Raw genomic sequence first — 143,075 nt, 5'->3', positions numbered from 1 at the left:
GCACTCCCAGCCACTGCGCTGTGAGAAACAGTCCCTCGGAAGCGTGAGCTTTATCTTAGTTTTTCTTGGACCAGGTTGAGGCGGTCAGCTCCGCGGGCCTTCAGTACATTTCTGCCACCTTTACCAGGGGGAAGGTCAGGCAAGCCACGAGTGACATGTAACCTCCTGCTGACGGCCTGAAGTGTGGTCTCCGACAGCTTCACGGTGCCCTCCTTTCAGAACAGCCACCTGCAGTAATCTAAACCGATACACGTTGATTAATCCGCCCTTTCTGTAGAGCACGGCTGGCCTCATTCCCATATCTCAGAAAAACAGTAAAACCCTTTTGGGACAGGGCTCAGCATGTCACACTAACCTCGAGCAGTGGGGGTTAGAGCCTATTGTTAAGGAGAATGTTGGCTTCCTACTGCAGTCTGGTATCACTGAGGAGTGCAAGCAACTCCGGCCCCTGCACGGTCCCCGGCAGTGAGGTGCTAGGAAGCCTGTGAGGTGGTCAGAGGCTGGAATGAAGTTGCTAATCCCGTGTCCTCTACACACACCACCACCTACCTGCCTTCTTCCCTCCACCTGCCTCCCCCCCCCCCCACCTCTGTAAGGGAAGTTTTTGGCTTTAACCGTTTGAAAATAATATGGGAGAGAACATAAGGAGCTGGGCCATGATTTGGGACAATTCCTGGTTAAAAATGTTTATTTGGGGGGAAAGTTTGGTAATTTTTAGGTGATTTTAGAAGCTTGATGCTTGAACTTCAGATGGTGAGGAAATATGCACTTTCAGAGCTGAACAGCATCTTAGTGAGAGTCTAGTATTCACCATCGCCATATGGAAAAGCATATCTCTGCTCTCCTCTGGCAATAATCAAGTTTGACTTGTGAGCTCTCTCTCAGTGAGGCTTTGAGATCATTGTCTGGGCAGTACGTAGGTCTGCACTCCTGTCCGTAGTGCCTCGTGTCATTCTCGTTTCTCTTGCTGCTTCTCGTTTGCTCGTTAATGTGTTGTTCATTTAAAAAATGGGTGTGGGGCATTGGGTTAGATGCCATCCATACAGATGCAGTTGGCGATGTGTGAAGTAACTTGGGGTCTCCCCCGCATTCATCTATATTTCTTGTTTCATAAGAATTTGAACGTGATTAAAAATGAAAATTAGAAAGCAGAGAGGAAGAGCAGGCTGGGTGGTTTGGGCTCTTGGTTTAGGAATAAAACACCCTTTTGTTTTTGGTGGTGGGTGGTGACATGTACATAAGGGGTTTTAGATCATTGTGTTGGTGTCTGTCAGTTGTGTTTCTGTCATTCCATCTTGCCCACGTCAAACCTTCTCTTAAACCTGGGCACTAGCCCAACGTGTTATACTCAGCAGCATCCTGATAGCAAGGATTTTGGAGCTAGGGAGCAGAGACTGTTTTAATATAAAATATTCTAATTTAAAATTTTTATTGAGGTATCATGTACATGCAAGGAGGTATACAGATCTTATTTGTATAGGTCGTGGAATTTTGACAAATGCATGCATCTTTGTAATTCACACTATATCAAGGCATAGGCTGTTTTCATCGCCCCTAAAAGATCCCTGGTGCCCTTTCCAGGTCAGTCTGCCCCTTTCCACAGGCAACCACAGTTCTGATTTATTTCACCATCAATTAATGTTGCCTGTTATTGAACTTCATATAAATGTATTCCTGTCACTATTTTGTGTGTGGCTTCTTCTCAGTGTTTCCCAGGCTCTTTCATACTGTTCCATGTTGATAATTAGGTCCTTTTTACTGTCAAGTTGTATCCCATTGTCAGATGTATCATAAGTTGTTGATCCATCCTCTGGTGTTAGACATCTGCCTTCTTTCCAGTTTTAAGATAGTTTCCTTTGTTTTCTTCTAGAAGCTTTATTACAGTTGTAGCTTTTATATTTAATTCTATAATCCTAATTAAGTTTTATATATAATATGAATCGAGGATCTTTTATTTTTTTTAATTAGATCTTTATTGAAAGTATTCCATATGTCCCCTTTTCCCCTCCATTGACCCCTACTAGCCCACCTCCACCCCAGGTCGAGGATCATTTTTTTACACAAATATATATGCATATACATAGATACTTATATATAATTTATATAAGACGTGTGTGTGTGTGTAATACATGCATGTGATATTTATTATAAAACCAGTTGTTCCAGCACATTGGTGGGAAAGACTTTTCTTTCCCCCTTGTGTTGCTCTGGTATCTTGATCAAAAGTCATTTGACCACATGAGAGTGGTTGATGCTGCTTTGTATATGCTTTAGGCTTGACTAAGAGACTATTGTTGGTAAAGCCCCACCTCATAACAATGTTCACCCCCCGATTTTCTTTCTCTTTTCTGCCCCAGGGGACTCAGAAGAGGATCCTTGACATTGCCAACATGCTGGGCTTGTCCAACACGGTGATGCGGCTCATCGAGAAGCGGGCTTTCCAAGACAAGTACTTTATGATTGGTGGGATGCTGCTCACCTGTGTGGTTATGTTCTTCGTGGTGCAGTACCTGACATGAGCCAGCTAAGCCCAGCAGCTGGACAACGTTCCCACTTCATGAGCGTGTGTGACTGTGTATGTGTGCGTGAAGGAGAGGAGGGGGGCCCAGAGGCCGTGTTTTAAAATGTCTGTCCGTCTTAACTGTGAAAACCACTCAGAAGTAATTGTGATCTGTACCCCAGTGAGCGTTTCAAACCTGCTCTGTTTGTGACATCTTGGAGAGGATGCAAGTGCTACCAAGATTCACGGTGCGTAGGAAATGAACGAAGTACCTGTTCTCTCTTTGTCACTCTCGCTCACTGGGGGAGAAGGTGATGCAATGGTAGGGGATGAAGTAAGGAAAGGAAAAGAATGGCTTTGGTGGTTTTGTCCGCATATGTGCACGTCCCGGAGGGCTTTCACGGTGACCCTTTCGGACAGGACTGTCCACACTTTGTCATCATCCAGCTTTTCCGGCTCCTAATGGACAGGATGGAGCAGAAGCGGAGAGAAGGAGGGGAAAGAGGTCTTCTTTCCCTGCATTCATTATAGTAAATGGAATCACATGCAACTAGCCACCTCACCCCCAAAATGACATGCAGATGACTGACAGCTCCTACTTGTCACCCTTTCCCAGAGCAACTCCCTAGAGGAAACGGGCATTGGTGCGGTTGCTGACGAGTAAGATTTTCCACATTACAGCTGTTGGGTGTTGCTTCTTTCTAAACCTAGGCCACTATTATTCTCTGGGCATGTGCAGTCTTAAGACTAAAGACCCTAGTTACTGGAATGGTTGGCTTTTAAGGTCCCAAGACTGCAGCCTGGCACCCATGCCCAGGCTTTGTTGGGCTTTGGCCTCTTAGAAAGTAGCTGTGAGCAAAGGTTAGTGATTTGTCCATTACAGTCTCATCTCTAGTTTTAACATCCCTATCTCTTTGGCTCTCTTTTCTTCCCTTGTAATATATTAACAACTGCCAGCCAAGCCCCCCACTCTGCCCAGCCAGTGTGGGCAGGTGCCACCCTAAAACTGTCTCTGGTGTCCTTGTGAGACCAGACCCTTTTCCCTTTTCTGACCAACCCTGGATCAAGAATGGTGCATCGTAGAATTTATTGTAAAGGCAATCTGTCTGTTTTGATTAATTGCTGAAAGTACCAGAAAGACCTGGTTGGCATATTGTTTTCATCGATGACAGGCCCTCCCAGCCCTATGCTCAGTAGCCTTATGGCGAGACATAAGCTAGCACTCAGAATTTCCCAGACTGGAAACCTGGTCAGTATTATTGCCACCTTAGATTGTGTTGCTTCACCTACTGTCTTTATTTCACTACTTGGGCTGTTTTCTGTCTTTCCCTTTTCTGTGTGTGTTCCATTCAACCTCCCTTTTTACCTCCCTCCTGTTTCTGTAGCAGTATTGGTCTTTTAAGCAACATCTGTGGCATAGATCCCCTTTTGGTAAATGTTTCTTAATAGTCACAGATTTTTAACCCGAGTTTCCTGGGTACTGATTTCACAGTTTTGGTGGAATCTCCTTTGCTCTGGCCCATGGGTTTTCAAGGAAGAGAGAATCCATGACCCCTTCGTAAAAGAATTGAAGGCCCTGACAGAGTGAAAATGGAGGGTGGAGAGAGGGGTTGAGGCATCTTCAGACCGAGATCTAACTTTGGGGAGGTACAGTTTGAAATTTCCCTCACATCCAGCACCTCTGCCGTCCTCAGGACCCAGCATAGGCCTCTTAGCAGTCCATAAAATGGGTTTTTTAAACTGCACAGACCTGGACACCGGATCTTGCCAGACAGTGCACTTTGGAGGAAGGTGCAAAAGGAGCAGCTAAGCTATTATTTTGGACTTGAACTCTGGGAGAGCAAAACTCGCTCGCGCCCCCCCCCCCCCACCCCCACCCCCGTTGGCTGATGTGACATCTGTTTGTAGTGTGCACCACTGTGTTTCCACACTTGCCTTTACAGTGATTGTTAGCCTTGATGAACCAGCAGTAAGGCCTTCCCCGACCTTCAGAGCCATTCTCCCTACTCAGTAATAAAAACTGTGGCGGCATTTTGTGGGTCTTCCATTCTGGCTAGGGAACTGTAGCTACAGTGTGTCTCTGAGAAACGCACGCACTCTTCTGTCTCCGCAATCCCATGTAGGCATGTAGGGAAGGGCCCAAGGCCAGGACAGGAGCACCACCTGGTGGAGTCAGGGTGAATTACCAGGTTGAGCTGGTGCAAGAATCTCCAGTTGACAGTCTCTGTGACCTTGTCCCGGCTTTTGGTAAAAGGTTTGCCTGCTGTGGTTTAAGACAAATGGGTTGTCAAGGAACTTGGGAATATCTTTTTTCTGTGGCATTTACTCGTGTGACCACCTTAAGAAAAGCCAAATTCGAAGACCAAATAAATTGGAGAGCCTTGACTTTCATAGGCTTCATTGCTGGGGTTTTTTCTAAGTCGTCTGCCCTAATGAACTTAAATGGGTTTTATTTGCAAATTTGGACTTAAACCCATTGTTTTTTAAACACATCAGTTGAATAAAATTGAGATTTGTTTTTTTTAGAATGTTACGTTTTGTAAAGAAACGACATTCATTGTAACTAATGATCTCCTTTTTATTTATTTGTATTGATTTTAGAGAGGAAGGAAGAGGGAGAGAGAGAGAGAGAAACATTAATGATGAGAGAGAAGCATTGATTGGCTGCCTCTCTCACATACCCGACTGGGGATATCGAACCCACAACCCAGGCACATGCCCTGCTGGGAATCAAACCCTGACCTCCTGGTTCATAGGTGGACCTGGTTCAAAGCCAGGCTAATGATCCCCTTTTTGATGTTTTCAGGCCAGACATTCTCAGACATTGCTCCATGGCTAGGGGCGGGTCTGGCTGCTTCAGAAGCAGCTGGGAAACTTTTAATTATGATTCTTGGGAGCCTACCCCAAACCTTCTGAATTAGAATATTTGTGTTAATCAAAGGTGGGAGCATTTGCAAATGTATGCTGAACTAGTTCAGCGTATATGCCTGAAGAACAAAACTTATAAAGTCCCCAGTAAGCCGTACTTGTTTACATCCTATCTCAGAAAAGATTCAAGGAGAATTATAGGAATTAACGAAAGCAGTGAAATATAGAGAAATGATCAAGAACAAATCAGAGTAGAATGTCAATACCAAGGAAAAGGCTCAATTTAAATCATGAAGCCCTACTGAAGTGCTCTGGGGAATCCCTCATTTGTCTGTAAGCCCCCAAACCCAAAGCAAAGAGAGAAGCATGACTTGTTAGTGTCTAAATGGGGTGTGGTAAGGATGGGGATGTCTTATTTGCTCAGGGGGCACCCAGACCTTTAATACTGCTAGCTTGCCTGGAGCCCTTACTGGAAGTCAGCCATGGTTATTTTCCGGGGCAGCTCCTCTGATCTTCACAAACCCTCTAAGTTAGGTCCTCTATTGTCCCCACTGTGCATATGAGGAGGCTGGGCTTTAGTGACTTTCCCACAGCCCCGGCGAGGAGTGCTAGAGGAGCTGGCCTCTCTTCTCTATGGTTTCATAGCCCAAGCTCATGATCACTGCACTGACCTGACTCCTGTGCTCAGTATGAGATGCAGGAATCAAGGCAGCTTGCCAGGATTGGGTAGAGGGCTATAAGGCATTTATTGCATCTTATATGGCAGGTTCTCTGTCCTAAAATATTTTCCTAATTGAAAGGGAAGAGGCTATTTGGCCAGGAATTTCTGGGAATGGAGAATGGAAGCTGTACTCAGGCCCTGCCGGCCACCAGAGAGCGACATAACCCTACTTGTGTCTTAGGCCTGGTGTTGGAAGAGGAAACAATTGCAGGTTTGGTTCTTTCTTTTTAGTTCTAAAGCTCCTCCCCTTTTTTTGTGTCCTTTCATTTTATATGGCACACGGGAGAAGAGGGAAACGGGATGGGTTGGGGGAGTCTGGCAGGTCCTTGGCCCCCCAAGTGCAGTTGGTAAGTCCCAGGCCATAGGGCCTCTGCAGGCCCTCCCCACTTCATCCCTATGCCTCTAGTACAGATTCTCAACCTTGGTTCTACATTGGGCCCAGCAGGGAAGCCCTCCCATCTCCTCAGTGTCCAGCTGCCAGAGCCCTGGCATATGCCTGGCACCATGTTAGCTGTTTCAGGGCAGATGGTTGGGAGCCACCTCTGCCGTCTGCACTGGGCATAGCTACAGAGGCAGCAGTGGAAGCCCTGGACCCAGGATGCAGACACTTGGCTTCAAGTCCCAGCCAGCCCTGCTGGTGGCAACATCTTTCTCCTGAGCCTCATCTTTCTCTCCTTAGAATAAGGTAACAGCTGTCCCGCATCCCCTCCCAGGTGGGCAGGGGCCCAGAAGACTGAGTGTTTGAGGCGGACTCTAGAGGTCTGCAGCAAGGAGTCTCAGCCACGGCCCCGTTGCGATCACGGAGAGCTTAACCAGTCCCCCCGTGCCCCAGAGGCTTTGAGCTACTTGATCTCAGGAATTTTTTTCTTCTTCTAACTTCCCAAGAGATTCTCCTGTGCTGTGAAGGTTGAGAACCACTGCCTAAAGTGCCCTCCGGGTGTGATGGGTTTTTATTCCTGTTTAACTGGAAAGGCAAGAACTGTTCGCTTGGACCGAGGAACAGACTCTCCAAGGCTGAGGGACAAGAGTCTAGAGTGGCTGGGGCTGTGGCAGTGGGGGCATTAACTAGGAGGGGCTTTCTGGGAGAGCCAGGTGGTGTGGACAATTGAAGGAGAGGAAGAGTTGGAGAAGGGGGAGGGTGCAGCCTGGGGGAATTAATAAGCTCTAGCCAGCCTTTATCTACCAAAGGGCCATGAGGGAGGGCTGGTTCAGTCCATAAGAGATGGTTGCTGCTCAGGCCCAAGAAGCCTGAAATGGAGCTGAATCCTTAGTGGCTGTAACTTGGAGACAGACAGTGGTGGGCTGTGCAGAAGGGAGGAAGTTTCCCCCCTTATTTTCCTTTGCAGCCCAGGCAATGGGCCCCACATCCTTTCATCCAAGACAGCACGGGCAGAGCCCACCCTCTGGCCTCACTCACTCGGCACCTTTCAGCATGCTTTGCTAAGTGTCTCGTGCCCAGAGCAGATGTGGGGACAGCGGTGAGGGGTCAGGGAGTGGGGACCTTTGTAGGAGGGGACAGAAATCACCACTGTCCCTCAGACCTCTCAGTGTTGTGAATATCTAAAGATAAGACCCTGAATGCTCCTGGATGTTGGCCAAGTTCTTGTTGCTGTTGCCCGGGTGGGCGTAAACTCAGTGTCCACGGTGATTGCTTTCAGGAAACCATTTTTTCCCTCCCCCTCCTTTACCCCTTGCAGCAGAAGGCAGCCTGAGAGACCCTTGGAAGGCAGCCCCCAGAGGAGAATTCCAGAACGGGAGCCATGGCCACCCCCTCCATGAGAAAACATCTTGGAATAAGTTTTCTGAGGCCACCCATTTGGAGAGACCAGCATTTGGTTAAAGATGTAGAGGCCTAGGATATTCACTTAAAGGGGGTGAGAGGAGCTCAACTCCAGTTTTGTACCCTTTTAACATAAAATATGAATTTAATAATTAGATGAGATTTCATGGAGTAATGATAGGTGGCAAGGCAGTAGGGTAGATACCAGAGACTGCATTCAGGGGCCGAGAGCTTATCCAGCCCATGGGAGTGGTGACAGTGCCTCCTGGAGGAGGGTGGACCTGAGTCCAGTAGTGGATGGACTAGGGGACCTGAGGGTGGCACTGCCATGTCCCTGGGGAATCAAGGAGAGGAACTGGTGTGAAGTGGAGGAGTGTGAACTCAGTTGGGGGTGGCCTGAGGAAAGAGGAAGTATTGGGTGGGAAGCCGGAGAGGGGTAATGGAGGAGGTCCAGGAGACCCTGACCTGAGGGCAGATGTCGGGATCCTTAGCTGCCATCCTGAAACCAGAAGTGCCTGGAGGGATCCCTGCTCATGCCCTGGACTCTGGACCCAGGAGCCCCTGCCTAGGAAGGGGATGTGGCTCCTAAACCAGCCTCCCCTCCCGAGTCTGGTTTCAAGCCTCCTGGTGTAAGTGCAGGAGGAAAGTGTGCAGTCTCCAAGGAGCACCCAGCCACCTGGACTCTGCAGACGTGAAACCACTGAGTAGGTGTGGGGCTAGCACTGCCACCTATGCTGAGACACAACTCCCCCCCCCCCCCCCAACTGAATGATTGGAATCCAGCAGGCCCACATGCAGCAGAGCAAATCACTTTACCTCTCCAAGCCTCTGCTCTCCTCTCTTCTAGGGATAAATGATGCCATCTCACAGGATGGCTGAGAGCCAGTGAACACTGCAGTGTAAAGTGCTTAGTGCACAGCCTGGGACGTAAAAGATGGCAGCTGAAGTTTTCTCATTAGCATTGCACAAGGCCTGGGTCTCATCCCTTCTTATTCATCTGATGTGGTTGTTAGTCAAGGACTAGCCAGCATTCATTCACTAGTTAGACTTTATTTGTGAACAGGTACAGTGTTGTGGACATAATACTGAGTTTGGGATCAGAAGACCTGAATTCAAGTCCCCACTTTATTTTATTTTTTTAAAATTATTATTAGTTAAGGTATTACAAATGTGTCCTCATCCCCCCCCCCCCATTAACCCCCAACCTCCCCCCCCAGCCCCGCACACTCATGCTCCCATCCCCCTGTTGTCCACGTCCATTGGTTTGGCTTATATACATGTATACAAGTCCTTCGGTTGATCTCTTCCCCTTACCCCCGCCCTCCCCTACTTTCCTTCTGGGGATTGATAGCCTGATCACTGTTTCCCAGTCTTTGGATCTGTCCCTTTTCATCAGTCTATGTTGTTCTCTATAACCCACAAATGAGTGAGATCATGTGGTATTTATCTTTCTCTGACTGGCTTATTTCACTTAGCATAATGCTCTCCAGTTCCATCCATGCTGTTGCAAAAGGCAAGAGTTCCTTTTTTTTTTTTTTTTTTTACCGCAGCGTAGTATTCCATTGTGTATATGTACCACAGTTTTCTAATCCACTCATCTGCTGATGGGCACTTAGGCTGTTTCCAAATCTTAGCTATGGTGAATTGTGCTGCTATGAACATAGGGGTGCATATATCCTTTCTGATTGGCGTTTCTGGTTTCTTGGGATATATTCCTAGTAGTGGGATCACTGGGTCAAATGGGAGTTCCATTTTTAGTTTTTTGAGGTAGCTCCATACTGTTCTCCACAGTGGCTGCACCAGTCTGCATTCCCACCAGCAGTGCAGAAGGGTTCCTTTTTTTCCCCCACATCCTCTCCAACACTTGTTGTTTGTTGATTTGTTGATGATAGCCATTCTGACAGGTGTGAGATGATAATGCATTGTCGTTTTGATTTGCATCTCTCGTATAATTAGTGAAAGTCCCCACTTTATTATTTACTACCACTTGCTCCCTCCCTCTCGCTTAGCCTCAGTGTCCTCATGTGAAGTGGGGGTGGTGTTAGAGACCTCCTTTGCAGAGCTGTTGTGAGGGTAAAACGATCAAGTATGTGGATCAGTGAGGATGCTCTGGGCTGCAAGTGCCAGCTACCCCTTCTCCAAGGAGCTTAAGCAGTAAGAACTCAGGGAGCTTGGGCAGGCAGCAGGGTTGCTTGGTTCAGGGCTTAGTGCCCTTAGTCTTCCGGGGCAGGCTTGTAACTGCCTAGGTTCCCTCAGAGCAGTGGAACTCTGAGAAGGGGTTCAGTGGGTGCCATACTCTAAATATTTTGGATTTGGGAAACTAAAAAATGGTCTAACTTGATTTTGATAGGCAATTTGACCAGTGAATGTTTTTACTAGTAGTAGCAGAGTTAGTGTGTTTTGAGTGCTATTTCATATTGCTTGCCAGGCATTTTCCTTCCTTATTGGATGTAGTGTCACGTTGTTGGATGCTTTATTTTTCTAGATTAATGACTATGTTGAGCCAAGGTGGGAGGGGGACGTTTTCCCATACCACTGTAAGGGGCTATTCACTTGGTTTCAGACGCTCTTTCCAAGAATGAACTGCTGACCCTGGAGCCATCTCTGATTCAGTGGTATCCCCTGTCATAGAGTGGTGAACTAAGAATCAGACATGGAACCCTGGCCGGGTGGCTCATTTGGTTGGAGCATAGTCCTGTGCACCTAGGGGTTGCAGGTTCGATTTCTGGTCAGGGCACATACCTAAGTTGCAGGTTTGATCCCCGGTCTGGGCATGTACGGGAGGTAACCTATCGATGTTTCTCATATTCATGTTTCTGTCTGTCTCTCAAGTCAGCAAACATATCCTTGGGTGAGGATTTTTTTTTTAAAAAAAGAATCAGACATGGATCCTGAGAATTTCAAAGAAATAGCAACATTTCCCCTCCCCTCCACCCTAACTGGTGCATTTTATAGGTCAGCTACTTGTCTTGGAAGCAGTATGGCCAAGGGGGGGAAGAATGTCTTGCAGGTTTTAGCTTTGAGGAGGAGTTCAGATTGCTAGACTGGACTGGTCCTTCTGGATTTTCTGGGATGCCAGACCCTGTGGCTTTCTTGGGAAGCTCTGCAGCATCCCCCTAGCCCCCACCTTCCTTAAAACCCCCCATCCCACCATCCATGTGCTTCTGGACTCTGGGGCCACCCAGGGGTGCAACCCAAATCATGCCTCACTGTGAGGTGGGAGGGGACATCCAGCCGGAGGTAGTTGTCTTTTCTGCAGGGGAAAAGAACCACTGGGTCCCTGGTGATTCTGGGAACAAAAAAAGGCTCGCTCTTGTGCAGTCACTCTCAGCCCAAGAATAATAAAAGTTGCCTAAATAAAGATTGAAACCTGAGGTGGAGGAGGCGTGCTTGGTTGCTAAGGAGCCGATGTATGACATGGCTGCATTTGTGACATGGCTGCCAATTGTTGGGCTCCCACTCAGCACATGGTGCCGGCACCCCCCTTGCCTGGGTCCCATGCTGTGCCCGGACCTCTGCCTCTCGTGCCCGGGCTGTACAGGTGGGCACCATGGCTCCTGTTCACATGGAAGCTGTTGTGGCTATAGGTCCAGGTAGCTCAGCCTCTGGTGTTGGCCCTGCACTCTGTCCTGGTGACCTCCATCCCCCGGGGGCCCACCGAGCCTGGCCTTGGGATCAGCAAAATCCTTGTGTAGAGGTTGAGCTTGCATCATTCCAACAGGAAGCCTCAGCTCTGCCTACCGAGGCCCCTGAGAAAATAGAACCTTCTCCAAACCCTCAGGAGGCTTCAGCTCAGCTTCCCGAGGCCTCAACTCAGTCTACAGCATCCTCTGAGCCATTGAAATTTTTGTTAGTCCACGAGGGCGTTCTAGCTAGGCATCCACCCTACGTTAAATATGTACAATATTCAGTCCAGCGAAGAGCTCAGCTCTGCCTCACATGCCTCTTGCTGGCGTACCACCTTCTCTAGTCCAGCTGAAGGGTTGAGCTCCATCTCCAAAATCCTTGATAGGTGTCCTAGCTCAACCTTCAGTACATCATGAGGTGATAGTCTCGCCTTTAGATTCGGGTGAAGCTCAGCATCCGGTGTTGCCTATCAGTGTGAAATGTGGGCCTGGAGGTTTTAATAACTTCAGAGCTCCCATTGAACTCCTGCAACTGAGAAGGAAGTCTCAGCTCATCCTCCAGAGTCCACTGAAGAGGTCAAACCTCCATCCCAGCCAGAGACCCCAGCTCAGCCTCCTGGAGAGGTTGATACAGCCCTGCAGCAGACTGCAGCTCCTCCAAAGCACCCTGAGGTGACATTTCCATGTCCAGAGTCTATTCAGGCTCAGCAGCCCACCTTGACTGAAGTCCCAGTTCAATCTTCAAACATGGAGATCGTCATAACTCCAGACCTACCCTGAATATGTTGAATTTTCAATCCAGAAGAGCTCAGCTCTGCCTCACGTGCTTCTGGTCTGGCTTGTCGCTGTGACCCACTTGCCTGGGTCCCTTGCTGTGCCTGGACCTCTGCCTCTCGTGCCCGGGCTGTACATGTGGGCACCACGGCTCCTGTTCACATGGAAGCTGTTGTGGCTATAGGTCCAGGTAGCTCAGCCTCTGGTGTTGGCCCTGCACTCTGTCCTGGTGACCTCCATCCCCCGGGGGCCCACCGAGCCTGGCCTTGGGATCAGCAAAACCCTTGTGTAGAGGTTGAACTTGCATCATTCCAAAGGAAGCCTCAGCTCTGCCTACCGAGGCCCCTGAGAAAATGGAACCTTCTCCAAACCCTCAGGAGGCTTCAGCTCAGCTTCCCGAGGCCTCAACTCAGTCTACAGCATCCTCTGAACCATTGAAATTTTTGATAGTCCACTAGGGAGTTCCAGATAAGCATCCACCCTACCCTCAATCTTTAATCCAGCCAAGAGCTCAGCTCAGCCGTAGTTGCCTCTTGCTGGTGTACAACCTTCTCCAGTCCAGCAGAGGATCGAGCTCAGTCTCCAAAATCCTCTATGGATGTTGTAGCTCAACCTTCAGTACATCATGAGGTGACAGTTTCACCTCTAGGTTCAGGTGAAGCTCAGCATTCTGTGCCTGTCACTGTTAATTTCAGAGCCCCCTAAGAAGATTGAACCATCTACAACTGAGAAGGCGGTCTCAGCTCATCCTCCCAAAGTCCACTGAAGAGGTCAGACTTCCATCCCAGCTCAGCCTACTTCAGAGGTTGACGCTACTGTATTGCAGTTGACTGCAGCTGCCCCAAAGCACCCTGAGGGGACACTGTCACTTCCAGGGTCTGTGCATGCTCAGCAGCCAACCTTTCGATGTTTGGACTTGGAGCTAACTATCCCTCCCGAGTGCTTTACTTCCAAATGAGTACTGTTCATGAGTGTGTCACAGCTGGTGCATTAGGTTTCAAATGCTCTTTACCACGAGGTTTAAACTGGCTTTGTATGCATTAGGTTTCAGTTTTCTTATAGGGCAATTATAGGTATATTTTCATTTTGTTTGTTTTTGCAAGTTTATAAAAAGAATATAAATGATGCTGTTTTATGTAAGGTTCTTTTGGAACATGGGAGTTTTGGGATCCATCACTGGAAGCTGCTACCAAGCCCTTCTAATGCATGGGAGGCTCTTGTATTCTTCGACTGTCCAACTCTAACTTGCTCTGAGGCTCATGGTTTTCTATCCACCAAACACTCTGGTGCTTTTAAGTATTTTTCTATATATTAGGTTTATTGGCAACTACTTGATAACTTCCAAAGTGTGCTTTCATGCCCAGATAGCTTGAATACAATTTCTGTCAGTGATCTGAGGTACATCATAAATAATGATGCTGTGCTACTTATATAAAGACAGTGCTGCTTATTTTCCAAAACAATGTTTTAACCAATTATATTACTTCTGCCCCAACAGTGGGCAGAACAGGCATTTTAATCTCCTTTTAAGGTGAGTAAAAACAAGATCAGAAAGGGCTAAGAGCTCTCACCTGGTGTCCAGGTCTCCAGCTCCCAGTTTTGGGCTCTCCGCAAGTCCATGCGCCTCCTTTCTCAGGATCCTTACCTCCTTCTCTGGCCCTCCCCGCCAGCAGCAATATTTTTAGTTCTTCTGGAGAGAAACGCAGCTGCACAATGGTACACTTGGCCTTCACGTAGTCAGAAGCTTTTGGATGCTTCCCCAAGTAAAGCTGAAATGAAAGCAAACTAGGCCCCTGACGAAAGTTGCTTTCTCCCTCCTGCATTTTGGGAGGGGTGGTGTGTGTGTGTGGGGGGGGCGCCGGGGGCGGAATTGGGTGGAAGGAGAGGCTCCACTGGGGCCCCACTCGGATCGTGTTCAGCCGCCATCTCGTTTGTTCCCGCTCCCTTGGTGACCCTGAACTATAGCGGTCACTGGCCTGGAGCGCAGTCACGTGGGCAGCGCCAGTGACGAGCCTGGTCCCGAGCAAGGCCGCGCGGCGACCGCTAGGGGGAGCGCCGGAGCCCGGTCTGTCGGGGAACGCGCAGGACCACAGAGAGGGGCGCTCCCCCTAGCGAAGGGCCCCCCACCAAAAGCCTCGGAAGACGGAGACGACGATCTCCGCGGAGCTCACGCTGGAGCCAACTCAGCAGGGCCTCCCCGTATCTCCCCTTCCCAGGCTCTGAGAGGAGGGCAGGGGAGCCCCCAGATGTATCACCCTCCCGCCTCCTTGGGGGAACTGACGCTGAAAGAGCCAGTGTATCACAGAGCAGGGCTGGGGTAGCTTTCCTTTAGAAAAAGAGAAAGATTTTTATCATACAGATTACCTCGTCTTTCTATGGGGGCCCATGTGACAGATTACCTTACAGATGACCAGAAGATTCCATACTGGTGGTTAAGATTATGTTTCTGGGAGAGGCCGAAACTCCAGTTAGATTCGGCATTAAATCTAGGTTTGTTTCATGCAATAAACATTCTTGAAATATAAATGTTTATTGCATGTAACATTATTATATTTAAAATAGTTTTTCTTGAAATGTTAATGTTTAATGCATGTAACATTATTATACTTAAAATCATTTTTCTTGAAAAAAATCTAGGTTTATCATGGGCTTTTAGCATGAACGATGCCATTTTGGGCCTGTGGTTTTTGTCTTTAACACTCCCTGTCTACTATACCTAATTCAGATTACACTATAGTTATCAAAAATGATATTTCCCTACAGATCCTCCATAGGTCCTTTCTGAGCCTGCTGGGCCTTGATTGTTTTCAAATCCAAATAATCTGCATGCAGGGCGGGTGTGCTCAGTGGTTGAGCATCCACCTATGAACCAGGAGGTCAGGGATTCCCATGGGGCATGCCAGGGTTGCAGCCTCATCCCCAGTAGGGGGATTTCAGGAGGCAGCTGATCCATGTATTGCTCGCTCATCAATGTTTCTCTCTCTCTCTCTCTCTCTCTCTCTCTCTCTCAAATCAATAAAAAAATCTTTAAAAATACATAAAAATTTAAATTAAAAAAATAGATTACTGCTGATGATAAACTGAACAAAACCTTTTTCAGCTACTTTTTAAAATGTAATGAAGGCTCTTGATTTTAAAAAATCTTCTAAATTTTATTTACTCCTCTTAAAGGAAGCTAGAATTTCGGGGAATCAAGATCAATAATAGAATGTGAGAGTTGGAGGTTTTTATTTAGTTAAAAAAAAAATCTCATTTTATAGATAAAGGAACAGGAGAATAATTTGCTTAAGGCTGGAGACAAGAACCACAAGATTTTAAATAATCATTCTGCATTCTACCTCAGTGGAAGACTTGCTCTGGCCAAATTTTCTGCCCCGGGCTTAATTCTTTTGCATTTAAACTAGGACTCTTAGAATAGTTTGGAATGTGTGGGGTGGAAGGGGAACTAGTTGGGACTTCTGGAATTCAGTTTCCGATCTTCCGAAGATTTCGAAGTGATACCTATGTGGACGAAAGGGGCCACATGCTGACCTGACAAGCTCAGGAGAGGCCTGCATGGCAGTTTTGCCACAAAGGATGGTCTGAAATTAAACTTTAATTAAAAGCAGTTATGGTGGGCAGTTGCGTCCTAAGCCGATATCTTCACTGATAAGGTCAACTTTTACTGTAACTGAGCCTATCTGTCTTTTTGCATCTATGACAACATGTCCTTGAAATGTCTGGGTAACTTGTGACTTCCCTTCTTATGGAGCCCCTGGGGCACAGCCAGGTGTGCTGGGCCCAGGACAGATGCCCCAGATTCCTTCATCATCATGTTGTTCCTGCACCCACCTAAGTATGTGTCCATCATTTTACTTTTTATCCTATCACAGAGGTCCCCCCCCTTCGCTTAATCCCACCTCCTTAAATCTGTCACCAATGAATTTCATGTATAAATACGGATGTAACCCTGCCATTCTCCGGAGCACTATCTCAATCCATTGAGGTTCTGCTTCCCGGCATATGTCGACAGTTTGGCTCAAATAAACTCACAAAAATTCTTTACAGGTTTCAGTGTTGTTGTTTTTTTACATTAACACCTACCGCCTTTGTCAGCGTTTCCTTATTTTAAATGGACTCCAGTCAATAAACATTTCTTGACTGCCTAACGTGTAGAGCGCATGAGGATTGTATTTTCACAATAAATTAAAGAGGAGCCTGCCCCTCAAATATTTGACTGATAAACTGGTACCTTGCATGGGTACATGTTACTATAGGGCAAGTTCTCTCTTGGCTAGACGAATGGACGGGTTCATTATCTGCTTTAACTCCTCCGTCGCTAACAGTTCCTTGCATTACCAGAGCAGAGGCTAAGACGCACGGCGGAATCAGTCCTTTTTAACGTGGATTTTCAAATTATGCCAGGCCCTTTCTGCCGAGTGATGGCGAAGGCACTTCAGGTTTCCAAGCTTCCGCCTCCGTCTGGAGCTGCTCTGACCACAAAGACGGGTCCTGGGCCCGCGCCTTCCCAGCTCCGGCGCCGAGCGCGCCTGCGCGCCGCAGCCCCTTTGTTGCTGGGGCCGGGCGGCTGCGCCTGCGCGCTGGGCGGGCGCGAACAAGTGCGCTGCGCCGCAGGCACCGGCTGGGGGCGAGCTGGCCCGGAGCCGCCGCCGCCGCCGCCGTCGTCGCGACCGCCGCAGTGGCGTTCTGCGGGCCTGGCGGCGGGAGACCGGCCACGCTTAGCCGAGATGTCGTCCACCGCGGCTTATTACCTGCTCTCCACCCTGGGAGGGTACTTGGTGACCTCCTTCTTGTTGCTCAAGTACCCGACCTTGCTGCACCAGAGGAAGAAACAGCGCTTCCTCAGCAAACACATCTCTCACCGCGGAGGTGAGGGGTCTCCGGAACCCGGTGGCGGAAATGGGGGAACCTTTTGGGTTGGGTTTGTTTTGTGTGTGTTTTTTTGCCCCCCCTAGGTCCTGCGGAGCCCCGCCAAAGGCTGGCGGGTGGACATACGCCCGAGTTTGAGGAAGAATGGGGATGTGTGAATGGGGGCCCCCCGGAGGTGCGGGCGGTGTGGAGGGGAGGTCTCCTGTGGGAAGGAAAGGGCCTTGGGACAAAGCCCCGGGTGAGGGTTTCTTGGGTGCAGCGGTGTCGGGGTCGACCGTGGAGAAGCGGGTGGACGGGGAGCTCCTCAGCGGACGCAGGAAGGGTCGCGCCGGGAGGCACGAGGGGGCCGGGGTGGGGGCCGGGAACAGGCTGCCCCCGGGGGCCGCGGAGCTGGTGCGGAGGGAGGTCCGGTCCACCGTCTTCAGGGCTGAGGAGCCGCGGAGCCCGGAGCGGGCTGCCGCCCAGGTGTTGCCGAGCCCGCGGCCGGGCCAGCCCAGCCCACCCCGCCCAGCGGGATCGTTCACGGAGGGGATGATCCAGGGGCACCGTCCGCGCTGGGGCCGGGCGGGGGCCGAACCGGAACGTCCCGGTGCCCGAGGCTGCACGCCTGTGGGGTTTTTGGAAGCCTCACCCACAACCCAGCCTTGACACGTGGCTCTCCTCAAGATGAAAAGATGATTTCGTCTGTGACAGCACGGTGTTGTTTAAAGAAAGCGAAAAGTTTATTTTGGAAAGATGTCTTGCTGGAAGGAGACTAGATGGTCCACCCTCTGTTTCCCAGGCAGCAGTCACAGCAGGTCCAGCCTGTGCCTCTTCGTTATTGAGTAATAAGTGTCTCTCTCACTCTAAGTGCGATGTGTACAATGTCATCCAGTTGGATGATTTCAATCCACGTTAACTCTTCTTTAGAAATGAGTGTAAAAGTAGGTTAACATTGCTTGGAGTTTGTAGCCTACTACTTAAAACGGTACATTTCTAGATTTATAGTCTAAAACTTGGTTTAGTAGCATCACTCCCTTTCTAACAAGAACTGGCCAGGAATAGGGTCTTAAATGCCACAGGAATGCATTATCATTCATCTGTATAATTTTATCAGTTAACACTTAGTACGAAAGACTAACGTAACTTGCGTGGTTATGCTCGTCTCCCACTCTTGAAAAGTATCCAAGGTTTTAAGGGGTCACCTGCTAAGCGCCATGTTATTTCTCTTTGGTTTATCTGCATTTTAATAAGTGCATAGTTCAGCTATAAGATGTACATATAACCGCTAACACGCCTTCAACCATTAACGCCGAAAACCAGCTTTTAGTGTTTACGTTGCTGCTGCAGAAGCAGTTTTCAGTGGTGATCGTCCTATTCTGGAGATGGGCAGTCCACACTGCAGTTGTGTTCACTGGTTTTCTCAAAAAGTGTGCTTGCTTAAAACCCAAAACAAAACAACTAGATCCTCTAAAAAGCTCTCTCATCTGTCATTGTGGGTGATCTAAATTTTATTTTAGAAGAAATAATCTTGTTAAAATATCTGCAGGCTCAAAATCTGTTTTACTCTGTATGCTGGGCTAAAGCACTGTAGTGAGTTTCAGTGTCTTAGTGGCTTCATATGCTTTTGTGTGGAGCATGTACACCAAACAATACAGTTGAGTCCAGAGTGATAGAGGAGATATTTATTTTAAACACACACACACACACACACACACACACACACACACACACACACACTTACACTTAGTAACTCAAGATCCTACGTTTCTGGAAAACAATAGACTGGGAAGGAGTCTCCTTGCTTGCTTATTTTTTTTCCCTGGACACTGATAACAGCAATCTCTCAGTGCATATGACTAACATTTGGGCTAATACTATAATTGCTCCAACGACAAATACCTGATATTTCATATAAACCAGATGTATAACCATTCCGAGACTGAAATATTGGTAGCTATATGTGTTTAAAGTATATACACCTGAATTGCTATAACTTGAAACTCTTAATGTGTACTATATTATGTCTGCTATAAAAGCATTTTCCTGAGTCAGATGCTGGACCTACCACTAATTAGCCTTGGGAATAAGCATGAGTTTTGCTTATCTATAAATGGAGAGCATTTGCCTTGCTTCTCTTTGAGTTGTTAGAGGACTAGGTGTATAGAAAGCACTATGAAATTTTGTAAAATTGAAAATATAAGCATGGCTATAGGGGATCCACATTTGCATTTTTCAATAGAACTTTGAGTTGATTATGAAGATTGAGATCACCCTATAATTGTTTTCAAACTTTTAATGAACACTTTTGCCTTTTTTAACATTGAGTGCTCTTGAAAGCAGCTGTCTCGGAAATTAAATGCTGTAGTCTTGCTTTGCTCTTACCTCTTTAAAGCATACCTTGTATTGCATTATATTGTAATAGGATATATTAATACATCTGCTTCCATTACTAGACTGTGAATTCCTCAAGGCCAACTTTTAGATTTTACTAATTCTTTTGTCTCTAGCCTCTAGTACAGATACTAATATATAATTAAAATACTAGTTTAAAAGTAATAGCTTATTGTCTGCTAATTATCTACTACATGTTAGATACTTTTCATGTATTTCTTAAATTTATTTGACCAAGAGCACACTTTATAACTACAATGTATTGATGAAACATCAACAGAACCAAAGATATATCCTTTGGATTAAATGGGGAGCAAGCAGTATAATTAAGGGCCATTTTCTTACTTCCTTTATGAAATTATGGATTTTGTTAATATTTTTCCAATTACAAAAGTAACTCATGTTCATTGTAGAAAGCTTGGAAATATGGAAATGAGAAGAGAAAAAATATCTCCTAAACTTTACTATCTGGACATTTTGAAGTATGTCCTTTAAGTACATATTGTCCTGCATTTGGAATTATACGGTATACAGTATATATTTATTTCAGATAGAGATAGGATAGCAGGGAAATAACATACTTTAATACTCTCTAACCTGTCTCTATGAGTCAATTGAATTAAGCAACAGGCTTTAAAAGAAAAGTCTACTTACTAGGAATTAATGCTCAAAGAATTTTTAAAAATCAACAACTGATCAAATCTTTTTTTAATAATTAATTTTTTTTGAGAGAGAGAGAGAGAGAGAGAGAGAGAGAGAGAGAGAGAGAGAGAAAGAAAGAAACATCAGTCGGCTGTCTCCTGCAAACCTGGGCATGTACCCTGACCAGGAATCGAACCAGTGACCTCTTGGTGCATGGGTCAATGACATTTCACCACCGAGCCACACCAGCTGGGCCAACTGATCACATCTTAACCTTTCCTCCTAATCTTTCACCCTTGTAATTAAGCGAGAGTACTGTCACAGTCTGGGCATATTGCCACAGATTGATTTAACAGGTGATAAGTTTGAGGGTAAAGATTGCTTTTGGGCCTTGGCCGATGTGAGTCAGTTTGTTGAGTATCATCCTATGCACTGAAAGGTCGCCAGTTCGATTCCCAGTCAGGGCACATACCTAGGTTGATGGTTCAATCCCTCATGGGTCAGAGTGTGTATGGAAGGCAACTGGCTGCTGTTTCTCTCCCTCTCTCTCCTCCACTCCTTTCCTCTCTCTAAAATCAAAATAAGGTGGAATGAAAGTATCTCTATTCCTTAAAAAAAAAAAAAAAAAAAGGAATTCCAACCATTTCATGAAAGAAGCACTGACACCAAATAATTCTTTGGAGAGGAATGACATACTCTTAATTAGTCCCTTAGTTACGCTCTAGGCTTTCCCCATATGAATCTAATAAGTAATTTGTCCCATGCACCAAAACGTCTCTGGTTTGATCCCAAATCAGGGCACATACAAGTATCAACCAATGAATGCATAAATAAGTGGAACAACTAATTGATCTCTCTCTCCGTTCTTTCTCTAAAATGAATAAATAAGAAAAACTGGCGGTTTCACTTAAGACTATCTTTGATGTGTTAGTAAAAATTAGTAATGTTATTAAATTTCAACCTTCAACTACACATATTCTATGTGACATAATTGGAAGTATTCACTTTTGCTGCATACCAAAGTATGATGATGGGTGTCTTGAGAAAAAGCACTTGTGCAGTCATTTGAGTTGTGAGCTGAATTTACCTTTCCCACAGAACACCATTTTTACTTTAAAAAAACTGACAACTGGATATGGATACTTGAATATTCAGCAGATATGTTCTTGAAAATTAATAAAGTATATCTCTCATTAAAATAAAAATAATCTAGCTGCCTTCTATCAAGGTAGTGCCAATGATTAAATTTGAGCTTTTAAGCAAAAATTAGAATTTTGAAAACTTGCATCTGCCACTGTGAGCTTGATAGCTTTCCAATTCTCAAAGATTCTCCTGATGAGAGAAGATGTTAACAAATGAGATTTAAAAATATGTATTTCATAATGAAATGTGTCCAAATTTAGGAGATTAGCATAATTCAGTGAATCAGTATTTTCCAAAAGATGAGTGGATGATATAAAGCCATGAATGGGTGAAAGATCCATTCAGAGTTCACAGTGGACCAGTGGGTTTTTACATAATAGAGTATGAAAAGGACATTTCTGTGGTTCAGATTCCACATTGCAGCTATCTTATAAAACTACCCCTTGTTGAATTCAGGTACATATTAAGCAGATATAAGAATCTAGCTGCCTTCTATTAAGCCAGACGTTAAAGAGATTTGCAAAAATGTAAAACAGTGCTACTCTCCTCATTAAATTTTTTTGGAAGATAGTTATTTTTCATAAAATATATGTTAGCATGAAATGGGTTTACTGTTGTTTTCAAATAAATTAAATTTTAAGGAGTCAATTTCTTTTTTTTCTTTTTTTTTTAAATATATTTTATTGATTTTTTACAGAGAGGAAGGGAGAGAAATAGAGAGTTAGAAACATTGATGAGAGAGAAACATCGATCAGCTGCCTCCTGCACATCTCCTACTGGGGATATGCCTGCAACCCAGGTACATGCCCTTGACCCGAAATCGAACCGCGGACCTTTCAGTCCGCAGGCCGACGCTCTATCCACTGAGCCAAACCGGTTTCGGCGAGGAGTCAATTTCTGAAGCTCTTTGAGGTAGTCAGTAAGAGTCGTGAGAACAAGTGGCTGGAAACTGCCAGTTTAATGAACTCTTGTCTGTGATAAGAATCATTGTAATCTGAAGCGACAAGAAAGTACTTTCTTGGAGGAGTTGCAAAGTGAATTCATTCTGGAATTAATGTTAAGAAACATTGGGAGGCAATGGTGAAAATGATCTTCCCAGGCATATGGCATGAGCTTAAGACTTTGATTCTTCCCTCTGCTTTTCAAAGTAGTGCATATTCATTGTAGAGTGTTTGTAAAGTATAGAAGAATGCACATTAGAAAAGAAATCATTTGTATTCTGACCAAATTGATAACTGTTATTAATTTGCTTTGTGAAATTAAACTACTCACTGCTGATTGTGCCAAAAAGCAAGGAAATTAACAGGACACAGCAGTCAGCTTGAAGGAGCCAGTGATGTTGAGTTTGGTCATTTGGTTAAAGTGGTTTCTGAGAGACTTTTCCACTGGGAAGTTACTCTTTATTCTTTGTAATTAATAAGTGTTTTTTGTAGGGAGGTACTTTGAAACTACATAAGTAGGCATTCCTCATCAAACTTTCCATTTATTAAAATAGACTGAGAATTTCCTATTTTATCCAGTAGTTTAAAATTTGTTACTATCATTAGTTTGATGCTAACGTTGTTTCAGGTTTGGCAGGTGAAAATGCGTTTAAATTGCCTTCAGAATTCTTTCAACTTGTTGGGGTTTTTGGGGTTTTTTTTGAGAAAGCAGTTACTAGTTTACTTAACAATAACCATTTTAGCCGAAACCGGTTTGGCTCAGTGGATAGAGCGTCGGCCTGCGGACTGAAAGGTCCCAGGTTCGATTCCGGTCAAGGGCATGTACCTTGGTTGCGGGCACATCCCCAGTAGGAGATGTGCAGGAGGCAGCTGATCAATGTTTCTCTCTCATCGATGTTTCTAACTCTCTATCTCTCTCCCTTCCTCTCTGTAAAAAATCAATAAAATATATTAAAAAAAAAAACCCAACAATAACCATTTTAGCACTCTAGTTTTTTTGGTAATATTTTAGAGTGCTTTGTTCTTGAAATGTTGGTTATCTGAGTGTAACATTTCCATAGTTTTTGACTAAAACAGACACCAGCTGGATGTTTTAAAGTCATTTAACCTCAAAACAGCACTTACTTTTGAAAAAAAACTATAATCTTCATATTTACTTCATCTGTTTTCTATTATGCAACAACTCTAGTAACCATTATCCTCATTCTTATAGTTAAGAAAGCTCAGTCTAACAGAGAGATTAGGTAACTTTCCCAAGGTGACACAAACGTCAAATAGATTGTAGAACAAATATCAGAACTCTGGAGTTCCGTTCTCAGCTACTATAGTATTCTGCTTCCAGCCAAGGTGATTAAAGTACAGTCACTTGTCTTAAGTAATTCATGGGAAAGGAAGGAGAGAGATAGGTAATAACTTATGCTATAATATGATAAATGCATAGTACAGAGGTGCATAAGGGACTATGTGAATACAGAGGAGAGATGTTTTAACTCTGCTTGGGGAGGTGTATATGTACCAAGTCCTCTTCTGTCGTTCCTCTATGACAAGCTGGTATGACAGTTTAAAAATCATGTTTAGGTGCTCTCACACTTCTGTGGTGGTGTGTCTGTATTTTGATCTTTGATTCTTCCTGGTACAGCTAAAATATAAAATAAAGATACCATTATATCCTTTAGAACATTTGTAAAGATGTATCTTATTAAAATGAATTCATAGAAAAATAAAATGTTCAGAGTATATAAGTAAATGGAATTTACATTTAATGTTTTTACAGGTGCTGGAGAAAATTTGGAGAATACAATGGCAGCGTTTCAGCAGTAAGTATATAAAAGATTATTCATTTAATGTTGATTCACAAAGTGAAGATAGTATACATGTCATATCCACTTGTGATAGTTGTTCCTATATTATTAAAATTGCTTTTTTATGTAGTTAGTCTCCAGTGTTACAATAGAGACTGGCTTCTGCGTAACTGAAAAAACTACATCAGAGTTTTGGGTAATCAAAAGATACTATAGTCCCAAAGTTGAAAGAAGACATTTATAACAAGGCACATACTGTGTGTAATGCTAATTAGTCCTGGAGAGAAAGAGAAAAGGAGAAAATGAAACAACTGTAACACTGACTGCTGCTTATGAATAGGATTATGTGTCTACCCAGTAATTCTCGTACAGACTTAGACCCGTAATCTAGTCTAAAACAGGGAATGTGAGAAGTTAAACCCCGTGAAAGACGTTACCTATCCATATTGATTTTTTCTTACGTAATTTTAAAACCATTTTTATGTATGTAAAGACAGCTAAGAAATCAGGAAAACTTGGCTTATGTTTTGGTCCTGCTTGTCATCATTCTAAGACATTTTAGAGATTATTTTTCCTGTTATCAGGTCCAAAGGTATGCTTTTCCATGTTTTAGTTTCATCTAAATCCTATCCCCCTGAATTTGTCATGGCTTATTTTCCTCTTCTATATGATGCCTTTTAACTATAATCTCAAGAGTCTCTTACAGCTTTAAAGTGAAAACTCTTTCCTCCTGCCATAGACTGTGAAACACAATAATTTAAATTATTTTTTTCTACTGAGATTATATTTCTAGCTAGCTATAGCTAAATATGTGTATAACTTCATGTGTACAGTTTCCACTGAGATACACCCCCACACACATATTTAGAAGAATGCACATTAGAAAAGAAATCATTTGTATTCTGTTATTAATTTGCTTTGTTAAATTAAACTACTCACTGCTTATTGTGCCAAAAAGCAAGGCAGTTAACAGGACACAGCAGTCAGCTTGGAGGAGCCAGTGATGTTGAGTTTGGTCATTTGGTTAAAATGGTTTCTGAGAGACTTTTCCACTGGGAAGTTACTCCTTTATCCTTCGTAATTAAGTGTTTTTGTAGGGAGGTACTTTGAAACTACATAAATAAGCGTTCCTTATCAAACTTTCCCTAATACCTAGCTCTGGTACTAACAGGCTCTTACTAGTTGCTTACTGAATGGCATACAGAACGGGGTACCCAAGAACAAAGCAGAATATTAGCAGAAGACAGGATGAAGAAGATAGAACCCCATCCATAATAAACACAGAACCAAAGACTAATGAATTATACTACACACACACACACACACACACACACACACACACAGCATCACTAAGCCCTTGAGTATGTAAAATCTGGTTCTTAAGAGCTAATAAAACTAGGTTATTAAATCAGGCCGTATTTGTAAATACCCACAGGACAATTTGATCCCTATGGTATTAGCATGAATGGTAAGAGAAAGAAACAAATTGTATTAGCAATAGCTGGAAGTATAAGTTGGCAGACAGTCAAACTAATTAATCAGCGACCTGATTCTTATAGTATTTTTTAGACTATCTAGTTAATATAATACCAATTTTCTCATCAATGAAATGGGAATGATAATACAACCTCAATATTGTGAGGAATAAATGAAATTCAAATAAATTCCTTAACAAAATTCCTGTTGAAAATTGTATGCATAGCTTCTGTGGAGTTTCAAGTAATTTCACATCTTGTATAGCTAGAGTTTTACTTTCTTTTTTCTTTTTTAAAAAATATATTTCTTTATTGATTTCAGAGAGGAAGGGAGAAGGGGAGAGATAGAAACATCAATGATGAGAGAGAATCATTGATTGGCTGCCTCCACACCTCACACTGGGGATGGAGCCCGCAACCCAAGCACGTGCCCTTGGCCGGAGTCGAACCCGGGACCCTTCAGTCTGCAGGCTGATGCTCTATCCACTGAGCCAACCCAGCTAGGGCAAGTTTTAATTTCTTTCTCTGGAAATGTTGGAGCCTGGCTTCCCTAACTTTTTTCAGTGTTTTTCATCAACTTGTCAGAAATTTAGCTACAAAATAACTGGTGTTTCAATTGATGTAGATGCATATTGTTATTTATGGAAATTTCTGAAGGCCAAAGTGATAAAAAAAAGATTTTCTTGCTATGTTCTAGCTATTTGTTTACCAAATTGGGATAATTTATTAGGATAACTTACAAGTTGTCCTAGATATACTTGCTATTGCTCTAAATTTTTATTATCTTGTTATTAAGAGATAAGCATACGCCTGGCCAGTGTTGCTCAGTGGTTTAGCATCGAGCCATGAATCAAGAGGTCACTGGTTTGATTCCTAGTCAGGGTACATGCCCAGTTTGCCGGGCTCCATCCCCAGTAGTGGGGCATGCAGGAGGTAGCTGATTGATGTTTCTCTTTCTACCTCTTCCTTCCTCTCTAAATATTATATAACAACAATATTTAAGGAAATTAAAAAATACAGAAGAATAATCTCCCAACCTAAAAGCTGCTTTTGTTTATTATGTCTTTTTGGATTTCATTTTTACACATTTGTGGCTCTAAAAAAGATACAATATTTGGAAAACAAATATTCTCTTTTAAAGTTGAGGATTTAATGCTCATTGACAATGTACCTGGTCACCCAAGAGTTCTGGTGGAGATGTACACTGAGTTTAATGTTTTCTTTTTTTAGATATATTTTTATTGATTTCAGAGATGAAGGGGAGGAAAGAGAGAGAGAGAAAGAGAGAGAGAGCGCGCTACGCTGGCCGGGCCTGAGTTTAATGTTTTCATTCCTGCTAGCACAACATCCATTCTGCAGCTCATGGATCAATAAGTAATTTCAACTTTCAAGTCTTATTATTTAGGAAATATATTTTGTAAGGCTATAGCTGCTTTAGTGATTTCTCTGATAGATTTGGGCAAAGTAAATTGAAAACCTTATGGAAAAGATTCACCATTCTAGATGGTGATTAAGAACATTTGTGATACATGGGAAGAGGTCAGAATATCAACATTAACAAGAATTTGGAAGAAGTTGATCCTAACCCTCATGGATGACTTTGAGAGCTTCAAGACTTCAGTGGAGGAAGTAACTGCAGATGTGTGGAAATCGCAAAGGAACTAGAATTAGAAGTGGAGCTTAAAGTCATTACTGAATTGCTGCAATCTCCTGATAAAACTTTAATGTATAAGGAGTTGCTTCTAATAGGTGAGCAAAGAAAGTGGTTTCTTGGGATGGAATGTAATATAGTCTAAAGCAGCCGTGGGCAAACTACGGCCCGCGAGCCGGATCCGACCCGTTTGAAATGAATAAAACTAAAAAAAAAAAAAAAAAAAAAAAAAAAGACCGTACCCTTTTATGTAATGATGTTTACTTTGAATTTATATTAGTTCACACGAACACTCCATCCATGCTTTTGTTCTGGCCCTCCGGTCCAGTTTAAGAACCCATTGTGGCCCTCGAGTCAAAAAGTTTGCCCACCCCTGGTCTAAAGTGAAAAAAAAGGGGAGAAAAATTAGCTCTGGCCAGTGTTGCTCAGTGGTAGAGCATTGGCCTGTGCACTCAAGGGTCATGGGTTTGATTCCTGGTCAAGGACACATACCTGGGTTGCAGGTTTGTTCCTCACTCCAGTGGTCTGGGCACATGCAGGAGGCAACCAGTCGATGTGTCTCTCTCACACAGATGTTTCTCTCTCTTATCTTAATGTTTTCTAATGTTCCTTATAATAGTGTTCTGATATGCATAAAGCCTAATGTGAGGTGGAGTCTATTCCTGGAGAAGATGCTGACAAAATAGTTGAAATAACAAAGGATTTAGAATCCTATATAATAAAAGGGTAATAATGCAAATTGACCCTAACGGCAGAACCACTGGGAATGACTGGTCACTATGACACACACTGACCACCAGGGAGCAGACTCTCAATGCAGGAGCTGCCCCCTGGTGGTCAGTGTGCTCCCACAGGGGGAGCTCTGCTCAGCCACAAGCCAGGCTGACGGCTGCCAGGACAGCCCTGGTGGAGGGAGCCTCTCCTGCCTCCTCAGTAGTGCTAAGGAAGTACGACTGCAGCTTGGGTCTGCTCCCCGCTGGCAAATGGACATCCCCTGAGCGCTCCCAGGCTGCCAGAGGAATGTCTGATTGCCAGCTTAGGCCCAATCCCCCGGGGAGCAGGCCTAAGCCAGCAGGTGGTCATCCCCTGAGGGGTTCCAGACTGCGAGAGGGCACAGGCCAGGCTGAGGGAACCCCCCCTACCCCCGAGTGCACAAACTTTTGTGCACCGGGCCTCTAGTATTACATAAACTTCATTGATAAAACAGTGGCAGGGTTTGAGAGGATTGACTAGATAAAATTCTATCAAACAGCATCACATGCTACAGAGAAATCATTAGTGAAAGGAAGAGTCAACCGATGTAGCAAACCTCATTGTTGAAGAAATTGCCACAGCCACCCCAGTCTTCAGCAACCTCCACCCTGATCACTCAGCAGCCATCAGCATCGAGGCAAGACCCTTCACCACCAAAGAGATTATGACTCACTGAAAGCTCAGATGATGGTTAGCATCTTTAAAAGTATTTTTCAATTAAGGCAGCTACATTGTTTTTTAGACCTAATCCTTTGCAAACGTCTTTTAAGTGGATGCCTTGGCAATCAAAGCTTAAGTCAGTCACTTGCATTATAAGAAAAAAATATCAAGGCTTACACTACACTATACTGTAGCTTTGTAATAAGTTTTGAAGTCATGAGGTGTGAGTCTTCCAACTTTGTTCTTTTTCAATATTGTTTTGACTCTTTGGGGTTCCTTGAGGTTGCATATCAATTTTAGGGTGCATTTTTCTGTTTTTGCCAAAAACATCATTGGGATTTTGATAGTAATTACATTGACTCTGTAGGTCAGTATAGTATTTGCATTTAGCAATGTTAAGTATATTCTGATTCTTGAATGTGGGATGTCTTTCCATTATGTATTTCTTCTTTTCTTTCAACAATGTTTTGTAGTTTTTTTTGTACAAGTCTTTCACCTCATTGGTTAAGTTAATTGCTAAGTTTTTTATTTTTTTTTTAAATATATTTTTATTGATTTTTTATAGAGAGGAAAGGAGAGATATAGAGAGTTAGAAACATCAATGAGAGAGAAACATTGATCAGCTGCCCCCTGCACACCCCCTATTGGGGATGTGCCTGCAACCAAGGTACATGCCCTTGACCGGAATGGAACCTGGGACCCTTCAGTCCGCAGGCCAACACTCTATCCACTGAGCCAAACCAGTTAGGGCTAAGTTTTTTATTCTTTTTATGCTATTATCAGTAGAATTGTTTTATGATTCCCTTTCCAATTTGGACCCCCACCCCCCTTTTTTTCCTCCTTGCTTAATTGCCCTGGCCAGAATTTCTAATCCTATGTTGAATTAAAGTGTCAAAAGCTGTCATCTTTTTCTTGTTTTTCACTCCTTTCATTTTATAGATGTGGAAAAGTGGGCCCTGAAGGGGGCATTTACTTGCCCAATGTTATACAGCAAGTTTGTAGCAAAGCAGAAACTGACACCTAGATCTCTTCACTTCTGGCCCAGTGTTCTTTCCATTCTATTGGGTTGACAGAAGTTAGGATAGCTAGTTATGGAAAGACTCGTCTTCTGAGTTCCTTTAGAATATTTTCACATCGGTAAATCCTAATAGATGACAGTGTTGAAATTTTAATATTATGGATTTTTAATTTTTTGCTGTTTGATTTATAATTCCAAGTTTAAGTTTCAGAATGTCATTATTTGTATTTCTTCAGTGCAGTTACCATTGGAACTGATATGCTGGAATTGGACTGTCATATCACAAAAGATGAGCAAGTTGTTGTGTCACATGATGAGAATCTAAAGAGATCAACTGGGGTCAATGTGAACATCTCAGATCTCAAGTACTGTGTAAGTATAAAAATGCATGGTAAACTAATATCTAGTAGATCTTGGGCCTGTAACATTTTTAAAAACAGTGAATGCCAGATAAATAATAAAAAATAAATGACAGTGGTTAAACAATGAATGTCAAAGGAAATTTAAAATAACTATTCTGAGTTTCAGTAAAGATGTACTCACTATGTACATATATAGAGTCTTATTTTTGTAAGTAATTTAACAAAATTACCAAAGTCCTCAAATGTAAAACTACTAGTGTTCAGTTCCTTGAAGTATTCTTTAATTTGTTTTATTTGGATTAAATATGTAAATTAGTTTTACAGTATAGGAAAGAACTCTTTAAAAATCTGGTTTTAGTAGTAAATCCAGATAAATAGAAGGAAATGCTGTTTTACCACCTAAAAAAATTTTACGTTAATAGGATACTATCTTATTGAATATCCTGTGTGCTTTTTATATAGTTGTGATCCTGCTGTTTATTATATATATTGTATTTTCTAATATTTTCACATGATACACATTTTCTGAACTTTTTGTTTTTAATGGACTTTAGTCTTTAGAGCAGTTATAGGTTTACAGCAAAATTGAGCAAGAAAGTATAGAGAATTCTCACATAATTATATGATTAAATTGCTTTTGGAGATGTTCTGCTACAGGGGGCCTTACATATGTAGTGTTTTATTTTATTTTTTGAAGAAGCAAATATTTATGTCTTAATGTAAGACATTAAAATACTGATTTTTTGAGAGCTAACTCTTTTCAATCATATCTTTTAAAGGAACTCCCACCTTACCTTGGCAAACTGGATGTCACATTTCAAAGAGGTAATATTTACCATTTGCAACTTAAACACTAACATTAAAGTGTATTCATTTATGTTGAGAATTAGATATTTAGGCATGTTCTCTTGTCATAGTAAGTTCCAGCTAAAAGTACTGCCATCAAAAAATTCTCTCAGGCCTAATCTGAAATCTTGACCCTGAAAAGATGAAGTCCAGAGATTTAATTAGCTCATTCTACTAAAATTATATACAGTTAATTTAAACCAAATACTAATGACAAGAAACCCATATATTATTAGGGACATTTTGTACCTCTAAAGCTTCCAGTTCTAGAATATTACTATAACTTATAGTAATCATAAATCAAGTAAATAAATAAATGAAAAGAAATTGAAGGGACCCCTTTCAGATCCTTACTAATTGTCTCACATTTGATTCTATGTCATTCAGGTGCTCCATATTTTAAATTTTAAAGAAAATTTTGTTTCTCAAATAAATTGTCCAGTCCAGCCAGTGTGGTTCAGTGGTTGATCATCGATCTATGAACCAGAAGGTCATGGTTTAATTCCTGGTCAGGGTATATGCCTGGGTTGCTGGCTTGGTCCCCAGTGGGGATTGTACAGGAGGCAGCTGATCAGTGATTCTCTGTCATCATTGATGTTTCTATCTCTCTCTCCCTCTCCTTTCCTCTCTGAAATCAATAAAAATATAAATAAATAAAAACCATACTTTTCCTAGTCATCTTCACTTTTTAATTACCAGCATAACAGTTTTCTTTCCTTTGAAGGAGCATATCTTACAAAGAAACATGTCCCTTGGCCCCAATTTGTTAGTTATGTTAGAATGGAAAATACACCTAGAGATACAGGTTGCTGAGCGGGTATAGTCTCCCACACTACCACAATTCAGCCTCGTGCTTTGAATGATTCACATGTAACTCAGTAAAGCTATGAGATGCTATATGTTATGGTCCATTGTATGGCTTGGATATACTTAAAACTTTGGTTAAATGTGAAGGATGTATTGATATTAATTTTCAAAAAGAACTGTTAACTGCTCAGTGAGCTACATTTAAAATTAGTATAATTTCTCTTTGGGAAATTTTAGAAAGGTGTAAATAAAAATTAGAAAACTGTTTAAATTAGCTATCTCTGAGTGATATTTAGCTCTGATGTTTGTTTGTTTTTGCCTTCTAGGTAAGTATCATTAAGCTGTGTTGGTTTGAGGAAATATCTTTCTCATTCTTGTAATCAATAGGATGATACTTGCCAAGCTTTTCTAATAGTTGTGTCAATTGTGAACTTGTGAAAGTTAAGAAAATTTCATGGGTGGGGAGTAGGGGTCAATTTGGGGCAAAAGGGAACATATGTAATACTTTTGACAATAAAGAATTAAAAAATAATAAAATATATTTTTTTAAGTAAAAGAAAATTTAGAAGCGAAGTTTTTTCTGTTTTTCCCTGTGTAGAGCAAAGCCAAAGCCTCATAAAGATGAAAAGATCATTTGCGAAAAAAAAAGTTTTAATTTTTTTCTGTTTTTTATACCTTCCTCATAAAGTCATAAAACTTTTGAATGTGAAGAGACCTTTGAGACTATCTGTCTCTTCCTGTTACAGATAAAGAAAGAGGCCTAAAGATGTAAATTAAGGTCATACAGTCGGTAAATGACAAAGCTAGGACTTGAATCTAGATTTTCTCCTCACCAGGCCAGTATTTAGCTATACCATATTGCCCCTCCATCTGGAGAAAATAAACCTCAGGAAATACAAAGAAATATAAAGGATGATTAAGACCCTCTTTTAATTTTTTTCATAACTCAATTTTCTTTGAATTGAGTTGCACTCAACACATTATTGAAGTAGCATATATTTCTCTTGCCTGAACATAATATTTTCAACCTCTGAAAAATTCAGTGATGATAACAGAGGAAAACTTTAGAAACAATCTCAGTAACCACTTACAGGCTATAGAGAAGAAAAAAATCTTTTTCTTTCTACATTTCTAGATTCTCAGCTGAGACTCTGTAACAAAAGAGAGATTAATATGAGAAAAACAAGCAGAAGTGTATTAATATGTATGTCTCATGGGAGAGACTCAGAGGTGGCTAGAACCTGAGTTTATATAGCATTTTAACAAAACAATAATATATTTTCAGAGAAGTGACAAGACAAAGGAAAAGGACTTTGGATTTTTAGGGTGGCAAATTGTGGAAATGTACATATGTGAGAGAATAATGGAAGATAAAGGCTAGTCAGTTTGTTATATGGAGTCCTCTGGTACTGATAAGGGTTTATGGTTGTGGGTGATTAATTTTTGTACAAATTTAAGTCTTGTTTTAAGGCAAAAAGGGGAAGGGCAGAGAGCCTTTCTTGTGTCTGCTTCTTCTCCATTGCCTTCAGTTAGAAATAATCCTTATACCAAAGTGGCATATTTTGGAGTGGCAGACACTGCGACCTTTCAAGGGAAATGGTTAAACGAAAATAATTAAATTGATATGGCTACTCAATGGAATATTTTAAAACTTTAAAATAATAATTGTAGTCCTGACTGGTGTGGGTCAATGATTAGAGAGCATTGCCCTGCACCCTGAAGGGTCGTGGGTTTGATTCCTGGTCAAAGGTATGTTACCTGGGTTCCAGGTTCCATCCCTGTCCCAGGCTGGGCACATGCAGGAGGCAACCAAGCAATGTGTCTGTGTCTCTCTCATCAATGTTTCTCTCTCCCTCTCCCCCCTTCCACTCTCTCTCTAAAAAAAAAATTAATGGAAAAATACCCTCAGGTGAGGATTAACCAAAAATAATAATAATTATAGTATTAGATCGGTGGATTATATTAATGTCAGTATCATAACCTGATATAGTTTTGCAAGGTCATCATTGGGGAATCTGGGTAAAGGGTACACAGATATCTATTATCTCTTACAACTTCATGTAAATCCAGTTATCTCAAAAAGTTTAATGAACCCTAACTGGTTGGGCTCAGTGGATAGAGTGTCAGCCTGCAGACTAAAGGGTTTGGGATTCAATTCTGGTCAAGGACACATGCTTGGGTTGCAGGTTCCTTCCCCAGTTCAGGGGAGGTGCAGGAGGCAGCCTATCAATGATTCTCTCTCATCGTTAATATTTCTATCTCTCCCTCCCTCTCCCTTCCTCCCTGAAATCAATAAAAAATATATATATTTTAAAGTTTAATGAAAAAACTTAAAACATAATTATAAATGCAGTGTATTAACATGCAACATTTATTTATTTTTTACGTAAAAAGATCAGGTTAAAATGTGTAGGTATACTATAACTCTATTAAATTATGCATAGGGGGAAAAAAGAGTAGAGAAAGTATACCAAATGGTCACAATGGTTATATCTAAATTGTTGCATTTATATGATTTTTCTTTCCTTTTTTTATGCTTTTCATCATTTTGTAAATGTCCTATTATGACTACTACTTTATCTCTTCTAACCATCAAAAAAATAAGTTATCTTTTAAAAATACATTTAAAAATCTTGCTTTCTCAGCATGCCAATGTGAAGGAAAAGATAACCGAATTCCATTATTGAAGGAAGTTTTTGAGGCCTTTCCTAACACTCCCATTAACATCGATATCAAAGTCAACAACAGTGTGCTGATTAAGAAGGTACTTAAGGCATTGCCTCCTCTGAATGTGTTGCATCCAATTTCACAAACTAATAAGGCTAGAGTAGGTGGCTGCATAGACTGATAATGTGCAAGGAAATGTGATGCTCTAGGGTCAGTGTTGTTTTAAATAATGCTCTGGTAAAAGAGATCACTTTACTGTCCGAAAGCCTGTTTTCAGAGTTGTCATGTCTCAGTCATGGATAAAAGTGAGCTCCTGTGAGCCAATAGTTCTGGCATTTGTATAATTAACTTCTAGATTAACTTGTTTCATTTTTAGTTAGTGTATGTCAAATTATTAAGTAGTTGTATTCTGTTAGATAAATGATATAATAGTAAAATGTAACTAATTTCTTATATTTTATAAAATAATCTTAATTTATACATCGGTTCTTCTCAGATTTTATAGTCTTCACTGGCAGATAGTCAATTATAACCCGTTTTTAAAATGAAATAATGTAAGTGGATTTACAGTAGGCACATGCATAAAAATTTGAATTTTCACTTGTAGGTTTCAGAGTTGGTGAAACAGTACCGACGAGAACACATAACAGTGTGGGGTAATGCCAATTATGAAATTGTAGGAAAGTGCTACAAAGAGGTAATTCTTTCAAAAATGATACAGAATGACCTTTGTTGTTGTTATGTATCTATAAATGGTAAGTTATTATAGTAATAATTTTTTAATATGAAGACCAATGGTACTGGGTGAAAGCAACTAACCAGTTTGCTAATAGAGATAATGGATTTATAGATAATGGGTTTCATAGAGATAATGGACCTTGCAATTAAAGTTCAGAATAATTGGACTGGTTTATAGGATTATCACCATTTGGGGCAGTTAAGGCTAGATAGGACTATATTATGTTTTTACAACCTCCTTTTTATTATTTCAGAATAAAAAGTTAACTTTTGGCCCAGAATCACAGAACTTTTCCTTTGATTCATTTTTATTTTTTTCCTAGAAGCCTCTGGCTTTCTGTCATTTTATTTATTTAGTTAGGTAGGTAAGTAGTTGGGTTTTTTTGTTTTGTTTTTAGTTTTCTGTCATTTTAGAATTTAAAAACTTCCAAGCTTTCAATAGTAATTTTCTTGTTTGTTTTTATTTTTTCTTCCAACAGTAATTTTCAGACATCAAATAATGATTGTTTCAATATTTGTCATTCATATTATGAACATGCTGTATATAATTGTCATGTGTCTTTTATAATTCTTAAAGTGTGATTTACAAGAATTTTACATTAACCCTTTAATTCCCAGATGCTAGAAACTAAAAAAGAAAGAAAGTGGGCTACACACTGGTGATGGGAAAACATGTGGCACTATTCTCATTTAATGATTTTTTTGTTTTTCATTTGTTGTGTGTGTGTTTTTTTCAGAGAGGAAGGGAGAGGGAGGGAGAGATAGAAACATCAATGATGAAAGAAAAATTCATTGATCGGCTGCAACCTGGGCATGTGCCTGACCAGGAATTGAACCTTGACCTCCTGGTTCATAGATCCATGCTCAACCATTGAGCCATGCCAGCTGGATAATGCAATGGTTCTTCACCTTGGCTGTATGTTGGAATTACCTGAACAGTTACAAAAACTACTGATGCCTGGGTCCCATCCCAGATTTTCTCATTTAAAAAACATGGGGGCCTGGTCGGCATGGCTCAGTGGTTAAGCATCAACCTATGAATCAGGAGGTTACAGTTCGATTCCCAGTCAGGCCACATACCCAGGTTGTGGGCTCTATCCCCAGTGTGAAGCGTGCATTCTCTCTCATCATTGATGTTTCTATCTTTCTCTCCCTCTCCCTTCCTCTCTGAAATCAATAAAAATATATTTAAAAAAAAAAAAACATGGGGTGTGGCCAGTTGTTATGCCAGTGGTATACCAATTCCCTCCCACCTCTCCCATTAGCAGCCTTGCATGACTCTCCAGAAGTACCAGTTACTGTTTTTAGTTCTCTGGTTCCAAAGTTGCCAAAGTTTTGAGGTTCAGCTCCTAACCCTATTTTCCCCATAAGTTCTGTTATTCTTAGGGTCTGAATTTGCAGAAATCAAGGTTTTTCGGGACTTGTATATTAAGTTGCAGTTGACACACCTGTATATATAAATAAGCTGAAAATACTACAAAGCAGCATGCGAACATAGGGGAAAAAGAAATCCTCAAACTTATTTATTCTATTTTTTAGAAAATAAAGAGGTGGGTAATTTAGAGCTACTATTTAAAATAAACTACTTTTTTATATGTATTTCCCCCCAATATAGTACTTTTATGCAAAAAACTCAAATGTAGCTCGGCAGGTATGCTCGGTGGTTAGAGCATTGGCCCGTGTACCAAAGGGTCTCAGGTTTGATTCACAGTCAAAAGCACACACCTGGGTTGTAGGTTCGATCCCCGCCCTGGTCAGGGCACATGCCAGAGGCAACCAATTGATGTGTGTCTCTCACATCGATGTTTCACAGTCTGTCTTTCTCTGTCTCTCTTTCTGTCTCTCTCCCTCCCTTTCACTCTCTCTAAAAAAATTAATGGAAAAAGTACCCTCTGGTGAGGATTGACACACACAAAAAGATAAGAGTCTTGGGAAATTTTGAGGATTGTGAAATAATCCTCTACTTGAGCAGTTGCAAAGTAACATAATATTGTTTGTGTCTTTTAGAATTCAAATATTCCCATCCTCTTCAGTGTACAACGTGTTCTGCTCATTCTTGGCCTGTTCTTCACTGGTCTCTTGCCCTTTGTGCCCATTCGAGAACAGTTTTTTGAAATCCCAATGCCTTCTATCATATTGAAGTAAGTGGTTACCTGTTTTCATCAATTATCCATTACAGGAGGACGAAAATAAAGCTCATTAATATTAATATTAATGATAAAGAATAGATTGCTATAGTTATTTCCATGTTTTCTTAGCTGACCTATATTAACAGTGCTTTTTGCCATAAGACATTCTCTAAAACGAATAATAAAGGGTTATAAGTATTTAATCTGGGCCCATTTCACATAACAATGACTTTCTGTGCCTATATATTCAGAAGTCAGATAAAAAGAATTGAGCTTAATTGTTGAAGTTTAATAATTCTCTTATTCTAACATCTAGTAGCAATTGCCCTCCAACTTCCTTCCCTTCTTCCTACTTCATTGACAACTATACAAAGCTGAAACTCCGTTAAACTTGAAATTCACCACTAGTATTAATACATTTAGGAAGAAAAACAACCACCCCCACAACAACCCAAAAGAAACCTCTAGAGATGGGAGAAAGAAAATGATAGGATTTGTTTACATAGATATTTCTATGTATGCATAATTTCTCTACAGGATACAAAGCCTTGCTTTTCACACACTAATTTACTACAAAAAATATATATACAAACAATTAGTGCCTGACAAATAATAAGCACTCAATAAATGATAGCTTTTATTGTTAAATTATCTTTATCATTATTATTAAAGACAGATAGTTTTATCTCCTGCACCCTCAGAATGTAATTGCTAGCTATAAATTTATAATAATAACTGAATCATCACAAAGGAATTCAGAGTTCCTGGGAGATCATTTAAATGTGATTTCACCTGCATGGAAACTTTTTTCATTCTCCAAACAAATTTTTTTAAAAAACCAAGCTGAGCCGGGCTGGTATTGCTCAGTGGTTGAGTGTCAGCCTATGAACCAGGAGGTCGAGGTTTGATTCCCAGAGTACATACCCAGTTGTGGGCTCGATCCCCAGTGTGGGGCATGCAGGAGGCAGCCAATCAATGATTCTCTCTCATTGTTGATGTTTTCTCTCTCTCTCCCTTTCCTTTCCTCCCGGAAATCAGTAAGAAATATTTATTAAAAAACAACAACAAGGTGAATAATTGTCATTAACCATTAGAGAATATTAGTAAGAAAAGCAATTTGGTCAGGACCCTTGTATTCAGCATCTGTGTTTCATACCAGTTTGAGTTACTTAGTGATGAGCATTTTTATCTATTCCTAGTTATATTTATTAGCGATCTTTGTAGCTATTTCTCAGACAAAACAACAGAAATCACTTCTTGTTTACAAAGAAATAATTTTCATTTCTAAATTAAAATGATTTCTAACCATTTATTCCTAGTGTTCTTAGCTTTCCTCTGGCCTGGAATGAACTCTTGAGCTCTCTGGATTATCTCTATGTGTTCCTTTTAGAAGTTAGTATTATTGAAATACAGACATGAAAAAACTTCATAGAATTAATCTTTTCTCTAAAGAGTGATAATGGATTAAGACATGGGTAAAACATTGTGTTATATGTTTTAATGTTTTGGGGTTTTTTTATGGGAGACAATGGGTACTTCCTAAGACAACATAATAATTTGTGTTTAGTGAGGTACTTTAGTATTTGAGGTACTAAATCCCTGAGATTCCTGAAATAGCAACCAGGACTTTCCACCTTGGCTAGAGTTAGGGAAAAAAAGGATTTTATTTAGAGAGCTTCTAAATAAAAACTGAATTCAGAGAGAAAGAACAAAATGAATTTAAGTGTGGGGACTCAGTACTATACTAAGAGTATAGATAGGTGGCTTTAGAAAGAAAACAAGAAATGAAGATCTGGGGAGATTGAGAATCATTGTGTACTGTTAAACTTAGAAAGAAACTGAGAAATCTTCATAGTAGAGAGGCTAATCAGAGATTTCCTATGGTCACAACCCCAAGTTAATAACACAGGTAGTGGTGCTGCTCTGGGCATCAATAAGATCGAAGAAGAAACAGCATAGGTCTAAAAGTCGTGTGCTCTTTCAATAGCAAAGTTAATGAAAAAGTACAGGGCCTAGATCTTCAAATATTGAAAGGGAAAGGAAAAAAAAAACATGCTTTTATAGGAGGTTTTTTTGTGTCTCATTTTTACCCCAAATATCTTTTAATCCATAGTAAAGTTTGGTTATATGTTTTAAGTCTACTATATACTAAACCATAGCAGACAGAGCAAGAGAAAGTTTCACCAAAATAAGAAGAGACATGAGCCCTAGGCACTCAGGGTCTCTGGAAAGATAACTTTTTTTAAACCTTTCAGTAGTGGTTGCAAAAAGCCTGAAATCAGTGGAAAATAGAGAACCCAAATGGGCTTTATTTTGATTTATATTTGTCCTTTTAGGAATATTTTTTTAGTACATACTAAGTGTAAGGTACTTTCTGTTTTTGAACTTGTTTTATTTTATCACACTGTGTTTCTAATTTATTCAAATTTTATTTTGTCTCAGGTTAAAAGAACCACACAAAATGTCCAAAAGTCAGAAGTTTCTCATCTGGCTTTCTGATATGTAAGCATTTTCGTTTCTTGATATACAAGTTAGTGTTTTAGCTATATCTATTAAATACTATGCTCAAGTTTAGTGTGATCTTTCTACATGTAATTTGTAACAAGGATGTGTTGAGTATCAACTATACAAATGGATGTGTATGGATCATTTAGAACTAGTTTAATTACTAGTCAGAAAGCCTTAGGCAGAATCTAGGGAGATAATCTCATTCAACTAGAACACAACCCACCCAAAGTTAAATTATTTACTTGGGGTTATCTAGCTAGTTAGTAGCATTCTAATAAACATAAATGGAATAGAAATTAGATGTAGCCCTAGCTGATTTGGCTCAAGGGACTGAAGGGTCCCCGGTTCAATACCGGTCAAGGGAATATGCCTGGCTTGGGGGCTTGATCCCCAGTAGGGGACATGCAGGAGGCAGCCAATCAATGATTGTCTTTCATCAGAGGTCGTCAAACTTTTTAAACAGGGGGCCAGTTCACTGTCCCTCAGACCGTTGGAGGGTCGGACTATAGTTTAAAAAAAACTATGAACAAATTCCAATGCACACTGCACATATCTTATTTTGAAGTAAAAAAACAAAACAGAAACAAATACAATATTTGTATTTGCATGTGGCCCACGGGCCATAGTTTGAGGACCCCTGTCTTTCATCATTGATGTTTCTCTCTTCCCCTCTCCCTTCCTCTCTGAAATTAATAAAGATATATTTTTTAAAAATAAAGAAATTAGGTGTAAAGCTTTTCAGTACAACAGTTCCCATCTTGCTCAAGTGATTTGTATTCTAAAAATTCACTTTTAGTTGGTTATGAGCTTTAAAAAAATGTTTTTTTTTCTTATATGTAGATATTGTAATTAATGGACATTAGGTTTCTAAGAGAGCTCACAAAAGACTAATCCACTCTGTAAATGAATTATGATGTTATAGAACTTGACCCAAGTTTACCGTCTTATTTTAACTTGCAAACTTAGGAATACAGACTTTAGTGAGCTGCTCCAATAAGAATGGAGCAGGATCAGTGGCAGCAAGGAGTAGAAAGTCAGTTCTGGTGGTTCACCAGCCAGCAGTGAAGAGAGATCCAGCAGTAAGATACAAATGCATCCATAGCGGCGGTTATTATTTGAGGCCATTGGTTAAAACTCTAAATTAGGACTAAGTTAGGACTAAGGACTAATTTTAGTCCTTCCTTAGGCTAAGAAGTACCTAAATCTGTTCTGCTTTTCTCTTCTAGTTTATTAATGAGAAAAGCTTTGTTTGACCACCTTACTGCTCGAGGCATTCAGGTAAGTTTCTAGAATGATACGTTTTTGGAAACAGACTAGTTTACCAGTTTAACCCAAGTATAAGGAGCAGGAACTTTTAACTGACTTAATTTAGTCCCAACTCTGATGATGATGCTTGGCTGGTTGACATCTGAAGATCTTAAGTTCTGCCTTACAGTGAACAAGAAAGCATTGGCATTTCAGTAACTACAAGTCCGCTTATGTAGAGGTAAGAATAGCTAAAGGCAGATGGGTAGGTCAGTGCATATTTAATGAGCAAAGTGGAATATTTTAAAGGGTGCAATTATTTCTTAAAATTGCAGATAGATAAATGCTATTATAAAAACAATTTTCTTTTTAAAATAATTTTCTATCTTAGCATTTGTTCTCATACTTCTCATGCTTCTAATTTTCAGGTATATGTTTGGGTATTAAATGAAGAACAAGAATACAAAAGAGCTTTTGATTTGGGAGCAACTGGGGTGATGACAGATTATCCAACAAAGCTTAAGAATTTTTTACACAGTTTTTCAGCATAGAAAAGGAAGTATTCAGAAGCATTCAAAGAAACTATGAAAAGATCTAAGGGGGAAAAATTTTTCATTATCATTTTCCTAAGCCATTTTCAGAAAGGTAAAAGGTTTAATCAGTTAAGTTTTTATTACCTCATTTTTAAGCTGCCTGAGAATGTAGAAACTCTATATTGTATATTTATTTTAAACAATATTGCATATTTGCATTTGTAAATAGTTTATTTAGAAAGATTATTGATCAAGATTTCTGTATATGATTATATTATTGTAAGTAATTCTGAAATCAAAAGACCATTGGATAATTTGATAATTTCACTGGAATAAGGCCAGCTCATTAGTAAAACAAAACTATTCAAGGCCTCTATAGCTATTTTGAGTTGTCTTTTTATTTGTAGCGACATCTTAGTTGGTGGGGAAAAATACTGTGGAAGAAGAGCTTGGAAATCATTGATGTGGTTACCTGACAAGTTGTACATGTTAACAGAAGGCAGACTCAAAGAATGAACTGGAAGTTTATTACTTGATCAGAAATAAAATCTGTAGACTGAATTAGATTTCATAGTTGCTGTTGTTAATGGGGACATTCTATTTGGAATCCTCTTCAGGTGTGTAACATGTCCTTTTTCTTTTTTGGGGGGGTTAAATATTAAAACTAGATTTATCAATTGTGAATTAAGACAAGATCCAAATAGTCATAGTTTTATGTTTCCTATAAAGAAATTTAAATTTTCCATTTTGGGCAATGACTGTTTGGGCCTACATGTAGATTTTCAGTAACATCTTGAATCCTAATTACATGAAACTGATGACAGTGCATATCATTTGTTAATACTTGTAGTATAAACTACCTGTTCCTGATCTTTAAGAATGTATTCTTCTGAGTATTAATGTGGAAATGAAGTTTTCCAAAGCACTAGCCATCACTTTCTCTGCTTTTCTGATGTGACCTCATGTAAATCTGTTTCTGATTTTATTGACTAATTTTCATGTTCTCTTTGGGAGATGAATGTAATCTGGATTAATAAGTATCTTTTACCTAGATCACATCTCTCATTTAGAGTTTGCCAGTTTACAGCTAAGAAGGATGACCAGACTCCCACTTATCCCTGGAAGATAAAGTAACATTTGCCTTTTCTGTTTATACTGAAATAAAGTTTTCCAAGAACAAAATAAGGGTCCTTCATTGTTTGTTTTTGTAGTTGTAAATTCACATATACTTTGTAGATTTTTCTTTTGCAGAATTTGATGAGGTGATGAATTGATGAGTAAATGCACCTGAGATTTCTCTCTAGAATAAAGAAAATGTGGATATACTTTTATGGTAAAGAAGTTGCTTCTTGGCATGTGAACAAATAACTTGGGCAGGTAATCCATTATATCAGTCATTTTCACTATAATTTATGATTGTAGTTGCTAGGGATCATATTTGATACAATTCTTTTTTTATTTCTTTTTACCAAATTTTGCTTTGTTATGATTTGGAGCAGTTTAATATTGTAGGGCCAGCATATATTTTATGTCAACCAATAGAAGATAAAGTACCCAGTGTGGTAAAGCTGTTTAGAAAGTCATGTTTTAGAAGTTTGATGATTGTATAGTCGAAGTGACTAAATCACTTAATTAAAGCATAGTAGCTTTAACGAGAGCGTTGATATTCACTATCAGAAAACATTTAAATACTGCTTTTTCTGATTGGGGTGTCATGTTTTAAAATAGGCTAAATAGCCCGGCCGGCCTGGCTCAGTGGTTTAGTGTCAACCTATGAACCAGGAGGTCACGATTTGATTCCCAATCAGGCACATGCCCAGATAGTGGGCTCTATTCCCAGTGTGGGTCGTGCAGGAGGCAGCCAATCAGTGATTCTCTCTCAGCATTGATGTTTCTATCTCTCCCTCTCCCTTCCTTTCTGAAATCAATAAAAATATATTTTATAAATAAACAAACAAACAAATAAATAAATAAAAATAGGCTAAATATCCTTTCATTTTGAGATAGCTATTGCTAGGCTTGGTGGACAGCATGGTGGGGAAGACCTTTCTGCTGAGATGCAGCTGGCACTAGATTTGACAGAATCAGCTACAGGTCTAGTGAGCATGATAGTAGTATCCCAGGTACATGGCCGTTGGCAGGCATTTCAGTAAGCAATTGGCATGAGGGAGTTTTAACATGAAGTAGTAAGAGCTTCTTTGTAGACTAAAGTCCTAGGCACGTTACCAAGGCCAAGCAGAACACCAGGTACCAACCAGAGCTAGCACCCCGGTCTTGGAAATAAGCTCATTTAGTAGAACTGAAGAACAAAGTGATAACACTGAACTAATTATAGCAGCAAATTGGTACTGAGTCCTAGAGAATATTACATCTCTAATTTCTGGCCAGGGCTGGTTCTAGAAATTGGGGATGGGGGGGGGGGGTGGTCTGACAACAGTGGACATCTAGAAACCACAACTGTAGAGAAGAATGGCAGCAGTGAATTGAGATAAAAGAACGTAAAATGTAAATCTTAGTATGTTGTGTGTTTTTTTTTTTTTTTTTTAAAGGCCCTAGCTGGGTAGTTCAGCTGGTTGAGTGTCATCCCGATACACCAAGGTTGCAGGTTTGATCCCTGGTCAGGGTACATACAAGGATCAACCAATGAATTCATAAATAAGTGAAACAACAAATTGATGTCTCCCCCCCCCCCCCCCCGACATCCCTCTCCCTTCCTCTCTCTCCATCAAATCAGTAAAAAGAAAATTTTTTTAATGGTCAAGAGAGACCCTGCAGTAGATACAAGTGCCAGTGGAAGAGTGCCAGGCTGAATAGTTTGCTCTGAGCTGAAAGTCTTATGACTTTAGCAGGTGTCTAAACTCAAGGCATTAAAAACAAGAACCAAAACTGTTAGGCAATAATATGACATAATCATTTCAGTAACAAGGAAAATATAAATAGCAGTCTGAGACCAGGCACCAAAACAAGGTCAGAGCTAAAACGGCCAGATCCAAGAGTCAGAGATCAGAATGCAGAGAGCAGTGGTGCCAGATGAGTACTAGAAATATCAGAGGGAACACTCTGTAAAGTACATGATTGTTTGACCACTATACACCTAAAACTAATACAAAATAATGTTGAATGTAAACTGTAATTGAAAAAAAAACTTACGTTGTACATCAACTGTAATTGAAAAAAATATTAAAGAAAAAATTTAAAAAAAATTTTTTTAAAGAAGGCTGAGAGCATACCAACACAATTCATAAAGCCACTAGTGATGTTAGTGGCTTTGGACTGTTCTGAATGCTAATTCAAGGCTTGAGATTCTGTATTTAAAATGAAATAAACTCAGTTGTGGTTTATTAAACCTCATCAACAAAAGAGTTGATAATTTAAATTAAGAGGAAAAGAAAAACTCACAAAGGAAATGAGTGCAGGGAAAAGAATGACAGAGTCAGTCCCTTGAATTTGCCCACAGCATCTTCAACCCCATGAAAGTAGAGAATTTGTGAGAGAACATGGTTATCAGCAGTGTCCAAAATAGGACATTGAGAAGGCAGGGCCTGGGAAAGGATGACTGCATTTGGTTTAGAAGGAGGCCTTCTTAACTGTGGTTCACTTATCTCTCTAGTTGATGGAAATGATACCAGATTGCAAAGGGCTGAAGAGGACTGAATAGTACTAAATGAGGCTAGTAAAAACCAGCCACTTATTCAAAGGAATTGGAGAACCAGAACATTTGAAAAGACAGCAGTATCAAGTGAGTTGTGCTCTAAATGGGGACTGGCTTATAAATGTGTGAAAATGAGGAGCTATTGGAGAGATATTGGAGAGAGAGGATATGTGAGGATCTCTTTTAAGACTGAATGGGTTGTATTTTTCAACAAATATTTATGAATGCCTGCCATGCCAGGCACCTGGCTTATAGCTGTGAACCATACAGAACAATTCCTGCGCTCCTTAGGGCTTTTGGTCTTGTTAGTAAGTAATTGAGCTGAGAAAAGGAGGAAGCAGTATCTTTTTTTCTTATATTCCAGGGTAGCATCCTATATAATAAAAGCTTAATATGCTAAGTGCCCGACCCTTTGTACGACCATTTGACCAGTCGCTATGACATGCACTGACCACCAGGGGGCAGATGCACCAACCAGTACGTTAGCTTGCTGCTGGGGTCCGGCCGGTCGGGACTGGATCAGACAGGCCAGACAGGCCCTGGAGCCCCCCTGCGGTCCCTCCCAGGCCCCGATCGTGCACCAGTGGGGTCCCTCAGCCTGGCCTGCACCCTCTTGCAGTCAGGAATCTCTCGTAGTCTAGGATACCTCGCTCCTTTCCACCTGATTGCTTGCTGCTCCTTAGTACTGCCACAGAGGCAGGAGAGGCAGGAGAGGCTCCCACCACTGCCACTGCGCTCGCCATCTGTGAGCCCAGCTTCTGGCTGAGTAGCGCTCTCCCTGTGGGAGCACACTGACCACCAGGGGGCAGACGCTAAACACAGGAGCTGCCCCCTGGTGGTCAGCGTGCATCATAGTGACCGGTTCTTCCACTGGTCTTTCCGCCATTCAGTTGATTTGCATGTTAGGGTTTTATTATATAGGATTATTGACTGTAGTCCCTATGCTGTACTTTTGATGTAATGCATTTTTAAAGATTGTTCTTGCTGCTGAGTAGAAATAGATTGGAAGGGGACAGGATGGAAATAGAGATAGGGCAGTGGAAGTGGAGATGGAGAGAGTGGCTGGATTTGAGATCTATTTTAGAGGTAGAACCAATGGACTTGGTGGGTAAAGGAAGAGGGAAAATTCTTAATTGGTAGGTTTGGCTTATACAACTGAATAGTTAGATGGTGGAGCCAGTTACTGAGATGAGAAAGAAATGTGTTTCTGGAGGGAATATGAAAAATTCCAATTCCAGTCACTCTTTGAAAAGCAATATCCAGACCCCATGTATGCATGCTTTAAGCTCTACCAAATAATGAGACAATTCTGACTCTACTTTGGAAAGAGGAATAAAGTTAACATGTATCCAGTATCTTTTGTATGCCAGGTATTATTACACCTATTATCTTATTTAATATTTACCACAGTCTTGTGAAATAAGTGATATTATCTCTGATTCATAGATTAGGAAATGGAAGCTCAGATGGGTTGGGTGACTCACACAGATTGCACAGCTAGTAAGGTGACAAACCTATTTATGCAAAACCTTGAACTTGGTCTTCGAATACCAAGTTCAAAGCTGTTTTCAAAACACAACACTGCTGTACCCAGGCTTGTTCTTTCTCCATGATCTTTGTCATTGAACTTCTTAAATATGATCATAGGAAGAGTGTGTTAAAAGAAATCCAATTATTTCTCACATGTCATTGTTTTCCCTTTTTTTCCAAATAAAACTTTTGATTAAACAAATTAATATTTAATATACATAAGTGCTGGGCCTCTCCCAACTATTGTATGGCGTTAAACAGAGGGTAGTTTTTTTCCCCCCACTTCCTTATTTTAATCATTTCACCATTTTATGAAAAAAAGAAATTTGAGTTTTAAAAACTCTGAAAATTTTACCTTTCTGTCTTCTGTGGTCTTTGAAGTCAAATATTAAAGTTTACCAACGATGAAACTATACTTCTGTATATTTAAGTAAAAGTTTGGATGAACTATTAACTTTTTACAGGCTCTTTCCCAACCCCATCTCCTTCATAGCTGATTCACTTCTCTTTTTCTTGGGATCCCTTTAGTCATCATGTTTAGGTCAGATGATTCCAAAGAAAAACACTTGGGTGGCTTTGCAAAATGTAACAGGATACACCCGGTCCTATTAATCACTAACAGCAATCACTAGCCTATCAAAAAGTTAGATAAATGATATCATCTTAGTAGAAAAATACCTCTTGGGTCAGATGGGAAATGCTGAGAACAACTATGGCAACATTTTTCTCAGGAAAACGTTGTCTTTTTCTAAATTAATCAGCTTTGGGAATAACTTCTCCCAAATAACTTATTTTTTGAAAATTACTAGAACTACCTCACATTCATTAGAATGACTACTATGAGAAAAATCCAGAAAATTACAGATGTTGACAAGGTTGTAGAGAAATTAAAACTCTTGTGCATTGTTGGTGGGAATGTAAAATAATATGACTTCTAAGAAAAAAGAGAATAGGGTGATTCCTCAAAGAATTTAAAATAGAATTACCATATGATTAGTAATTGGGTACATACACAAAAGAATTGAAAGCAGGGACTTTTCCAGTACACCAGGTTCGTAGCTTTATTCACAATAGTCAGGGAGGGAATATGAAAAATTCTAATTCCAGTCACTCTTTGAGTGTAAGCAACTCAAATGTCCATTGACAGATGAATGGACAAACAAAATGTGGTATACATGTAATGGAATATTATTCTTATACATGTGGAGTGTATAAAGCTGTGGTTGGACCCTACCATCAGGAATATATTTTAGTAGTGGTCCAAGGACAACCTCTAACTTGGCATCTTATGTTACTACCCTATTATTAATCTAAAAATTATAGTAAAAGTTGCCTTATGAGGACATATTTGTATAGTAAAGTATTCCTTCAATCAAAATTAAATAATTAGGTATCTTCTATGTGCCAGGCACTATTCCAGATGTTGGGGATTTAATAAGAAATAAGATGCAGTTTCTATATTCAAGGGATTGGTGGGGCATCCTTATTTAGAAGGCTTTTATTCTTACTGATTTTATTTTATTTTTTCACCTGAGGATTTGTTTTTATTGATTTTAGAGAAAGGGCAAGGGAGAGAAACATCAATGTGAGAGAAGTATCAGTTGCCTCCCATATGCACCCCAACCAGGGATGGAACTCACACCTGGGCATGTGCTCTGACTAGAATCGAACCCAAGATCCTTCCCTTTTTTTAAATATATCTTTATTGATTTGATTTCAATAAAGAAGGGAGAGAGAGAAACATCAAAATGAGAATCATTGATGGGCTGCCTCCTGCATGATCTGGGATGGAGCCTGCAACCTGGACATATGCCCTGATGGGGAATCCAACTGTGATCTCCTGGTTCATAGGTTGATGCTTAACCACTGAGCCACCAGCGTGCCCAAGATCTTTCCACGCACTGGGACAATGCTTCAACCCCACACTGGGCAGGACCTAAAGGTTGTTTTTATTCCCCTCCTGGAGGGGCGAGTGTCCCCAGGTGGTTTTTTCACAAGCTACGGTAGGCACCCACAGTGTTGTCAGAGTTTTGTGTTAGGAAAATACCCAGCTTTGTCCAAGAGGAAGTAGAAGCGTCGGCCTTTGACCTTTAGAGACACCATGGCAGGGGCCACGCAGGATACTTGGTTCAAGGGAACAGTGAATTGCGCACCTAAGCCAAAGGGGGCGTGAGTGGTGAGGGTCACCTGCTGCCCTCCACCTGCAGTATCACCGAACCAGAGCGGAGGGAGAAGTCCAGCGGCGAGGACCAGGGTACCGATGGCGCTGCAGCCCACGGCCAGGCCATAGCGCCAGAGCGCGGAGCGCACGTCCACACGGCCGGGGTCTGGGATCTCCGCATCCGGAAGCTGCGCGGGGACCCAGGGTCGGGCCAAAGCTGCGCCGGCCAGGGAGGCCCAGAAGACGGCCTCGCCAGCGCAGAAGAGCCCCAGAACCGCGAAAAAGCGGCCCGGCTCGTGCTCGAAGAACAGCACATCCCGCACCGGGGCCCAGTAGTGCAGGGTTCGGCGCGCGGGGAAGCCCCGCACCGCCAGGAGCAGCCCCACCAGCCACCGCCGCCCAGGTGTCGCCATCTCATTGATTTGAGAGAGAGAGGCAGGGAGAGAGAAAGAGAGAGAAACATTCATGTGAGAGAGAAACATCAATTAGTTGCCTTCATATGCACCCCGACTGGGGACCAAACCCAAAACCTGGGTACGTGCCCTGACTGGGAATTCAACCAGCAACCTTTTAGTGCACAGGACGATGCTCGACCAACTGAGCCACACTGGCCAGGGCTAGAAGGGTGTTTTTTTTAATATGGGGTTTTTTTTTTTGCTCTGCCGGCATGGCTCAGTGTTTGAGTATTGACTTATAAACTAGGAGGTCACGGTTTGATTCCCAGCCGGGGCATATGCCCAGGTTGCAGGCTCGATCCCCAGTGTGGGGTGGGCAGATCAATGGTTCTCTCTCATCATTACTGTTTCTATCCTTTCCTCTCTCTGAAATAAAAACATTAAAAGAAACGATTTTTTCTTTAAAAAGACATATATATATATATATATATATATATATTATATAAAATTGATTTCAGAGAGGAAGGGAGAGGGTGAGAGAGACAGAAACATCAATGGTGAAAGAGAATCATTGATTGGCTGCCTCCTGCAGGCCTCCTACTGGAGATGAGCCCACTACCTGGGCATGTGCCTAGACCAGGAATCGAACTGGTAACCTGGTTCATGGGTTGACGCTCAACCACTGAACCATGCCAACTGGGCAGGCATTTTTATATATAGTATTTCCTTCCTTGATTCTTACAGAAGTCTCATGAGGTAGCCACGAAGAGACAGAGGCTTGGAGAGGTCCAAGAATTGCCCAAGGTCTATGATCAAGTAAATCACAAAGTATCCAAACTGAGGTTTTCTGATGGCAAAATTCATATAGACAATGAAAATTAATATTTAACACATGAACTTGGAGAGAACGTGGAGATCTGACTTATTTCTCTGTATCCCTTCTTTTTTATGGTAGGCAAAGGGAAATTTTCATTCTAGCTGGTAGTGCATTTGTACTTAACATTTTGAAGAACCAGTAGTGTTCTGACTACTTATCTCTTGAGACTACTTAAGCAACAACCTTTAAAAGATCTTAAGTGATAGCATGAAAACTCTTAAGTGCTCTTGTTGGAATTTTTGTTCTTGTCATAAAAATACTATCCAGGAGAGCAGAGATTTCTTACATATTTCTTTTCTCTGCAATGCATAATGTAGGTATATAAATTGCACTTCCCTTTGGGGTAATGCAGTCACAAACAAAAAATGACTTTATTACACTGGGCTTCTGGAGTGTGAGAAGCTTGTCTTCACCTCTGCTATTTACCTTTTCCCCAACTTTGCAAAATGCACATAGGTACGTGGTAGATCCTCATTAAAACTTCAAGTTGAGCCGAAACCGGTTTGGCTCAGTGGATAGAGCGTCAGCCTGTGGACTGAAAGGTCCCAGGTTCGATTCCGGTCAAGGGCATGTACCTGGGTTGCAGGCACATCCCCAGTAGGAGATGTGCAGGAGGCAGCTGATCTATGTTTCTCTCTCATTGATGTTTCTAACTCTCTATCTCTCTCCCTTCCTCTCTGTAAAAAATCAATAAAATATATTTAAAAAAAAACAAACAAACAAACAAAAAAAAAACTTCAAGTTGAGGCAGCTCTCCCTGCTGGGAGCATGCCCTGGCCTTTCCCTTACCTCTCTCCCCACCCCCCACCCCTAGGGCGTTATCTTTACCTTTCTCTTTCCTAAGCTCCAAGGACCCTTCTGCCTCTGTAACTTGTTTCCTGAGCCCATTTCTTCTACCATTTACTTCTTCTAATGAGAAAAAAAACAAACAAAAATTCAAGTTGAAAAGGTTATAGAAACAACTTCAAGTTGAAAAGAGCAGAAAAAGAGAAACTGAGTTATGGAACCTCTTTTTTTATGACAACAACATTCTTCAGGGTTAATATTTCAGGTAATTTAGTTTAATATTTGCAAGTAGAAAAAAAAGCAAAGGGAGCTATGAACTTCTTTCAGTATTTAGTGAATTAAGATAAAATAGCATCCTTGTGTAAATAAGAGCATTTGGGTTTTGTGTTGTTCGGGTTGGTATTTTCTACACGCATAACCAGCCATCTTTGAAAAATGCTTCAAGGACAAAAGAGCTTTGCCTGCAGGAAGAGGAGATAAGGAGGCTGAGCTAGGTTGTAAACATGGGTTTGCTCCTACTGGCTGATGTTGAACAGCCCAGTAGCTGGAATCAGAAACAAACAAATCTTCCTGTGGAGCCTTCACTAAATAGTAGCCATACTTGCCCTTTGACTTAAGCACAGAGAGGGGGTGAGGGGCCACTGCATTCTGGAGTGCTCTGATCCTGAGGTGGAGCAGAGGTCTGGAGTGTTACTGCTGCAGTTTCCCCAAAGCAATTAGAGGCCAAGAACAAAATGGTTCTTTTTGTTCAATGCCGCAGCTTGAAGAAAACATGAGCTAGAGTAGCCAGCTTCCTTCATAAGTGTGTGCAGAGAGTTTATGCTCATGTATTCATTCAACAAATATCGAAGGCTCACAATGTGGAGGTTCTGAGGCTACTGTAGTGAAAGAGGCAGGCAAGCTCTCCATTCTGAAAGTTTCAATGCCACTGTATGTGGGCTGACTAAATCACCATTGCGTATCCCTGACTCTTTTATATTAACTCCCCATGGAAAGGGCCAGTGTAAGAGCAGAAAACCTGAACAGTATCTGATTCTAGATGATTAAATGGATTCGTATCCCTTTCCTTTCTTGGAAAGGTGATCTTTCTCCTTTCTATTGCCTGGAAAGAATGAATGCCGCCCTGACCGGTTTGGCTCAGTGGATAGAGTGTCGGCCTGTGGACTCAAGGGTCCTGGGTTCAATTTCTGTCAAGGGCATGTACCTTGGTTGCAGGCACATACCCAGTGGGGAGTGTGCAGGAGGCAGCTGATCGATGTTTCTCTCTCATCGATGTTTCTCTCTATCCCTGTCCCTTCCTCTCTGTAAAATCAATAAAACATATTAAAAAAAAAAAAAGAATGAATGCCAAGTGCTGCAGGTAAAAGCTTTATACACTTGCCTGGCTGGCATAGCTGAGCGGCAACCTGTGAACCAGGAGGTCCTGGGTTCGAGTCCCAGTCAAGGGCACATGCCCAGGTTGTGGGCTCTATCCCCAGTGTGGGGTGTGCAAGAGGCAGCAGCCAATCAGTGATTCTCTCTCATCACTGATGTTTCTATTTCTCCCTCTCCCTTCCACTCTGAAGTCAATATTCATTAACAACAACAACAAAAGCTGTATACACTCACATCATCCACCAGATTTGTTTCTGTGCTTTTCCATTTCTGGGATGTGCGCTCAATTGCATTTTGGAAATAAATTCCTTCGCCTGTTATTTCTACCTTGATACATCAGTGTGATATCGAGCAGGGAGTTGGCAAGCTTTTTCTGGAAAGGACTGGATAGACACTATTTTAGGCTTTGCAGGCTAGAAGGGCTCTTGTCACTACTACTCCACTCTGCTGTTACAACGCAAAGCAACCATAGCTCCTACCTAAATGGATAAGTGGGGCTATGTGGCAATAACACGCCAAAATTTGCATTCCATGTAATTTTCACATATAACAAATATTCCTCTTTTGATTTTCCCCCCAGCCATCCAGAAATGTGAAAACCATTCTCAGCTTGTGGGCCATGAGTCATGATTTGCCAATGCTGTGGCTGTCATCCCCATGTGAGCAGTCACATCAGCTTGGTTCTGGTGAGCCTGTTGCAAGCTCGAGTCCCACCCTCGGTTCTTGCCAGTGACTCGAATATGTCACCAGAAGCCATTGAAAGGCGCCACTTCTCATGCTTTCTGATGATTGATCCCTCTTTTTCTGTCACTTGAAAGTTTGTTTTTTTTAAAATCTTTATTGTTGAAAGTATTACATAGTTCTTCCCCCCCCCCCCCCAACCTCTTCCAGCCCACTCCCATCCTTCCCCTTGCCCCCTGAAAGTTCTTTAATTCCATTTTTTCAGAGGAGGGCGACGCAAATTACAGTGTGCTCTCCTCACTCCCTCAGTAAGGCAACAACACCAGAAATCTATGGGGTTTTGTTGTTATGTAGGAAAACCTACTTGTAAGCATTTTCGGATAAATCTCTGAGAGAGCAAAACAGCTGTGTTGTGCATATTTAATGTCAACCTTGCACTTTTTATTGACCAGGATGATTTCATTCAGTCCCCTCGGGTTTGCTTTGTGCTCTGAAATCCGAGGAGCACTTTTGTTTCCTGTTGAGGTCCTTCCTGAGCCCCGTAAGGCCCAGAGCTCTCCGTTCACCTTCACTGAGCTTTACAGATAGCTTTGAGGTGTGCTCTAATGAGAAGGCATTTGTTTTCTGACCTAGATTCCCTTGCCTCTTTCACACCTCTTAATTCCCTGCTTTTGAAATGCCTTTGTTTTGAGGTGAACAACTGGCTAGTGGGGGATTTGTAAAGTGTATAGAGCCCTTGGAGGAGATTTTATAAACAAAGGCACTCTTTGTCAGCTATCATTGTAAACTGGCTTAAATCCCTCCAGAAGAAATTATTTTTTATTACAGGTATCAGTAGGTGCAAGGCTGTTCCAGCAAAGCTCTGTCACATGGACTGTTTCCTAAACTTGATGTTACCGTAATGCGGTTTAAAGGAGTAAACCCCTGGCAGATTCTCTGTGTGATCAGTTTTACCAAAAAGTTTGTACAGAAGACTGGGTTCAATTCCACCCTACTTGAGCCTGAAAGCCTGGACTCATGCGTGATAATCTCTTTTTCTTATACCCCAGTCTCATCTAAGAACCCTGTCAGGGCTGCCTTCACAATGATTCCAGAGCCAGACCCCTTACTTCCGCAGTGCTGTAATCCTGACCCAAGCCCACGCCGTGTCTCTCCTGGGTCACTCCCCCTGCCTCTTCCCTGCTTTGCTTCCCTGGCTCTTCTGGCTTTTTCCCCTTCCTTCCTTCCTTCCTTCCTTCCTTCCTTCCTTCCTTCCTTCCTTCCTTCCTTCCTTCCTTCCTTCCTTCCTTCCTTCCTTCCTTTCTCCCTCCCTCCCTCCCTCCCTCCCTCCCTTCCTTCCTTCCTTTAAATATTTTTATTAATTTCAAAGAGGAAAGGAGAGGGAGAGAGAGAAACACCAATGATGAGAAAGAATCATCGATCGGCTGCCTCCTATACTACCCCTACTGGGGATGGAGCCCGCAACCCAAGCACATGCCCTGATGGGGAATCAAACCGTGACCTTTGTTCATATGTCAATGCTCAGCCACTGAGCCACGCTGGCTGGGCCAGGCTTTTCTTAGCAGAGCAGCCAAAAGGATGCAGTTATAAACCTCAGTCAGATTGTGTCTGTCTTCTCAACACCCTCCAATGACTTCTTCTCTATCTCAGTATAAAAGGCCTGCTGGTGGCCTAGCCGGTGTGGCTCAGTGGTTGAGGTTCTATCTATGAACCAGGAGGTCACAGTTCGATTTCAGGCCACATGCCTGGGTTGTGGGCTTGGGCTTAATCCCCAGTGTGGGGCATGTAGAAGGTAGCCAATCAATGATTCTCTCTCATTATTGATGTTTCTCTCTTTCTCTCTCTCTCCCTTTCTGAAATCAATAAAAAATACATTTTTCAAAAAAAAAAAAAAAAAAGGCCTTTCGATGGCTTACTTTATCCTTTGCCCCAGCTCTCCACTTCTCTTCTCTTACCCTGTCTCCTATCACCCTCCCCATTGTTTACTCAATTCCAGCCATACTGGCCTCTTTGCTTCTCAAACAACACGTGTCTGCCTTGAGGCCTTTGTACTTCTCTTTCAGAGGCAAAGTGTTCCAAGCAGAGCACACTTCCATGAGGTCTCTGATTAGAAGTCACTTCGCAAACATAGAAGTCTACAGTGAAAAAGACAGTTGCAACCACGTGATAGCAGAGATGTGGCTCAATTGGTTGGGTGTTGTCCCATGTACTGAAAAGTTGCTGATTTGAATCCCAGTCAGGGCATATGCCTGGGTTGCAGACTCGATCCCAGGTAGGGTGTGCTAGAGGCAGCCAATTGATGTTCTGCTCTCACATCAATGTTTCTCTCTTCACTTCTCTTCCTCTCTCTCTAAAATCAATTTTTAAAAATTTATCAAGTTGTACATAGTTATACACTTTACCTGTTATTCTATATAATAAAAAGCTAATATGCAAATTGACTGAATGTCGGAACAACTGGTGGCTATGATGCGCACTGACCACCAGAGGACAGATGCTCAATGCAGGAGATGCCCCCTGGTGGTCAGTGCGCTCCCACAGGGGGAGTGCCGCTCAGCCAGAAGCCAGGGTCATGGTGCAGCGGCGGTGGCAGGAGCCTCTCCTGCCTCTGTGGCAGTGCTAAGGACCCCTCGGCAGACATCCCCCGAGGGGTCCTGGACTTAAGAGGGTGCAGGCCGGGCTGAGGGATCCCCTGTTTCCCCAGTGCACAAATGTTGTGCACCGGGCCTCTAGTATCTTGATAATTAAGGAAAAAAAATAAAACAAATTCACTTACTAAAATAGCCCTTTCTACCTTCTCATCACTTCTCCCCATATTTGTTTTATTTTTGTCCATAGCACATGTCACCAGCTGGCATATTTTGTATATACTTATACATTTGCTTATTCATTATCTGTCTCTCTCACTAGACTGTGAGCTCCACAAGAGCAAGGACCTTGTTTTGTTTACTGCTGTATCTCAGAACTTAGAACAATGCTTGGCACAGAGAAGGTTTCAATAAAGATTTATTCGATAAATGAATTACTATATTGCAGCCTTCGGCTCTGGATATACCTACAAATCAATTTTTGTCCGGAACATGAGTTACTCCTCTTTCCTGATAATCAGCACTATTTAAATGGTGCAGTGTTTTACTGATGACAGATGCAAGATGGGTTTGGGGACAATGTCAGTCTTTGGGTTGAGTTGCAGGCACTGAGATTTTTACTGACAAAGACATAATTTGGTTGACTTCTGGGCCCAAACCTAAGAAGGTAGAAGAGTGGGGATGTCGGTTCATATTTCTCATTCTCCCAAGGTTTTTGAGTTGTTCAGTTTTATTTCCTCAGAAGCTAGAAGAGGAAAATGAATAAGCCATTATCTCTGTGAGCTAAATGCTTGTGCTATCATCAAGATCTTTGACCCTGGAATCAGATGGAAAGAAGCAAATCTCAGGACATGTGATACAGTGAAATGGACAGGGTGGAGGAGCTGGTCTCTCCAGATCTAAAATGCTCTTGGCAGGATAAAGAATATACAACAACAACAACAAAAAATTGTCTTAAGGTAGAATTTAAGTACAAGAATATAGACCTGAAAAAGAAAATGGGTAGTAGATTCTGAGAAGTCCCAAAGCATGAAAACAGTGATGAGTAAAAATGCAAATTTCTCAACTGTGAACTCAATCAAGGTAGGAGCTGCACAATTGGAAATAAGACTTCTTGAGTGACTACTCTGTAGTTGGCATTAAAATAGTTTTTCTCATTTAGTCCTCACTGCAGGTACTTAGGTGGGTATTATTGGCCTCATTATTTTATTAGCGGTCAGGAAATTGAGACTCAAAAGGCTACAGCCAAAAAAAAAAGGCTACAGCCCCAGCCGATATGGCACAGTTGGTTGAGTGTCGTATTCCAGGTTGGGGCACATGCCCAGGTTGCGGCCTCAATCTCCAGTAGGGGGCGTACAGGAGACAGCTGGTCAGATGTTTCTCCCTCTTCCATCTCTCTCTCTCTCTCTCTCTCTCTCTCTCTCTCTCTCTCTCTCTCTCTATATATATATATATATATATATATATATATATATATATATATATATTTATTTATTTATTTAAAGGCTATAAACCTTGTTCATAGATGATAAAAGACCTGGGATTCCTGCCTACGTCTGATTTTAAGGCCAAGATTCCCTCCCTATGTGGTGATAACTCCCTCCCCTGAATGCCTACTGTTATTATCTGTGCCATTTATCACAGCACATTTTACTGTTTTATTACTTATTTGATCTTATCACTCTGCTGCCTGTGGGTTAAGGTCCAATGGCAGGCTTTGCTCCCTACAGCATGCAATGCTCTTCACAGTCTGGCTGCCACCATCTCTCCAGCCTTCTCTCTTCCCATTCCAAGCCATCCCTGGTGCCAGAATGATTCTGTCAAAAACTAATTCTGATAAAAACTCCTGCTTTAAAACCTTTGCTGACCCTGTTACTTTTATGATAAAGTTCAAACCTTTTGCATGTTATACACATACACTCATCTTTCCAGAAGCCACCCCCATTCCAAATACCCAAAACTTGAGCTACACCAAACAAATGCACTGTTCTCTGTGCAGAACATACTATTCAGTGCCTCCCTAGCAATTCCCATTTGCCTTGTGTCAGCCCTTCACACAGAACTGTCCAGTTTCCTATCCTTGAACATGAGGTGTTTCTGCTCGATGGGATGCACCTTCTCCTTTCTTTCCTGGAGAACCCTTGTCACTGACTAATATTATCTCCTTGGTGCAGCCTTATTGACCTTCCTTGTGGCATTTTATTGCCCTGCTTTAAATTATTTAGATCATCTATTTATCTTTCCGAAGAGTATCAGTTCCCCAAGGACAAAAAGAAATAGACACACTCATCCATGTGTCTTCAGAGCCTGGCATACAGCATATGCTCAATAGATGTTGTGATGAATAAATTAATAATCCGTCTACAAGGCTAGTATATTCCTCTGCTATATTACACAATTTTTACATTAATTTATATCCCCAATGCCTGACAATAACCAGTGAAATCAATAAAAATATATGTTTAAAAAGACCTTTCTCTGCACCCTTTCACCAACACAATCAAAAGAAAAATGTCACTGATTAATATTAACAAGAAATTTGGGTGACAAAACCACCATATACTACTCAGGAATACAAAGAAATACCTGAATAAGTAGAGAAGTAAACCATATTTCTGAAGGAGAATTTTAATTAGTATTAATATTGGTATCACATTAACTCTTAGTGTGAATTAGTTCCCATCAAATCCTCAAAAGCAGATGTATTTATTTTTAAATATATTTTATTGATTTTTTACAGAGAGGAAGGGAGAAGGATAGAGAGTTAGAATCTATGAGAGAGAAACATCGATCAGCTGCCTCTTGTGCATCCCCTACTGGGGATGTGCCCACAACCAAGGTACGTGCCCTTGACCGGAATCGAACCTGGGACCCTTGAGTCCGCAGGCCGAAGCCCTATCCACTGAGCCAAACCAGTTAGGGCTTGGTTTGTTTTTATTTGAGTTTTGAAACAAATGACTTAGGAAAGTTTATCTGTGGTGCTTATAATTCTTTTTTCTTTATATTTAAATTTTTCATAATTATGGGTAATAAAATTTATTTGGAAGAATGAGCAGGCAAGACTAGCAAGGAAAGTGTTACAAATAAATAGTAGGTATTGGTGTGGGCTTGCCCTATCAAATTTAAAATGCTATTTTATTTTATATGAATTTTAAAAAATTTTTTAATTAGTTGCCCGGCTGGCGTGGCTCAGTGGTTGAGCATCAACCTACGGACCAGGAGGTCACGGTTCGATTCCCTGTCAGGGCACATGCTCAGGTTGCAGGCTTGATCCCCAGTGTGGGGTGTGCAGGAGGCAGCCAATCAGTGATTCTCATCATTGATGTTTCTATCTCCCTCTCCCTCTGTGAAATCAATAAAAATATATGTTTAAAATTTTTGTTCTCAATTAGTTGACATTCAGTATTATATTAGTTTCAGATGTACAGCATAGTGGTTAGAGATTTATATAACTTACAAAGTGATCCCCCTATAAGCCTAGTACCCAACTGACACCACACAGTTATTACAATATTATTGACTATACTCCCTATGCTGAACTTTACCTCCCCATGACTATTATGCAAATACCAATTTGTACTTCTTAATCCCTTCACCTTTTTCACCCAGCCCCCGATGCCAATGCTATTTTAATAATCAAAGCTAAAACAGAAACCAACACAGATCAATGGGATACAAACAGGTATCCTTGGAACTGATTTTTGGATAAATAAGTCCATGACATTTTCCCTGAATTCATTAAACAAACATTTATACAAAGATTACTATATGCCAAGCACTGCTCTAGATTCTTTACAAATATTAACTCATTTATAATTTAACTCAGTTAATTAAGAATGGATCTCTGATGCCAAACTGCCTGTGTCAGATTGAGTCTCTACCGTTTATTAGCTGTGTAACCTTGGGTAATTTACTGAACCTCTCCATGCCTATTTTCTTAGGTGTAAAATGTGAATAATAACAGTTATCTTATAGGGTTTTTAAAGGAGTAAATTAATATTTCATAAAGGCTACATCACAGTAGATAAGAAATTATATAATCAGGTATGTGTAGCAAATTGTATAAAAATACCTAGTTGGGTTTTACCTCACACCATATAACGAAAATAAATTCTAGAATTTAAAGAAGTATATCTAAAACTATTGAAACAATGTTAGAAAAACTACTGAAACCATAGGAAAATGGCTATACTGTGGTTCATCTACATTGTGAAATATAATATAGACATTTAAAAAGATAATGGAAAAAATTTTAAATGAAAAGATAATAGAGACTCTAGGAATATAAAAACATTTCAGATACAACATTCATTGAAAAAAGTAGAGTATGAAGTGGTTATATTCATTGATTGCAACAACATAAAATATATAGGAATGCAATTGAAATAGTTGTGGATCATGGTTGTAATGGGCGTGGCTGCAGCTTTCTCCTCAAACTTATTTTTAGTTTAATTGATTTATATCATAAAAATCATCTGAAAAATGTATTACTTATTCCCTTTCTCAAAACACTGGCCCCGATTCAGTTCTTTTTCTACCTGCACCTCTTCTGCTCAGAACAGCTTCCCATTTACCAATTTCTTCTGTTTTGCTCCACAGCATGAGCTTTTGCCGTTCGTATTCATGTGCCCAATGTTGGCCCCAACAGAAACTGCACATTTCCAGAAATCACTTCGCCATTTCTTCTATCTCTGCTGTGGTCAGTAGCGTTGAGCTGCACATTTTATTGAAGAATTTGTCCTCTCTTTTTACAAAACAGGGTCTCTCTCTCTTTCTTCCTCTCCCCTCCCCTCCCTTTTAATAGTGTTTGTTTGAGCATGACCATAGCCTTTATACACTCACAGGGCTTCTTTTTAAAAATATATATATTTTATTGATTTTTTTACAGAGGAAGGGAGAGGGATAGAGAGTTAGAAACATCAATCAGCTGCCTCCTGCACACCCTCCACTGGGGATGTGCCCGCAACCAAGGTACATGCCCTTGACTGGAATTGAACCTGGGACCCTCAGTCCGCAGGCCGATGCTCTATCCACTGAGCCAAACCAGTTAGGTCTGGCCACAGGGCTTCTTAACCTCAGCATTATTGATGTGTCAATTCAAATCATTCTTTGTTTGTATGTGTTCTGTGCTTTTAGCAACATCCCTGGCCTCTTCTTACTAAATGTCAGTAGCATCGCCTCCCCCAAACGTGGCAATCAGAGATAGCTCCAGATACTGCTGAATATTCCCTGGGGTTGGGAGCAAAATCATCCCAGTTTGAGAACCACTGGACTGAAGGAATGCCCGTGGCACAAGGCAAGAGCCCGCAACTGGCTGGTTATGCCCTTGTTTAACCACTAGAGGTCTCCCTACACCCTGTTATGGTTCTAATCTGGACACTAGTACAGGGCTATGGAAATCACCAAATAGGTTCATGGTCGTGCCTTGGTGTGCGTTGACAGCAAAAGGTTTACAAACTAAAGCTTTTGGACAATCTCCAAATCTGCAGAAGCATTCCAATCAAATGATATTCCACTGTCAAGCGGGGGGGGGGGGGGGGGCGCATGACTCCCCCAGTGTGGGCTGTACACAGTGACTTCCTGCTAAAACGTCAGTATGGAAAGGGGAGTAACCACAGTGGAGAAACCTAAGGGGACCTCAGCCGGATGATTAAAGTCAGCAGCACTAATAAATCAAATAGCATGTGCCGATGATATGATGTGATGAAAATGGCACCTTACCTCGGTGATCCTCCTCCCCAAACCACATAAACCCAGTCTAATCATGAGAAAAGCATCAGACAAATTGCAATAGAGGGGCATCCTACAAACACCTGACCAGAACACCTCAAAACTGTCCAGGTCATTAAAAATAAGGGAAGTCTGCCAGGTAGCTCAGTTAATGTTTTCTCTATACGCTAAGGTTGTGGGTTTGATCCCCAGTCAGGGCACATACAAGAATCAACTAATCCAGTGGTCGGCAAACTGTGGCTCGTGAGACACATGCGGCTCTTTGGCCCCTTGAGTGTGGCCACGAAGTTTCAATCGCACTGTACGTACGTACATGCGCGCCCGCACATGGTATTTTGTGGCAGAGCCACACTCAAGGGGCCGCAGTTTGCCGACCAATGAACTAATCTATCTATATAAGAGGCTAAGTGTCCGTCCGTCTGACTGGTAGCTATGATGCGCACTAACCACCAAGGGGCAGTCACTCAACGCAGGAGCTACCATGACGTGCACTGGCCATTTAAAAATAAATGGCACCATGGACCTGGCGCCAACAAACCAACACTCAGCTTCCCCCAAGTGGGACACAGGCCTCACCACCACCCCAGAGTGACACCCCACCAAGTCACAGCCAATGCTGCCAAGACCCCATGGTGCAAAATGTGGCCCATAGCCCTGGCCAGTTTGGCTCAGTGGATAGAGCGTCGGCCTGCAGACCGAAAGGTCCCAGGTTCAATTCCGGTCAAGGGCATGTACCTTGGTTGCGGGCACATCCCTGGTAGGGAGTGTGCAGGAAGCAGCTTAATCTCCTTCTCCCTTCCTCTCTATATAAAAAAAAAAAAAATCAATAAAATATATATTTTTTAAAATGTGGCCCACAGCCCAGCCCAGCCCGGAAACAATCACTGTGGGCGCTGGGTAATGATGTCACGTAGCAACACCTGGCTTCCTCTCCCTAGCAACTAGCCTTCTTGGAGTTTCTTCAGCCCAGGAACCCAACTTGCTTTATAGCCAGGTGCAAACATTTTACAGTTTAACCAAATGTTTGTGAAGTGTTTTCCCGTGCCTCATCTCATTTGATCCTCACAGAAGTCCTGGAGTAGGTAGATAGGAGACTCGGTAGAATCCTATTTTCTTTTCATTAGCAAGAATCAAATAGCGATATTAAATATTTCTTCTAATTAATTTCCTTTCAATGTGCACAAATCTGTGCACCAGGACACTAGTGAATGCATAAATAAGTGGAACAACAAATCGATGTGGTTTTTCCCCCTCTCTCTCTAAAAAAAGGAAATGAATCAATCAACACTGTAAATGGTGAATTTGCTATGCTTCTGATTTCTGATCTAGATGAAATCATTTGGTGACTGTAATGAGAAATGCCGCCAGCACAAACCAGTGAAGCACCTCACCTATGCAGTAGTATCAGGTACGAAAGGCAGAGATTGAGACCAAAGAAAACTTAATGGAATAAAGGAGCCCAGCTACATTTAAGAAAAAAAAAAATTCTTAGAGATTTGTTCACAAGTAGGAAACTGTGGCATGATTATATAATGAGAACATCAACTGTTGTATCTCTTTGATGCCCCTTTGAAGGTGGCACTATATTTTTGTTCTATATTCAGATGAGGAAAACTGAGTCTCAAAGAGGTTATATATGTACCTAAGATCATAGAGCTAATAATTCACATTCTTACGTCTGATTTTTAAACCCTTGCTCTTCATTCCTATGGGATATTCCTCCTCCGTGTGACAGCCGAGGTTATTTACTGTTGCTGTAGAGCAGTGGTTCTCAACCTTCCCAATGCCGCGACCCTTTAATGCAGTTCCTCATGTTGTGGTGACCCCCAACCATAAAATTATTTTCGTTGCTACTTCATAACTGTAATTTTGCTACTGTTATGAATCATAATGTAAATATCTGATATGCAGGATGTATTTTCATTGTTACAAATTGAACATAATTAAAGCATAGTGATTAATCACAAAAACAATATGTAATTATACATGTGCTTTCCGATGGTCTTAGGCGACCCCTGTGAAAGGGTCGTTTGACCCCCAAAGGGGTCGCGACCCACAGGTTGAGAACCGCTGCTGTAGAGTATGCGGTTATATAATTTTAAAAGTTGCTGAACAAAAAACAGAAGTCCAGGTCCTCAGTGGGCTCAGGATACCAACGTCCTTACCAGAAAACAGTGGCTAATAATACCTGTCCCGCTTGCCTCACTGGATTATTTTAAGAGTCAAATGTAAGAATATGTGAGAAAATGTCTTGCTGCCTGTGAAGTGTGGCATTGTATCCTTAACACCGTTCTTTGCAGTTTTTTTGCAAATATGTCTAAGCTAATTGCCAAAGGTGTGGAGATGCTTGAGGGGAGCTTAGAAGGGAATTATGCCAGCTTCCCATCCTCTCTTTTAACATAAGACCCCAAGTCTGTGGTCTTCATTGCGACTGCAAATATGATCTGGGGAGCTTTTAAAGGCATCCGTGCCCAGATTCCACCCCAGACCAATTAAATCACAATAGGTAGGAGCAGGGACACAGGCATCGCTACTTTTATAAAGCTCTCCAGATGATTCTAATCTGCAACTAAGGCTGACAACGGCCGTCCTAATTGATCTGAGGTCAGCCCAGTTCCCTGGATACCCTTCCTGCATGGGCTGCTCCTCACTCCTAGAAATTACTGGAGCTGGAGTATTGCCATCAGGCAGTGAGGCTAAAAGAAAAGTCTGGTCATCCAAGCTGCTAGGACAGCTGACGGTATTGTCATTGACTAAAGAAAATGGGTCTGTTTCCGTTTTATTCAAAGAAGGAAGAGTCCAGCCACAGGAGAGAGAATGCCAAAGAGGCTGGCTGTGCAGTGATTCAGCACTCAGCCACAGTAGTAAGCCAGGATGGCAGACCCAAACCTCTGTTAACACAGCTCTGTAGGTCAGTTCATCAGTGTCGTCTGAAGCGCCTTTGTTGAGAGGCTGAGCCTTGGTGCCTGGCAGACCAAAGCAACAATCAGCTAATGAGTTGGTGAGTTCACACTGTTCAAAAATGGAGGCCATGGCCCTGGCTGGTGTGGCTCAGATGGTTGGGCATTGTCGTATACACAGAAAGGTTGCTGGTTTGATTCCGGTGTGGGCACATGCCCAGTTGCTGGCTCAATCTCCGGTAGGGGTGTGCAGGAGGCAGCCCTTCAATGTTTCTCTCTCGTTCCCTCTCCCTTCCTCTCTCTAAAAATCAGTAAACTATTATTTTTTTTATTATGTTCCTTCTTATATGTATCAAAACTCATACTGAGCAATGAGTTCTGGGTTGCAAAAGAGTAAACTATTATTTAAAAACAAAACAAAGGAGAAACCAAGATGGCGACATAGGTTAACGCCGGAGATTGCTGCCTCGAATAACCACTTCAGAGATATAACTAAAGGACAGAACAGACATCATCCAGAACCACAGGAAGGCTGGCTGAGTGGAAATTCTACAACTAGGAGGAAAGAGAATATCATACCCAGACTCAGAGGAGGCGCAGTGCTGAAGTGAAATACTCAGGGTGCGGAGTGCGCGAGGAGGGCTAGATTAGCACCGCCCTAGAGATCCAGCACAGAAGCTCTCCCACTGCAGACACAGCTGACTCTCATAGCCAGTTAGCCTGGAGGTCAAATCACCCCTGGTATTACCGACAACAATCAAGGCTTAACTACAAGACTGCGCACAAAGACCACTAGGGGGTGCACCAAGAAAAGATAAAAAAATGCAGAGACAAAGAAACAGGACGCAAATGTCAGAAATGGAAGATATAGAGCTCAAAACCACACTTTTAAGGTCTCTCAAGAACTATCTAGAAGCTGCCGATAAACTTAGTAAGGCCCTCTCGAAGACTGGTGAGACCGCCGATAAATGTAGTGAGATCCTCAAGAAATCTAATGAGACCCTCGATGTTGTGATAAAGAACCAACTAGAAATTAAGCATACACTGACTGAAATAAAGAATATTATACAGACACCCAACAGCAGACCAGAGGAGCGCAAGAATCAAGTCACAGATTCAAAACGCAAAGAAGCAAAAAACACCCAACTGGAAAAGCAAAATGAAAAAAGAATCCGAAAATACGAAGATAGTGTAAGGAGCCTCTGGGACAGCTTCAAGTGTACCAACATCAGAATTATAGGGGTGCCAGAAGATGAGAGAGAGCAAGATATTGAAAACCTATTTGAAGAAATAATGACAGAAAACTTCCCCCACCTGGTGAAAGAAATAGACTTACAGGTCCAGGAAGTGCAGAGAACCCCAAACAAAAGGAATCCAAAGAGGACCACACCAAGACACATCATAATTAAAATGCCAAGAGCAAAAGACAAAGAGAGAATCTTAAAAGCAGCAAGAGAAAGAAACCGAGTTACCTACAAGGGAATACCCATACGACTGTCAGCTGATTTCTCAACAGAAACCATGCAGGCCAGAAGAGAGTGGCAAGAAATATTCAAAGTGATGAAAACCAAGAACCTACAACCAAGATTACTTTATCCAGCAAAGCTATCATTCAGAACGGAAGGTCAGATAAAGAGCTTCACAGATAAGGAAAAGCTAAAGGAGTTCATCACCACCAAACCAGCATTATATGAAATGCTGAAAGGTATCCTTTAAGAAGAGGAAGAAGAAGAAAAAGGTAAAGATACAAATTATGAACAACAAATATGCATCTATCAACAAGTGAATCTAAGAATCAAGTGAATAAATAATCTGGTGATCATAATAGAATCAGGGACATAGAAAGGGAATGGACTGACTATTCTTGGGGGGGAAAGGGGTGTGGGAGATGCGGAAAGAGACTGGACAAAAATCGTGCACCTATGGAAGAGGACAGTGGGTAGGGAGTGAGGACGGAGGGTGGGGTGGTAACTGGGAGGAGGGGAGTTATGGGGGGAAAAAAGAGGAACAAATGTAATAATCTGAACAATAAAGATTTAATAAAAAACAAAACAAAACAAAACAACAACAAAAACACGAACCTGAGGCCATAGAAGAAATAGCTGTTGAGCAAGAATAACATTAGGTGTGCTGCAGAATTATTACAACTCAGAGCTATAAATTCTCTTATTTTAGAAATAAGGCACAGGTTTCGATCTGTCTTACTTCTCAGGGTCTTCGGTGGAAGAATTCGGGTTACAGCACTGGGAGGAGAGAGTACCAGCATGAAGTCATCTGGGGAAACTGAGGGTGTCTGTCCGCTAGGCTCTGGGCATCACTTTGACAAACACAGGACCTCATTTTGTCATAATGCTCAGAGGTGGGGCGTTTCCTGGGGATGGACCCACATTAACCAAGCTCCCAAGAGTCCAATACTGGATTATGCAATGACCAGACCTTGGACGGCACATGTTCTACCTGTGAGAAAGGTAACAACGTGGGAAGCCACATTTGAATCATACATTATCCTTGAACATCAAGGACATAATTAAGAAATGAGTTGGGTGATCTTAAAAGATGGTATCATCGAACTACAGTAGGCTCATTCAGCCTCCCCGTAGGCGTGAGCAGTTAAGCAGAATGAAACACCCCAGACTCTGGGGCACCTTCTGTCTGGACCATGTGGGAGTGTCACTGACAAATTCTTGCTCTTCGGGGGTCACTTTTTCAAACCAGGGGTCTCCAAGCTTTTCTGATTGTATGTGACTAACAGCAAAAAATGCATAAATCCGTTTTTCAAATCATTTGTGGATATTTCTTGGTACCATTTTCTTGTCAGATCTGACAAGAAGGTTACTGCTTTTACTGAGTAATGTGGCAGACAAATTATATTCAAGGGAAGAGAAATTACCGATTGACCTTACTATCAACCATATAAGAGTGGCTATTTTTTTAGATATGTTTTTATTGATTTCAGAGAGGAAGGATTTCAGAGAGAGAGAGAGAGAGAGAGAGAGAGAGAGAGAGAGAGAGAGAAACATCAATGATGAGAGAGAATCATTGATTGGCTGCCTCCTGCACGCCCCCTACTGGGGATTCAGCCCCAAACTGGGCATGTGCCGTAACTTGGAATTAATGGGTCAACACTCACCTACTGAGCCACACCAGCCTGGCAAGTATGGCTATTTCTTTACATCTCCAACACAATGTCACTGAGTCTTTTACTACTTGCCAATCTAAGATTAAAATAGCACCTCATTATAATTTTAATTTACACTTTTTTCTTGTAAGTATGGTTAAACATTTTTTCATATCTTTTACAAGTTATTTCTATTTCCTCTACAATGAATTGTTACTTCATATCCTTTGCCTTTACAAAAATTAGCCCTTAGTCTGTCATGTGTGCTCCAAATATTTTCTTTTCACCATTTCAGACATATTTTTAATTCTAGCTCTACTATTTACTAGCTGTGTGACCTTGAGAATATTAGTTAACCTCTCTGTGCCTACGTTTACTTGTCTGTAACAGGGATAATAATATAGTTCTCAATCCTATATTTGATAGGTGTTTTAGATTCTAGAATATTTTAGTACAAATGCTGTTGTATGTTACATAAAAACCTAGGAAGTATGAGCTGTTTCAAACATTAATATTCCTATAAGAAACATATGAATGTACTAGGTGGGATTAATAATACCTACGAATGACCTCATATCAGTTTAAGTTTGCCATCAAATGAGTTGCATCAAACGTTTTTGTGGGGGGGTTTTTGGAAAGTGGAGTATAGGAAAAGCTATGGTTTATTGCATCAGGTTGTTGAAGAGAGACATCCTAGTGGTATTATAGCTGATTGTTTAAATATTGAGACTAGCTCACGTGGGAAGGATTGGAAAGGAAAAGATACTCAATGAGAGTAATTTTAGTAGCTTGTGCAAATAAAGAAACATCACAGTATTCTTACAAATATATTCTACCCTACTGATCGTAATGATTGAATACCACTGCCTGTAATTGTTCCATATGAGCTCTGTCAAGCTTGTTTTTGATGTTCAGAGCTTTTTAGATTTTGGACCAGTGGTGGTATCCTCTCATAGATTGTTGTGAATATTGGATTAGATTACGCCATACATGGAAAGCATCTATAGCAGCTCTTAGAACAGAAAGCACCAAGTAAATATTCTTGTTGTTCTTGTTTTTAAGATGAGACTGCTAAGCCCTTACAATTCTTGTTTCTGGGCCTTTAGCTTGGCTTTGTGGGGTGGCTTGGTGTTGAACGAGTTTCCTTGTAAAGGCGATGGAGATATTTAAAGAGGAGAGATGCATTTTTATTCTTTGATGGACACTGTAGAAGAAAGAACACATACATGGCCTTTGAAGCCAGAAAAATCAGGGTTCACCTTCCATCGGATCAGCTTCTTTTAAAAATAGGGGGAAATACCTATCTTGCATGTTGCTTTGAGGATCACCTATAACTAGATAGGATGGAGACTGCTCTGTATACAGTATATGCTCAATAAATGATAGCAGCTGTTTTGTTAGGGGAATTTCTGGAGGGCTGAGGTCCAACCTTTACCCGCATACAGTCTAAAAAGCATACAATCAGCCACTTTCATGACTGAAAATGAGGGCCTTGGACAAAGATCAGAGAAAGGATTTATTGTACATAAAGAAACAAAGCACCGTGACCATGATCCGTCTGCAAGAAGGTGGCACCGGGCCCTCCTTTGTGACATAATGTCATGGGACTTTACTTCTGGGCGGAGGAGGGAGGAGGGGTCCAGTGAGGTCTGCCAGGAGCAACCCCCCTTCCCCACAGAGGCCAGGGGACAGCACCCCGGGGTAGTAAAGTAACCCAGCAGCCTTTAGCCTCCAGGACATTTCCATTGTACTGTGATTTTAAGATATAGGTTGCTCCTTTTATTATAGAATATCCCCCCAGCTTTAGATTGAACTTCTCAGACTTCAAAGTCAGGCTGCTATCTCTTGATCCGTATACCCCGAGGCTAGACCCTATCCATTTCTGCTTAAATCCCTACTGAATTCAACGGAGATATAAACCATGAGGGAGTGCCTCCCATGTGCCAGGTGCTGAAAATACAAAGACGATCTGATAAGTTTCCATCCCAGGAGGGACTGGCAAAGAGGAAGGATAGCTGATAACTCTCTTAATAGGGAGTGCCGAGTGTTGAGTGATGTGACAGAGCTATGATATAGAGGGTACTGAGAAGAGAAAAATTAAATTTTCTAGGGAGGTTAGGGGAAACGCCTCCACAGAAGTGCCATTTGATCTGATCTTTGGACTGAGTCATCAAGCAGAAGGCTTTGAGATGGAACCAGGAGAGGAAAAAGCAGAGACAGAGGGAAGTGGGGGAAGGAGAGAATAGCACTCCGAGTGAAAGAAGCTGCAGGCACGAGGGTGCGAGGCAGGAGGCATATTCATCCACTCGTTCCGTTATTTATTCAATAAGCAGGCACTGGCTGAGTGCCGGACACGATTCTTGGCACTGGGGATACAACAGGGAGCAAAGTCCCTGATACTCTCATGGAGTTTACACTTCAGAGCAGGATGGGCCTGAAAACAAATAAATAAACGAGGTAACTTCCGAGAGCAATATGTGTTACGAAGAAAATAAGTTGGGAGAGGGTATGATGATAGGGAGTACCTTGGCGAGGCCAGCAGCATGTACGTTTGGGTAGTCAGGGAATGCTCTCTGGAGGAGGTGTTTGACCTGAAAACCAAGTGGCACAGAGGCAGCCTTCTGAAGGCAAAGTGTCCCGAGTAGGGGGAACAGCAAATGCAAAAACAAACAAACAAACAAAAAAAAAACACCCAAAAATACAGCAACGGGCTAGGCCTGGTGTGTTTGAGGGACAGAAGGGCAGGCAGCTTGACTGGGAACAGCCTGCGCAAAGGAGTGATGGGGGCAGACCACAGAGGGCAGGCCTGGTTGGAAGGCCTCCTGGGGCATCCTAAGGAGGTTGTTTTGAAGAAGTACCATCTGGCTGCGGGGTAGAGGAAGGGTTGGAGGCAGGGAGGTCAGTTCGGTGTTGCTTACTCTGGGCAAGAGATGTTGGTGGCTCCGACCAGGTGGTAGCAACAGAGACAGACAAATATATATATTGTGAAGAAGAGCTCACAGGACCTGCTGAGGATTGGAGTGGGGGTGAGGGAAAGGAAGCTGTAATCATGTCGAATGCTACGGAAGGTTGAATAAGATGAGCAGGTGAAAGTGACCTGGCTCATTGTAGTAGTGATGTCGATGTGGCAACAGTGGGAACATGAGGTTGGAGGAAGAGGATGGTGGAAAAGAATGGCTATAAAGACGTTGGGAATGAATGAATCTGGCCTCACACAGAGGACACAAGGGTACTGAGCCACTGACAAAGCCAGGCTGATAACCTGTGAGGCCAGGTACCTCTCAGAATGTTACTGCCAAGGGTTTTAAAAAAGAGGCCTTCAGCTAAATATGAACAGTCTGTCTCTCCCTCCCCACCTCCCTCCCTCACCCCCTTTCTCTTTCTCCTTTCTCCCTCTCTTTCCTTCCCTGCCTCTCTTAGGAAGAGATAGAGAAATAAACATCAATTAGTTGCCTCCCACATGCATCCCGACTGGGGACCAGCAGCCTGGGTATGTGGAATTGAACATCTCCACCTTTTGCTGTATGGAACAACACTCCAACCAATTGAGCCACACCAGCCAGGGCTCTTCATCGCTTTTTTGCCTTGGAGGGTAAATATCTGCCTGTTTTCACACACTCTCCGTTAGCCTCAGCCTCTCCTCTCAGTAGATTATTCAGATGTGTACTATCATCCAAGTCAAGCAGGAAATTCTGCACTTGAGTAAATGTGTGTTGAGGGGCAATTAGAGGTGCTTGCTTTCAGAGAGGAAGAGAAAACACTTTTGCTACTTTGTTTCACCCAAGACTTTGTTTTACTCTCACTTAACAACTCGGGATGTTTGACTCCTTTTTGACTGGGAGGGGACATTATCAGGCTTCTGAAATATTTTGTGTTGACTGGCTGGCTAGTTCAATTGTCTCCTGATCCTACAGTCCCCTGCATACCCACAGCAGGCCTGTAGGGGTCCTCAGACCTCTCTCTGAACCATTACACCAGGCTTGTCCTCTTTAGCTAACATTATCTTTTATTTAAACAGAAACAGTAGCCACCAATCTTGTTACATAACATACCAATATCCTAGGGTGTTACACTAATGTAATATCTACTGTTAGGGAGTGGTAATCTGTCAACACAAATATTCACTAGGAGAATATTTTGGAAACATTGTATTAGGTTTGACTTTCTGGCCCTACTTAGAATTTTGGAGCCGGAAGGAACTTTAGAGATCATCCTATTTCATTCTGCCTTTTATATGGTGAAAACCAAGGCCCAGAGAGACAAAGACATCTGCCCAAGAGGTGGCCCAAAAGACTAGGTAGAAATTAAGCTTTTGATAATCCAAAGAATCCATCCATCACACATTCTTAGATTAAGGGTTTAAGTGTTAAACCTTTCTTTTTCATGATTCTTATCTCAAAAGCCTTTTTTTTCTGTTTAAGACTTTGAAATTATGTCAATTGTGAATAGTGACATGGTGCTCCTGCTTTTACTGAAACTGCATATTTGAGACTGATAAATATGTACAATACTGATGTATTTAAGGTAGCTTTGTTGTTTTTACTAACACTAGGGCTGCATTCACACCCAACCATGCAACTCATATTAACTGAATACAATTTGAATGCAATGTACATATATTAACTGAATCAAATATATTTTAAACACAGGTGGGTGAAGTTTGAACCACCAGGGGAGCCACCCCTGTACCATTCTCATTTCTGGTCTCTGAGGAATTGCAGGAACCTCAGTGGCCTAGTGAAAAGGCTGGGCCGCTCTCTTCCCCTGACCCCTGCCAGCATTCTTTTTCAAACAGACCTGTTTTCCTGCTGGGAGGCTGCCCCACTCCACCCCCCTGGTGCCTCCCCGAATTTCCTGACTGCCCTGGGCTTATTTTTTAACCTTCTGTTCCTTGAAAAGCACCACCCCACTGACCCAGAATGTGGGCTCCTCCCCTCTGGTCACTGACCCACCTACTCTCCCGGGATTACCATCCCCGCCTCCCTCTAAAAGTCTTGGAAAATCAGCAGCAGTAGGCGGCTGAGCGCCAATTTCCCTAAAGGCTCCTTCCTACTTTGAGCTCACCGAAATGGCTAGCAGAGAAGAGGGAGAACGGCTTGCTTCTGAGTAGGGCCTGGTTGGGCAGGGCTGGCACTATCTTATTCAGCAGCCCCAGGATCTGAGGGCCTCCTCAGTTACCTTCGGCTCTGGGTTAGGCATGGCTAAGGTGTAAGGAGAAAGTTACCATCTTCGGACCCCTAAGCAGAAGCACTGTAACACCTCCCTACTCCCTACCCCAGGTTCTGGAAATCCCAGTTTTGACCTGGGGACAAATCCCAAACCCAAATAAAAGATCTCCTCCCAGGCGCTGAGAGCCCTCCCATTCTCATCACCCTCTCTCCCCGTTCCCCCGGCCAGTCGCCCTGGTTAGCCGGGTACAGCGGCCTGAGCCTCGCCGGGCCAGACCCGTCAATCGCAACACTCCCCGCACCCAAGCCCCGCCAGGGCAGAGGGGTGGGGGGTGGGAGGTAGGGGAAGCGGGGGGCGGAGTTCCGTCCTTTCCTGATTGGCTCGGGGTGGGTGGCTGCGGCCGTGCCGAGCCAACCCGCGGCGTGTTGCTATGTGCTGAGCTGAGGGGATAGGCGCGGGGGCGCGTCCGTCATAGGGCAGCCCCCAGCCCCGACCCGGAGGGATGCAGAGTGGCGGCGGCGGCAGTGGCGGAGACTGTGGCTTTAAGAGAGCGCCCGGAGCCCGGGATCCGGCCGGGCGGTCCTTTGCTGCGGCGCATCCCCGTGGAGCCAAGCCTGGCGCGGGCCGGACGGTGCAGCTTGCAGCCGGGTAAGCAAATCGGGAGCGCGGCGCAGGCCGAGCGCGCGTGGGCACGGGGCGCGCTGACAGCGTGAGCGCCGGGCACCCAGCACTGGGCACCGGTCCCGCGGCCCCTCCGGCCCCATCTCGCGGGGCGCGGCGCTCTCTGCCCAGCACGGCCGAGTCAGAATCGGGCGTGGGGTCTCCGTGGGGGCCACGGGCGCAGGGGGCGGGGAGCTGGCTGCCGGGGCCACGTGACCGGTTTGTTTACAAACACTGGCGGGCCCGCGGTGGCCCGAGAAGGGAGCCGAGGTGGCGCGGGGTCCTCGGGTCCGGGTCCGGGACGTGTTCGGCGAACTGGGCATGTCTGGGGTGGCGATTGGGCCGAGGGAACCTGCAGACCCGATCGCTGCTTCCTTCTTAGCATAGTTCCGTGGGTTCGGACTCCGTGGGGGCCAGGGCGGGGGCTTTGGACATGTCTGTCCCGGGTGAAGCTGACTGCCTGCTGGAGACTCTGGGTCCTGGAGCGCCGTCCCCGGGGCCCCCGCCTTTGGGAGACTGGCCGCCTTCAAAACTCCCGGGAGGGAGCGCTCAGCCGGCCCGAGCCGAGGTGACCGCAGCCGAGTTCCTGCCTGGTCGCTTCCCGGCGCCTCCCCAGTGCCCTTGCCAAGGGGGTGGGCGCGAGATCGCTCCTGCCCGACAGAATGTAGGGGCCTCTGCAGCGATTACCTCCCAGGACCTCCCTGCTTCAGGTTCACCCGCTGACCTCTTGTGGGTGTCTGTACCCAAGTGGTGGCTTTTCTCCTGTTGGGGGCTGGGGGAACCACCTGTTCTTTTGGACCCAGCCCAGGAGACTGCCACCTCCGACTGCACTCTCAGTTTACAATTGTTTCGAAAGGCAAGTGAGTGAGTGTCCTCTGTTTTTCTCGGCTCTGCACGGGCTGCTGTGAATGGCACGTGAAACTGCTCAGGGCTCTGCTGGAGGGGGAGGGCGCTGCTTTCCGGCCTGCTGTTGTATTTGCTCTTCTGGAGTCTTAAGGCTCTTTTAAGTGAGCCCTTGCTTGGTCAGTCTGAAGGCTAACAAGACAGCTAGCTACTCGTCCTTTTTCCTTACCTTGCCTCCCTTTTTCTTCTCTTCAGATCCAGCAGGATATGCACGATGGGGCTCCCTGTCCTAGAGCAGTGGGCAGAAAGAGGAACTGCTACCCTGTACCCCACTTGCTCACAGGACATTAGTGGTTCAAGGAACCTGGGGTGGGGGTGGGGGTTGAGAAGTTAAGCGACTTGCCCAAGATAAACATGCCACTGGCTTGGGTGGGACTTGATCTCACATGCTTGATGCTAAGTGCTCTTGATTTTGAGAACTTGACCTTGTGATCAGTAGGATTGGATTCAGCCTTCCCTGGCTTTCCTTTGACTTCATCACCAACACAGGACTTGCAGATGTGGGCTGAACCTGAATGAGACTTCTGTCCATCGCAGCGGTTCTCAACCTTCCTAATGCCGGCACCCTTTAATACAGTTCCTCATGTTGTGGTGACCCCCAACCATAAAATTATTTTCGTTGCTACTTCATAACTGTAATTTTGCTACTGTTATGAATCGTCATGTAAATATCTGATATGTAGGATGTATTTTCATTGTTACAAATTGAACATAATTGAAGCATAGTGATTAATCACAAAAACAATATGTAATTATATACGTGCTTTCCGATGGTCTTAGGCGACCCCTGTGAAAGGGTCGTTCCACCCTCAAAGGGGTCGCGACCCACAGGTTGAGAACCGCTGGTCCATCGCTTCCCTCATTGCCTTAGCCCTTCATACTAAAGCTGAGTCTTGCCCTGGTGAGGAATATGTTAATTCTTCTGGACGGTGATATGAGTGGCTACAAAGTTTTGTTCTTATCAAGGAACAGGCCCAGCCTGAGGAGAGTTGCGCCAACTTCCCTTTGACATTGTCCCTTGTCCCCAGGTCCATGATAAGGGTGTCCGATCTGAGTAGAAAGGGGCCTGGGCTCATCCTCCTCACCGGTTCGGTTTTGCCTTGTCAGTTTAAGATTTGATAACGGCATTTCTGGGATGTGCCTTGGTATCTTGTCCTTGACCTGAAGTCATGCTTGGAGTTAGCGGTGGAAAATAGAAAATTAAACGCCATGTACAAGAAGACCCTTTTCCTTCTAGGAGAGCGGTTTTCAAACTTTGAGTGGGGTCCACATTTTACATGACTACATCCCAGAGCTGTGATAAGTTCCAGGAAACAGTTGCCCTTACTACCTGCAGTGTGCTCTACTTACAATTTTTGTCTCCTTTTTAAAAAACACACACACACAAAACTGCGGGTCATGACCCATTAATTTGATTTCTTGACCAAATAGCTCAAGGCCCACAGTTTAAGAAACATTGCTCTATGGCAGAGGTCCTTAAACTTGATGTGCATAAAGATGACCTTGGTCATGTTTAAAAATGCAGTTGTCAGTCCACTCTGGTGATGTTTCTTTTCAGCGGGGCACATTTTTAATAAGTGGGCCATGCGATTGTGATGCAGGTGGTTGATAAGAAACTCTGACCTAGTGGGGATTGCGGGCAGTGAACAATGAAAGGCATTAACTTGGGTATGAAGTGTGCAACGCCTGAGTCAGAAATGTGACCCAGACTATGCAAACCTTAGTCTCTCATCTGCCTGTCTCAGAAGCCTATAGTGTTGTTTGCTTTCAGCCGCCATGAAACTTGGCCATAAGAGAAGAGAGAGACGCCCCTCACCTTCCCATCTCACCCCACCCCACCCCATTTGAGGGCTGCTGGATGTCTTTAGATGCCTGGCGTTGGGGTCATGAGTAGTGCGGAGGACTTAGCTCTGCTATTCACAGATTGTGTTAAAATCATCACTGTTGTAATGGTTTTGAGTCAGCAACACAGTCATTGTGCCTTGGATGTTAAGAAATGGCCGGGAGAAGAGGTTGATTTTGTTTAATATCTGGGTATTCCAGGCTCTGTGGTCTGGGGGAAGGGCAGGCTGATGGTTTTGTTTTTGTTTGGAGAGGCGGGGGGTCGTGTCCCGGGCTTGTCTGTCAACAGTTGTTAATAAGAGACACAGTTCCCCACCTCCTTGCCTTCCTTGGTCCTGGCTCTTTCCTGTGGTGACAGCTCGGGCTCCTGTCTGCATGTGGATTTGTTAGTCATTCAGTTTCTGATGCTGTTACCTCTCTCTCTACCTTGGAGCACAAACATACACAGATCCGATGCATTCACATGTTGGATGTTTCCCTCTTAGTTACTGTATCCAAACATGCTGGTAAAAGAAATTTCCTTGAATTAAAGCTGCCATCTAGCTTCAAAAAGAACTCTAAGTTATCCAAATTTAAATTCAACTGTGGTCCTTCTTACCAAAGGTATGCCATATATGGGATTGCTAACGGTAGGATTGTTGACATGAATAATGCTCAGTTTTGGTCAAGCAGGCCACACTGAGAATGTTTTGAGCCAATGGAAAACAGAAAGCAACACAAGGATGGCAATGGATAGGATATCCTAGGCGAGGAAAAGCAGAGGGGAGAGATGTTCAGATGCCATTCAAATGGAGGATCATGATCAGTTTCCTTTCTATATTATCTTGGCACTTCCCTAGGGTCTGTGGACCAAAGCACTGGATGCTCTGGAAATTGCATTCTTAGCCAAGTGAGTATTAAGCTCTGGAAAAAGAAGAATATTTTTGAACTTGCACCTTCAGTGATGGAAAGCCAGGGCCTGCAGGCTAAAGGTGTTTTGTTAGAGTTGATAGAGTGATATTATCCTTAACAAAATAAGGTGATGGTACTTGACTTTCATCCTAAAGAACCAAACCTACCTGAATTCCACTGGGAGTGGTGAATGTAACCTTGGGAGGTTGGGGGCGGGGGAGGGGAGGTAAAAGTAAATTGGATTATGCCCCTCCCCTGTTTACAATTTTTCAATCCTAATCCAACTACTTTCTCTGAGGCCCTCCTCTCTCCCCTAACCTCTCCCACCTTATCTCCTACCAGCCCTCACCTGGTCGCCTATGCTTCACTCTGGTCCAGCTGCAGGTGGTTTGTTTTTGTCATCGGGCCTTTCCTACTGGCAGTCCCTCTTTCCAGAGTGCCTTCCATCCAAATTTCTGCATGATTGGCTTCTCTCCCCTGGGTCTCCGAGAGCCCTTCCCTGACCAGTTATCTAGAACAGCTCCTCTCCTCCCTGTCCTTTGGCCTTTCTTAAACCCCTGGTATGGAGTAGCACTGGCTAAAATAATCTATGTTGTTGGAGTGAATGAATGAATGACGAAAGAGCCAAGGTTGAGTCTCCAAGAGTAGGAAATAGTACTTTATTTTCAAGAGAAGAAGATATGAAACAACACAAACATTTCTACCAGTAATCACATTTCATTAATACTAAGAGACATTGTAAGTAGGGTTAAGAAGCCTGGGCTTTGGAACCAGAAAAATCTGAATAATTCTCACTGTGATCTTGGGCAGTTTGCTAAAATTCTCTAAATCTCTGTCCCTTATTTGTAAAATGGGACTAATAATAGTTACTATCACACAGGGTTGAGGGGAGTTAATGAGAGAATGCATGGAAACCAGATGCAGAGCCAGCCACCTGAGCACTTGATGTTTTGTTTTTTGTTTTTGTTGTGGTTTTTTTACAATAGGCACACTGGTTTTTTTCCTAATGGGGGTCTGCTTCCCTGCTGTTGGTCTTTTGTGAACCCTTCTTCCGTTGGGGGTTTGTTTCTTTTTCTTCTTTTTCTTTTTTTAAATATATTTTATTGATTTTTTACAGAGAGGAAGGGAGAGAGATAGAGAGTTAGAAACATTGATGAGAGAGAAACATCGATCAGCTGCCTCCTGCACATCTCCTACTGGGGATATGCCCGCAACCCAGGTACATGCCCTTGACCGGAATCGAACCTGGGACCTTTTCAGTGTTAATAGCTAGATTCTCCCTCTCTGACTGGCAGGAATTCCCAAAACATTGATTTGAGAATGGGCAGTAAGAGGTAAAAACTACTAAATTATCAACATAAGAACGAGTCAACCTAAGAGTTTATGTGAGCCAATCTAAGGAAGATTGCATGAAGGTGGGAGAAAGCAAGGCCCGGTTTGGATTACAGGGCAGTTAACAAGATTATGTGCCCTCTTGAGGGTGGTTTTTCAAAGGTATGTTGACCTAGATGCTCAAGAACAATGGGGCTAGGAGGGTTTGCTTAAGGCAAACATACGCCTTTTACTAAAGAAGTTACCTGTCTGAGGTGTGACTACCCACCATGACCTGTGAGGAATTTAAGATGAGATCACCCTGTGAGGTTACTTTTCGGAGAACCCCTTTTTCATCCACAAAAATCTTTAATCAGTGTAAGTAAATGGAGACAAAGTGTCACTTGGATCTTTCAGAACTGGAATGGAATTTAGAAATGCATAACTGTAAATACATTCCCATATGGAAGTATAGAAGTTTTTGGAAGGAAATGTTGTCTACTTGTTCTTCTTTTATCCTTGGATTAAGGTGGGGCAACTGACAGCTGTTTACTGGGGCCATTGCCCCCCCCCCCCTTGTTTTCGCTGCGATGAGGTGTCCTGCTCTTTGCTTTGTGGAGGGACACTGTCTGAAGTAGCTGTGTATACCAGGATGCTACATTTCTTATAAGGGTTTATATTGTTGATAACTTAAGCTGCAACTTTAAAAAGTTAATTGGAGAAATTTCTTTCAGAATCAAGTTCTCCGAAAAGCTTTGTCTCTTCCGAGGAACTGTTATGATTTTTTCTTTGGACAATTGGAAATTTATAGCTGATCATGTTTCTCTTTTTGCTTTGGCTGCCAGGAAGCACAAAGCCAAATTTGTGGCTTGAGTTTAGTAACTAGGGGGCCCTGCATCCTAACTTTTTCTGGTGTGAAACTTGTAATTTTTATTTTCTCTAACCTCTAGTTAATGACTTAATAACTTTTTATTAATGAGGTATATACTGGATTGGACATTAACATCTATTTTATGTACTACCTTGTAGAGATTTAAACGCTGAGGCTCCAACAGGGGAAAAGGGCTTACTTAAGACACAGAGCTAATTAGGGCAAAGCACAGACTGGAAACCATACCTTTTGTTTATTAGGCCCAGGGCTCTTCCTACTCCTGTACGTTCTGGAAAAACACCAGCTCCTGACTAAAACCCTAATAGCCCAGGATGTCTCAACACTAGGCAGAGCCTGCCTCCTCTCTGTAGGGCCAAGGAGCATTCTGCCATTGAGGTGGTACCGTGCCACCCACATTCCTATTTCCTGGTTGAGTCAGCAACGTTGTGTGCTCTCCCGTCTCCTGAGCTACATGGCTGACAGCCCTCCCCTGAGGTCTTGAGAATGTGGTGTGTCCAGATCTGAAACTAGATTGCCAGCTCAGAGTGAAGACACCCTCTGGTGTCTGGAGCTCTATTTGTTCATCTCCAGGAAGGAAAGCTTGATGTTCAGGTGGCCAGTGGGTGCCCCGAGGCTCAGACAGGGTCTTCTGGGTGCCAGCAGTGGCTGAGTTTGGTTGGACTGAAGAAAGTGCTTTAATTTGATCTGATACGAAATTTAGTTATAGGAAATACTGATTTTGTTTTGTTTTCCCATGGTGTTCTGGTTGGGAGTACCTGGGGCAAGAGGGCGCAGACTTGGAACACATCCTGCCTGATTTCTATTTTGAGTGAGAGAAGAGAACCTCTGGCCTGGGGCTGAAACTCAACCTTGGGTTTTGTTTTATTTTCCTGGGTGATAATCATTGAACAGATATAAGACCTTGGGAAGATAAGGATGAGTTAAACATGGCCTCTGCCCCTAAGAGCAATTAAGGCATATGTATTAGTAACTAGAGTACAAAACAAGGTAGACTTTTAAAGTCATCACAGAGATACAGAGAAAAGGGTAGGCATATTGAAGACGAGGTGGTGAAGAATAAAGAGGACTTAAACATGTAGAAACACTCCAGGGGAAACTGTGGGTGCAAAGCCACAGAGGTGTGATCATAAGAGGCAGCGTATGGGCAACGTTCAGTAGGCACAGGAGATGTGGAAAGGAGACTGCTGGGATATTGCCACAGTTTAGAATAACTCCATGGAAGTGAACTGTGATTTCCATTCACAGTAGCACTCGTGAGCTTGCAGCCTGTGCACAATGGCGAGTTGACATAGATAATAGGCTTCCTCAAAAGTGAGACTATCCTTAGGGCTCCTCCGTCCTGGCTGCCATTAAGAATTCCCAGCCCAGCCCTGACCGGTTTGGCTCAGTGGATACAGCGTCAGCCTGCGGACTGAGGGGTCCCAGGTTTGATTCTAGTCAAGGGCATGTACCTTGGTTGCAGGCACATCCCCAGTAGGGAGTGTGCAGGAGGCAGCTGATCGACGTTTCTCTCTCATTGATGTTTCTAACTCTATCCTTCTCCCTTCCTCTCTGTAAAAAAAATCAATAAAATATATATTAAAAAAAGAAAAAGAAATAGTTCCCAGGTTTCTCCAATGCAGCCATCCCACACATGTCTGAGGTCTGGAAATCACTAAGGCAGTTGCTCTTCCTGGCAGAAACCAGCCACCTAATTAATATCTTTGACCTTTGGCCTCCTCTCCCACTTCCCTTTCTTTTCTTTTGTTTGTATGACTCCTGTGTATGTCATCCATTCTTTCACCACTTCGGTCCCTGTCTGTTGAAAGGATTCCTCCCTAAATTGACCCACTACCAAATGGACCATAAGGTAGAAATGAATTCTCTTTCAGTATTTGCTGCTTTAATGGTATAAACGGGTACCATGTAAATGTAAATAGGGCTTTTGGTAAGTTTTGCTTATGTGGTTTTGAACTTGTTCCCTTCAGGATTTGAGGAAAGAAGTGTCCCACACATGACTGCAGCCTCAGCCAAACAGCCCATTAGCAGGAAGATACTGAAAACTAGCTTTTCTTGTGCCTAATCTCTTGATTCACCTTCTGGTTCAGGTTATTCCCTACCCTCGTATGTTTTCTCAGGTTTCTGTAATTAAAAGTTGTAGCATTGAGCCAACCCTGAGAGTCTGAAAATGTTTTAAAGAGAACTTAACATCTTTGTCTTGCATTATAATTACTTGATTTCGACTCTCCCTCTGGGAGATATTCTGCTTAGTGCTCTAGAGGGCTCAAGAACCTAGGAGGGAAAAAAAAAAAAAAAGAACCTAGGAGGCACAAATCCACACCTGGCTCTGGCTTGTCTTAAGTTGAAGAATCCATGAGGGGTGGGAGGGTGAGGGCCCAGGACTCAAATGTTGGTTCTGGTACTTTCAAACAGGTAATCTTAATAATGCCCGCCTCCCTGGGTTGTGGTGAGGATTAACTGAGAAAATGCATACCAAGTGCCCCCTCCGGGGCCCACAATAGGAAATTAATAAATTGTAGAGTCCTGGAGGCTGACTGACTTGTTGCTGCAGAGCCTCAGGTGACTCCTCCCTCCCTCCTCCCCACACCCCCACCTTTTCCACCGGGGCTTCTTTGAGCTCTTACTGCCAGCCAGACTTTGGGCTGGGTATGAGGGATGATTAACCAGTCCTGGCCTCTGGCCAGCAATGGCTCACAATCTAGTAGGAAGACTGACCCATCAACAACCAGCTTTGTGAAGGTTTCTCAAATTATATGAAAGGCTGTGCTGGCACAGTGCTCGTCCCCCTTGATGTGCCAGGCATGAAAGAGAAAAGAGGCTGTAATTCTTACTAAAACCTATCTGCCATCCCCATAACAGGAGAAATCCAGAAATTTGTTCTACATGAGTCCCTCTCTTCCTCCTGACTCCGTTTCCTTTCCTTCAAGAAATGGCAACACTAGGTGACAGTTTAATAATCCTTAGAACAAAATATGTCCCTCTTTGTCCTGGTGAAGGCTGGGACTTTAGACATACTGGCATTCTTGTGAAAGTGCCTCTGCCCTTTCTTTCTCTTGAGTTTTAAGTTTAATTTCCAAATTCCAATTGTGGAAAGGCAGGGAAGGGAGCCCAGCCACAGATGTCAGAGTCTAGAGTTTTGGATTTATTTGAATTGGGAGATGAAAGTCGGGGAGCCAAAGGCATGCTGACAGCTGAACAATGAAATTGTATTGGCAGATCGGGGATGGATGGTTTGTAACTAATTGGGGCCCCAGCTGTGCCCTGGGGGAGCAGCAGTTAAAGAGGCATGGGGTCACACAGTACCCATAGTCCAAAGGACATTTGTTTATTTAGTAAATAATAGTTGATATTTGAGTGTGTGAGACACAGATGGCAATCAAATAATGTCTTTAATAAAAAATACTACAACTGTGAAAAGTGCTATGGATGTGGAATAGGGGACCTGACTTCATGGGGCTTGGAGGATGCTCTGCAGAGGGCTCCCCGGGCAAGGAACTTCTGAAGATGGCCACATCTCTTGCCCTATTTTCAAAGATGTTTTCTGGATAGATCTTCTACATGGTTGTCTTAGATCAGGGGTTGGAAACCTTTTGCCTGCCAAGGGCCGTTTGGATATTTATAACATCATTCTCAGGTCACAGAATTATCAACTTAAAAATTAGCCTGCTGTATTTGGTCAAACATTTAATTAACTCATCCCTAATGCCCTGGCAGGGCCAGACCAAATGATTTTATAGGCCTTATATGGCCCTCAGGCTGGACATTCCCCACCCCTGTTTTTTTAAATTATTATTTTTTAATATATATTTTTTTATTGATTTCAGAGAGGAATGGAGAGGGAGAGAGTGATAGAAACATCAATGATGAGAGAGAATCATCAATCGGCTGCCTCCTGTTTCTGCACACCCTGCACTGGGGATTGAGCTCGCAACCTGGGCATGTGCCCTGACCCAGAATCGAACTGTGGCCTCCTGGCTCATAGGTCGATGTTCAGCCACTGAGCCATGCTGGCCCGGCATTCCCCACCCCTGTTTTATAGATTATAATTCAAGGTTAGCTGTGTCTGGTCCTTCTCTGGGTCCCAGACCATGGAGAAAATGTATTTGTTTTGTTTTCACCAGGAGTGTCATCTCTGAGCATGGCCAAATACAAAACAAAGGACTAATGCTGAGGGTGGCAGTCTCCGGGGGTTGGAAGAAAAGGGCAGGTCTGGCCCTCTTTTGCATGTGGAGTAGAGAGGCAAGCTTCATGGACCCCTTTCCTTCTCGGCCTGAACCAAGTCTGACACCTCATTTTTTCCTAACTCAGTCATTTAACGCAGTAGCTCAGACCGCCCTAAGGGATTTATGGGCACCACTCCAGGAGAAAGAAGGTTCCTGTGTTGACAGTCTAAGGGTTTTTCTAGGGGTCCAGAAGCTGCCCCAGGTGATGCTAAGAGATGGTGTGAAGGGCAAGGGGAGGTGGAATGGGAAATGTTTCTGCCATCAGACAACAGCCAGTGAAACCACCAGTGGTCCCATGTGGTGGGGTGGATGGGAGACATGGCTCCACAGCACTGAGTCTTAGACTCCTGCCAGCCCAAGTGAGTTGAGGTCACAAGAGTTTGCTGCCTTTTGAACTTTGTGGCATATAAACGGTGTGTGAATCCCAGTCATGTCCAGCATCAGATTGATTTTTTTAAATTGAGAGAGAGAGAGGAAGGGAGAGAGAGAAACATTGATTTGTTGATTCACTTATTTATGCATCCATTGGTTGCCTCCTGCATGTGCCCTGACCAGGGATCAAACACACAGCCTTGGGAAGATACTCTAACCATCTGAGCTACCCGGCTAAGGCCAGAATTAGATATTTTAAATGTCCTGCATAGGGGCAAAGTAAGTAAGGAGATTTTTATTTATTTTTGTTGTTTTTTTTAATATATTTTATTGATCTTTTTACAGAGAGGAAGGGAGAGGAATAGAGAGTTAGAAACGTTGATGAGAGAGAAACATCGATCAGCTGCCTCCTGCACACCCCCTACTGGGGATGTGCCCGCAACCTTCCGGTCAAGGTACATGCCCTTGACCGGAATCGAACCTGGGACCCTTCAGTCCGCAGGCCAACGTGCTATCCACTGAGCCAAACCGGTTAGGGCATGGAGATTTTTAAAATATCAGCGTTATAGGGCAGCATGATTTCATGGGTGGTCATTCATTTACTCAGTTAACACTTACCAAGAATCTCCAATGTGCTGGACATTAGGTAGGAGTCCTGGGCAAACCATGGCTCTGGGGAGGGGCTGGGTAAAAACTGGACTTATGACTTCAGTAAGTTCCCAATCGGGTGGGGAGACAGACACAGGAACAGTGTGATAAAGGGCCATGGTGGGGATGCATGCTGGAAGAAGGGGGCCACCAGCTGTGCTTAGTATCTCGTTTGAGCTGGGTATTACGGGATGAGACATCGACCAGCAGAGAAGCTAGGTTAAGGCATTGCAGGAGGCTGAAACAACTTGAGAAAAGGCAGTGAGCGAGCTTGGTTTGCTGGGGAAACAGGTTTGGAGTGAGGTGGGAAGGTGATGAGAAGATAAGGCACCAGGTTCTTGGTGCCACCTGAGGTGTCGGGCTTAGTCCTGCAGGCTGCTGGGAAACTTGAGAGAGATGTGATCAGATTGTGTTGTATAAATAGAATTCTAGAATGGGCTGGCGAGGTAAGCGCTGAGTCAGGGAGCCCAGTTAGGAAGCTCTCACAGTGGTTCAGGATGAGAGAGGACAGGACTCACTCAGCGTTGCGACTGGGAGGGTGGCTTTCAGAGGCAGAGCCAGCCGTCTAGGGGACAGATAAAGAGGGAAGAGAAGAAGATCAAGAGTGTTTTCTGGCCCTACCCGGTTTGGCTCAGTGGATAGAGCGTCGGCCTGCAGACTGAAGGGTCCCAGGTTTGATTACGGTCAAGGGCATGTACCTTGGTTGCCGGCACATCCCCAGTAGGTGGTGAGCAGGAGGCAGCTGATTGATGTTTCTCTCTCATCAATGTTTCTAACTCTCTATCCCTCTCCCTTGCTCTCTGTAAAAATCAATAAAATATATTTTTAAAAAAAGAGTGTTTTTGTTTGGGCAACTGGGCTTCCAGGAGGAAGGAATAGAATTTGGGATGAAGGTGATAGGAGCCAAAGGGAAGGAGAAAGATGGTGTGTTTTGAAGTGCCATCCGAGGCGCCAGATAGAGGCATCCTTTTGAAAGGGACCCAGGTTGCAGAAGACTTGAGGGTGTGGATGAGAACACAGTCAGGCAGGCGCATAGGGGGAGCACCTCCAAGGAGGATGGAAGAAGAGCAGCCAGGGAGACCTGAGAGGGGCACCAGGAGGCCCATCAGGGAGAGCTTTATGGAAAAGCAGCCCATGAGAGCTGAATGCAGCAGCAGGACCAAATCGTGTTAGCATTCAAACGTGTTAGTGTTTGGGCTTGGCACGTTGGAGCTGCCCATATTTTTGTTACTCAAAAGCCTGGTTGTGATAAATGATATTCGTGGAGCATTGCCAGAAGGCGCTGCAGCTCTTCCATTCCTCTGAGAGTCTGCATTGCCGAGTCCAGCCAGACCATCAGAGAGCCATGTTCTTAGGCTGCCCTGATGTGACCCTATTAGAGTCCGTTTTACTGCATTGCCCTTTGGTGTTTGTTCTGATGTCTATTTTCATGGAGGGACAGTCTTGCAAGAGGGTTACATGGTAGGAGCTTTTGGGGTGCGCTGAGGTTCTTGTCCACTGGGTTACTCATCAACTCCTACTCATAGAATGTCTCTGAGAAAAAAATCTGTATCCTGAACAACCAAGATTCTTTTGTTTTATAGGAACTATAAACTTGTTTAACTGCTATTTTCTTTTCTGCCGTGGTTACTGGGGAGCTCAAAGCTAAATTTGCAATTGAAATTCAGTAAATATTTAGCAATGTAATAGCATGCATTTCTATATCCTAACTCTCCGTTTTTCTTTTATTCCTCCTACCCTAATTTCTTTACCTATTTTAGTAGTATTGTATTGTTTATATTTGTGTAAGTCACTATAAATCCTTTTTGGAACTAGGAGTTGTATAAGAAAGAGAAGGAAGCCATCAGTGAGTTACCCATGTCCTTGGCAAACTGTCTTCAGACAAGTAAACCAGGCTTTTTACATTATTATTATTATTATTATTATTATTATTATTATTATTATTTTAAATAGGAAAGTTTATTTAGAAAGCCACAGAGATAGAATAAGTGAGCTGTAGCAGAATGGGCTCAGGAACCAAGTTACAGGCAAAAGAAGGGTCCTGAGAGAGAAGCATTAAAGGTAAGACCCTTGGGGGGGGGGGGGGACAGGAAAGGCGCAGCTCCAAGAGGGAGAGCGCCACATTATTTTTTTATTGAAATTGTAGAAACAACCCAAAGAGATTTCTGATCTCTTCATAGCCAGCTAATAACAACAGCTATTTTTATCTGGTATCTAGTACATTACATGCAAGTTTCAGGATTTTCTAGGGGCACTGCCTTTCCTCTATGCAGATGTTCAAACAGATGCAAGCTTCCCGTGGGGCCTCCCGGGCAAAATGCTGACCTAAGGGCCATGTGGTAAACGCATTGCTGTGTGAACAGTTGTTGCAAAGGCACATCCAGCAGCCCTCTCTGAGCAGGCTCTGCGAGGCTGGCGTGTTCTGCAGCCTCGTTGAAGTCAGGGTCTTAGTAGGACGAAGGTTGGTGGGTGGATACTCTGCTCTGGGGCAGGACTCAGCTGGTAGAGACGTCATTACAACATGGAATCAGGACTTTGAAAGCTGAAGGGATCCTAGAGATCATGGAGGATTATCATCTGACAGATAATCCCCATGAAACCAAGACTAGGCCTGGTATCCAGGATAGAGATGAATGATTGGTTTTGCTTGTGAAAGAGAGTGGTTTCTTGAATATCCAGGCTGGTTTTTATTATCCACTGGATGGATGTGAAGTACCACTTGGGTCCAGTGCCATAAAATGGGAAACCGTGAAACATGATGACATGATTTTCCTGTGCGTCTTGCATGTCAGCTTCACGGCAGTTTTAAATGACCACAGCCTTTTCTCAACAGTGTGAAGATTGTATTTTTAAAAAAAGATTTCTTAAAATTTTTTTAGAGGGAGGGGAAGGGAAAGGGAGAGATAGAGAGAGAAATATCCATGTGAGAGCAAGACATGGATTGGCTGCCTCCTGCACATCCCATTGGGGATTGAACCCACAACCCCGGGCATGTGCCCTGAGTGGGAATCGAACCAGCAACCTTTCGGTGCAGGGGACAGCGTCTAACCAACTGAGCCACACCAGCCAGGGCTCATGGCAGTTTTAATAGGGGCATTTCAGCCAAGTTCTCACTAGTGGTTCCATCCTGGGATTAGTAGAGACAGCGCCGATCGCAGAGGTACCGTGTCCTCTGTACTAAGTGATGGAGCGGTCTGTTGTTTGTAACGACATAGCAGTAATACCAGGTCCCCAGCTAAGCCACAAAAACCCACTTAAACCACAGTGTACCTTTAAGTGGATGAAGTTAGGTCCTAACCCTCTAACCACCGTGAGTCAACTCGGAGACAGGAACGCCGCTCCGAAGGGTCCTGTGAATCAGCAGTTCCTGTGCTTTTTCATGCTTGCTGGCCAGGATGGTGACAGCTAATCAAGGTGAATGAGTACTAACCACCCAAGTGTGCTGAATGCTTCACTTGCATGATCTCATTTGATTCTTTTGTCTCCTCCATGAGGTAGGCACTGTTGTTACTCCCTTTTAGGCACCTTGCCTAATGGTGGTGCAGCTAGTGAGAGGAACCAAGACTGAATCCCAGTCCCTCTGCCTTAGATCCTGCACTCACCACTGGACTACACTGCCACCCACTCCTCTTGCTTGGCAGCCCAGGGAGACTGAGTCTCTCTGCTTCCTGGCCTGGGTTCAGGATTCTGGTGACATTAGGAATGGGGAAGGAGATCAGTTCTGATAAAGGCCATCCACAGCCTTTCTGTTTCTCTATCTTTATTGTCTCCCAGTTCCAAAAATGGCTGGTCTGTTCCCTTCCCCTGCTGTCACCTGTTTATTGCCTCCAGTCAAGGCTTCCTCACCGATAGTGGAACAGAACGGGGCTACTGGTCTTGCTTCCACACTCCTGTCCTCAAAGCTAGCAGAAAGCCTTCCTCAGGCTTTCTAAGAGATATATATATACTGTAAATGCAAAGAATGGGCATACTAGTAGATGCCAATGACAGGTCTTTATGGGTTTTATGGAGCCTGGAGACCGAGAGTAACTTTGCCCCCTATCTCATTACTTGGGAGAAGGGTAGGGCCTCAGTCATGTCTGCTACCTACATGGCTGGGTGGACGGGTCCAGTCAGCAGCCCAGTGAGAAGCAGAGGGAGCTCAGGTCAATGACGGCCTCTCCGCTGTGCTCTGCACTGCTGAGTTCAAAGGTTCAAAAATGACTGAAACGTGGCCCCTGCCCTTGGAGCTTACCTCTCATAGAGGAAACAGGCAGGAAAGGGTAATTTCACTTTCAGTGGGGTGTTAACTAGAGGTGAGCGCAGAGGAGGGGCCAATAAGCCCAACGCGGAGGTGACATTTGAGCTCAGTCTTCATGGTGAACAGTGGTGAGAAAGAACCGTGTGTCAGCCTGAGGGAATGGCATCAATGAAACTTTCAAGAGTGAAATGCAAAGGTGTATTAGGAGGGACTGCAGAGAGTTTGGTTGCCAAATCTGAACACATAGGAGAGTTCCTGAGACATGGTTGACCCTTAAATGTCAGTCCAATTAGTGGAGTATAGAGTATGAGGTGGTGATGAGTCTGAAGCCTTTTATGGGTGTGTGTATAAGAAAACAGTGGTAGATGGTGGTCAGTGGTCATAAACACTTAGAATTTATTGTATACTAATGACAGGCACCTATGTTGAGTACTATATATAACTAAGTTAATCCTCACAAGAATCCTATGAGGAAGATACTCCTATTTGATGAGGAAAGTGAGGTCCCAGATCACACGGCTAGTCAGAGATAGAACTGGGATTTGACCTATCTGAGTCTGGTTCCAGAGCCTGCCTTAACTGTTGCCCCGAATTGCCTGTCTGAAGGCTGTGAAAGTGGTGACATGGTCAAGTCTGCTTTTAAAATAGACCATGCTGGCTGAAATGCGGAGAGTGGATATAAAGGGGAAAGGAGGCTCATGGGCCTGCCGGGGCTGTGTGCCAGCATTGTGTAGATGCACTTACATCATCTCATTTAATTCTCCTAACCCTCTGTAGGTTGGTATTATTAGAGTTGGGGAAGCTGAAGGTCAGAGTAGTTGAATAACTTGCCCCAGATCACTCAGCTAGAAAGGAGTAGAACTGGTTTGATTCCAGAGCCCACGTCTTCTGCAGGCAGTCTTCGCCTGCCCTCTACCAAAACATCCCACAGAAACAACAAAGCACCCCACAGAAACGACAACACACCGAGGCCGGTCCTGTGGTTGGAGGTGTTACTTCCCCTGTGAGTTCCACCTTCTCAGTTTCTGTGGCGCCGAGTGTGTGTCAGTAGAGCTTTGCCCCCACGTCCTTCGAGTTCCTTCCTGGCTCACCTGAAGAATTCATCCCCCTCACCCTCCATCCTGGGGACACGCAGAAGGCTCTGTGTTGAGTCCCAGCTGCAGTCGTGGCCCCTTGGGGAGCAGGCCTGTCCGTCAGGTGGACCAGCCCATTTCGGCCTGAGCTCCCTTTCCTATGCATTTGGCTCTCAGAGTGGTGTATCAAAGGTCTTTGTTTTTAATCATAATAATAGTTCGCCTGTTTTCTTTCCGTGCTGATCAGCGGGAGCCAGCTGGGGGTGGTAGCAAATCTTCCTTTAATTTCAACTGTGATGGATTATCACTTCCCTTAAAACGGTGTTTAATTTGTACCTGTGCCCGGAGGTTTTTAACTACAGTATTGAGCTCATTTGATTATTATTGGGAATCAATATGTTGGCGTTAGGAAGCTCCATGGAGCCTGTAGCCCCATACCCTCAATTTCTTCCTTAAAAAACAACAACACGCACCTCAACTATGTTCTATTCCTTCCTACAAACCAGCTCAAAGAAGCTTTAACATTTTCCCACAAGAGGGAAGAAGGTAGTTATTTTCCCGTCCCTGACCGGCATCTGTTTTCCTCTTGTTCGGCCTCCTCTTCTTTCTTCTCAGGCACAAGGACCTTCTTTCTTGATGCTGCTTCCTTCACCTTGCTTTGCAATCACCCCCCTCATCCCTTCTAGTTTGCCATGTACCAGTTAAACAGGATTCATATTGCAGCACCATACTTTTTCTTTCCTTCCATCTTGGGGCAGGAGTCAGCTTTCAGGTGCTGTGCCTTCCTGTGCAGGAGCGAGAAGGCAGGGACTGGAGCAGCGCAGACCAGCAGCTGCGTCTGGGCTCCCCAGGGCCTTTCCTAGCACCGGGCAGCCTGGGATATTACCTGCATGGCTGGCTTTTCTCTTGTCTTCTCAAGTTCAGAGCTGTGGTGTGCAGTGAATGTGTGTGCGTGGGTATGTGTTTGTATGGGACATAGGGTTAATACAGGCTGTGTAAATGCCTATTGCTCAGAAGGTGGCTTTGAATACAATACGTTTTGCGATTCAGATTTAAAGCAGAGCAAAACCAGAAACCCCTGCCTACAAACTTTTTTTTTTTTTGGTTTCCTGCAGAAGAGAAGTGAGAGAAGAAATAATTCTACTCTGGGGAAATGCATAATTTAGAAGCCGGCTGCGTGTATAAGAAAACAGACCCTGTGGCTGCTCTATAAACCCAGACTGGCAGCCTGGGCTCTTTGTTTCTTTTTTGTCCCTCAGTGTTTGTCTAAGACTGAGGAGGCCCCGTGCTCTTCGTGCTCCCCACTGGGCAGGGAAGGCATGGCCTGGGGGGTGGGGGGGGGCGGCCAGCCCTGAGCAAGCCTCCTGCTGGCTTCTGTTCCTTACCCTGCGAATACTCGGACTCTTCCTTTCCTGGGAATGCTGTTCTTCCTGAGAGTGGGACAGGAGTACTGGGAAGCGCAAGGGCATTTCAGGAAACCAACTAACTACCCTGTGATACTTGAACACAGAACAGCCTTGCTATCCCATGGGCTTTGGTTCTACCCACTCCCAGAGTGGGCCCAGCGGGAGGTGAATGGGACCTGCAGCCAAGGGCCATGTCTCTTCCTGCCGCACCTCCCGCTGTGGCCAGGCCCAACACTGAGTCAGTCAGTTCTCACCTCCATATTCTTCAAGTTATTTTATAATGTTCCGTTTAACCAGATTTCACAGCTTTCAAAAGAGACTGTGCAGGGGAGACTGGGCCCCTACAGGCCTGAATTCCTTCAACAATGGGACATCTCATGGATGTGGACCCTGCTTGGCTCGGGGGTGCACAAGGGACAGGCAGGATAAGGGTAGTGACCACTGTTGTCCTTCAGGCCAGTGCCGGCGGGTGGGATTGGCCACTCAGGAAGATGGAGTTCCGGGATGCAGTGGCCTTCAGTGGCTGCTGGGTCAGGGGTGGGGTGGGGGGTATGATGTCAGGGGGGAGGGCAGCTTCCCTTGGGAAGATTTGATTCCAGTGAGGTTTAGAGGAAAAAGAACTGTGATTTGCAGACTTTCTCTAGATAGCCAGATGGATTCCAGACATAATCCAGCCAGGAAGATTGGTTTTGTTTATCTTCCTCCCCCGTCTCTCTAAATAATTTTATCTTCAAAGCCTGACACAGGTGGTAATTAACACTCTGGTTCTCCTTGGAGGGAGGCAAGTGGGAACACCACCCCCAGTAGTGAAGCTCAGGGACTAGGCGGGTCCAGGAGCCTCAGGCAGGTGAGCCTGAGCAGGCAGAGGGAGGCTTAGACCTTGGGGCCCTCTGACCTTTACTTGGACACACCCTGAGAGCCATCCCACAGTCTCAGTGTCCTTGGTCCCCAATAGAACAAAGGAGCCGAGGTTCTGATAGGAGAGAGATTTGGCTCCGTGGGATGAGGAAGGGGAAGGTTGAGGGTTGAGGAGGAATTCTGGTACAATTCACTATCATTGTGAATTTTAGGTGCAGGAATTTATTTCATTGGTTTCATTTATTCACTTGAGGGTTTTTTGTTTGCTTGCTGGCTTGCTTGTTTTTAATATACTAAGCATCTACTTCTGGGCAAGATAGGGCAAAGGGAATTACTTCTCCCCAAAAAGCTGGCCGGCCATGAGGGCCCTGGCTGGTTGGGAACTTGATCCTTTGTATCCCATACTTAGTGTGGGGCATATTGGAGTTGACGTGTTGGGAACGGATGAGAAATCCAGATGTGACTGTTGATGTGGTGACTCTCTGGGGGCTGCATTTCTCCTTTCACTCCTGCCATTTATCTTAGCCGGCTCAGGAGAGGGGGCCCTGAGGAGCCCTCGCCCAGGGGCTACAGGTAGCACATTCACGCCTGGCCTGTTGCAGGGCTCCCTAGAATGGTGATCATGCCAGTTTGCTGTATGTCGGTGGAGGGACTGCTGAGAGCCCTGAACCTCCAACTCGAGGAAAGCAGCAGTTCTGGGATCTCCGGTGGTTTCTTTCTCCTTCCTGGGGCATCTTGACACAGCACCCGAAGCAGAAGGGGGTCATTTCATCCTATAACTGTTGCCCTCCTGGTGGCAGTTGGACTCGACTTGCTTTGCAGGAAGCCCAGCTCCATCAGCTAATGATATTCCCTTATCTTGGTACTGCAGGCTGCTGAGCACCGGCCGGAGACCTCTGCTTGAGGGTCCTTCCTCTGAAGACATCGCCAGTGTGTGGAGCCCGCCCCACACCCACTTCCTGCCACACCACGGCCTTTACCTGTGTCTTCCGGTGTTTCCCCTGCGACCCGTCCTGTGGGAGTGCCTCGTGGGCTGCCCCAGAGTTCACCCCACGCTCAGCGGCGCCAATGGTGAAGATGACAAGATCCAAGACTTTCCAGGCCTATCTGCCCTCCTGCCACCGGACCTACAGCTGCATTCACTGCAGAGCCCACTTGGCCAATCATGATGAACTCATTTCCAAGGTACACGTTCCCTGCAGGCCTGCCTTGCCTTCCCCGGGGAAGGGCACTTCCTGCCCCTAAAGGTGCAGACAGTTACAAGCTCTCCAAGAGCCTGGGTATTGGTGCTGCATCTTCAATACCAGGGGAGGAGGTGTGGGAGTTAGGGAGGGGCTGACCCACGTGGCTGTCTCATCCAACTGAGAAATAACTGAGTTGGGGAGGGCCTGTGCTAGTTTGTTATTTTGGAAATTAGATGCCATCCCTGTTGGAGGCTGTGGGGAATGGTGGCTCGCAGGCCAGAGGGGAGAGGGGCTAAGGAGGGATTGGAGTCTTTGGCTTGGCTTGCTTGGCGTAGGTTGGCAGATGAACACTGTCTAGAATGCTGCCTGCCTGGAAAGCGAGTGGGAAGAAAGTTGGTGGGGCCAGGATGTCTTGTAGTGGGTTCTTAGCTGAGATGAGTTGAGGATACAGCCTTTCAAGGTCATGAGACTGTTGACTTTGGGGAGGACCAGAGTGACTTGGTGAATAGCTGACTCACTGGCCTGTGGGGACCATTAGGGCCTTAACATGGCATTTGATCCCAATTAGAAGAGAAAATGGAACCCTATTTTCCAGAGGAGCCTTGGCAACTGCTTCCTAAAGTTGGGGTGGGGGTGGGAGGATATGAAAAAAATAAATAAACCCAACGTCTCCGCTGTACAGTCTAGGAACTGGCTCCTTCAAGCAGCACTCTCAGGGGAGCTGCCTCCCTCCTGGCCCTGAATTCCCACGGGAGGAGAAACAGGTTTTACGAGGCTACATAAAAAGGAGAAAGAGATCACGGAGGACTTTTCCCTTAAAAAAAAAAAAATCACACACACACACACAAAAAAACTCCTTCCTCTGAACCTGTACTACATGCCATTCAAGCAAAAAAAAAAAAGAAAAGAAAAAGAAAAAAGATAAAAAGAAACAAACAGGCCTTTATGCAGACCCAGACTAAGTTTTAAAAAAATGCTAGAAAAGATGGCATCGTTTTCCCTGCCCCGGGCCTGGGAGCCCCAGCCAGAGAGGGAGGAAGGACAGCAGTTCCACAACAGTCGTGTCCAGCTGGCTGACCCACCAGGACATGAGGAAGGCTGCTGAACAACCACGTGTGGTGGAGGGATTCTTAAGTCAGGACCCGGGTTGGACCCCCTCCTCCTAGGCGTCTTCCAGGGTCTAGGGTTACACAGACCTTGAACCCTGGAGCCCTCTGAGTCCGGCACCTGGCCCACTTCCCTTCTCTGGGTTTCTTCCAGTTACTCTCCTTCCTGCTGTTTCTGCTTCAGCCAGCCATAGCTTCCTCCTCCGTCACCTAACTCGTGTTGTCTCAGATGCCTTGGATCTTACGGGAACCCCTTGAGTGTGGAAGTTTGGATGGGGGAGGCTGTGTCAGCGAGGGAAGACAGGATTCAGTCCTTTTTGCTTTGGAAGAGTGCCTGCAAGCTTGAAGGGAAAATGTGAGTTGTCCTATTTCTGAAAACCTCCAGAGAAAGTGGAAGCCAAGACATTTTTTTTTTAATACCAGGAAGAAGTGCTCTGTATCGTAAGAAAATGAGGGACCAGTGAAATGTATTTTAGCGCCTTCTCCGTCCTAAAATCCTGCTACTTGACACTTTGTTATCTCACTTAACCTTCATAAGAAGCCTTTAAAGCAGGTGACATTAGTCATATTTCATTTTTAAAAATACCTTCAGGCTTCTTTTTCCCCCCTTTAAATATGTTTTTTTTTTTTATTATTGATTTTTTTAGGGAGAGAGAGAGAGAGAGGGAGGGAGGGAGGGAGGGAGGGAGGGAGGAAGCGGGGAGGGAGAGAGAGATAGACACATCAATGAGAGAGAAACATCAACATCGATCGGCTGCCTCCTGCACACTCCCTGCTAGGGATTGAGCCTACAACCCAGGCATGTGTCCCAATTGGAAATCAAACTACAGACCTCTTGATGTATGGTCTGATACTCAACCACTGAGCCACACCGGTTGGGCTATACTAGTCATATTTTATATGGATGGAGTTTTCTATGGATGGAGAAGTGGAGAGTTGTAAATGTTGCCTAAGAACTTAAATTGGAGGGTCAAAGAAGAGAGAGCAATTACTCTGAGCATGTTTAAGAAGGATTTCTGGAAGAAGTAGGCCCTGTAGGATAGGCTGAAGTGACTATGGGGAGATGGCAATGGCCTTCAAAGTCACTCTCATCTCTGGCCTGGTGTACGGGGTCTTGGATGATCTGGCTGAGCCAACCTTTTGAGTTGGGGCTCCTGCCAGTTCCTTGCTTTATGTTCCAACCACTTGGAACTAAGCAGCATTCCCTAAATATACAGACAGGATTTCAGGCTGCTGTGCCTCAGCCAAGGACAGCCCTTTTTCCTCACCTTCCTCTCTCCCAGGAGCCCCTACACAGTCTTTTCCACCTGGGGCCATTTCCTACTAGCTTTGTATCCTTTGGGTCAGAATCCCACCCAAGGCAAGAGCTCAATAAATGATCAAATACATGCATGGATGGAGCCTGACCTTTGGGAGAAGAGCAAGAGAGACTTGGTTGGCCTCATGCCCTCTCTCCTGGGCCTTCTGGGGCAAAAAGGCTCATTCACAAATCCAGGCCAAAGTCAGCACAGGCTTTAGTTTCATTGGCCACAACCGGTGCACAGATGGGGTGCATTAGAGCTTGATGATTTAAAGAGTTGGGTTAAATGCCTGGCTGTGGGTTAGGACTGAGGGAACTGTAGCTGGCACCGCACAAAGATTCCTTTATTTCACTCCACAGCCACCCCCGGCGTTAAGTAATCTATAGATTCTTCTGCAGGTCCGATTAACAGGAAGATCATTGCCCCAGCCCCCTCCTTGGAAAATGGGCCTTTCTTTTCATTTTGTTTCTCCCTTCCATCTAAGAAAGTTCAGGGAGAGAATGTTTCCCCTGTTCTCCCCCCTTGAGGTAATCTGTGTGGTTTCAGGGTCAGCCCCGTGGGAGTTAGGCACTGGGAAGCGGATAACTGGGGCAGCCGTGTAATTAAACGATACGTTGTGCTTGTAATAGAGCCTTTGATCTGGAAGCTTGACATTCCATTGTTTGGTCTAAAAAAAGAAAAGATGACACAAAGGTCCAGAGAACTGCAGCCCTGAGTGTTTGGCCAGCAGAGAACAGGGGATGGTACCAAGACTTTGGGCTCCCTTCCTACCAGTGTGACTCAGCCCACATGGAAATGCATAGTTGTCAAAGGATTTGAACAATTAGGGCCATATTGGCATGTGTGGTAAAGAATCCTGCAGTGAGTGGTCCACCTTCCCAGCTTGCTCTAGATCCCCAGACGCCTGGCATCAACTGTCCAGCCTCTGATTCCCAGCCCCTCACTAATCAGAGGGGTGAGATGATATTTGCTGTGTCTAATGCCTAGTAGCTAGCGCTGTGCTCACTGTGTGCTCTCTCCCTAACAGTGCTGAGTGGTAAGTGTACCTTACTGTGTGTGGAGGGGGGAGCAGGTTTACCTCATTGGGTTGCTATGAGGCTGGATGAGATCATAGATGTGTGGGTGGTTTGTAAATCAAAGAAAGCTCTATGCAAGTATAAAGTGGTTCCTCTGCTTCTCTTGGCCTTGTTTTCCAAAAAAAAAAAAAAAAAAAAAAGAAAAAGAAAAGAAAAAAGAAAGAAAGAAAAGGAAAGAAAAAAGGAAAGACAGGGGTGGGGTGGAGGGGATTGTTCCTGCTGACACCAAGCAAATTTCCATTAGCTAAGATAGTTTCCCTTTAGACCATGGAGCACAGGAGTTAGACAAGGAGGAAAAGGAAATAGAAGAAATCGACAGCAAAGATGCACGTGTCTGCAGAAAGGTAACAGCTTTCACTCGGTGGGATGATGGCTGGGGGTGGGTAGGTGAGTCGATGAGAGAACTATCTGGGGAATGTGCTGAGGCATCATCCTACAGCTTCTTTCTTGGGGGTGTTGTGCTCTGAGTGTCTGCCTGCAGAGGTGTTTTGAGTTGGCATGAGGAATTGCTCACACTGTAGTTTCTTACTTAATGGTGCAAGCCCCAGGATAAAGTTATACCTGGGTTATAAATAATAATGGTTTCCATTGGAACCGTTAGTTGCCCTGAGTAAGAACCATCCAACGCTCATTTCAGTGGGGACTATTATGGAACCCTGGATCTTCACAAAGCTTTTCCCTGAAAACTTCCTCTGTCGTCGTCATTCCCTCCCTCCCACCTGCTAACCCTACCGTGGCATCCTGGAGTAGGCCATTTGGGAATAGTGAGTTGGGTTCATCTATCACAATCCCACTCTAAGGACAGTGGCTTCATTTGGAGACACTGGCTGCTTTAGTTACTGCTCTAGGTCCTTGGAGGGAAGGTATAGGAGGCTCTGGAGTGTGGGGGGTGGGGAGTCCAGTGAAGGCAACAGGAAGAAATCTTGTGCTCACTCTCTCAAACTATTTTTGCTACGTCAGACCTTTAGGTCAGTTATCTTCTGGTGACAGATACAAAATTCTCAGAGTTGCAGGTCACTGATGAGCTCAGCCCCTCTTCAAGAGGAAACAGGCCATGGGCCACTCAGTGACCAACTGAGGTTCCATAGCCTCAAAACCGCACCCCTCAGCTGCACTCCGTGGGAAGAGCCTGCCTCAGCTGCTTCCTTCTCAGCTGGGGAGCTCCTAGGAGGCAGGTTCTTTTTGTTCCCTCTGGGGTTCCATCAGGCTTACCGTGGTAGCGTTTGGGTTTTCCCTTCGTGTCTAGACCTTAGAGGAAGTGTTTCTGTCATCGTTCAGAGCAAGACCTTCTGAAGGCTTGTGTGGATCTCACAGTTGCTGAGAGGCCACTCTACCTCAGTTTCCCAGCTCTGCTTCTGAGCCTAGTGCTTGATACCTGTGATTCTCAAAAAGACTTGTACCCCCAACACTATGGCTTAGAGGTAGTGGGCACGGAGGAGGTGTCAGTCTGGAAGTACCGAGATCCAACCCATTCTGTCTATCTCTATAAGTCATCATATCCTTTCTCAATTCCCAACCTCTACCAGCTTGTCTTTCATGTACAATAAACGAACTCTCCAGAATATTAATGCCATTTTTTATGTCCTGAAAATCTCATGTAGAAAACCACACAAGAACAAATTTGTAAAAGCCTACTCATTTCATTTTCTCTAAGTACCCTGGAAAATGTTATAGTCTGCATTGGATTGTACTAGTAGTGTTAGTGACTTCTATGCCACATCAAGCAGAATAAACCATAAAGAACATGCACAATAAGATGTGTCACTTAGATAATTCTTGCAAATTATATTTTCAATTCTAATTTTATCAATTAAGAGACTTTTGGTATCTAGTGGGGTATATGCCAGTGATTTTTACAAAAACCATGATTCAATAAAATTAGTATTTCTATTCTAGCAAAATGATTGTATGCAAATCTGTAAATGTTTACCTCAAAAAAGTGAACTTTTTGTTTCTGAAATAGTAGGACTCAGGCTTTTCCCAGAGTGACCGATGAGCTGTCAGCAACAAAAGGCTGAGAGCAGCCCCACACAATAAAGTGCCTTTGTTGCTTTTGCAGTGTTTGCAGATCATTGTTGAATGTTTGTCAGTGTTTCCTAAAGAGCATTTCTGAGGTACAGCAAAGGCAAGAGTGACAAATTATGGAAGCATTCCAATATAAGCCAAGAAGCCCAGTTTCAAAACAGTCCATCAGTTTAGCTTCTGTAGAGAAAATCACATATCTAACCTAAATTACTTCTTTACTTCTTTTCTACAACTACTTGACCTTTGCAAGTCCCAATCTCCTATCCAGGAAGTATTAGTTCTGGAAGAGTGCAAACAAGATGACCTGTCGACCACCGAGGAAGGAGGAACAGGTGAACCAAGTTCATACAGAAAATCTCCCAACAAAGTGATGTCATTAGATTACAGTGTTTCTTGGTGAAAAGAAACCGTGTGGAGCTTATAAGATATCTTATAGCATCTTCCCCCATACAGACAGAGATTGATTCAAATTCTGGGTGAGATCAGCCATAAATTAGGCCGGGATGTTTGCGTGGAGTCATTGTTTCAGGACAGGACCGCCACAGCAGGATCTCAGAGGCCTCTGGCGTGTGTGGGTGATGGCAGGGGGGACTGTGCCCATACTTGCTCTTTTGTCTCATTGTCTCTGTTCTGTCACTACACAAATGCTAAACATGTACTCTGTGTGTATATGTGTGTGTAGCCCTGTTCTAGATACCCTGCTACTGTGTATATGTGTAGCCCTGTTCTAGATAACCTGCTACTACCCTTAAGGATTTTATCTTCAAGGAACTTTGTAGTTGGGGAGATAATAGGTTCATAAGTCATCCCTTCTTGGAGTTTGTACTTCACCTTGTGTTTATCTTAAAGCAATTATCACCGTGTAACGATGCACATCTCCCATTAGCTTGTGAACTACTTGAGGATATGCTTGTGATGTCATCTTTGTGTCTTTGGCACCCGACACAGCTCCTAAAGACTGGTAGATTTTCAGCGAATATCTGAGTGAATGACTGTTAGTACCCAGGATAGAGACAGAGATCAGCGGTCTTAATTTGGGGTCCGTGGACTGGCTTCAAGGGATCCCTGAAGTTGTATGTTTAATTCTGTGTGCACGTATCATTTTCTAGGGAGGTTTCCATGGCTTTCATTAGGTTTTCAAAGGAGTTGTTGGTCAAAAATGAACTTTATGGGCCAGATATTGAGGGACTGAGATGGAAGGGGTAGGTTGAAGCCAGATTGTTGGAAGAATACAAGTTCGACTTGATCCTGCTGGCAGCTGGGTACTACTGAAGACTTTTGAGCAAGTAACTAAGTGACCAGAGCTTTGTTGTGAGAAGGGACATGTGGTTGTGATGTGGTAGAGGAACTGCTGAAGAGACTAGAAATGGAAAAACTAGTGCATGTGCATTGCAGGGATCTGAAGGTATCCCAGGCATGTGGTGATCATGCAGTAAATGCTTGTGGACCACTGCTTGAGAAAGAAATGCTCGCATTCTGTCCTCACGAACAAGAGGAACTGAATTCAGGAAGCCACACGCTTTGGATAGCGGCAGACCTGTCCCACTGTGTTGCCTGTTCCCTGTGAAAATGAACCTGGGCACAAGTAGAATTGCTTACCAGTTTGTTATCCAAGGAGCTGCCAGGGGCGGAGTCTGGTGCAAGCAGCAGGAGCACACGAATCTGCTCGATTGTGATCCCTTCTCTGTAGTTGCTTTAAATACCAAAAGGAAATGTCGACTGAGCTCTGAGGCGTACCCTGAAAATTAACTCAGTTTGCGAATGTCTGTAAGGATCCAATCATAAGGTTGGTTGGTACATGAATGTCTCGGCATTCGGTGAGGACGCTGGTGATTGCAAACTTGTGTTCCCAGTCAAAATCCAAGAAAATCATTTCAATAGGAAGCTGTGAAGTGGGTGAAGGACCTCTGCCCTGTGTTTGAGCACCAGTCCTCCCCCCACCTCTGCACCATTGCTGGCGTGACCAGAATCCGCTGTCATACACCGCATGTCCATTTCAGTATTATTTATTATTTATTTTTTGCATTCGAAACAACATGCCAGGCCCTCGCCTGTGTACCAGGCATAGGTAGATGAAGCCAACAAGATTCCTGCACCTTTGGGTACATGGGAATGAAAGGCTCTCTGGGGAGGGCAGAAGGTTACTGATTGACGTTGTGTTGGTGACAAACACCACAGGGTGAAAAGTCTACATTGCTGCTATTACCTACTATTTATTGAACATATACTGTGTGCTAAGGACTCCTTTAGATGTTTTCTTCATCACTTTACAACATCCCTTCAAAGTGGGGATTAACTGACTTGCCTACAAGAAGCTGTATGAGGTACGGATCGATATAGGTCTATGCCCTCTTTGCCATTTAAGGACCTAGGTTATTTTCTGGTCTCTCTCAGTAAAATTGTTGGTGAATTGTACCCTGCATTCCCTCCTTCATTTTCCTTGCCTAAAGAATCCTTTCTTTCTCTATATCCAGTTTCTACCTATTCTTTTTTCTTTTTTTTTTGTATCTATGCATGCATTAAAAAAATTTAATATGTGGCAGAAAATTTTAAAATACAATATGCTTAAATAATATATAACCAGATACACTTCAAGTCCACATTAGAGAATTCATCATGTGGAAATTTGATTGAATGCGTAGGGAAAAACTATTTTGCTTTTAAGCACCTTATGTGGCCAAATGTACAACATATGTGGTCATTTATATAAAAAGCTGGAAACTGCAAAACGAAGCACCAAATATACCAGCCAAATACTATATTGGTCACATATGCAGGATAGTCACATAAAGGAAGTAAAATCAGGTTCATGAGGCTATGCATTCTTTATTAACCACCTTATAAAAGCTCAGACAACTATTCTTTTCCTGGTAAGAACGCGACGTGAAATGAAAAAACCTGCAATATATCTGAGGTGTTATTTTAGGCAATTGCATTAAGAAGCTTGTAGAATGATATGCAAAAAGCTATTTTCATTGACTGTTAAAAGAAAAAAGTGTCTTTTCTCAATAAGCATTTCCATCCAACCTTATAGAGAAATAAGTAGCCTCTACCCATTCTTTTTAAAAAATATATATTTTATTGATTTTTTTTTTTTTTTTACAGAGAGTCAGGGAGAGGGATAGAGAGTTAGAAACATCGATGAGAGAGAAACATCGATCAGCTGCCTCCTGCACGCCGCCTACCGGGGATGTGCCCGCAGCCAAGGTACATGCCCTTGACCGGAATCGAACCTGGGACCCTTCAGTCCACAGGCTGACGCTCTATCCACTGAGCCAAACCGGTTAGGGCTCTACCCATTCTTGAATACCAGCTTCAGTGTTTTCCAGGATGTCTTCCTGGGCTAGAGGATTGCCTCCCTCCACTGAATGTCTATACACCGTGCCGATTGCGTATTCGTTTAGCAATTAATAATGACGTCTTGTAATAATAATACGGTCTGTGTTATTGTGGTTACAGGCCCTTTTTTTGTATAATTGCCTTGTTTCCTAACAAGAGTCTAAATGACCTGAAGTCATAGACTCTCAGAACATTAGAGCTGGAGGGTCCTGGGAACCTGGTTCAGCTCCTGGTACAGATCAAGAAAGCACTGAGTACCTCTTGACTTTGTACCTTGCCACCTCCTCCCTGCTGCACCGCCTACTGCCTTGCACCTAACGGTTGCTTGTCAATGCTGGAGGCAGCCCGGGGAATTAAAGTATCAAGCTGTATGATCTTGGGCAAGGCTGGTCTCTCTGGCTCTCCTTTTTCTTCCTCCTTCCAAGTGAGGTGTTAGATGAAACTACCTTTAAAGGTTCCTTCCACATCCCCCTGATTATAATGTAGCAGCAAAAGATGATATGAAGCAACATAACTTGGGGTTAACAGGGTAAAGTCTGAGCCAGAACATTGCCTCGGTTTAGACTCTGGCTTCTTTACTTAGCGGTTATGCAAGTTAAGTAACCTTGTCTTAATGCCCTCATTGGGAAAATGGGAATACTATTAATATTAGATACCGGATAGAATTTTTGTGGAAATTAAATGAGGTAATCAAGCACTTCACAGTACTTGACGTATAGTAAATGCTTAGCAAATGCTGCTAGCTGTTGTTTTCTGCAAAATAACAACAGAAAGTGGCACTCAAACATAACCAGGTCCTGGCACCCATAATTGTCCTGGTATATTTATTCCTTCTTTTTTTGAGAGACTCAACTTTTGCCCATTAGCTATACAGCTGGTCTTCGGAGGCTTCTGATCCTTGTTACTTACAATTCCAAAGGGACCGACAGGTCTCTGGAGGCAGTTAAATCACAGAAGCAGCAGCCTTCGTCCTGCTTCCTGGGGCCTTACCTGCAGGCACCTGCCAGGTCTCTCTAGCATTTTAAGTGGAAAATCTGTTCCACCCCCTTCTCTCCTGTTCTGTCAGGTGGTTACTTTGCCTCTGACCACAGACCTGCAGGGTCACAGAGACCTCAAACTACTGTGACAACAGCAGCCAGGCAGCTGGGAGAGAGTTCAGGGCCTGGGTGTCAGGGCCACAGCCAAGAATTGCTTGTCAGTTTGATTAACTCTGTGATGGTTCAGGTGTGTGTGGGGAGGCAGGGAGGCCGAGCTTCTTTGGAAAGAAGTCATTTTGCTTATCCTTAAAAAAACACACAAAGAATCTCTGATCCTGTTGTTTCCAAAGCACTTAGCCTGTTCCTGAGGGAGGTGGGGTTTGACCTGGTGACCCAGAGCTGCCGGCCGGCCGGCCGAGGAGAGCTTCCCCACCCTCTGCCTATTGCTGGTGGCTGGACAGTGACTCAGGGGAGGAGGGAGCTGAGGAGGAAACTGGCTTTGCCAGCTGCTGCTCACAGCATCTAATCAGTCTACAAGCTCCTCCCTCCAGACCACAGTGAAGGCAAGAGCAGAGCAGGTGGCACTGGCTCCCCCTCCCCGTCTCCCCCAACACCTTTGGATCTTTAAAGGGGCAACTAATGGTCGTCAAAAGCCAAACGGTCTCTCTTTGGAGGCCCAGGAACTCCTTTTCCTCCCTGTGAGGGCTGGTCCACCACAACATTCCCTGGAACTCCAGCTCTCTAACAGGTAAATGAGGGCACAGAAAAGCATTTCCTGACCAGAACAAAACTCCCAGAATGACCCCTCCTGCACCACGCTCCATCATCATTTGTTCCACATTTAGGGAGCTCCTCTTACATGTTAAGTAGCGAGGATGCAGTGGCAAACAGATGCGTGTATGCCTTGCCCTCACCCAGCTTGTACCCAGTACCCTTTGGTTACTGGGAAGCCACTGTCCAGAGGAGCAGCTGGCGACAGTAGAGGTGGGGATCTCCACCCTGAGCCTGGTACCGAGTTGTCTGGGGCAGCTGAGAAGCCAACATTTCCATGTTGTTTTCCATTCCATTTGCCTGATTTCCATGCCCAAATGTGTACAGCTTTTTCCTTGACTATCCCTGTCCTCCCATCATGTCAGCCGGGTTTAGTCCAGCCTCGTAAAAGTGCCAGCTGGGCCCTTGCAGCTCGAGGTGGCCCGTGACCGAGCCCTGCTGTTCCCTGATGTGTATTTGGGAGAACGTCTGTTTGCTGGGCCAGGCCTCTCACCATTGCTGGTGGCTCCATTTTTATTTCTGAAAGTTGCTTGACTTGACCCTCAGCTGGCCCCCCCCCGTTTCCATGCCAGATGTTCAAAATGACAGGGAGGGCTCTGCAGAGCCCCAGTCAAGTTCACTTGGAAAAACCTAAGGAAAGAGGAAGCAAGAGAAACCAGACCTCCTACAGCTCCATAAGTCACCGTATTTTTTTACTCTCCCCTCAGCAGAAGAAAGAAAGAAAAAAATAAAAGCAAAGTATGTTTGTGGGGGAGGAGAGCTCCTCCCTGTCTGTCTCCTGTAAAATAACAGGCGCATCTGCCCTGGGCACTGAGCGGGCAGGTGCTGGGTAAATACAGGAGGAAGGAAAGCCGATAAGATATGGTCTGACAAATCTAGGTCACCAGGCTGCTGCTAGGCACCTGTATGACTGGTCACCTTGAAACTGACAGGAGGGAGGAGGATGGACTTTTGTTCAGGGCACAGACTGGCCAACTTCCCATGCTTTTGTTTGTTTATTCGGTAAGCATTTCTTGAGCACCATTATATTCCAGGCCACGTGGTGTAGGTATTTTAGGCCCTTCTGTGTCTCCATTAGGCAAAACCTCCTCCTGGATCCCAGGCCTGTAACTAGTGCTTAAAAAAAAAAAAAAAAAAAAGACATGACATCATGCAAAAGCCAGTCCACTAACTCGCGAGTGGGGGCAGCCAGTCTCTTGGTAGACTAAGGAGCTGTTGGAAGGCTTACTTCCCTGTTCCTTCAGCTAGATCAGGGGTGGGCAGAACTTTTCTGTGCAGGCCAGATAGTAGACATTTCAGGCTTTGCTGGCCATATGTTCTCAGCCACTCAATTCTGCACCCATAGAATGCATCAACGAAGGAGTGTGGCTACATTCCAGCAAAACTTTATTTGCAAAACAGGTGAGAGACCCAAGTTGGCCCTTGTGTATTGTTTGCTGACTCCTAGGCTAGATATGTGGTCAGGGTGGCCTCCGGCCAGAGACAGTCACTCTGTGTCCTCAGTTTTTGTTTTCCTGTAGGAATGAATTCAGATAGGAGAGTACAAATAGCAGCACGAACAAGTGAGAATTTACCTGCAGAAAAGGAATACGCTCAGATATAGTCGGAGCGGGCAACTCAGCCAGCCAAAACCGAACCAAGGGCCCCCCACGCAGTTGGGGGTTTGGGGAGTTTATACCCCTGGCTGGAGTGTCCCCAATTAAGTCTCCCCCTCCATTATTTCTCACAAGTAAAAATATAGCTCCAAGTTGTAAGGCTCCTTCACCCAGGTGTTATGCCACTGGTTACACCACTCCCTGGAGGGGCTCTAAGTCTTCTCTCTTCACATAGGGGTCTGTTGCCTTTATTACCTAACTTAGGTTTGTCACAGCTCACAGGTATCGCCTCCAGGCCCTAACTGCCTTACCCAGCTCATGTCTTCCTTGCTGCCTGCTCTAACAGATGGTCGAAATGCGTGTTGGAGAATTGGGTTCATGTGATTTCAGGAGGAATTCCAAACCAGCAGGTGACTGCCTTTGGTGTGGATAGCGTAGGACAGTGATGGCGAACCTATGACACGCGTGTCAGAGGTGACACGCGAACTCATTTTTTTGGTTGATTTTTCTTTGTTAAATGGCATTTAAATATATAAAATAAATATCAAAAGTATAAATCTTTGTTTTACTATGGTTGCAAATATCAAAAAATTTCTATATGTGACACGGCACCGGAGTTAAGTTAGGGTTTTTCAAAATGCCGACACGCCGAGCTCAGAAGGTTCGCCATCACTGGTGTAGGAGCTAAAGCACTGCTTGTTGACAGGGTTGATTGACACTCCGGTGTCAGTTTAACTGCACAGACAATTCCACTTCACAGGCCAAACTTCAGCCTCGGCCACGTCGCGCGCCCAGGTTCCCACCAAAGGTTACCAGGTGACCCAGCCAGACAGCGCACATAGTTTCATACAATCTCAACACTCCAATGGGAAAACAGTGAGGGGCGCTGCTGATGGGGAGTCAGTAGCATCATTTTAAAAGCCCTGAATGAAGGGTCACGCCGCCTCTACTCTCAGTCTGGCTCTGCCACTAACTATTCGTTGTGGCATTGGTAAGTCACTTTAACCTCTCTGCCCAGTCAGCAGATACTGAGTACTGTGCGAGGCACTGGGGATACTGAAATGGATGCAACAAAATTCTTGCTTTAAGGAGCTTATGGTTTATCAGGGAAGAGAAATAAGATGCAGTGAAACACAGGGTTTGGGTAGGTGATGGTTCAGGATTCCGGGGGGACAAAGAGCAGGATGAGTGTTTACTTAGTGAACAAAAAAGGGGAGTCCATCCCGAATAGAGTCAGAGAAACATTCTAGAGGCGATCGAGCCTAGGGAATCACAGGTGAGAGATGGAGGAGGCATGTGAGGGGGAATCAGGAGGTCAGCAGGGGTGGGTCATGGGGCCCAGGCTCCCCGCGAAGGAGGTTAGACTTAGTCCTGTGTGCTGTGGGAGCCACTGGAAGGTTTTAAGCAAGGGAGTCCTAGCATCTGATTCAGGTTGGACTCAACGTCTCTCCAGTTTCCATAAACCCTGTAGTCGCAAGCTTCAGGTGAATAGAAATGTTGGTAGTGTATAAAGTTAATAAGCATGATAATTAAACCAGTGGCTGTAATTAATAACCAGGCTCAGTCCCTTGCTGGTAGTGCCTTTAGCTAAACAGCCACCGGATAAATCATTGGCCAACACCAAGCACCCTGAGCTCTGAGAAGAGGGACTTTCAAAGTTCCCTGGTTTGCTGGGCCATGTACTCCCTCTTATGTGACCCTGGTGGCTTCTTGAGGCTCACTGAGTCGTCGTAGGCTGGCAATTGCAACGCCACACTTATGTGCTTTCCTGCTACTTTAAAGGGAGAGCTGAGTTGCATCATTCAGATGGCATTTGGTGTAGCTTTGAGGCTCAGGATAGGGCAAAGGGTGGGGGGGGGCGCTAAGTGGCTTCTGCAGTCTTCATGTATTTTAGGGCCTGCCTGAGCATAATTTAGGCCATTAGAAAATGGGGGTTCCTGGGCAGCGATTGCCAAATCTGACAGCACATCAGGGTAGCCTGGGATGAAAAGGCTGATCTACAGGTCCCACCTGCAGAGATCCCTATGGTGTAGGTCTGAATGTGACTAGGGCAACACCCAAGTCATCTAGGACACAACATTTAAGGAGGCATGTATTCGTAGGGTTTGTACAAGTGCAGAGGCGGCACTTCAGAGTGAGGACCTCCTTAAATGTTGTGTTCTAGCTTTCTGGCTGGCCTCCCCCTAATCCCAGCCCTAGGAGGGAGTCTCCCCTCTCCCCCTGAGATTCTGATGCAACTAGTACTAATATTGGGAGCCACAGCTCTGGGACAAAAGTTCTCAATACTTGGGAAATAGCTACCCATGCTGCCCCTACCACCCGCTACCTACCGTCCCCATTCCACTGCGTGAAGGCCCAAAGGGCGGTTTTGGCTAACATTTGTCTGAAAAAAGAAACAGCTCTTTGGAAGCATTCGTCTAATAATGAAGACAATAGTCATCATTTTACTGAGAGTGTACTAAGTGCCAGGCACTGTACTGGGGACTTTTGATGGGACTCACATCTTCTGTCTTAATTCCAATCCAGAGAGAGGTGTGCTACTATTGTTCTCATGTTCAGGCAACGAAAGTAAAGCTTAGACAAATTGAGTTGACCAACGGCACTCAGCTAGGAAATGGTAGAACCAGAATTGGAATTTAGGCAGGACCCCCGTCCATGCCCCTGAAAGTACTCCAGCGTGCGGTTTATTTTTTTGCTCTGGATTAGCAGAGGAGACCAGCTCAACCCCCTCTCCTGGTCTTTCCCAGGTTGTCTACCTGGCTCTGAAATCTCTAGGTAACTCCCTGTTTCTAGAACCAAACATGGAGCCCCAGATTTCCTCTGCGTGTGTATGTTTCTGTAAATAGGGTTTCTGACCCACGGACCCATGGCCCCCGGAAAGGGGTGGAAGGAGACCCTCAACAGGGGCAGAAGAGTTACTCTTTCTTAAGCTATTTACTGATCGACTCCCTTTACTCCTGAAACCAGAAAGAAGAGGAACTCAAGAGTCAGCAGGGCTCAGAGCCCTAATTTGTGGTCCAACTGGGTCAGGGGGAGTGACCCGGTGCAGTGGCCTTTTTTTTTTTTTTTTTTTTCCTTCAGGGACACGTGTGCCCAGCTCAGTAGAGCAGAGTTCCATGCACAGAGGGGAGAGATTCCAGATCCCCCCTCCCGGGGGTGGGGTTATCTCTCCCATAAAGCATGTCTGCCTATTCAGTCCCTTCCTCCCTGGCTCTCTGGCTGGGCTCCTGCCGGTGTTAAGTTGCTCCAAATACCCAGTCTCTTATTTCACATCCTCAGGCAAAGATCCCACAGCCAAGGTGCCCTTTCAGCTTAGCTTTCCCATCGGCTGCTCACTGACAGATAAGCTCCTAAGAAGAGGGAAGAGGGAGGGTGCAGAGGTGGGGAAAACCGGAGCCCACCCCTTTGTTGTCCTCCAGCCCCCAGTGTTGTGTGTGATGGGGTGGCGGCCAGCGGCCTGGCCCCAGGCCCTCATTGGCAGCTGGGACTTGACTTGGCCAAGACACAATGGCACATATGCTTGGGCTTTACCTTAGGGTGGGAATTGGAGGCCGAAAGTTTGTTAAGTGTCAAGAGACAAGGAAACTCTGTTTTGTGTGTGGGCTGGGAGAACGCAGGGGCTCCGGAGCCAGGCTCTGTTTCTGCATAATCTGCCAGACTCCCAGTCCAGACCTCACGGAGATGGCTCATTCCTTGGGCTGGGTAGACTGAGACACGAGTGCTGCTGGGCGTCTGGAGCGAGAAGGAGCCAGTGGACAGAATGTTCTTGCACCTGGATGGACCAGCCACAGCACAAGCTGGGCCCCTGCAGGTAGAGGCGAACCCTTTCTCATTTAGTCAATCCATATCTTCAGTAACAAATTTGCTGCTGGATGAAGTGGTTCTAATGTACCTTTCTGAAGTGATATAAGCGGTTAAAATAAAAACGGGAGTGACCAGGAAGTTTGCACAGTTAGGTCCATTGGTCTTACTGCTCTGGGGAGTGAACCTGTATCCTGGACTTAACCTTCCACCTCTGCTCCTCTCTTGCTACTCGCAACCAAAGCGAATGCCTGGAACCTGGTGATAGGGATGATTACGTGGAGTTCGTTGGTATTCCAAACAGGCTCAGCTCATTTCCCCAAGAAGAGGTCCCCAACCATGGCCTCCAAAGATAACCTTGTGGGCAGTGCCTAGGTAACAGAACCCAAGAATTGGGCCTCTGTGTGTAGGTTGGTGCCCAGAATATATCGAAAATGATATCCAGAATGTCCAGAGACTATTTAAAACGTGTATAGAAAGGTAGCAATTAAATGTTTGCCTTGGAATAAGGCTGGCCTCTGCGCTCTCCCAGGAGCCCTCGCCTAGGGAAGATGATTAAAAATAGATCTGAGTAGCACTTCCTGCTTGGCAGATGGCTGATAGCAAACACTGGGGCTTGCAGCTGACCTTTCCCTTCTGAAATCTGCTCTGTTTCCATGATGCTAATTGAGTCCCTCTCTAGACCTAATCAAAGATCTGGCTGCAAAAAAAAACACACACCACACACACAAACCACACTTGCCATCCTGGCTGGGCTCACTTCATGGAGCAACTTGAAAGTGCTGGAATTTGCATGGAAACACCCACTCCGAGTTCCAACTGGCTGGTCCTTGTTTGAAAATGAACAAGTTCTGCTTTCAAATTTGCTGTCCAGGGCTGTGGAGGATCCCACCCCCTCTCTGCCCCCGTCCATAAGGAACGATTAGTGGATGGGGGAGTGCTAAGAGCACCCAGTGTTTAGACCTGTGCACAATAGACAATGCTCACTCTCACTTCAGAACAGAGTAGGTGTCCGAAAGAGGGGCTTCTGGAGGTTTGGCTTCTAGGGGTGGCTCCATCCTCACTTATAAAGCACAGTATCAAACTATGGAAGATACAAGGCATGTGTTGTTTTTATTATTATATGTAGCAAACATCTAGGGACCCTCGCTGGCTTTTCATTGAGTTATTCTCCTCCCCACGGAAAGAGAAGAGGATATACACAGACTGCCCTGAGTCCTCAAGGGTTTCTTCTACCTACTTCCTTTCCAAGGACAGTCCTTGCGCACCTAGAGTGCTCTCATCCCTTCCAGTCCCATCCGTGTTCTCAGAATCCTTTTAACATCCATAATGTATTATAGGGACCTCTAGGTGGTTTTGTACATATTTAATAGGTTGTAGTCCCATTGGCTAGATTGTAAGCACCTTCAGGGCAGAGCTGACTGGCTGTATTCTCATGGTGCCCAGCAACATCTGACACAGCTGCTCGTTACATGTTTGCTGACATATAATTACAGAGGCTCCATATTCCTTCGGACGACTGCATCACAAGATTCTGAGCCATACCCTTCTCATCGGAAATCAGGTTCCCCCTCCCCAACTGACTACTTTAATGTGACACAAAACTTTTTGGCCTGGGAGAGGATTTTCCAGGGCCTGATATTTTACAATGGACCTGAGACTTTCATGTTGGCCGGGGAGAAGGTTGAGCGCCAGAAGATGTGAAGGGGATTTTAGTGCCTGTCTTGAGGATGAGAGTTGCAGGGTGAAATCAGATAAAATAGACCAGCTGATGTTTTATGCAGATAAACAGGAAGTTTTAAAACACCAGGGAAGAGGTCTAACTCTGAGTCAGAAATGTTTGTTTAATGTGTGAGGCGTATTCTCTCTAGAGAATATGGACTCACAAAATGTTCACCCTTCTAAGAGACCTTACTCAACCCCCTCATTTCACAGATGACACAACTCCCAGCTCAGAGGAACAGGGATCTGTCCAAGGACATGGTAGTTGGAGGCAGATGACCCTGGCAGGGCTGGGAGTGGGTGGCCGGTTAATCCTACCCAGTCACATTATGCTTCTAGAGGGAATACCAGTAATCACCAGTGCACAGCTTTTGCACTTTGGCAAAAATATTTCTAATATTTATTTGTTCCCGTTTCTTTCTTAAGAGCTCTTTGGCTGTGATTTCTTCAAGTCGTACAATGATCCTCACCACTGTGACCCTTTTAAGTAACATTGGCTCTTCCTTCATAACTTTACTCCTAAACTCAGTCCCTTAGGGTATAAGAGTACAGAGGTTAAATGTAGGTCTTTGCTAATATGCTCACCGGAGGAAACCTACTGCAGGACCACTGCTAACGTGCGAACACACTGATGAACCTACTTCAGTTTGTATGCAGCCTCAAGTCCAGTTGTTTCATTAAATAAGGCCTTGCGCTTTGGTTAGCATTTCCAGGAGAGGGAAGTGTTGAAAGTATTTAGAGAACACCTAGTAGGAAATGAAACATCAGGTTCAGAAGCAAGTGGTAAACTTGGTGAGGAAATCTGAAGGAAATGACCTGGCTGGAGAACCTAGCGAGAGAACATGGCTACAGAACTTGGCTGGAGATCCAAACCAGAATTTGACTGGAGATCCTGGCTAGGCTGCTGATCAACTGAACGCTGTCTCCATGTCATTCCTTCTTCGCCGACTCCGTCCACACCTTTGGGGACCCCTGGACCTGCTGGGGTTGGACCTCAGCAGTAGAAGAAGTGTGCTACCATTTATTGAGGGCCTGGTAGATGCCAGGCATTTTACTTTCTTCGAGGTGTTACACCATTTGGCAGATGAGGAACTTGAGACCATGGAGGTCACCATATCCAATAATATACCCTACAGAGAGTTCCAGAACTGGGAATTTAACTAGTTCATCCAACTGCTTAATTCTTTCATTATACCAAAGCACTAAACTGGGACAGGTTTAGCCCATAGAAGGAAACCTTGATGTGGGCAAGAGAACAGCATTAAAGCTGTAACTTGAAGTGCTATTTGGTACCAAAGGATATAAAGATGGAGGATTTGGGGGGCTCTCAGGAGACAGAGTTCATCCAGCTCATGTAAGTACTTTTGGCACTGTCAGAGCAACTGGTAGCGGGTTTCCGGTCCCTGGAAGTATTTAAGCAGAGGTTGGGTAGCAGTGTGGACAAGGTGTATCAGGTGAGTGGCTGGCCTTTGCAACTTCTTCAAATCTCAATAGACTATGACATTAAAATTAGGTTAAGTCATATGCATATTTGGTTTGGTTTTGAGATCCTCCGCTACATGAGATTCCTACAGACTGCAGTTAGTTAAGTATTTCTCTTATACCATTTCTCCAAGCATTCTTCTGGGTTCTCTGCTCAGTCTTGGCCATGAAGTTCAGGAATTTTAAGGGGCTTCTTGGTTTTCAATTATTTTTTTTCATGGGTTGTAAAATCTGAATCATTCATTCAGTAATAAGCTGGGAAGGCTGTTTTCAGGCTGGGATGCAGAGTCTTACGCATGGAAGGTGTACAAATTTAATTGTATCCATTCATTCGCGGTGACCAAGCTCTGGTGGAGTGAGTTTAATTTACAGTAGAACAGATCATCCTGAACGCTTGAAATGTGTGTTATCTTCCTGGAAGGTAGACCCACTTGAGCAAGAGGATTCTATTTAGTCAGCTGCTAAGTAAACATGGCATCAGAGCAGAGCAGAGGAAACTGAATAGCCTAAGAGGTTTTCATCAGTTTTGACAGCTTGATCCACCCTTCTTCTAGGAGATGGCTTTTCCAAATGGACACGCTCTTGAAAAAATTTGAGGCTTGGAGTCAGAAGCCATCATCTAAGTTCTGACCTTGACTTCCAAGCTTTGTAAAGCTGAGTAAATCACTTGAGCCGCCCTGGGCTTCAGTTTCCTCCTGTTGTTTTGGAGGTTGATTCCGTTCATGTATGTGAAAGTGCTTTGCATGTTCTGACATCTTATATATGTGTCATATTAGTCGAACTCTGTTAGGCTCCCCTCTTTCAGGAAGTCACTTGGACAACACCCTTGTTATCCCATCTTCACTCACCCCTGGACTTTGGAGCCAGACCACCTAGGTCTCTATCATGTATTGGCCTGGGCACATGTCTTAACTTCTCTCTCTGCCTCACTTTTCTCATCTGTAAAATGGGGACGATGATTGTACCTACCTCATTAGATTGTTGAGAGGATTAAATGACTTTGCTTATGTAAAACTATTTGAATCCTGCCTGGCATATGATAAACACTGTGTAAATGTGAGCCGTTATTGTTATTTCACAACTTAACGAGCCACCTCAGTTTCGTCTATAAACTGTCTCCAATATCACTACAGGATGTGCTTGTTAGGAAAAAATTAAAAAAGCAATTTCCTTCGTAGCTTCAGTCTTGGATATTAGGCTTTTCTGGCCTTTTTTGCCCAGATTGGTTACAGAGCAAGCCTTACCTAGAGAGTCTGTCGGTTTTGCCAACTGACTTCACAGACAGCCTTTGTAGTGCAAGGAAACTTTCATTCCCCAGTGCCCAGTTGGCTTTGGAAACAGAAGCGTAAATTGAACCATAAATCTAAGAAATTGGTATTTGTCCTTCCTAGGTATACAAATGAATAGTGAATTGTTTTCAAAGGCCTCGTGGTTTTGAGAGAAATTTGAGCACCACTGTTTCAGCTTTAGTTTTGTATTTGAGTTGAACTGCAAAGGGCCCAGTGATTAATGCCTTGTTGCCATTACATCCTGATTCCACCATCGCTACTGTAACTCAGAAATCAGTCTCCCTGGACTGACCACGTGAGGGTGACAGGTCAGGCTTTCTGTAGAGGCCAGTGCTTGCATGACTATGGGACTCCCCCGCTCTTGATCCTTCTGGAGAAAGCGTGCTTTCCATACCTTCTCTTTAGAAAGCAAGGAGGGAATGCAGGATACCGAGAGCTGGTAGCATCTGTTTTCCCACTGGCTGTATGTTTACATTGGCATCTACTGTCCTAACTGTTTGCCACAGACCAGAGAACGTCGGTTCTTCAGAGAACAACCACCGGGCCCCAAGCCACAGCTGAGGCCCTTAGGACAGCTGGGGAGGTGTGGGAGAGGAGCTGTGGAGGCCTGTGGCTGGAGAGGCTCTGGGAAGACAGCCCAGTGCTTCCAGAGGAGTTCTACAGCTCCCATTTTAAATCCCCAAAGCCTGTGGTGGTGTGAAAGGAAATGGAATTTACAAATACTTTTTATGGGCCAGGTACTGTGCATTCATTTTATACTCACAATATACCTTTGGAAAAGGCATTCTCTTCTCCCTTTTGTAGATGGGACCTTGAGGCTCAGAAGTGGAAGTGTCTTGCCCAAGGTTACACAACTAGGAAGGGCTGGATCCAAAGCCTCCCCAGATCCAAAGCCTGCCTCTTTTCCACTGCACATCAGGCAGGCGTGACACATGGGGGAGCAGAGCTTGCAGGGTCTTCTCTGGTCCATGGCTTTGTTCTAGGTCCTTCCCTGAAAGCAACGCGTTTCACCTGGGTCAACAGGAGGTGGATTTGAAAGGTCTGATTAAGTGAGGGCAGATCCCAGAATTTCCCCCTTTCACCAGTAAAATGTGACACCTCACCACCTTTTGTTTTTTGGCTTTTGGTGCTGTTTCTTGTAACTGGTATGCTCCCATGCCCTTGGAATTTTATGACTCCGCACCGCAGATATTTCCTCCTTTCCAGCCAGTCCCTTCCCTGCCCCTCCCTCCATCTGTTTTGGGAATGTGAGGTTGCCTTGAGACCTACCGAAGCTCAAAGCCAAGAAGGAGGGCTGTAGGAGACCATGCTTCTACCCCTAGGCAACACACGTGGCCTTTTACCCCATTCCAAGTTTCTAGACAGATACGTGAATGCCTTTTGTAGACCATAAACACGTACAAATGGCTTTGTCCTTTCCTAGTTTTTCCTGGTGACCTGTGTCCTAGTTGTGGAAGTCATCGAGTCGGGAAATTCTCCCTTATAATTAACCCAGGTCCCTTATTTCCATTTAAGTCCATTTCCTCTTCTTACTGCTGAGAAGATGGAAGAAATCCCCTTTAATCTTTTCCCTGTGGGCTAAATGTTCCCAGTTTCTTTTTTTAAGTTGCATTTGAGTTCTAATTCTGGAAAATTTCATAATTTTCATTGTTCTTTATTATCATCCTTTCCACTTTCTCCATATGCTTCCTTGGGGTGAAATCCAAACAGGATCCAGTTTATTTTGCTTGGGTTTCAGGGGTTTCAGGTTTTTGGAATGGAGCCTGTGACTTACACTGACCCTAAGTAGGAAATTCCACTAGGTCTAACTATGAATGGAGAAAAGAACGAGAAAGGAAAAATAATGACCTGGTCCTCCCCAGCCTAATGCCAGTTCTGTTGAAGTGGAGGTGTTTAGCTGACCCCAATTCTCTATCTCTACCTAACACTTAGGCCACCTTTTCACTGAGATGGTATGTAGTATAGTATATAGTTCTTTGAGCAAACCCATGGAGACAGAAAGTAGATTTGGGGTTGCCTGGGGTTAGGGGCAAGGAAAATGGAAGGTGACTAGTAATGATCTGGGATTTCTTTTAGGGGGTGCAAATTAGATGGTGATGGTTGCACCACCTTGTGAATATACTAAGCGCCACTGAATTGCATACTTTAAAGGGGTGACTTTATGGCAATGGGGATTACCATTCAACTAAACAAAACAGCTTTATGTTGGCACCAGTAAGTTCTTTTATAGTTATCCTAGGGGCCCGATGCACAAAGATGTGTGCAAGAATAGGCCTTCCTTCCCCTGGCTACCATCAACGGCTTCCCTCCCGCAGCCAGAATCTGGGCTGCTTCGCTCCAGCCACCGCTGTCACACACTGGGGGCGTGCTCCAAGCCGCGCCTTGGCCGCTCAGAGCACGCTCCCACCCCTGGCATGTGTCTGCTGGGGCTGGGGGTGGCACGCAGTCCCCTCTCACCCATCTGCGCAGCTCCTCCTGAGCCGGTCGTGATGCCCGGCTAATTTGTATATTACCACTTTATATATATAGATAGGAAGACATTCTAACAACAACAACATTTATACAATTCCTTGAAGTTTAGGAAGCTCTTTCTTTTATACACATTATCTTATTTTTTATACAAAACTGGTGTGAATGTGAATACTATTTTGTTGTGCCCATTTTATAGATTAGAAAATTGAGTTTGGGGGAAGTGAATTGGCTTGCCAGGGCTCAAACTCTGTCAGTCTGCCTCTTTGAAGCCCATGTAATTAAAACTGTGCCTGTGGTATATATCAGCGTTTATTCCATTACTGCCAGCAGTATGGGAGAGCAGCAGGTCATCCACAAAAATCTGCTCTGTAGCCCCCCATAAGCCAGCTGCTTATATAGGATAAGACAAAGATTACATGGGGAAGTAGGGATTGCAGGTATGGGGAAGTAAACTATGCAGGCCTGGGTGGGACTCCATAATCTGTCCATGATAATAGGCAGTTCTTGAATGAGAATGGCTGCATTCAAAAATTGACTCCCAGATCCAAGGCTGACTCCCTGGGCCCAGGGGTACACAACTCCCAGCCAGGTCAGAGTGTCCTTTCTTTAACCAGCACAAGGCAATCATGGTTAACAGAGCATGATTAATATTTCCTATAACCATAGCTAGTCCCCAATATTCTATTTTTGCCCCTCACAGAGTCACAGAGCATCATGAGTGAAAAGAACCATGGGGCGCGTCAGTCTACCTCCTCGATTTTTGTGGAGACATTGAGTTGCAAAGAGTGAAAGATTTATCTTTTGTCATAATAGTAGAGACAGGAGGAGACCAAAGTCACCAAAGAAAAGGATGTCTACGGACCAAGTAGATGAGAGGCAGCCTTTTCATTGCGCCGCTCCGGCTCCTGGAAAGGCCCAGGGGGAGAGACAGGGAGCTGATCTTTTCCCTCTGCACGTCAGTCACGCTGTTTTACTTACCATTCTCAACAGCCCTATGAAATACAGACATGGTCTCACCTACAGATGTGAAAGATGTAGAAGCTGAGAGGCTAAATGATTCTCCCAAGATCAAGTAGCTTGTAAGTTGAAGTTGCAAAACCAGAATTTTGTTTGTTTGTTTGTTTGTTTGTTTTATTTTTATTAATCCTCACCTGAGGATATTTTTTCATTGACTTTTTTTTTTTTTTTTTTTGAGAGAGGGAACAACAGAGAGAAACATCGATGTGAGAGAAACACATCGATTGGTTGCCTCCTGCACGAGCCCTTTGGTTCAAAGGCCCGATGCTCTATCCATGACCCAAACCGGCTGGGGCGCAAAACCAGAATTTGATCCGAATTTCTGGTGCCAAGACTCAGTTCTCTCGCCGAAACCGGTTTGGCTCAGTGGATAGAGCGTCGGCCTGCGAACTGAAAGGTCCCAAGGTTCGATTCCGGTCAAGGGCATGTACCTTGGTTGTGGGCACATCCCCAGTAGGAGATGTGCAGGGGGCAGCTGATCGATGTTTCTCTCTCATTGATGTTTTTAACTCTATCTCTCTCCCTTCCTCTCTGTAAAAAATCAATAAAATATATTAAAAAAAAAAAAGACTCAGTCCTCTTATCATGTGCAGATATGCATCCAGCTCCCGGTGGACATCTGCTTCCCCATCCCTCTGCGCATCCCCTGAGGCACGTGCTCAGTTGAAAAGGGTTGGCCTTCCCAAGAGAGGAGGGGACCTGTGTGCGAGAGGCTCTGCTTGCTGCCAGGAGGCCTTCACACCTGAGTCTATCCAAGTATCCAGGACTCCAGGGCCAGGGCCTGGGCCTGTCACCACGGGGAAGGAACCAAATGTTTACTCTGTTGCCACCTCCCCATAGAAGTATTCATTTTTCAACGGTCCTCCTCCTTTTCAAAGGCATTGCTGTCTTCCAGACTTTCAAAGGGGCCAGAAATCAGTGGTTTTGGCTACTAAACAGGAAACTCAAAGCCCTTTCCGTTCCTTTGAGCTAGCTGGAAGGGCTGGGCCTGAAATGATTACTTTCCTATAAAGGACAGAAGAAAAGTTCTGTGTAACTTAAAAAACAAAAAACTTTCCCAGAGCCCTAAATACCAGCCGTGGTTGACACACAACATGGCAAAGAGCTGCCTTGTTGCCTGGCAGTGCTGACAGCCAACTAATGTGTCTGACCGTCTGTTTGGGATCTCCTAGCCTGAGATTCTGGTCGCTTCATCCTGACTGCTTCCTGAACCTCTTCTCAGTCTCCCCACTTTTGGTGCCACCCTCACTCGGGGGAGTGCCAGGCTGGGCCTGGTTGCGCCAGGCTGGGCCAGGCCCCACAGGATACAGAGACCCAGCCGGGGCTATTCTTGTCTGTGTCTAGTTGCAAGATGCCTGTTGTTCTCAGTCGCTGTTTTTCCCATCATAACTGTGGACTTGGCAGGGGGCCCGTGTGAAAGGCCTGGTGGGAGAGCTCTGCCCCAGGAAACGCGGCTGCTCCCAAGTGCCAGGCTGAGGAAGCAGGTTCTCAGACAGCCGCTCAGGGGCCACCTGAGTGGATGCTGCCGGATGACAGCCCTGCTTGGGTCCGGCACCCTTTTGCAGAGCGCCGGCGCCTGCCAGCATGCTGTCGTGGAACAAGCCTGCGCAAACCATAGTGGCCCTGCGAGGTGCCGCTGGGGCTGGCTGGCTGGCGTTTCTCTTCTGTGTGTGTCCTCCCCTAGCCCCACTTTCTAGGAATTCTAATCTGTGTCAGGCCAGAGAACATTCCTCTTGGGCCCTACCCCAGAGCCCCAGAGCAGTGGCCTCCAGACTTTTAAAATCACACACCCCTGGCAGTAAAATGTTCGTGCATATACTCCTAATTTGCATACTTACAAATGGTATGCATGTGCTGCTATGTAATGTGTGCATTAGAAACATATAGGCAAAGGAAATCTTAATAATTTATGTAATTTTAAAGGACGGAAGAAAAAGGAAAAAATTATCAATTTGCTTTTAATCTGGTTTAATTGAAGGTATAGGCCATTGAATATACTCTTTAAGCAAAATTAAATCTTGTTCCTCACTCTCTGATTCCGTGATTCCAAGGTACGTCCCAAGCAGAGTGCATTTCGGTACTTCATTGTAAGTTTCCTTCGCTGGAAATGGACTTTCAAAGAAAGGGCGATTCCGTGGAACGTGTGTAGCGTCGTCGTGCTTACCAAATCCCGACCCCATTTTCCAGCCCATCCACCAGTTACACAAAGGCTTTTGCTGAACTTTGCAGTTGCTCTTGCGGTTTTTAACAAAGCTGCAAACCCCTCCGAAGCTCTTTGTTTGGAATTCTTTTAAATAGATAAGGAAATTGTTTACAATTCCAAATTATACAACTATAGGAGTACAGTGTAGAGGTACAGGAAACTTTAGAGATGGCTATTCTTTAAAATTTTATTGGATTTTTAGTTTTTATTTATCTAATTGGATTTTAAAAAATGATTTTTAATTCTATACACAGTAAAATTATAGTCCTGTGAGTGTTGACAAATACATACTCTTGTAACCATTCTCACAAGTCAGAACAGTCTCACCACCCCATCAGCCCTTTGTGGTCAAATTCTCCCCTGTTCCATAGCCTTTGGCAACCGCTGGTCACCTCAGCCCAGTGCACTTCAGGTTCATCCATGTTGCTATGTGTATCCGTAGTCAGATATGTGATTTTCGGATATTTCCTCCCAGTCTTATTTTTTTTATTCTCTTACGAGTATCTTTTTCAGAGCAAACGTTAAAATTTTTAAAAAAGTTCAATTTGGCAGGTTTTAAAAATTATGTTCCTGTTGAAGTATCTTAAGAAATGTTTTCTAACATTAAGTAACAAAGATTTTCTCCTGCATTTTCTTCTAAATATTGTCCATTTTAAATTAATTTGTGCATAGGCATTTCTGTTGTAGACTACAAAGATCACATAAAATGAAAATACTGCCAAAAGCCAGTCCTCTTCATAGCAAAAGTTTCTTTGAAGGGACAGATTTAGTGTGTTTATTTTTTGGAAAATCTGGCAAAATAGCCTACTTTTTACCACAAAAGGCAGCTAATTTGAATTGCTCGTCTTTTTGCAAAAGAAAAATGTATAACTTATATTTACATTTTAAAGATTTTTTATGTAAATGAGCCTCTTTGCGGTCCTTTATCTCATTACAAAAAATTACAAGGATCCTACTGTTTAAAGATCTGCTTTTATGAGCTCAGTCTCCTTATTGACATCCTAGAGCACAGAAATAGTGGTATTCACGATGTGCTGAAAGCAAAGGCAGAAGAGTATCCCCCTCAAAAAACAACATGCACGCAGCGAGAGCCCCCTACTTCCTGTTAGATACCTGTACACATGACACATACTAGCCCAGGAAGATCCCAGAGGCAATCCATGTCTTATGTCTGTTTAGCAGAACTTTAAAGATGAAAGAGAATAGATAAAATTTCCAGTATTCTTGTCCTACTCTGGGGGGTTGCCTTGTGTACCTTCTGGGGATACCGCTGCCCTGGAAAGTCTTAGAAAGCTGCCTCGCTTCCTGCTTTCCACTTGTGCCGAACAGATAGTGGGTGACCTGTGAGTGTTTGAGAAACAGATGACTTTTCCTGTCATAAATGGTAAAGCTGTGGTGCCGTTTTCCTGCCTGCTTTCTTCTAGAATTTATTTTCCCATCACCACCTTCGTCTAAGCTCTGAACTTAAAGGTCTTGACGAATGTTTTTTTACTTTATTTGTATTATAATTTTTAAAATATATTTTTATTGATTTCAGAGAGGAAGGCAGAGGGAGAGAGGCAATGATGAGAATCATTGATCGGCTGCCTCCTGCACGCCCCCTACTGGGAATCGAACCCGCAACCCAGGCATGTGCCCTTGACTGGAATCTAACCCAGGACCCTTCAGCCCGCAGGCCGATGCGCTATCCACTGAGACAAACCAGCTAGGGCTTGACAAATGTTTTTTAGAGGATGACACTCCTGATTATTCATAATGTATGGTCATTGAACTATAAGTGAATATAATTTTGGAGCTGGCAGGCGACTTGGAGGTCAGCTAATCCAAATTCGTTCTTAAAATCAAATAAAAAAATTGACAGGGAACAGGAGGCGTCCAGAACACAGGTGCCAGTGGGACACCTCTTCCTGGGGCGGTCAGAGGAAGCCGAGCAGAGACTTAGCATTGGTGGGTGAAGAGCCTCCCCCCGCCCCCGCCCCCCCCCCCCCCCCCCGCCCCTGCGGCAACACTGTGGGCAAAGTTGGTGAAGTGCAAGTTCCAGGAACTTCATAAGGCTGGGCCCGACTAGAGCAAAGGCTACCATGGGAAAGGAGCAGGAGAAGAGGCTGCAGAGGTGGTGGGTCCAGATCCTGAGGCCCTTGCTATCCTGGCTGGGCTCAGGTGTCTTCTTGCTCTAAGGCTGAGCCAATAGGTTGGCCAAATCTGTGCTCTGTGTCCTTGGGACATTATCTCATCCAAACACTTCCAGGCTTCAAGGCTGTGACACTCACGTTCATGCTCAATTCTAGCCTGAGAGCTCCTGTGTTCCTCAGGGATGTTTCAAGACCCAGGAGAGTTGGTTTAGGTTTGAGCAGCAGCTGGGGAACATCTGGAGCTACACCTGGGAGCAAAGGCTTCTGGTGTGTTTGTATGTTAGAGGCAACCAACGGTTCAGCTGCCCCAGAGGCAGCTTTCCCACAAGTCAAGCATTCTGCCTTTCTCTCTGGCTGGGGGCACTGATCCCTGAAGTCCTGCGCTTCTGACAGCGACTGTCTCGTGGGCACCGATCTGCATCCGGTCTGGTTAACCAGTCACCCCCAGGTTTCTCCAGCCACTGAGTAACAGAGGTCATGGGAGAGCCCCTTTTGCGTTGGTTTTCAGAGTGGATTTCAGAGCAGACTGAGATATTTAATTCAGGGTACAACCGTCAGACCATTAAAAATGCAGGCAGCAATGCAGAACACGGCTGGCTCATGTCAGCCAGACATTTCAGGGTAACCGGAGGAGGCAAACATGGGTAGGGCCGGTGTTAGTGGGAGTAGACGCCAAATGGCATGGCAGGCCCTGGCTCCTGTTTCTCCTGTTGCCTGCCACCCTCCAGCCGGAAGAGGAGAAAACTCATATTTAAGCCAGACGTCTAAGTGGGAGTGCTGCTTAGCGAGCACTCCTGTGACCTGGAGATCAAGTTGCTCACACCTCAAAAGGAGACGTCCCATGTAGGAGGGTTGTAACTGTCATGGAGGTTAGACTCTACACCAGTGGTTCTCAACCTTCCTAATGCCGCGACCCTTTAATACAGTTCCTCATGTTGTGGTGACCCCCAATTTCATTGTTACCAATTAAACATCATTAAAGCACAGTGATTAATCACAAAAACAATATGTAATTATATATGTGTTTTCCGATGGTCTTAGGCGACCCCTGTGAAAGGGTCGTTCGACTCCCAAAGGGGTCGCAACCCACAGGTTGAGAACCGCTGCTCTACACGAAGTCACAACACATGAGAAGTAGGTGGGTTTGATGGTTTTTTCTTGCCTCAGGGACTCTTCGCTGTCTCTGTAGAGTTGGACCAAGAGGGTGAGCAAAAGTACCGGTGCTGGTTTCCATGCCCTAGACTACTCGAGGAAAGCCGTGGCCAGCACACAGGGCTGAAATCAAGTGGGTCTAGGAAAGGCCAGTGCGGATCAGTGACCTCAGGTGGATCCGTGACCTCAGGTGGATCCTTATATCAGAGGATGTCAGGAGGGAATTGGGAATTTGTGTTTTTAAATACCTTCTCACCTGGGCTACTGAACAGGAGACAGTCCTGGTGTGGGCTGGCCAGGCTCCTTAGCTCTGTCTGTTCTGCCTTCTCCTGGAATGCTAACTGGCTCACTGCTCCCTTTTTTCTTTGTCAGTCCTGGAAGGTCATGATCACTGTGATTTGGGCTGGTTTTCCCGAATGGGTGGGTGAAAGAGACGTCTAACCATCGATTTGTGTTCTTGCATTTCAGTCGTTCCAAGGAAGTCAAGGACGCGCATACCTCTTTAACTCCGTGTGAGTGTCTCTCAACAGTACATCCATTGTTTGGTGCAAATTTGAGGGTTGGGGGGAAAACACAGCACTCGATGATAATTAAACAGTAGACCCTGCCCTCTGTGCCACAATAAAAAACCCATGGCATGTTGCGCTCCACAAGTGGTCCCCAGTTATCTTTGGGGGATTTTTTGGCAGCATCTTTGGCTACAAACAATATATTCCCTAGCCCCAGGCACCTCAGAGAGCTGTGGTCTCAAAGGGAAGAAGCTGAAGTGCCTCTTAGAAAGCCTCTGTATGAGGGCTTCTAACCAGGTCTGAGGCATGTTGGGAAAAGGAAGAGATTGCACAGAAGACACCAGCATCTGCTGGAGGACCTAAGGCTGGGGGGAAGGCCCAGCTAGAGAAGGCCCTCCAGTCCTCCGGCAGATGCACAGTCTGCCCCAGGCCTCGGTCATTAACTAGGCACGTCATTTCCGGCCTCTTCCCGGCAAAGGAAGGTGAAGCGCATGCAAGCCGAGGAGCTGACAGCGGAAGCCCTGCGTGCACAGTTGAGGTGGGGCGTGCTCTGTGGAGGAGCGGAGTGTATTTGATACCCAGGGCTCGCTCACCCTGTGCTCAGGGCAAGATTGGGCTGTCATGTTTCACATCTCCAGCTGCAGCCAGCCCCCAGGAAGCTCTGAGGAGCTGTGCCCATGGCTGTGGACTTCACAGCGTGGCCGTCAGTTTGTCCCTTTATATCACAAGATTGAGAGCACCTCCTAGGAACATTCCAAGCAAAATCTCCACCGCCGAGACTATTTTTAGTCACCTTGTTGAATCAGAACTTGCAGGCCTAAAATTCACTTCAGTGGAGATTTTCCACGTGGCTGTCCTTTGGGGGTTGTTATTGATTTCAGTTATGGGGGGCACCCTCTTTGGTGTGGGCTTCCCCCACGCCTCTGTGCTCAGTGAATTTTTTGCTGGGAGCTCAGCTTGAGCAACTGATCTGAATAGGTGACTGACTACCCGTTCTCTCTTTCTGTCCCTTGGCATAGAGTTAATGTGGGCTGCGGGCCTGCAGAGGAGCGAGTGTTGCTAACAGGACTGCACGCAGTCGCTGACATTTACTGTGAAAACTGCAAAACCACTCTGGGCTGGAAATATGTAAGTATTGAGAAGTCTGGTGGAGAGAGGGACATGCAGGGGAAGCCGAGAGCCTCGCTCTAGAAGTAACCTTTCTGTGGCCTGGGGCTACTGTCTTTGACCAGGACGGGAACCGGACCCCAAAGAGCAGCTCATGGCACACTCCTGTTTGCCACATGCATTCTTCCCTTTTTACTACTCATTCCCTCACACCACCCCTGAGACAGATAGACACATACTCACACCCCCTTTCTTTGCCTTTAAATAAATAATAATTTCACTGGGACAGAGCATTTCCTGACAGCTTACTGTGTTCCAGGCATACATTATTTTATTTTATTTTATTTATTTTGTGTGTGTGTGGATGGAAGATTATCAGACATTATTTTATTTGCTCTTCACAGTATCCTGAGAGTGGCGGTTCTCAACCTGTGGGTCGAAACCCCTTTGGAGGTCGAACGACCCTTTCACAGGGGTCACCTAAGACCACCGGAAAACACATACATAATTACATATTGCTTTTGTGATTAATCACTATGCTTTAATGATGTTCAATTTGTAACAATGAAATTGGGGGTCACCACAACATGAGGAACTGTATTAAAGGGTCGTGGCATTAGGAAGGTTGAGAACCACTGCCCTAGAGGATAGGTCATATGTTAACCCCTATTTTTAAAAAATAAGTTTTTATTGATCCGAGAGGAAGAGAGAGATAGAAACATCGTTGAGAGAGAATCATTGATCGGCTGCCTCCTGCACGACCCCCCACTGGAGATCGAGCCCACAACCCCTTCATGTGCCCTGACCAGGAATTGGTCTCTGACCTCCTGATTCACAGGTTGATGCTCAAACTCTGAGGCACACCAGCCGGCTTAACCCCTATTAAGGACGAGGACACTGAGGCTTAGGGAGGTTAGTAGTACGTACAATGTTATCTAGCCATTACATGGCTAAATAGGATAGGGGTCCAGGTCACGGTCTGACTGCAGCTTTCATGCCCCAGTAAATGCCCCCAGAGCATCTCTAGTCCTGGGCCCTGTGCTCTGCATCATCAAGCATTGGTAGTGCATGCCCACTGTCAGCCATAGTCACAGCTGGACTTTGCCAACTGGACATTCATCCCTTCGTTGCTTAACTCAGCAAGTATTTTCCACACCTTCTCGGTACCTAGGAAAGTCAGCAGTCCTTTGCCAGGGTGGGAGGAGGTATATGTGTTCTATGAAAATACTTGTATTGTTGTTGTTTTTACTGGGTGATCTTTCACACTGCTTTTCTCTGCCCTTTCTGTCACTGTGGCGGAATTGAACAAATGAGTCTTCCTGTCTCTGGGAGGGCAGTTTATCCCATGTAAGATCCCTTACATTCCGCCCTGTCAGTCGCCTAGGGTCATGTCACCTGCGTCAGGTAGGAGGAGCCTGCAGGAGTCCAAACTGCTGGCAGAAGGATAATGACGTGTGGATGTGGGTTTGTTGTTGTAACACATGTACCACTCTACGGGGTCTGCTGGTGGGGGAGGTTGTGTGTCTGTGGGAGCAGGAGAGTAGAGGGGAAATCTCTGTGCCTTCTGCTCCTTTTGTGCTGTGAGTCTAAAACTGTTCTGAAAATAGGACTTCTGTTTAAAAAGGATGTTGAACAATGGAAGCCAGGCATAAAAGTATGCTTGCATTTAAATAAAGTTTAAAAATATGCAAATCTTGAAACCGGCAGCAGGTGGAGTCTGTAATGAGCAGCATTTGCATCTCCCTTGAAAGGTTTGGATTAGAAAGGGAAAAGCCTAGACTGTGTTTCACGACACCCAGGTGGTTCGGCCGGAGCTCCCTATGGTTCCCTTGGTGGTTTCTTCTGGGGAAAAACTGGTCTTGACCATTCGTCCCGATCCTACCCCCCTGTGTGGCCACTGGCCCTGCTGGGTGATCTGGGGGCCACGGTTCTGGATTGGTTATCCAGTAATGTTCTCCCCCTTCTCTTGGCTGTCTGATTCCTTTCAGGCGGTGCTGGGTTACAGACAGAAGATACGTCTGAGTTGGTTGGTTTTGCTCCTAAATTACTTCAGGGCAAATGACTCACTGCTTGACAGCTTTATTGAGAGCCTTTGTGTTTGCTGGACACAAAGGGAAGCGATGTAGTCCTTGCCTCTGGGTGTTGGCAGTCCTGGCCGGGAGCAAAGCCACAGGTAAACGGAGGAGATAGCGGGCAGGTAGAATGTCTGCATCCATCTCCCCAAATACCTGTTGACCGCCTCCGTGTGCCGGGCCAGTGCTCCAGCCTTCACCCCATGATTGCTTCTGACCCGCACAGTAATCCCGAGAAATGCTTTAATTGTCCCAGTTTTGTAAATGGGAAGTTATCATTTTGTACATTGCAAACCGTTCAGTGGCGCTTCTGACACTGGGAAGCAGAGTGGAGCTCTCCTGCTGGGGTGGAGTTCAGACTCCAGATGTGGTGCTCCGTCCAGTGGAGCCCAGTGGTGACATTTTGCAAATGCCCTGTGGCTTGGGGAGTGTTGATTTTTTCTGTATTTTGTTTGTGTGTGTGTGTGTGTGTGTGTGTGTGTGTGTGTGTGTTTTAAATAAGGATACACTCCCACTTTCCTAGTTTTGTTTTTTCCTCTCCCCACCCTGGACACACTACTATGGGACAATAGGTCTTATTCCTGAACCACATTCTCTGCTGTATGCGCACCTCTCTCTCTCTCTCTCTCTCTCTCTCTCTCTCACACACACACACACACACACACACACACACACACACACAGAGAGAGAGAGAGAGAGAGATGGGGAATAATGAAGTGTCAGGAATATCACTGCTGAGTCCACAGCTCTTGTGTGTGGTGTTAGTGCATTCTCTGTTGGAGCCCCTCCCTCTCTACTCTGTGGAATGAGTCCTCTGAACCAAAGACTGGAGGCTGAACTCTCCTCCTGCAGCCCAGAGCCCTGAGCTCTAGGCCAGAAGAACCTCTCGTCAGTAGGATTTAGTTACTAATATGGGGACTCAGGAGGAAGAGCTGATGTCCACTGCTTCTCTGCACTGACCTTAGCCGTCCAGTGACTGCTCATCCACCAGGATGTTTTAGGTATCTATGCCTGCAAATAATAGCCCCCTGACCTCACTCCTGTGAAGGACTGCTCTCTGTGTGGGGCTTACTACAAGCTGGAAAGTCCGTAGTGCTGCAAGGTTAGTGCGGGGAGCTGCCAGGTACTTTGTACTTTGTAGTGAGCACCCCCACCCCCACCCCACCCCCGGAGGCCTGGCAGCTGGGTGGGCTCATGCAGCTCCCGTGTCTCTGGAGAAAGGCAGAGAAGGAAAACAGATGTAACACATCTGACATAGAAACAGCAAGGTAAGAAATGAAAAGACCTGTTTGGCCTCACCATACTTTGTTTCTCTCCCTGTCTTTTCTCTAAGCCTAACAAAGTCTAGTTTTAAATTATAACACAGACACTGTATGGACACATCCATAGGGCAGATTTCTGGTTAGCGTCAGACACCAAGTTCCCCAAGACAAAATATAGGGTGTCCCCAAAAAGGTATACACGTTTGTATACACAGATGAATGAAATGCATTCATTCATTCGGCAGTTATTTATTGAAGGCCTATTATGTGCCGAGCAGTCTTCTTGGCGCTAGGGATAGGCCCGTGAACAGAACAAAGGAAATGTCTGCCTCCCATGAAGTTGATATCGTCGTAGTGGGAGACAGACAACGCACAAAATACACGCGCAGGTTACAGCGCACGTTGGAAAGTGATACGCGCTGCGGGGAGGGATTGCGGTGGAAGCTCTGGTCTTAAGTCGCTGTGTATTTGGCAAGAGCCTACTGAGATGGTGACATTTGGGCAAAGACCTGAATGAGCAGAGATCCTAAGGCAATTCTGTTGTAAATGTGGAGGAAGCCCTGGGGTCGCCCCAGTGCCCTAGTGCATTGAAAGGGACACAGTGTGCTTATGCATTGAAAGGGACACACTGTGCTTAGTGGTGGGAGTTCTCTCCGTGAGGCTGGGTACAGCGGGGCAAAGGCTTCTGTGCCTGCCACGGGCCCCGCCTTTGCTCCCGTGCCACCAGCGTCACCTGCTTGTCTTTGGTCACTGAGCATCTTTTCTCTTCCTTGTGTTTCCTAGGAGCATGCCTTTGAAAGCAGCCAGAAATATAAAGAAGGGAAATACATCATTGAGCTGGCACACATGATCAAGGACAATGGCTGGGACTGAGCCGAGAGCCGCCGCCAGCCCGTGTCCGCGTGAATGCCACCCAACTGAACATTCTACCCAAGCGTGAGAGAGTGACTGGACACTTGGTTCCATCCATGTAGGGGCCTTGTCCCCGGGGGCATCCGCCCACCCCGACGCCGTCTTTCTGGTGACCGGCCTCTAAATCGCTGTCTCTCTGTCTCTTTGCTTTGTATCTGTTTGTGAGTTGATCCTGGCTTCTCTCTCTGTTCTCGTGTTAGCTGAAAACAAAACAGCAAAAGGAACAGACGCCTGACCGCATGGCAGCAGCCCACCCTGATCAGGGCCTGGGGCCCACGTGAGAGCTGCCTGACGGCCTCTGGTCGGGGGAGCAGTGCACGGCGGGGTGTGAGCAAGGGGGAACTTTGAGGGTTCCAGGGTGGGCAGGGGACGGGAGGGGAGAGGTAGGGACACAATTGTGCTACTCCTGGAGACCCGGTAACTTAGGCTTGAAGTAACCAAGTTGTCTAAAAGGACAAAGAGAAAAAAAATACCTCATGGCCGTGCTCTCTCCGATCAGAAGCTTCTGCTCCTGACACCACAGGGGCCAGGTGAGCAGGTGGGCACCAGAGTGGCCCTGATCCTGGCTGGCGGGGCAGCGGCCTGCTTCTCCTGGGCCAGGCGGGCTGTCTTGGAGGCTGTGAGTGATTGTGGGGGAAGCCCAGCTGGGTTTGGGTGACTCTGGAGCCCCACTGCTCCTCCGGGTAATCTTCGTTTCCTCTCCAGCCACCAGAGGTGAGAGGAGGGGGAACTGCCATTTGCAATGGGCGCAAAATCCAAACATCCCAAAGGCTGTGACCAGGAATAAAAATCAGTAATTGAGGAGAACAGGGAACAAGGAGCTGCAGTTCATGGGAGCTCCTGCAGAAATGGCTCAGATATTGGGCTCGGAAAAAACTCCATGTAAGACCAATGAGCATTTCTGCGTGTCTGACCGTTTCCCTGACCCTCAGTGAAAGGAGAGAGCGCGGTGGCGAGGAACGGGGCGTGGGGAGTGAAGCTGGGAGGAGCCTAGCTTTGAACCACTGCCGGTTCGGTCCGGTGCCTCTTCCTTCCGTCTCTGGTGTGCAGCAGCTTCAGGGAGGTCAGCAGTTCTCCGTACATAGAGTTTTGGGGTGGTTTTCTCCAGTTCTGTCATCATAGATTGTGGAAAACAAAGTCCCAGGGGTTTGAGCTTCGTGATAGCTTGAATGTGAGAGAAAACTGTCCGAATGGTCCAATAGGGGAGGGATCAGACTTGATGTCAAATGTCAAATTTTAATATTACCCAGCGCCCCCGCTCCTCTCCTCCTTATCCAAGTTCATTATATTCGGTGAAGTGGAGAACAGATCCCTGTGAGGCTCCTGAGAGAGGGAGGAGTTTGTTACATTTAATCAACACTGTGAAGTCTGTTCCACAGCAGTTTAGCCAGTACACAGCGCATGACGGAAACTCATTGAGCTGAGTTCATTTCATTGCTTGGACTGAAAATATTACTGTTCAGATATGTGTAGGTTATGTCAGGTAATCCTCAGTATCTCATTCTCCAGGTAGGCTGATCCTATAGGAATATTCACCTTAGAAATCACAAAAGAGTGTGTTCATGGAGACAAGAGTCTATAAAATTGATTAACCAAGATTCAAGCAGCCAACCCAGGATTTTTCAGAGTTGAACCAAATTCCCCTAGGGCAGTGGTCCTCAACCTTCTGGCCCTTTAAATACAGTTCCTCACGTCGGGACCCAACCATAAAATTATTTTCGTTGCTACTTCATAACTGTCATGTTGCTACTGTTATGAATCGTAATGTAAATATCTGATATGCAGGGCGGTCTTAGGCGACCCCTGTGAAAGGGTCGTTCGACCGCCAAAGGGGTGGCGCCCCACAGGTTGAGAACCGCTGCCTAGGGAATGGGTCGGCAGTGGAAATGCCTTTGTGTGTCTCTGTGTGCTGACTGCAGGATGGGGGACCTGAGATGGCCTGGTCCTGCCGGCCGAGGTGGACAGCAGGACAGAAGGCAGGGGGCTCCGGGCTCACAGTAGACTGCCTCTGTGAGACTTCTGAGTTTTAGAAATGGAACTTTGTTCCCAAAGGCTTCTCGCCCACGTCTTCGGTGCTTTAGCAGCCCTGGGAGATTTCGTTCTCCCCACATTACTGAAAAGCAGACTGAAGTTTAAAAATATATATATATATTGCATTTTTGCTCCCAGAGAAATAGTTCCTCTGGTTCCCAGGCACTCCCAGGCCCAAGATCTCAAAAAATAAATTTTTTACAACTTTCACATTCCTCAGCGGGCTTGCCAGCCCAGAAGTCATAGATTCCCTTCCAGCCCCCTGAAGGTAGTGGCCTTCAGTTACGGATTTTGATTAGCCCCCTTGCTCAGGGAATGTCCTGGCAAATGATATTCCTTCCCATAATAAGAAAACGGGGGCTAAACATGGGTAAGTGTTTTGTCTTTGAAAGTAAGAATGGAGTATGACAACAGAGAAACCAGACATGAGGTGCCCCGGAATTTTCCACAAAAGGAGACCGATGTTTCCCTCTTCTTCCTTGGGGATGGGGCCTGCACGGATCAGCCCAGGCTCCAATAAGACCCTGGTTTTGGTGTTTTGGTTTTTTTGTTCATTTGTTTTTTAAATTAATATTATCCATTGAGCATCCAGGGGTGGAGGGCACCATACGTGGTGCAAAAGACCTGAGTAAAATGTTGTTTTTCTCCATAAATATAGAAAAACAAAAACCCAACTCATTAGGCTTTCCCTTCATGTCAATGAAACCAAAAGTGCTTCTTAAACCTTCAGCTCCATTCATGGCTTGTCTGCCTAACGTCTGGTGGTATCAGAGAGCCCTCAGCTGAGCAGTGGAGGTGCATCAACGCATGGCCTCAGTCACTTCATTCTTTAATTTTCCTCACCAAATCATCGACTCAGCATAACCAAAGACCTCGTCCACTCACCCCTGGTAGGTTCAGGGAATTGGGGTTCAGGGAGTAAGGAAGGGGAGGCGAGGAGTGAGAATGGAATCGGCCCAGAGTTCTGTGCCTCCAGCAGCTGCCTTCATTGCCCGCTGAAGTCCAGCCACAGACGCTCCAGTTCCATCCCAGGTCACATGGCCTTGGTGGCCCTGGCTGACACCCACCCCAGCCCCAGCCCATCCTTGCGGTTCGCCTCAGGCTGCTGATGGGCTGAATTGGCATGAATCAAATTCAGCCGAAGGTGAAAGTCACAGATTGTCAGCTGGGCCTGACTGAGTGGTGCCCCGACTCCGTGGACAGTAGTAAGATCAGGGACATTGGATGGAGGACATCTTTCCTGGCAGGTCAGTGTGTGAAATAGAGGCATCCCCTTTATACAAAGATTTTCAAGTGGATATATATAAAAGAAACAGTTGCTTGTGAATATATACTTTTGTAAATAATATTTAATTTTTTAAATAATATATTTGGTGCTGTTTTCTCAGATCCCCTGAGAGCACTTTTTATTTTTCATTTTTAAATTTTATGGTTTTCTCTGCATTTCTTGAAGTATATTTTAAGGGAAACAGTGATCACCAGTGTATTCTTTTTTAAAAAAATAAAAAAAGATCTCCATCACATTAGTCTGGAGGCAATAAAGCAATGCCTTGCTGTATTTTTCCCCATTGGAATGGACTCTACATTAGCAGGTTGAGAATCCAAGTATTTTCTTGCACCAGTATTGGCTAGAAAAGAAATAAATATAATCAAATAAATTTAGTAACAGAGTGAAACAAATTGGAAAATTGGAATCGTGTGTGTGTGTGCGCGTGTAAAGTACTTTGGATTGTGCCTCCTGTTTTTTTTATTGGGGACATTATACCTATAGTTTACACCTTGGGCACATAAGGATTTTCCTTCTCTTTCTCTCTGGTGGTAGTTTTGTTCCTGAGTGGACCAACAGCACAAACCTCGGGTCTTGTTTTCCTGAGCGTGGCACTGTTGCCGGTTTACTCCCGTATCTTTTCTTGTGTGCTCCACTTTTCCAGACCTTAAAGGAAATCTGTTTGTGAAGGTCAGGCAGAGTCAGATCTGTGGTTTTCTGAGATGTGAGTGTCTGCATCACACATCCCAGGGCTCCAGTTGTAGAAGCCACATCATGGTAAAACATTTGGGTTGAAAGAACAGTAAGAAAATAATGCACGTACCTTGTTGGTAAGCTGCTTTTTATTAAAAAAAAAAAAAAAAAAAGATCAGATTGCCCCAGGAAGAGGCTGAGAAATCAAATCTTGAACACAGTCAACTCACATGCTTTTTAAGTCTGCCTCAAGTGAGAAAATGTGCTAATAATGGTCTAGGTAGAGGAAAGAGATGTTTAATTTAAAAAATTAAAATACAGGCATGAAATCTGCCAGTAATATAAGGTAAAGCAAGAAGAAACAAGCTATTCTCATTTTACCAAATTCTATCTGCCCATACGTTTTGTATAAAATTTCAGCGAGAGTGAGAGTTCCCTTCTCCAACCTGCAGAGACGATCTTTGAATACAGAATCTATTTATGCTCGTGTTTACAAACTACATGTTGGGTTTGGGTTTTGTTACTTTCTTTTGTTTATCTTTTTGTTGTTGTTGTTGTTGTTGGCATTTTTCAGGTCACTTTGCTTTAATAACAAAGATGATTATTTTCAAATAATTTGTCTTCACCTTTTCCTGTATTTGTACATAGTGGTTCAGTATTAGAGAAAAGTGCATTGTTTCTGTCATATTTCCAATCTGTGTTGGTGCTCATTTGAGAAAATAAAGTTTTCAAATATTAATTCTCTGGAGAGCTCATCTGTCTTAATTGACCCAGCCAGTTTTATCTTGACATTTAATATTTAAAGTAACTGAAAGGTCTGCGGGAGGTCACCCCACTCACAGATCTGTTGACTGAGGTGTTATTTTCTCCAAGGACGGTTTGCCCATTAATGAATAAAAATCAGGTCGTCTCCTTATCTGTCTGCACATGTTTCTCCTGGCTTCGGATATCAGAAATGCATGAGTGACCATTATCCTTTTTGTCTACTCAGCCCATATTCTTAGCTTTTCTGTTTATACCGGTTTCCTTGGAAATAGGAATGCATTAGGTAAGCGGGTGGGGTGGGAGGACGGAGGGAGAGTACAAAAGAACAAAATTACGTCAAAAAGAGGTGGCAGGATCTCTGAATTGTCTAATCAAGTCTTCTCAGTCACCGAACACATTTATTAAACACCTTCTGTTAGATTCCAGACACAAGGTGAGGCAAGTTAACATCCTACAAATCAGCTGGTTTTGTTTTCCAAGTGCCTTACCTGCAGCCTCGTCCACAGGCACACAGTCTCCCAGAGCCAGTTGTAAGTACAGTTGCACTTTTTCCACTGCTTGCCTCCTTAAATCACATGGAAAGAAAATAGTAAAGCCACACAAGTGTTTGTGTGTGTTCACATTGGTGGTACTATTTTAAGAGCCGATTCCCCATAAAATAAAAAATCCTTTCTCTACTTCCCTTGAGTTTTCACCTATCCCTCTGGGCCCAGCCGCTGTTGGCTTTTAGTTATCCTTGGGTGTGTTATTTTCCTGTGACCTGATTTGCCTCAGTGGATGTGCCTGTTATCATTTCATTCTTGTTTGCCTTTGGCAGACAGGGAGGAGAGGAGATAACGTGCAGGAGTCAACCAGTCTCAAACCAGCAATCCCTGGGTCCTCCCCCTTCCCAGCTCTTCTACCCCCAGCAGCTATCCTGTTCCAATGACACTGGGAGAAAGTGCAGAGAGCACCAGGGCCCATTGAGTGCCTGGTCTGTGCTGGACCCTGTGCTTTGCCTACAGGACCTCATTGAGGATCCTTGCGATGAGCTACTTCCTCTCATCATCCCAGGAATCCTCATCATCCTGCGGAAAGCTGATTGGAAATTAAATGTTGACTATTCCTGTTCTATAGATGATGAAATTGAAGTTTTGCAAGGTTTCTTTGCTAGCCACAGGGTCTTTCCCTATGCTGTGTTCCCAATTTCATCCTCTTTCTTCCTCCAACCTTAACTCTAGGGAGGCTCACAGGGCACTTTCCCAGTCTGCCCACATGACTGCTTCATAGGTAAGGGTTCAAGGAATGAAAGTTAGAACATTAAAGTAAACAAAGCCACCAAAGTCAGTGCTACCTGAATAAGATTGTATATTCCGTAGCTGAACATAAGTGGGGCTTTGTTGTTTTCTAATACTCTGTAATGGATTACATATGTAATCCTTGGCCCCTCGATTAATAGTAGGTACTTAATATGGTTTGGTGAACATTGAATTAATGTGGATGGGGGAGAATTAACAGCTTTAAACAAAATCTTTTCAACGTGTTAGATTCCCTAAGTGGAGAATGGCGATGAGGTTAGCATTAAATGTTTTCTATGTGAGCTCATGGTTACACCATGGGTGACCAAATTATTATTTGCATGTATTTATTCACCAAGCATTTTTTTGACATAATATGTGCCCTGTCTAGTCAGGAAACTTAACCCCAGGGAGCAGAAAATCAGAGGTACTAATTGTGCAGAGTGGGAAACAAAGGGCTATGATGCATGGCCCTCCCTACTGTTGGCCAAATATCCAGCCACGACCCTCACAGGCAGCTGTTTCCTGCAGAAGCAATTGCTCACAAATCCTTTTATCTGGACCCAGTAGATGGCTCACATCCTGGAGCAGGGCACGGGGCAAGCTCTTAGAGCACAGGGCTAGCCTCAAACACTTGCTTCCCTTAGTAAAAAGGAACTCTATGGGAAGGGCTCAGCCCGGTGCCTGGTATATAGTGAGGAGTCCATCATAAAGTAATTGTTGTTATAACAGCTTGTTCAAATCTGTTTTGAATTGGAAGTGGGATAAAGAAGGCTATTGTATTCTTAATGTGCATTATATGTTTAATTTTGCAACAATCCTATGAGGCAAATATCACCGTTTTACAGAAGAGAAACTAAGACTCAGGGAGTGTAATAACATGGCCTGTGGAAGAGCTGGGACTTTTTAACTCTTGTTCTGATTCTAAGCCTACACCCTATCTGTGGCCCTGGCTTGCCTCTCAGGAAAGGGAGTAACTACCAAATAGGAAACTTTCTGGCAGATCTAAGCACACACCCAAAATTTCATGGTTATTTTGTTTTTTTAATGTTTTCTTCCTTTTTTATGAAATGGAAATTCTGGCTTTTCCAGTGGAAACCAAGAGCTTAGAATTGAGACTAGGGTTGGATTATACCTTTATTTTACAGGTTTTCAGGCCTGTTAATTGCAGTGCCTGTTGATTTTATATTTCTCAGGAGGGGAAAAAAAGTGTTGCTTTCATGAAAGTTGTTGACTGCTTTAAATGATAAAAATCCAAAAACTTGCCCACGGAGAAGTGACTCAAGTATCCTAACATATGACAGCATCTTCATGGGGCCGTACGGGACCAACTCTCCAGACCAGCTTGGAACAAGCCAAGGGTTAGACGTTCATGTCACATGAAGATACTTCTAATTCCCAAGTGACGTGGGATCAATTTAATGAGAAATTGGCCAGAGATGCTGAAGCTCTGAAGGCATTAGCAAATTATTTGAAAACTCTCACAGAACAGTTCTACTTAATTTTAAATTAAAATCATGTTAATGACTTATCCCAAGCTCAAGCTTGAGCAGGGTCAAGTAGAACGAAGGTTGGATCTGCCACGGGACAGATGGGGGTTTTAAGCCTGATTGCACACTTCTCCATCCATCACTTAGAGGAAGTCACAGCAATTCTCAGGACCAGTTCCCATCATCTGTAAAAAACGTAAGTTATTGTGAGAATCCCAGAACTGCCCAGCACCCAGCACATTGCCCAATCAAAGAGGCTTTAGCAAGTGTCATTGTCTTTTTTGTTGTTGTTGAGTAACGGGAACTCACTGTGATGGGCATAGGATTTTAGGATCTAACATTCACCATCTAACCAACCTCTACGAAGGAGAGTAGGAAACCAGCACTCAGTCACGGACCAGGTAAGTACCAGAGCTGGACCTGAAACCCAGAGCACCTTACTGGTCAGGCAAGGGGTCCCCGCACCACAGGACTTGCTTCCACTTCTAGAGGAGAGTGTGTACAGTTATAGGAAGAAGAAGAAACCCATCAGCTAGAAAAACATCCTTGAAGTTTAGGACCTTGCTTGAAATGTTTGTAGTAACCATCATTGGCGGCCTTCAGTACAGCAAGATTTGCTCATTATCCTGGCATCATGGTCTGATGTGCAGGCAACAGAGGGGAGAGGGAGCCGAATGCTCCTCGACGCGCTCGCATCCCTGGCTCCCCTGGCCTCCGTGCCTCTGATTCCGAGCCACTTCTCCAGGGCAAGGCCATGCAAGCACAGCAACCCAGCAGTCGCATCCAGGGATGTTTTATTTATGGCTTTAATAATGGAGTCTCTTGGGAAATGTTTGGTTTCCCATTCCCAGAAGCAAAAATGCATCTGCAGAATGTTCTTGAAATGTATTACTGTTTATGTTTTTTTCCTTACCACCACATTCTCTGAGCCACCTTAATCGAGTTGAAACTGTCCCTTGGCAAAAATAGGATCACTTAAGTGATCGTTCGTTTGGCTGACATGTTCTATACCTGATCCACAGTGTAGAGCGTTGAGAAAAGAGGTTGGTAGTGAGTGCTGCTGATCATAATATGAACATAATCCTGTGTTGAACTTGCCGTGTTTATTACCAAACTGCCACAGATCCCATGGGAGTTTGTTTCAGCCTTGTCCTCTTCCCAGTCCCTTATTCCCAGTTTGGGAAACAGAACCCACGTGTCCTGGAGGCACTCAGGCTTGAAGCTGTTTCCATGGTGACGGGACATGCCCAAGGTTCACATCTCGTTTTGTTTTATACCTAAGTGATATTACAGAGAAATGGTACCATCTGAGGCTAGAGGATTGCGGAAAGGGAGTGGCCCCTGATCTGGGGTGGCCTTAGTTACAGGAGGGACTCTGGGAGTTTCTGTTTAAGAGAGGGTGTGGGTATTCATCTGACAAAGAAGAGGTTGGAATTTCCGCAGAGATGACTGGTTTGGACCTGTTGTGTCCAGTGCATCAGAGATTTCATCTTGCCTGGGGTAGACCTAGGTTTCACCTGAGGGAGACTCCTGAGAAAGCAATGCCATGAGCATAAGGCAGGCAGACTCACCATGAGAATCCTAAAATCCTTCCTGCCTATGGAGGAAACTACCAGGCTCTAGTTACTGTGTGACCTTGAACAGGTCGCTTATCTTCCAAGGCTCAGCTGACTTACCTGTGAAAGAGGCTTCAAGGACTAAGACGATGCTGTAGAAGTGCCTAGAATGAAGCCCGGCCACCTAGAGCTAGAGATTCTCTGACTGGCTTATTTCGCTTAGCATAATTTATAGACGGCAAAATTCACAGTTGTACAGTTCTGTGAGGTTTGACAAAACTCTATAGAGCAGGGGTGGGCAAACTTTTTGACTCGAGGGCCACAATGGGTTCTTAAACTGGACCGGAGGGCCGGAACAAAAGCATGGATGGAGTGTTTGTGTGAACTAATATAAATTCCAAGTAAACATCATTACATAAAAGGGTACGGTCTTTTTTTTTCAATAGTTTTATTCATTTCAAACGGGCCGGATCCCGCCCACGGGCCGTAGTTTGCCCACAGCTGGTATAGAGTCATGTAATTAATCAAGATACAGAATATTTCCATCACCTTTTTCAAAAATGTCCTTCATGTCCCTTTTATAATGATCTCCTCCCCGACCTCCCAACAACCACGGATGTATTTCTGTTCCTATAGTTTTGCCTTTTCCAGGATGCCGTGTGTTATGTAGCCTTCGAGTCTGGCTTCTTCAGCATGTTTTAACAATGCTTTAGAGCAAGCATGTCAAACTCAAAGGCTAACATGGGCCAAATAAACAAGGTTTAAGTTTATGTGGGCCGCAAAAAAAAAAAAGCTTCAAGTTTCATAGAAACATAGGTTTATTTCGATAGAGACATGCTGAATACAAAGAGCTGAAATAAATGAGTAATCGTTAACCTAAAAGAACATTTTAATAAAAATATTTTTTTCTTGAACATTAACTTACCAGACACAGAATAACTGCACAAATGAATACGCGGACACAACTAAACCTATTTGTCTTGTTCTCCGAAAGCGAAATATTTCCTGTTGCGCACAACAAACAAGTCAGTACAAGACTAATGACGTGGCAATCGTCTGCTAAAACATTCGCTGCTAGTATTAGTGGAGAGAAATGGTGCGCCTGTGCGTAGGCACATAAGGGAAATGAATGCAACATGATCATAGTAATCAGTCATTAGCGAACGTTGTAGTTATTAATTATGAATAACAGGATATTGTAAAAATTAAGTAACAAACTTTTTACTAAAACGTTTCTTACATACCGTTACCTTGGCTGGGCCACAGAAATGTTTGTCGTGGGCCGCATGCGGGCCGCGAATTCGACATGCTTGCTTTAGAGACTCATCCATGTTGTTGCATGAATCAGTAGGCCGTTCCCTTTTATCTTTGAAAAGTATTCTGTTGTATGGATATACTGAAGTGTGTTCATCAATTGGTGGACATTTGTGTTGTTCCCAGTTTCTGGCTATTATGACAAAGCTGGTACAAACATTTGTGGACAGATTTGTGTGTGTATTTTCACTGCTCTTGAGTAAATTACTAGAAGTGAGATTGCTGGTCATATGGCCAAAGTATTTTGCATCCCTACCAGCAGTGCCTGAGAATTCCAGTTGCTCCACACCCTTGTCAGCACTTGGAATGGTCTGTCTGTTTGTCAATTTATTTATTCTGATATATGTGGATACTCATTTTTTCTTTTTTTAAATAATTTTTTCCCAAATATGTTTTTATTGATTTTAGAGAGCAAGGGTAAGGGATAGAGAGATAGAAACGCGGAGAGAGAAGCATCAATCAGTGGCCTCCTGCATGTCCCCTACCTGAGCATGTGCCCTGGCTTGGAATGGTAGGGTGCCCAATCACTGAGCCACACGGGCCAGGCCTCATTTTTCCTTTGATTTCTATTGCCACATTCCTACCTTGGGATAAATGTATCGGGAATCCTATCTGACCAAACAAGGTAAAGAGCCAAGAGGAAATTAAAGAGTGACTTCACATAATAAGCAAAAATATCCTTTGCTTCATAAGAAAACATAAAGACAAGAATGAGAAATAAATGAGAGAGCAGGTGGGTGTTGGGAAGAGGGACCCAGGTATGGGATCTCCTAATCTTTCCAAAGTGATTCCTTCTTGTCACCCATCTAGGTGGGAAGCATACCCTTTGGCCACATATTCTGATGAATTCATTTGGAAAAATCCACTTTGCTCTTGGCACAGATTATGAAACTGACCTCCTTTTGTTAACTCCCATTTTCCAACCTAGTCTCCTTTAAACCAGAAATGCCGGTTCTTGCGGAAAGATGACTGGGATGATAACATTGCTAAAATAGCCACGTGTAAAGTGGTTATAAAAAAAATTGCACATTCAAGGGAAAACCTCACCCTTGACCCAGAATTATGTTATTCCTTAGTTCTTTAGTAAGTAATTTGACATGAAGAGTCTTTGAATTCCTCTGAGGAATCATCTTGTTCTTCTCCTTGTCACTCCTCATTCACTTCCTTGGCACACACATTTGCAGAATAATCTTGCAATTTATAATCTTAGCCATTTGGTTCAAAACTCTCTTGAGACGATTATGACCTCTAAATGTGACTGCATGAACCAAGACCTAGAAAAATCAGGTCTGAAATAAAGACTACGGCCCCCTCTTTGGGCATGAGATTAGAAAGGAAGGCATTTCCTTCAGCTGGGCACACTGGGGCTCTGTTTCCCCAGGGTTGCTCGTCACACACCTCTGTGCAACCAACAGAAGGAGCCAAACAGCCCACAGCCTACTCTGAGAGTCTGCATGTCCCCTTCCGTTCCTCCAAGGAGAAATTGCTGCTTGTATCCAATCAGTGGCCTCCCGCACGCCCCCTACCCAAGCATGTGCCCCAACTTGGAATGGAACCGGCGCCTGCCTACACCAATCACCTCTCTTTCACCAAGTGCAAGGGAGAACACGGGACCAGAGGCGTGAAAACTGAAGAATTCAGGTCATCTGCTGACTGGTTGGCAATGCTTACTTTTGGTTTCTAGGCAATAAATCATGACTCCCAAGCAAAAGGCTATTCCTGGTTTCAGCCATTATCTGCATCCATATTCCCCAAGGCCCGGTATCCAGGGCGACCCAATACTATGGTAAATGCAGAGCCTGCTGAAATTGAGCATCCAGGCTTGAGACCTGGACTCTAGACATTTGGTTCAAAAAGTGATGGTGACACAATGGGGTCAAGCGAAGTTGTCAGGGAAATAGCTATTAATAATAGCTCACATGTATTGAGCGGTAGCTCTGTGCCAGTCACCTTCACACTAGTCCTATAAAGTAGGTCCTGTTATCAACCTGGTTTCACAGTAAAGATGAGTGAGATGGTGACTTCCTAAGGGCCCACAGCTGGCTGGATGGTAGAGTCGAGTTTTAAACCCAGGTAATGTGTGTCTGGAGTCTACCTTCTGAACTGCTCTATGTTCTGCCTACAACTGGAACCCTGTTGCAACATTAATCTCAGGTAGATAAGTCTGATGGTGGGAAAATGTGAGGACAAAAATGTCTCTCAGATTTCGAAATCTACCCCCCAAAAAACAAATTCAACAGGTCATTCATTTCACAGAGATTTATGAACATTCACAGATGCTGGGGATGCAGCCGTAACAAGATAAGTATGGTCCCTGCCCTCTTGGATCTTACAATCTTAAAGTTGGTAAAGAGAAAATTACCTTAAAAAAATGATGTGTTTCCTCGGAAGTATGAAGGGGCAGTACCAAGGAGGAAGAGGTGCCTAAGTCTGATTGTGAGAGTGAGAAGTCTTCACAGAGGAGGCATCTTAGGGGTTGAGTCTCAAAGAATAGAGAGTAATCACTGGGTGGATAAGGTATATGTGCCCACTTGCGTGTTTGTGTGTGCTTGTGCACACGTGCTCGTGGGTATGGGGTGGGGGTGTTGCACAGAGGAGAAAAGGAAGAAGCATTCTGGGCTCAGCAACAGCCCAGCCCATCTGGCAATTCAAACAGCACACCTGGTAATGCCTAGAACATGGGAGTCAAGGGAAACAGCAGGAGAGGAGGGTGAGGCTGCACAAGGAGGTCGGGTCTTGAAGGGCCTTGTGGGGAGTTTGGGCTTTAATTTCCAAGCAACAAGAAGCCATTAAAGGATTTTGAGCAGAAGCAGGGCATGGTCTGATGGACATCAAATTTCAACTTGGCCAGTTATGGAAGGAAAGATTAGAGAGAGGCAGAGGGGCTAGGTGAGGACAGGGAGGCAATTGAGGAGGATGTTGCAATATTGTAGATGCCTAACTAAGGGCTGTGTCCACGGGGATAGAGTGGAAGAGACAGATGAGTATGATTAAGAAGACAGGATCCCTGGGGTTTGAAGACTGTCCCATCATGAGGTGGCATAGTGGTTAACTACACAGGCTGTGGTTCCAGACTGCAATGGTTCTATACACTAACTAGCAGTGTGACTTGGCCAAGCTACTTGAATCCATTGGCTTCAGTTTCCTTATATAAAATGAAGATAATAACAGCACTCATGTCATTTGGTAAAGATCAAATGAGATCCATGTGCCTAGAACAGTATCTGACACAGTAAGTGCTCAACACGTTTTCTATTTGTGTCATTTTAGTGAGAGGCGGGGATTGATCTAGGCTGGGTCCCAGGTCCTTACCGGAGTCACCATGGCGCCATGAACTAGGTGCACAGTCCTCTATGAGAAGGCTGCGGTCTGGTAGAGCACCCACGGAAGACCTTGCCAAGCTGATCCTAAGGTAAGCCGAGGAAGTGGTAAGCCACACTTCTGAGTAGCTCCAGGTTCTGGGCTGCCTGACTCACAGCAGTATTTTCTTCCTTTGTTTTGATTAAAGTTCTTAAAAGATAGTTTTCAAACATCAAAAAGATTTCATGTGGCCCTAGCCAGTTTGGCTCAGTGGATAGAGCACAGGCCTGCGGACCAAAGGGTCCCAGATACAATTCCGGTCAAGGGCACATGCCTGGTTGCAGTCTCAATCCCCAGTAGGGGTCATGCAGGAGGCAGCCGATCAATGATTGTCTCTCATCATTAATGTTTCTCTCTCTTTCTCTCTCTCTCTCTCCCTTCCTATCTGAAATCAATAAAAACATATTTTAAAAAATATATTTCGTGTGATCCTAAGACTCTTAAAGTAATCCCAGTTCACATAGGCCAGGGGGTGGGGGGGAGGTAGGGAAGATACTAAGAAATGCTCCTTGGAAAATATAATTTTTTCAAATTTCTAAGCTGTTTTTTTTTAATCTAACAAAGCTTTCTGGTACTTTCTATGTTTCCTCCCAAGCGAATTCTAGTTCCTCTGAAGTCCTGGGAATAGCCCTAGTGGGAATTTATGTTTGGCTCTTCTACTTTTTCCCTTTCAGGCATAAATCTTTCCATTTTGAAAATGTGCCACTTTCAGAGAGACACTTTGATACAAATGATTTTCATTATGTGATGCTTCCTTCTGCCAATTAATCCATTCATGTATCCTTTGATCCATCTACCCACCCAACCACCCATCTACCCTCCCAACCACCCATCTACCATCTGGATTTGTGACTGTGTTGTGTAGTGGTGAGGAGCATAGGAGTTGGAGCCAGACACACCACTGTTAAGCTTTAGCACTTAATAGCTGTGAGACTGTGAGGCTGTCCTATAGCCTCTCTGAACCCAACTCCCTGTTTGTAAAGTGAGGATTCAAACAAGTATCTCCTCACAGTTCTCTCGTGAAGATTAAATGAGAAAGAAGGTAAAGTACGGGAGCACAGTGCTGGGTATGTATTAAACAACCAATTATTGGTAGTTGCTTTTA

At 44.2% G+C, this 143,075-nt stretch overlaps 4 protein-coding genes and 1 pseudogene across 8 annotated transcripts in view; 3 read left to right on the top strand and 2 right to left on the bottom strand.

The window, feature by feature from the left end:
- The window catches only part of GOSR2 (golgi SNAP receptor complex member 2), an 18,294-nt gene extending 13,405 nt beyond the window's left edge, over positions 1-4,889 (top strand). For both annotated transcript variants that reach the window (XM_059669823.1, XM_059669822.1), the window contains one exon: positions 2,358-4,889. In XM_059669823.1, coding sequence (XP_059525806.1) covers positions 2,358-2,519 — 162 coding nt within the window. In that variant the 3' untranslated portion in view covers positions 2,520-4,889. The remainder of the gene's footprint in view (positions 1-2,357) is intronic.
- Positions 4,890-16,843: 11,954 nt separating this feature from the next.
- GDPD1 (glycerophosphodiester phosphodiesterase domain containing 1) lies at positions 16,844-41,997 on the top strand. Of its 2 annotated transcripts, XM_059669815.1 has the most exons (10): positions 16,845-17,138; positions 24,012-24,054; positions 29,833-29,968; positions 30,738-30,783; positions 34,257-34,375; positions 34,886-34,975; positions 37,024-37,157; positions 39,588-39,647; positions 40,880-40,931; positions 41,327-41,997. In XM_059669815.1, exons 1-10 carry the CDS (start codon positions 16,997-16,999, stop codon positions 41,447-41,449), a joined length of 945 nt encoding a protein of 314 aa, XP_059525798.1. In that variant the 5' UTR covers positions 16,845-16,996; the 3' UTR covers positions 41,450-41,997. The 2 variants fall into 2 exon arrangements, with proteins under 2 accessions (XP_059525799.1, XP_059525798.1); XM_059669816.1 differs by lacking the exon at positions 40,880-40,931 and having other exon boundaries at positions 16,844-17,138.
- A 3,027-nt stretch (positions 41,998-45,024) lies between these two features.
- Positions 45,025-130,356, top strand: YPEL2 (yippee like 2). Of its 3 annotated transcripts, XR_009449216.1 has the most exons (6): positions 72,854-73,040; positions 92,583-92,896; positions 122,824-122,867; positions 123,884-123,992; positions 128,089-128,909; positions 128,942-130,356. XR_009449216.1 is itself a non-coding variant. In XM_059669820.1 (5 exons), exons 2-5 carry the CDS (start codon positions 92,780-92,782, stop codon positions 128,176-128,178), a joined length of 360 nt encoding a protein of 119 aa, XP_059525803.1. In that variant the 5' UTR covers positions 45,025-45,170; positions 92,583-92,779; the 3' UTR covers positions 128,179-130,356. The 3 variants fall into 3 exon arrangements, 2 of the variants coding, with proteins under 2 accessions (XP_059525803.1, XP_059525802.1); XM_059669820.1 differs by lacking the exon at positions 72,854-73,040 and adding an exon at positions 45,025-45,170 and having other exon boundaries at positions 128,089-130,356; XM_059669819.1 differs by having other exon boundaries at positions 128,089-130,356.
- LOC132217839 (transmembrane protein 223-like) lies at positions 48,142-49,187 on the bottom strand. The gene has a single exon (XM_059668266.1). It carries the CDS (start codon positions 49,185-49,187, stop codon positions 48,636-48,638), a length of 552 nt encoding a protein of 183 aa, XP_059524249.1. The 3' UTR covers positions 48,142-48,635.
- On the bottom strand, positions 64,438-64,519 carry LOC132219471 (small nucleolar RNA SNORA40; annotated as a pseudogene).
- Positions 130,357-143,075: the final 12,719 nt, after the last annotated feature.

This window comes from Myotis daubentonii, chromosome 16 (assembly GCF_963259705.1).
Source record: "Myotis daubentonii chromosome 16, mMyoDau2.1, whole genome shotgun sequence".
Classification (NCBI taxonomy): Eukaryota; Metazoa; Chordata; class Mammalia; order Chiroptera; family Vespertilionidae; genus Myotis; species Myotis daubentonii.
This window is presented reverse-complemented; position numbering and strand designations above follow the sequence as displayed.

Excerpts from the sequence above, each read along its gene's own strand:
- GDPD1 (XM_059669815.1), top strand. The coding sequence starts at position 16,997 with ATGTCGTCCACCGCGGCTTATTACCTGCTCTCCACCCTGGGAGGGTAC. Across the intron at positions 30,784-34,256 it reads GGATGTCACATTTCAAAGAG|CATGCCAATGTGAAGGAAAA; the intron begins GTAATATTTACC and ends TTGCTTTCTCAG. Across the intron at positions 40,932-41,326 it reads TTACTGCTCGAGGCATTCAG|GTATATGTTTGGGTATTAAA; the intron begins GTAAGTTTCTAG and ends TCTAATTTTCAG.
- LOC132217839 (XM_059668266.1), bottom strand. The coding sequence starts at position 49,187 with ATGGCGACACCTGGGCGGCGGTGGCTGGTGGGGCTGCTCCTGGCGGTG.
- YPEL2 (XM_059669820.1), top strand. The coding sequence starts at position 92,780 with ATGGTGAAGATGACAAGATCCAAGACTTTCCAGGCCTATCTGCCCTCC. Across the intron at positions 92,897-122,823 it reads ATGATGAACTCATTTCCAAG|TCGTTCCAAGGAAGTCAAGG; the intron begins GTACACGTTCCC and ends CTTGCATTTCAG. Across the intron at positions 123,993-128,088 it reads CCACTCTGGGCTGGAAATAT|GAGCATGCCTTTGAAAGCAG; the intron begins GTAAGTATTGAG and ends TGTGTTTCCTAG.